The 144,179-nt window shown below is 43.0% G+C and overlaps 2 protein-coding genes and 1 long non-coding RNA gene across 5 annotated transcripts; 1 reads left to right on the top strand and 2 right to left on the bottom strand.

Moving 5' to 3' along the window:
* Positions 1-18,320: 18,320 nt before the first annotated feature.
* On the bottom strand, positions 18,321-21,869 carry LOC119487165 (sialic acid-binding Ig-like lectin 7). The gene is made up of 6 exons (XM_037767830.1): positions 21,679-21,869; positions 21,264-21,578; positions 19,461-19,766; positions 19,097-19,375; positions 18,908-19,019; positions 18,321-18,718 (listed from the first exon to the last, which is right to left on the bottom strand). The coding sequence occupies exons 1-6, from the start codon at positions 21,749-21,751 to the stop codon at positions 18,610-18,612; spliced, it is 1,194 nt and encodes a 397-aa protein (XP_037623758.1). The 5' UTR covers positions 21,752-21,869; the 3' UTR covers positions 18,321-18,609.
* Positions 21,870-40,113: 18,244 nt separating this feature from the next.
* On the top strand, positions 40,114-135,355 carry LOC119486926 (A disintegrin and metalloproteinase with thrombospondin motifs 20). The gene is made up of 39 exons (XM_037767474.1): positions 40,114-40,753; positions 40,887-41,272; positions 47,960-48,128; positions 59,803-60,056; positions 62,935-63,018; positions 64,194-64,318; positions 64,409-64,449; positions 64,816-64,921; positions 68,747-68,893; positions 72,529-72,670; positions 73,206-73,310; positions 83,565-83,710; positions 84,027-84,208; positions 84,986-85,122; positions 85,971-86,088; positions 90,942-91,037; positions 93,497-93,663; positions 94,872-95,001; positions 95,767-95,893; positions 95,995-96,205; positions 97,063-97,227; positions 97,783-97,953; positions 98,970-99,089; positions 101,114-101,221; positions 104,080-104,244; positions 104,859-105,128; positions 107,703-107,864; positions 109,462-109,638; positions 122,305-122,472; positions 127,158-127,331; positions 128,134-128,304; positions 129,311-129,532; positions 129,742-129,871; positions 130,719-130,813; positions 130,905-130,999; positions 131,146-131,279; positions 133,296-133,387; positions 133,676-133,780; positions 134,057-135,355. Exons 1-39 carry the CDS (start codon positions 40,663-40,665, stop codon positions 134,144-134,146), a joined length of 5,778 nt encoding a protein of 1,925 aa, XP_037623402.1. The 5' UTR covers positions 40,114-40,662; the 3' UTR covers positions 134,147-135,355.
* Positions 112,898-121,151, bottom strand: LOC119486927. Of its 3 annotated transcripts, XR_005206612.1 has the most exons (4): positions 120,606-121,151; positions 119,795-119,848; positions 115,352-115,458; positions 112,898-115,140 (listed from the first exon to the last, which is right to left on the bottom strand). It is a non-coding gene; the product is annotated as an uncharacterized LOC119486927 (long non-coding RNA). The 3 variants fall into 3 exon arrangements; XR_005206611.1 differs by having other exon boundaries at positions 112,898-115,458; positions 120,606-121,145; XR_005206613.1 differs by lacking the exon at positions 115,352-115,458 and having other exon boundaries at positions 120,606-121,126.
* Positions 135,356-144,179: the final 8,824 nt, after the last annotated feature.

Raw genomic sequence — 144,179 nt, 5'->3', positions numbered from 1 at the left:
TGTCCAGCTGCCGTCTATGAGAGCCAGCTGTCAATCACTCACGAACTCCAACCAAACGGTCAAACTAGGCAGCGCTGATCAAATATGAATCAATATTCTGTTACGTTAATGCCTATTTCTCTCCTCAGATGTTCTCAGAATCATCTTGTAGTGCACGGTTTAGCTGTAACATGAGAAAGTTTGGTCACATGACCGGAGCACAGCCAATAGGAATGCTCTCTCTCTCTGAAATGACCTGTGATTGGTCAAAGTCTCCCGTCACGGGCTAGATTTTCTAAAACCTGAAAACAGAGCCATGAGGAGGAGCAGAAGTCTAGTTTTCTCTCAGAACACTTGAATTACAATATGATGAAAGGTTATTATGGAATGTGTCGTGTCGGGGTCTCTTTCACAACAATGACCGGCTCGCTGTACATTTTCCCTACATACTTACAGTATGCACAGTATATGTTGTATTATGTGTTAACACAACAAGAAGTAAAGGCTATAAATGTGTCTACAAATGCTTTTAATACACTGAAAATTTCTTTAAAGCAGTGTTATTGTATGAGGTTGCAGTTACTTGCAGACATCAGACATCGACACTAGTCCCATTCAGAAAAAAATCCTAAGTATAGGTGAACGAAGGTTGTGGCCGGTCCATTCCTGACGGATCACGTTGAGTGTTTGTCCAGCAGGCCCCCCCCTACATCCACACCACCAACTGCCCCACATCCATCAAGATACACACACACCTAAACCCTTGAATCTGCCATGCCACACCCTGTCTGTCATTGATAGAGTACAGATGGTATCAGGGACGCACGCCGCCAGGTCTGGAGGAGGCTGGATAACGCTATTTGCTCTCTGTAGTGCGCTGGTCACCTACTTTCCTTTCCCTGCGTCTATTACAGCTGGAAGAGGAGCGAGAGAGGGAGGGAGGGAGAGTCCGATCGGGCTCCAGATAACTCAAGTAGACCTGCTGGACCACCTGGACAAACGGTTTGGTAAGCCCTACCCCCCCCCCTCAGTTACTGTCACTATTCCTGTCAATCTTTCCAATTCTGTTTTAAGACAAGAACAATGGAAAAAAATGGTTTTAAATATTATTTAATAATATAAATGCACTTGATAGCGACATATCCTGGGGAAAAAAAGTCACCAGTTGATGATCCATTTAGAAGGCATCTAACTATAAAGCAAGAATCTCTGTCTGTCTGTCTGTCTGTCTTTCTGTGTGTTATTCGCATCTACTTCACACTCGGCTGGTGTATTGCTCAGGACCCACGGGAGTGAGGTGTCGAATGTGGTGTAATTTGGCCAGATGGTGGCGCTACAACAATGAACTTTACATTTTAGACTCTATCTTTTGAAACACAAGTCTCAGAAACAAAATTCCCTGGATTCTGTGGGTCCAGACAAATCTATCTATAGAAGCCATGAACATTTGCATCTAGATTGCTTTTTCACTATTTTGAATTTTGTCCAAATCAGATTTTTTTGCTACAAATTTTCAGCACCCGTACAGAACATCTCTGGACCAAGCGGGAAAAAGTATTTTATTTTTTATTGTTGATGTTCCATACAGTTTTGCTCAGTAGCTGGTCCTCAAAATGTCACTTCTCCTGAATGCTTTGTGCTTTTGCGACCGCTGCAAATTTGGTGCCATTTGGCCCATAGGTGGTGCTGTAGCAGCATCATCTTACTATAAAGGAAGTATTTCCTGTCTGTCTGTGTATGTTTGTCTGACTGCCCTTCGCATATCTCGACAAACGTTCATCCAATGAACTTCACACTTTTTGGGTACAAGCAGCCATACCGCGGTTCTTGACAACGCTGCAAGCAGAACTTCCGAGGGCCGAGCGATCGGCCCGTTCCGGACAGGAATGTGCTCCGAACAGACGCTGCACTAGTGTAAATAAAAGATGGTTCTTGTATTGCCGTGTGGAGCTAGTTAGCTTGTCGTCTGTAGTGTGTCAACATTAGATTTATGCTCAAGGCTTTTAAGGCTTTTTTAACGTATAGTAGCACTATCCAGGACCTGCTCCCACACAGTGAGGGATACTACACAGTGAAAGTGTCGTGTCAGGCTATAAAAGAGAAACCACCCGCCTCCAGACTCTTTAGATGCAGAGTACTATTGCTCTTACTGCAGCCCCACGCGCTTCACTTCGACATGTGTTGAAATCCGAAGCACGACAGAGCCGCCGTGCCTTGCTACGGTTGCAAAGCTACGATTGGACAATTGCTTTTCAACGGAGGGGGTTAGCAAACGGTCAGTTAAGACAAAGCATGTAAAGCTGTTGTTGAGAGTATTATCTCATCAGAATCTCCAGCAACAGGCTCACACCACAACTTTCGCAAAGTGATTGATGTGCATCACTAAACCCGGGAATGCTCACTGGCAGTTGTAAAGCTATATTCTCTCCATAAACACACACAAGCACCACACAGGTCCTCGGGGATAAGGAAGACAAATTGAGGTGTTTGAGACAGATGCCCTAAGAGAGAGAGAGAGAGAGAGAGAGAGAGAGAGAGAGAGAGAGATACTCACCGAGGGGTTTTATGGTTCATATATTTTAAGTGTGATGGAAGGTGGGCATTAGCATGTTTGCGTACACCGTGTTTCTGTAGGTAGTATAAAAGTGGGATGAGTTTAAGGGCTGCTTGGTATGTGAGGAATAATGTCTGTGGGTAACAGAGCAGTGATTTCTTGTGATGTCTGAAGAGGTGTCATTACCTCTAATGTCCTTTCAGACGGTAAGCACCAGGTCAAAGGGCAGGGAGTGCACTTCGTCTCTCTCTGCGTCGGACTGGAGGAACACGCTAATGTATTACTGGAGGAGAAGAAAGATAGAATAGAGAGTGGGAAAAGACAGAATCAGTTTGGACATTAGAAGCAGAAAAGGACAGAAAGCAATGTTAGAAAGAAAAAGATCAATTGGAAGGAGTGACTTTTTGCTTTAAGTTGTTTTGGTCTTCAGCATGAACACTCTTATTTCTGTCTGAAGGAGTTCTTCCAGTGGTGTTGCATATAAATCATGTGCGGCAAAACCATCTAAAATAGTGGTAATTCCTAAAGAAGGCTGGTCTGAGAGGAAAGCTCTACCTAGTGGCAAAATGATCAGTAGATTAAATGCAAAGCCAAACACAACCTTATATCAACAGCTAGGAATTCACACAATTTGTAGTATTTGTTTCTGCTATTGTGTGTAATGCAGTTTGTGTGCATCTGCTTGTTCAAACACAGAGTTTACTTTAATAGAATCTGTATTTGTCCCCACCTGCATCTGGAAAAAGAAACAGTGCCTCCCAGGCCATGATTACATGTTCCATTTTGTTGTAACATTTCTAATTAGAGAACACACAGACGCAGAGGATGTGGAACAAGTTGAGTCACAGTTGGTTCGGTGTCAGGAACGGAGCATTTCATGGCTGCATATTCACTTGCCATACATTGGTTTACTCACTTTTTTTAAACTCTTTACTTTAGAATAGGGCTGTCAGTCGATTAAAATATTTAATCACGATTTATCACACATTTTGTATCTGTTCAAAATGTACCTTCAAGGGAGATTTGTCCAGTATTTAATACTCTTATCAACACGGGAGTAGGCAAATATGCTGCTTTATATAAACGTATGTATATATTTATTATTGTAAATCATTTAACAACACAAAACAATGACAGATATTGATCCAGAAACCCTCACAGGTACTGCATTTAGCATAAAACAATATGCTCACATCATAACATGGCAAACTGCAGCCCAACAGGCAACAACAGCTGTCAGTGTGCTGACTTGACTATGACTTGCCCCAAACTGCATTTGATTATCATAAAGTGGGCATGTCTGTAAAGGGGAGACTCGTGGGTACCCATAGAACCCATTTACATTCACATATCTGGAGGTCAGAGGTCAAGAGACCCCTTTGGAAATGGACATGACAGTTTTCCTCGCCAAAATTTAGCGTAAGTTTGGAGCGTTATTTAGCCTCCTCATGACAAGCCAGTATGACACGGTTGGTACCAATGGATTCTTTAGGTTTTTGAGTTTTATATGATGCCAGCATCTTCACCTGCTGAGCCCGCTAAACCTCCGAAAGATCGATTGTGTTAATGCGTTAAAGAAATTAGTGGTGTTAGAATGAATTAACGTTAACGCGTTATCACTTTAGACTCAAACTTAATTAATTTAATAAAAGAAATGCAGCAAACTACAGAAATATTCTTTTCTCCTGTGCAGTAAATTCCTTCTGCCCTGATGCTGACCCTGCAGGGAAGCTACACAGCTCTACAGCACTGTACCAACATGCATTTTTCCATTGTTCCATGTGTGATTCCATCCATGATGTAATGCAAGTGAGTGTGCTCCGCCCGCCTTGAGGCTACGGTGGGACTTCTGCTGTTTGGTGGAATAATTTGCAATCTCCTGTTTTGTTTGTTTTACCTCACATCGGATGGAATTCCCCTCTTATCTAAATCCAATAATTACTTAAACCTTGGATGTCAAAACACTTTCCATTATTATCAGAGCCCCTTTTCCCCCCTTTTCCTTTGATGCCAGTTGTTACCGTGCAGGAACACAGTTGCTGGGTCTTTTTTAGCTCAACTTAGTTGTCAGGATCCATAACCACAGGAGTTTTAGTCCGTCTCAGGGGACAGACCGACTCAGGATGTTGTGCCGACTTGTCAGGATTAAGACCGCACAATACTGTATCTAACTTTCATTCATGACCAGTCTCAAGATGTGGTGGCTGTTTACAGAAACAAGGACGAGACGCTGAGGAGGTTTCCTTAAGACTAAGAGTAAATATGAAAATGGAGAACAATACAGCATAACAAAAATAAACAATAGATTGTTTGAACATATTCTTTGTAGAACAAATTTATATTGTTGGGTATTTATGTCACGGTATAACTGTCATTGTAAATGCTGGAAAATGGGAATGGAAAATAATGCAATCTGTGATTGACAGAGCTGAAGTCAAAACATTTACGAATGGGACTCACTCTAAAGGGAAGGTACCTTTTTTTTGTACAAGACTTCAATGACCCCAGCGGGTTAATGGATTTCCACCTAATTTGATGGCCTGTTTAGCACTCTGAGCGTAATCCTTCTCTTGCTGAGATGCTTTGTTGTAGTTGTGGGTGTGTGGTTTGAGCTGCTGTTAATTAGGTTGTTCTTTCACTGGACAGATCACGGTGCATTTGCTGTGTTTTACCTGCACATTCTTCTGTCCCCTCGGTGACCTTGTTGATGGAGGCAGGGGAGGGGGGGAATGGATGAGTGTTTTGGGGTAATTAAAAGTTGGTTTAGGCGTGGCTAAAAGCACCAATGAAAACACAAAGCAAAGGGTTAAACGGCATCGGTGGCTCCGCTCCAAGAGGCTTTGCAGAGATTCCTCAAGTTGTGCTGACAGGAATCTTTCAGTGGTAAAGATGATTTGTAGGAGGGTGAGTGTTTTGGGGATAATGATGAATTCTTAACTGCAGCTCGGCTCTGATTTACATGGTTTGGGACATCATTTCCGCAGGTTACTGCTCTCACTAACTGCTGGGAACAAGGTGACATTGCTGCATTGAAGTCAGAGCGAGAAACACGAGCAGTCAGATGGTCAGACAGCTTGTAAACAAACTAACATTACAAAGATTATGTAAACCGCTTTTTGGAGGGAAGACTGAGAGTTATTGTGTTACAGACTAACTTGGAGGTTGGACTTTTCCCAGTTGAAATTTCCGACTTCCGACCTCCAAGCGTTCCAGATGCACGATGTCAAACGCAAACAAAATATAGTTTTATTATATGATATTATTTTAATCAAATACAGGCAAATACTACTACTTAACGTTGCCTTTTTAGTTGATGGTTTGCCATTTACAAAGTGCGCTTCCATTGTTGTGTGACGTCAGACAACTGCTTCTTCGTGAAATCGGGGTAGTTCACAAGTAGGAACTCTGACTTTGAGTGGCATTCCATTATACTTTTTCTAGTATGATATTGGCAATTTTTGAGCTCCAAGTTGTCTGTAACGCAGCACCAGTGTCCACAAAATGTCAGTAAAAATACCTTATCGCACAAGAAAAAAAGTGTACACATGTGGGCAAGTATGGTAGGTCAAAGTTGAACCAGGAAGTCAGACTGTAAACTGTCATGGATGTTTACAACGGACAGTTTGGGTCATGAATTTTTGGCTTTCCAAATAAACTTAGGCATATGTTTTCCTTGTTGGCCAAAACAAAAACAGGACCCAAGTTTATGAAACAAGTATTTCCCTTTATCCGAAGGTCTAACACTACACTCACAGGGCTTTTCACAGCTGTAAAGATGGACCAGATGGGGATGTAGGAAGGAAGAGAAAGGTAGGTGAGTGCAGGCAGAGCAGAAGACTACATCACCTCCTCCAGGGCTTGCCCTGCATGTCTCCAGCTTTTGTGCTGTAAACAACCTCTCTAAAGTCATTCCTTTCTTAATTGGACCAACTCAACATGTTTTCCCAAAGTTTTAAGTAGTTTATGATTCAGAGACACAATCACTGAGGAGTGTCGTTTCCCCGCCTGGCCTCAGGGCGACAGGCCTGCATGCCATGTGAGGAAGCAGGAAGACACCTGTGTCACATTTCCCGTGATCTCTGTATACAGCAGACGGCAGCGCGCCTGCTCTCTGATGACCGAATTGTAGTCAGCTTATTGTATCCTGGGGGTTCCAATCTGAGATGGAAGCATAATGGACAGCCATGTCCTTTTCCAACCTCTCCAAAGACACCACAGGGTTAAGCAGGGAGATGGGGATGATAATTAGAAGGTGCACCAGTAGGACGCCGTGTTCACTGACAATCACCCAAAAGAGAGTTCATTCCTCCTCACTGATTCCTATAGCATTCATGTGATTTAACATCGCATGTGAATGAGCAAGCTGGGCTGCAAACAGCTGGAGCTTTCTGTGCTTCAATAAAATGCAATGTTTGGGACACATTGAAGGGAGTCGGAGGCAATCTGGTGGGATTGAATAGAAACGGAGGTGCCAGTCTAGGGATCCATTCTTTTGATTAACTGGGACAACAAATTCCATGTAAGTGAAATGAAAAACATTCACTCATATAAATGCAATTCAGTCTCTCTCTTGTCTTGACAAAGATGAATGGTTTGCTATAGCAGACTTTAAATCAAGGCTTAAGAATACAGAACGTATCACAGCGTGTGCCAGCAGACCACTTTGGGATATCAACATGAGGTTTGGATCTTAATGAAATTGCATCACTTGAATATTTCACTTGACTTTGCTGCTTTACACCTCAAAAGCTTTTGTGACATCACCACGATGCAGCACAACAAGCTGAGATTTCATTCTATGATCACGGCAAACTAAATCACAATCTACTCGGTCCAAATAGACTCCAACACCACCTTTTGAGAAGCTGAGCTTATTTTAAAAAGAATGGGCCGAGGGTCATCTCAGCGCCGGCCCCTTGGAGGAGTCCTCCTGCACGCTGGGCTTGGCTTCGTCACCTGCACGAGGAGAAGGACGCAGCAGAAGCACGGAAGCTGTGGATGTGTGACGCGTTGGCGGCTGTGGCAGGACCTTTCCGTGCCTCTCTCTTTTTCTTTGGCATGGCCCAGGAGCCCCTGCGTGGGGGCCACCCCCTCTGACATCAGCGGGGCCCCGCAGCCCTGGGAAGTTGAGCATGTGAGCTTCCCCAGGTCATTAGGGAGAGGCTTGAAAAGACTGTCACCAGGAAGGAGATAAGCCGCGAGGGGCGCAGTAATAAGGCCCTGAATAATAGCCCCTCTGTAGAGAGCCACTGAGGACACAGACCCAGGGATTAAAGGGAGACTGAAAAGGAGAAAGTCAATGGACCTCCACAAAAATATGAACCAGAGTGTCGGTGAATGGTGGGGGGGAGTTATCAGCATTCTGGCGGCTCCTTCCCTGGGCCCCATCAAGCTCAAGGAGAAGGGAGGTGTTCTGTGTTGGAAGTCTCTTCTGGGATGAGATTGGCTATTTTAAAACAAGGTATTTCTGCTGTGTTGGCATGTAGCGCTAAAGGCGCCACACAGAACCTTAATCCACACGTACTAGCTGGCCTTGCAGTTCATTGAAGTCACGCTCAAATCTCTGATTTGCTGTGAAGCATCTTTTCTCCCGCGACTTGCATGCATTGTATTCCTACTGTAGAAGAATGTTAAAGAGGACCTATCATGATTTTGTGGCTTTTCCCCCCTTTCCTTTAGTGTGTTATATAGTTTTTTGTGCATATCAAAGGTCTGCAAAGTCCACACCAAAGGGAGTTACTCTCCCCGACAGAAACACTGCTCCTGAACTGCCTGAAACACCTTGCTTGAAGTCCTGCCTTTTCTTCCGTATCGTGGTGATGTCACCATGTAGCACATTTGCATAATGCTGGTTTGGCACGCCCTCAAACAAAGCTAGTTAGAGGGGAGCTGGAGCGGAGTGTGAAGAGTTTGGTTCGGTTGACCAATCACAACAGAGTGGGCCAGCTGACCAATCAGAGCAGACTGGGCTCAAACGGAGAGTTTCAGGGTGAAAAGAGGTGAAGCAGCACAGCTGGTATGAGAAAGTAAAGCATTTTTTTTTAACTTAAAAGCATTAGACATGTTCTAGAAGAAACCCAAAATACAAGTACGCACCTGAAAATGAGCATAATAGGTCCTCTTTAATATGCCTGTATTCTGTGTGAGCACTGTACAGACTATGGGTCTCTTCTTTCTACCATAGGACATTTAAACAGCTGATCATTATTAGCTACAATAACAGTACTGGAAACATTAACTGTACTTGCATGTTTATAGTGCAATATGCAAAGCTCTGATACAATGAAGTATCTCTACCTGCAGAGTGAAATCTATAGAAATGATATTGAATTCTCTCTGTCAGACACAGTTATGAGCCACGTTGAAGTGGTTCAAAGCCATGTGTACTGCCTACCAAATCCAAGACTTCCTTTAACAGGACAGTAGTTGTTGCAGGTGGAAGTCAGTATAAATCCATTCTACTACATGACTTTATATGCCTCAAATTGCTTTCCTACCTTGGGACCCGTTCCTGGTTGTAACACAAACCTACAGGCTAATTCAGCTCCGTACCAGCTATTGGAGGGAAGGAAACCTCACAAAGCTCTCTAATCTGTCAAAGGAAATTCAATTTTTTTAAGGACACCCAATAAAACGTACAGTCGGGGGGGTCTATTTGTGAGTCACTCTCGGGAAGGTTGCTGCAACTGATGAATTGCCGAGTAATTAGGTCATTCCCTTCAATGCACACTATCTGAATCAATTTCCGATCTCACCGCAGTGCTGTGCAGCTTCCCATAATGTGAGCCACATTGTCAGATGCTGGGAGCAGTAATATGAAACAGACACGTGAGGCTGAACTCAGGTGGGCCCGATCCCATCTGCTGGAGCCGTGAGGGCTCTGTCAAGGCTGCCCTTCAACCCGCACAGCACTTATATGAGAGACAGTGACAACGAGCGAGACACAAACGTCCTCTTCTAATAATATCCAAGGAGTGGCCATATACAACGACACGTTTTGCATCAAAAACACAGCCTGGCTTTGTGATTCCTGCACTCACATTATACCAAAGCTTATACAAACACAAACAGAGCCTCCGAATGCCCCAGAATTTCAACACACACTTTCTATGCGTACCCAGCTCTGAACTAAAGTGAAGGCCTTCCCCCTTTCACTCCAACACTTCAGTCCAAGAAGTCTGTTAGCAGAGCCCCTCGAGACTCAACCTCTCTCCTCACCCCACTGTCACCTCCCACACAGCTGCTTGCCGCCACATTGTCCCCCCATCATTGTCAATGTCACTGTCACCACCATGCACAACATGCGCCCACCCTACCGCTAACCTTTTCCTCTCACCAAGCCTGGCCCCCGGGGCTTTAGCTGTCGATTGTTTCGGGGACACGACCGCGGAGCCGAGTGGCGAATCAAAGCCCTGCTCTCCCGCAGCAGGAGACCCCCTCGACTCCGGCTTGGTCTAGCCCGTTCTGCAGCCCACGGCAACCAGACTTCATTCCCCAGATCTCCGCTTTTAGGAACCCTGCCACTCCCCCCCGCTCCCCAGCCACAATCCCCGGCCAGGAGCGAGCCCAGAGAGACAGGCAGGTCTGTGAATAGACTGAATGGGCATTTCTTCAGGCAAAGCTAATGGGTGGTCCCTTTACCTCGGGATTGGACTGCATGGAAGCAGCCCAGCCAAAAGAGCTCTCATGCAATGTCACCTCGAACAATAATCGGCAAAAACGCTCCAGAGTTTGGACTTCCTGGAAAGACATTTACTTTGCCCCGTTTCTTTTTGTCAAAGGGATTTTCAAAGGGCAGCTCTTGCTGAGCAGGGAAGCTGTCTTGAACTCAACCCCCTCAGCTTTTCTCTCTTTCACCCTTCCTCTTTCTTTTCTCTCCCGTTTCTTTGTTTGCTCAAGAGGTGTCAAGGATAAAGGTGTCTTTAACTCGCTAAGCTTTTACCTGGGAATTTGTCCATCACTCACATGCCACTTGTCCAGTTCGCTGAAGCAGAGTAATTTGTCCATTCACCGTCCCTATTGATGTGTTTCTTTAAAACGTCAGCATTAGATCTGCTTTATAGCACATATGGTGGCCTCGGTCCAGCGGGAGGAGTCCACGTGAGGCCTTGTGTGCGCTTCGGTGCAGGTGAGCGCGCTTTCCATGGCTTGTGTTGTGCAAACAGAGGCTGTCGAAATGCAACAGGGCCTCTGAAGGAACCACACCAGACAGATCTGTGTCTGTCATCTCACTGTGGGAAACACACTCACGCACACACACACACACACACACACACACACACACACACAAATGCACAGCACTGACACCGGCTGCATGTAAAGGTGCCTTTGATCAGAGTTTCTCTCAGATCTTCAGCAGCTTCCCTGCCATTTAGTCCTGTTTACACAACTTCAAACCTTAACTAGCAGAGGGACAATACCTGGAACGCCCCTTTAAGGAGCTGGGGAAGATGTATAGCGGAGGACATATTTGGATAAGTTTCCCCTGACTTTGTCCTGTTGTTCAGTTTCAGTTCATCATTATCATCGCTGTCATCGTGATTGTTGTCTTCTTTTCCATCTGACATTTTCTTTACCTTTATTTCTTATCACTCTTATAGTTCTTTATTTCTACATAACACTCGTTTGTCGCAGAACACCTGGTTCAACGTGTCCTCATACAACGGTTTGTGTGATATTTTACGTAAAGTTATTCCTCTTTTTTGTGCGTTTTCCTATGAATGTCCAGCAACATGCGACTCACGTGTCAATATCCACTCCAGTCTTTTCAAAATAAACTTCCGTCTTCACAGGAAGCCACTTGGTTAGGTTTAGGCAACAAAACTATTGTTGGTTTAGGAAGAGATGGTAGTTTGGGTTCAAATAACTACAGAATTGGTGTAATTTAAGTACGGAAGTTACGTGACAAATAAATCAACATTGACTTCTGGTTTCACAGGGGACACTAACAGTGGTCTCCTGGGCGAAAGCCGGGTGTTTTTTGTCCCACCCGTCCACACCGACCTCCTCCCTACATGGCGTTTGTCGCTGTTTATACTTCCTGGTTCACCATCATGTGGATTACATACAAATTTATTTTGTGGGATATATATGAATTACAGTGCATTACTTTTTGTAGGTATAGCTACGAACTATGGATTCCACTGATCCAACTTTTTCTTTCACGATACCGATATTGATACCTGGGCTTTGGGTATCAGCCGATACCGAGTACCAATCCGATACCAGTGTTTAATTAATAAACTGTATGCCTCACTGTGTGGGCGTGACTGAGATCATTCTATTATGTGTAAGGCAACATCAGGCTTAACTTAAACATCACTTTCCTAATTTTGTAAAACAAAATGTAACAAATAAATACATACATAACATAACATACATTTAGTGAATTGTTATTTATTATTAAAATAATAAATCGTACACCAAACAACTTGCAATGTAGGTGTAAACCGTTTTAATGCAGCAACAAATCGGAAACAGGAATTAACTTAACTTAACAGGAATTACAGTATATAATATATATAGCATATAGACATAGAATTCAATTTAATAGATCGGCCCCATTGTCACCTATATCCGATCCAGCAATTTGAGTCTGTATCGGCTCGATATCCATTCCGGTATTGGTATCGGTGTATCCCTACAACGGACGGTGTATGAGAACAACCTGCCTGGTTGCAGTAGCCTCCAACAAAAGATACAAGCATGTCAGTTTACTTGCCAAGCCACTGTAGTATCTATGCCTCCGTGTCTGCTTTGCTTTTCTACATCAATCATTCTAATTTTGCAGTAATAGTCTGATACCACAGCTGCAAAACAGAGGTGACATGACGAGACATGCAGTCCATCATGGACCCTATCACGCTTAATAAAGATTCAACAGTGTTTCACAAGCTGCGGCGCTCAGGTGGATCGCGCTGAAATGTATATAAAAAACAGAGCCGAGGTGGATGGATGGGCGATCGAAAGCGTGTGGAAGCTGTGACGGCCATGTGCTGAGCTCTTACAGCAGCTCCCAGCCCCCCTCATGGGGGTAGGGGGCTAAATGAAGACCACCTGGACTGGGGCTAATCCCCCAAACACTGTCCTCCTTCCCCAGGACTGCTTCATGGACTCATGCCACAGGATTTACACAGTTTGGGATTTGAAACAGGCCTCTGAGTTTTTCTTTTGGTTGGAGAGTGGATGGAGGTGGCTGAACCTTTTCTCGTGAGTCTCTGATGCCCTGAACCTGCTGAAGGTCATAGCTCATGCATATTGCTGAACACTGCGTCCTATCGGAGGTTGTTATGAGTGATGGATTTCTCACCATAAAATGTATTCCTTTTCAAACTTTCAATTCCCAGTGCCTGTTTTGGATTTCTGATCTGGAAAGGGACAAGTGGTTCTTATTATCAAACTGTGCATCTATACTCTCTCTTGCACAGTTGCACGACTTTTATATTCTGTTTGGCTTTTGCCAAATCATATCTGTTATCAAATCACGGGACTACTTGATACACTTGTAGCTCCAAATGAATGCGTAGAGAATTGAGATCTTGTGGTTCTGTTTAATCAAGATTAGATGTGTGGATACAGGATCTTTTGAAGTTGTGTATGAGATAGTAGCCTCAAACAACAACCTGGCGTCAGATTTGACTTTGTTTGCACCAAACATAAATCACATACATCTGTACTGCACAGAGACAACACGCATGCACGCACATACACAGACAAACACACGCAGATAACATGATTAAATAAGCTACGGAGACTGGTTGTCTACATAATATCTCAAGATAAGGTAAAAGTGGACAGCCGATTGCCAGGTGTTGCACCTATTTCCTGTTGGCTGCAGGTAGACTCAGTATTGAAGAGAGGAAACAAAAAGCAGAAAAGAGCTCAGCAGCCTTTGAGCCTCTGATTCAAAGGTTGTAGAGAACTGATTACAAAGAAACCTTGGAAGAAAAGCCTTGAGGTTGTCTGACCTTTTTACACCATAATTAGCGTGTAAAACATGCGACAAATAGGCGATAGGCTCCTTTCCAATTGGCATTAGAGAGTTTTTCTGGTGTGTCACGTTGAACGTCATGAACGCGACGGAAAATAAAGTTTGTAAACAGTGAAAATGTTGCAGTGGTTACTTGTTTTATATCTATATATCTGTTACTTATATTCAGTCTCTCTTTCACTCTCAAATCAGAGTTGGTGATTGTTGGAACAGTGGAAAGACTAACAAGACGGATTTGATGAGATTCATTTTGTCGAGCTTGAATGAAGTAGGTTTGGCAAATAGGCATTAACGTAACAGAATATTGATTCATATTTGATCAGCGCTGCCTAGTTTCATTGTTTGGTCGGAGTTCGAGAGTGATTGACAGACGGCTCTCATAGACGGCAGCTGGACAGCAGACTCCAGCTCGGCTCTGACTGCTTGTTTTCCCCCGGTCTGTGAAATCTTGCAGATGCCGTTAGGAGCACCGGAGGACACCGGAGGACACAGAGGAGCATGTTTTTTTTTTTTTTTTTACAGGTTACCTGTTTCATGCACTACTATTTGCACCGATCTAGCCTATTTCAGCTTTAAGCTAAATTTTAGTTAAAAGTTACACGCTGCTTGAAATACCTAGTTTAAAAAAAGATTCATCAAAAATTTGGTTATAATGCACATTTTCCCAAAACAGATGGAAACATGGAGTTGTGTATTTTTTATATTTCCATTCTTGTGAGGTCTTTAATCGTGTGTCTGACGTGTTTACTGTCTGTACAATGTTTCATTGGTGTGTGAGTGATTTTTTTTGTGTGTTCTGTGCGTGGTTTCACTCATGAGGTAAAGTTTGAATTATATACTGCACTCTAAGAACAGTCCGTAAAAATACGGGACAATGTACCGTGTTAATATGAAGGAATTGTCTGTATCGATTTTTACCCGTATTTTTAAATATGTATTGCATTGTGGGAACAAGAACCTCCGCTAGCACGGAAAGTTGGAAGAGGCAGAGACCATCACACATGGCAAAGTTTAGTTCAAATTTCCGATTTGGAGATTTGGAGAAATGTTTCTCTCACTTCTGTGGTAAAAAATCAACAATTAATGTCCAACCAAAATGATTTATGTTCAGGACTTAACGTTAGCTCGGTATCGTTCTAGTTGGAAACCTGCTTTGTGGTTTAGTTCAGCTGTTGTCGACCGTTGACGTTACCAGATACACAGGAATATTTTGCTGACTTATTTTGAGACTAACGCAAGTTTGGTATCGTAATTTAAGTTTTTTTAATGTTTATATTTTAGACTTCAGAGGACGTCAGGTAGAGTTAGGCCCAGTTTTAGCCTCAGGCGGTCCACAGAGACCGATAGGTAACATATAAATGCTAGCGTCAGCGTCTGTTTTCCCTCCAGAATGTAAAGGTTGGCCTGCTATTTGGCTCGGTACGGAGGACATCCTGTAAATCAAAAGAAATTTAAGTTTTAAGGTTGAAGAAAGTGTCTGTAAACTTAACGGAAAATTACTATATGGTCCCTCATAGAGCACTCTGCTTGTCTACACACTGATGTGCACAGTTATGATTTTTTACATGCCATTAAACACTATAAACAGACACATAGAGACACAATATTGCTCTCTTTCGGATGCTGTATTCTGTTGTGTCTCTCTCTTTCATTGCTCACTCACACACTGTACTCATACAGCCGTGGTGGGAATTGAACAAAGTGACTACCAGTGTGCAGTGTGAAATCTCAAACTTGCTTATCGTGGAACGTTCTGACAACACTAATTTTAGATGTCCTAGTATCTCTGAGGCCAGGTTATCTGTGGCTGAAAGTTCCCTGGGCCCTCTGAGAGCTGCCATCTTTCAGTCTGGGAGAAGCAGGTCTTCATCAAGGGACACCTTGGCACGCTGAAACCCTCCTTTGACAGTCCGCTCAAGCAGAGGTTGAACACAGTGTGGTTTTCTGTGTTTGTGTGTGTAAATGGGGGGATTTTTGTTGCTCTTAACTTTGATAAATCAATACTGGATTATTTAAAGACCAGAGATTATCTTTAGGGCTAGAATTTAAACTGGGATATTAATGGTCTAATTGGGATTAGGCATAAAGTTAGGGAGTGGAGGTAACATTAGTTTTATTAATAAAGGAATAGTTTGGTGTTTGTTTTTCACAGAAGATATATAACATGTTAAAGGACCAGTGTGTAGGATTTCGTAGCATCTAGTGGTGAGGTTGCAGATTGCAACCAACTGAATACACCCCCTTTCCCTTTCCAAACATGTAGAAGAACCTACGGTGGCCTTCAGGTGCATTCACCACCACCACCAAATTCAAGCTGCCAGTGTTTAGTTTATCCGTTCTGGGCTACTTTAGAAACATGGCGGCGTACATGTAACCAGTGGGCTACTCTGGGGTCTGAAAAGTGAAGCCAGTGCTGAAGTGCCTTAAACTTGCATTCTTTCTAATAGCCAGCAGCGGGCGACTCCTCTGGTTGTATAGAAGTCTATGAGAAAATGAGCCTACTTCTCTCTTGATTTATTACCTCAGTAAACATTGTAAATATGAGTTTATGGTCTCAATCTCTAGTTTCAAGTCTTTTTCAATACAGCATGATGTTCATTTAGTAAATTATGGTCCCATTTAGAGTCAAACAGACCATTTAAGGCGGGGCTACCCTGTGATTGACAGGTTGCTATCAAGGCGTTGTCCGTTCTGAGAGTTGTCCGTGTTTTCATCTTTGAACTTTTTAGTTTTCAGTTCATGAAAGTTAGTTGTGACATTTTGGTGATCGCCTAAAAACATCTTATTCAGCGTTCACTTGTACTTAGCTTCACCCTCTCATGTCACTTCTGGTTGCAAAAGACCAAGATGGTGACAGACAAAATGCCAAACTCGAGGCTTCAAAACGTCAGTCCACAAACCAACGGGTGGCATCACGGTGACTACGTCCACTTCTTATATACAGTCTATGAGGTGCAACATGGTAGACTCTGTGGAAGAGGACCCGCTCCCTATATGTAGATATGAAGGGCTCTACGAAACACAACAATTCATAGTTTCAGGTGATTATACACTAATGAGGACATAATAATTAATATTTTATTCCATTCCTCCTACTAAATCCTTCACACTGGTCCATTAATTTGTGAGCTTTGTTAGTGCTGGTGGGCAGATTGTGTTATCTTTGGACGGAGCCAGGCTACAAGTTCCCCCATTTCCAGTCTTTATGCTATAAGATAAGATAATCTGCTGCTGGCCGTAGCTTCATATTTATCGTACAGACATGATTGTGTTATCCATCTTGTCATCTAACACTTGGCAAGAAAGTGAATAACGTATTTCCCAAAATGTTGAACTATTGCTTTAAGGCTTCAGGTTAAAGACGTATAGGATCTGATTTTAAATAATTGTTTGGTCTTCACCAAGAGACAAAAAAAACAGTGTGTGTGTGTGTGCACAGCACCTTTGTGCTACAAGGCCCTAATCCTGCTCTAAGGGAATGAAATGAGGCGAAAAGATTAGAATAGAATAGCAGTGAGCTCAGTGGGTGTGTAAAAGGATGAGCCGTGCTTTAGACAGACTGACACTGTTAAAGCCTGCAGATGATCTGCCGTGTTCAACCGGTGGCCTCAAACAATCACGATCAAGACAAATACATCTTTCCATTTCTCATGCTGGTAATCTTTTGTCACTGGAGGAAGTGTTACTTCTTGTAATTCATATTATTTAGTTTTAGAAAATAAAAGCTGGTGTTTAATATACAAATGAACGACGAAACCACTCGATTCAGTTCAGTTCAGTTTAGGGGGATTTGAGTTTGGCTGTAGTGACTGTTCAGCTGGTTTTTATTTTTGTTTTAACCACCATTACATCCCTCAAACCTTATTTTGTGCCCATTGTTTGAACCATGAGATCTGTCAGGAAGTTATTCACTGTTAAACAATCTAACACTTCTAAAAATAAGTTTCACACCTTAACTTACACACTTCCTAGCACTGTCTTTTTTAATACAACATGGTATCTCTGAAGTGGAAGGTGAAGTCCACCCTGGAGACTTGCCTGCTCAGTATCTGGTCAATGTCTTATGTATGGCTATTGTGTAGATGTATACTAGATATGTGACTTTCACCAACAAGATGAGGCAGACAGGATAAAATGCTTTTTATTAAAATGGCAGACAGTTTTAGTCACTAGTTTTCTTATTACGGTATTCATAACTTAATACATCGTACTTGAAAAGCCAGTGCAATATTAAAACGGTTCAGAATTTGAATAACATAGTATACACAGACAGAATTTGCAGGAAAGAACAATATATGTAAATATTGTAGGGCTTTTGATCGATTAAAATATTTACAATTGTCAAGTATTTAATATTCTTATCAACGTGGTAGTTGGCAAATATGCTTGTTTTGTGCAAATGTGTGTATATATTTATTATTGGAAATCATTTAACAACACAAAACAATGACAGATATTGATCCAGAAACCCTCACAGGTACTGCATTTAGCATAAAACAATATGCTCACATCATAACATGGCAAACTGCAGCCCAATAGGCAACAACAGCTGTCAGTGTGTCAGTGTGCTGACTTGACTATGACTTGCCCCAAACTGCATGTGATTATCATAAAGTGGGCATGTCTGTAAAGGGGAGACTCGTGGGTACCCATAGAACCCATTTACATTCACACATCTGGAGGTCAGAAGTCAAGGGACACCTTTAAAAATGGTCATGAGAGTTTTCCTCGCCAAAATTTAGCGCAAGTTTGGAGCGTTATTTAACCTCCTCCTCAACAAGCTAGTATGGCATGGTTGGTATCAATGGATTCATCAGGTTTTATAGTTTCATATGATACAACCTAAACATCACAAATTGCGTTAATGCGTTAATGCAAATTAATTTGAATGCCACTAACACGTTATTGTCGCATCAACTTTGACAGCCCTTATATATTGTTCTCAGAGTAATGGCTGGCTCTTTCCAAAAATGAAAGTATAACACAGAATTATACATTTATGATACATATATATACCAATAACTCTATATAAGCTATATCTATAAAAACAACATCTAATAAGTAGCCAAAGTACGACATGCATTATTCATCTGGGTTGTGGAGAAATAACACTATACTGTTGCTCAACATCTGCCATGCTCAGGGAAGCGTAGGTGTTCGTCTCTTCACAAACGGTCTCCTGCGTACGTTTGCCCCTACAGATTCAGAGAAAAAAACTTTAATTGAAAGAGCTCTGATGGGTTTTGAGATGTTACATAATTCAAATATATATTGTTGCCGTCTTCAGGTTACCAACTTGTTCTGACGATTAGCGTTTGATGTATTTATTTGTTTGGTTGGTTGTTGATTATGGTTTAGCATTCAGGGTACTTTTTCGTTCTTACTGTTTGTAAGTGCAGATCAGGCTGGTGAAGAGGACCAGGTTCAGACTGAAAGACACCCCAGAGAGTATCCAGGGAAGAACTGCATCCGACGTCTGCCTCCCATCCGACGAATCTATGGGAAGATTGAGAGATTTATTAGGAGATTAGCTTGCACCGTGCACTGACATGCAGATGTGATAGACAACCCACAGTTCTGCCTTGAGTTCTTTGTGTAGTTCTGGTGTTGAATTTCAATCTCAGCCCGGCCCAGTTCATTGCTGCTGATGCATTTGGTGCTGTTGTAGTCAGCAGCAGGCATGGTGATGGTGCTGTTCACTGTGTGGCTGCTGTCAAAGCTGCTGACCGAGAAGTCTGTGAGAGAGGCCAAAGGCCAGGTGATCTGTGGCAGAGGATTCCCCCGACTGATGCACACACAGACCACGAGCTTTCCTTCAACCGTGCACTGACCATTCAGGATTCTAGGAGGAACTGAAAGAAAGAAACATAATTGAGAAAATACTTGAGCAATTGTATTGTATCGTATCTCGCCAAACAAATGCTGCAGCCTACTCACATTTCACTGTCAAGGTGACAGTTGTCTTGACAACGTCGTAATCATATTCTGCCATACATGTGATGGTGGTGTTGTGATGATCTGCTGTAGGATTGAGGTAGAGATGTGATATCTCTTTCGTACGCCCGCCAAAGTAATGCATACTGGGAGGATTACCACAAAGCACCGTAGACTGTCCATCAGCCTTTGTCCATTCCCAGTAGAGCTTCGGTGTTTTAATGCATAATGGATCGGCAGTGCATGTCAGTGTGGCATATTGTCCCTCCGTCAGGGTAGAAGCCAAAACAACTGGCCTTTCGGTTAATGCTGAAAATACATAAAATCAACATTATCACCTGTAACTGCGTATTTACTAAAATGTTGAACTATTCCTTTAAAGCTGCAGTTGGTAACTTTGATTTTTTTTGATAAGTTCTTTTTTATAAAATGGTCACTATACTCTGATAGTAGTTCATGAGACAGATAATCATGTTTCTCTGTGTCCTCCTTAGGGATGTCAATAATTAACCGTTTAACCGTTAACCGACATCAAGCATTTTAACCGATTAACGCTATCGGTTAAAACAGTTAAAAGAAATGTTAATAATTAATTAATTAAGCTGAGCGTCTCAGAGGAGCGGCTGGTCTCTTTAAGGAGAAAAGCTGGTCCACCTTAACAGCCCACCTTAAGAGGCGGAGCCGGAGTTACAGGATACAGGAAGTTGGCATCGGTCTCTCCAGCTCGCTTAAGCGGAGCGGAGGAGTTGTAGTTTCGTAGCATTTATTCACCGACAAATAAACTGAACACACACTGCTACACCTACGTTCACAACTAGAACGCCACGAGCACGAAGCCTCCAGCAATGCTAGAGCTGCTAACGTAGCACAAACACACACACTGTTTGTTGGAAACTCGCTAACATTCCGCCGGGCAGACACACAGCTGACAACCTGCTAAACTAAACTAAATGTGCGGTGGAGACTTTTTAGGAAAGTGGCTGCATGTCCACGACACTACACGCAGCATCGTAGCTGCTAAGTTAACGCTCCTGGACGCTGAACTGGAGACTCCCGTCAACCAATATCTGTTGTGCTCCTGCAGCTGGTACACCGCTGCATGAGAGGCACAAATCTTGTCGGTTGACGGTTAATAATCGGTTAATGAGGGTCGGTTATCGGTTAAGACATTTTTTCAAAATGAGCATCCCTAGTCCTCCTATAGTGCTCCTTATGGCATTTGCAAGATTTCACAGTGCCAAAGGAAAACAATCAATCAGAGCCGAGGAGTCTCTAAAGCAGCTGTCAATCACTGCTTGAGAAACTCCGATCAAACTGTCAAACTAGTCATCAGCATTGATCAAATATGAATCAAGGTTCTGTTACTGTAATGCCTATTTCTCTCCTCAGATGTTTTCAGAATCATATTTTACGGTTTAGCTGTAAAATGAGAGAGTTTGTGACCGGGCCTCCATGTTGAAAACAGTTGAGCTAAAACCAAGCAATGCCCACCAGCCGGAGCAAACTTTCTCATTTTACAGCTAAACTGTACACTACAAGATGTTTCTGTTTTTGTTCGGGAGCAGTGAAATCTTGCAAATACCATCAAGAGCACCAGGAGGACACAGAGCAACATGCATTTTTCACTGATTATCTGTCTCATGGACTACTGTCAGGATACAGTGACCGTTTTATTAAAACAACTTTTTATCATATTTGCTCAAAGTTACCAACTTCAGCTTTAAGGCACGTACACCAAGTCTAAAATGTTGTGAATATGTATTTAAAATCAATCAACATTTAATAACCAGAAGATTTATTACTCACCAGAAACTGAGATCCAAACCCTCTTTGGAAAAATATACGTCTGATTATCTCCCCACTCCAGTTTGAAGCCGTACTCGTACTCTCCTCGTGGTAGGCCATCTATCGATAAAGTGCCTTTCAGCTCAAATCCTATATAGTAATACTGTTTAATAGATGCTGTATTCTGTGGATCTCCTTTGAACGAAGTCATTGTTAATGGGAATGTAACTTTGTTTGTTGGAAAGGTAAATTGAAATGGGATCCAAATGCATTTGACAGATTCTGCTTTAACGTGTGTGGTCACATTGATTGAAAACTCTGTGTTGTTAGGAATTTCTGCCAAAGAAAGAAAAATGACAACAATTTAGTACAAATTCTATTAAGGTTGGCATTTATTTATTTATTTATATTTACTATAAATTACACTAGATCTTACCTTGGACACGCTGAAGCTGGCAGCTCCTGGCCTTAAAGAAGAGGCAGAGGATCATCGAGTAGATCCAAGTCATCCTTGTGTTCTGGAGGAAATTAAATATCAATTAATCACTTTTATATTTTCCAGTATATTCTATTTAACTCATCATCTTTTGTAATTTCTAAACATACACAATAACTATTATAAAAAGTCTTAGTATTAAAGTAAAATGAAATGAATCTCACCCCGTGTCGTGTACTAGATCTACGATGAGTTGGATGATGATTTTCTTTGTCTTCTGAAGTCAAATTCAGTAATATACAAAACAAACTGAACAAGCTGAAGCTTTTGCAGATCTGTGCGGTTCAACGTATAGTTCTAGTTATTTTTGAGTGGTGTACTAGGAAGTGGTCATTTGCAGGAAACACTGCATCCTACCATCTGTGCTTTCACACATACACAAAGAAACGGGATGATAAAGAAATGACCATCAGACTGCTGGAGAAGCTGTGGTTAAAAGAATGTAAACTTCCATACAGTATGCTATTATCTCTGTTTCTGCCCAACATTAAACTCTTTCTGTTATAAGCTCTGTTATGAAGTCATTTGAAATTAAACAAGAAGTGGGACCCAGACATGTATTATTTCAGATACAACCACCTGAGTTTACTATAGACGCAGACTGATACCGACATGCAGCTGTGAAACAGAGGAACCGAGTAAAACCACTTCATATCACTGTTTTATGTTTCTGTTTTAATTACTGCTTTTTAAAAAGGCCAATGTATTGGGGTCTTATGGGACCCCGGTCAAAAGAAAGCCAATTGCAGCCTATGCAATTAAAATAGATATAATAGAGTGTAAGGGATGATGTACAGGGAGCCGGCCATTGTTGTGAAATAAACCCAGACAGGGCGATGCGGCACCCCGATGCAAAGCTGAAGGGTCTCTCATCGCCCTGAAGGGGTTTATTTCACAACAATGACCCGCTAGCTGCACATTATCCCGCTTATTACACGGCTACTTACTGAAGAAACCAATAATTTGACACAAATACGGTCCTACAGAGACCGACATCAGAGCTGTGCCCATAGCAACGGTCTGTTATACATAGCAACGGTTTGTTATACATAGCAACGGTCTGTTATACATAGCAACGGTCTGTTATACATAGCAACGGTCTGTTATACATAGCAACGGTCTGTTTTACGTAGCAACGGTCTGTTATACGTAGCAACGGTCTGTTATACGTAGCAACGGTCTGCTATACTTGGCAACGGTCTGCTATACGTAGCAACGGTCTGCTATACATAGCAACGGTCTGTTATACATAGCAACTGTCTGCTACACATAGCAACGGTCTGCTATACGTAACAGCGGTCTGCTATATGTAGCAACGGTCTGCTATACGTAGCAAGGGTCTGTTATACATAGCAACTGTCTGCTACACATAGCAACGGTCTGTTATACATAGCAACTGTCTGCTACACATAGCAACGGTCTGCTATACATAGCAACGGTCTGTTATACGTAACAGCGGTCTGCTATACGTAGCAACGGTCTGCTATACGTAGCAAGGGTCTGTTATACATAACAACGGTCTGCTATATGTAACAAAGGTCTGCTATACCTAGCAACGGTCTGCTATACATAGCAACGGTCTGCTATACGTAGCAACGGTCGGTTATACGTAGCAACGGTCTGCTATATGTAGCAATGGTCTGCTATACATAGCAACGATCTGCTATACATAGCAAGGTCTGCTATACGTAGCAACGGTCTGCTATACGTAGCAACGGTCTGCTATACGTAGCAACGGTCTGCTATACATAGCAACGGTCTGCTATACGTAGCAACGGTCTGCTATACATAGCAACGGTCTGCTATACATAGCAACCGTCTGCTATACATAGCAACGGTCTGCTATAAGAAAGAAATAACAGACCGTAGAACGCCGTCAGAATCGAGTATTGAACAAAGCCGTGTAATGAAGATAGATAATATATTTACCATTGGTCCTAATTTAAAGTATTGTAAAGCAATTTGTAACCTTGTTTTGAAAGGTGCTATATAAATAAAGTTATTGTTATTATTATAATTATTATTATTACTATTGGGGGGGGTACGGTACTCTTGTCAGTCATTTTCAGGGAGAGAGACACACAGATGCAGCAGACACTGATTTCATCATCTGCTCTGCCTATACTTTCATTTTACACAATATGCAAATTAACCGTAACTTTCCTAAAATAATAATATAATCTTATTTTTTTCTTCAGGTGACATTAATTACTTAACTCAATGTTTTGAGAAGAAAACATTTTGCTGTGATGGTTGTTTCTTACAGTAGTTTATTCTAGTCGGTAGTCCTTGTACAGTAGATAAATAGGTTGATGGGATGAGGGTTAATGACTAATTAATATGGGGGATCAACCACATCAACAGGTTGTTCATTTCATTAACTTAAGTAATTTAATCATCATGATTTTCTTTTTCCTTTTGGTCGTATTTTAACATATAACTTTGCAGTGTAAGCAGTTGTAAATTTATGTGTGCACTTTGGCAATATTAGAAAAATCCACCCTTGAGAGAAAAGCTATAAAAAAAAGACCTAATATAATGTATATGATATTGGTGTCTAACATGGGAAGTGGGAGAGATACATTTTTAAATGTCTACAATCAAATTGTGTCGTCTGTAGATTCTGTTTATTTCCCACATGTTAAAATGTACCACAGCAGTATTTGCTTCCCTTTTCACTCCGGTTAAGTTCATCTGTATACAGATATATATAGATATTGGCCCACAAGAGGAAATTGTGGGACTTGATCTGTCTGTGAGCAACATCCCTTTATGTGCTCTTACAGAATGTAAAAAAAATGAAGTAATAGGTTTTGTAATGTAACAATCAGAGAGAGTGAAGTGACTTAAATAGAGAATCACCATTTTAAAATTCTGTATAATGAAGGACTAAAACCCCAAATCTTCCAAGTTGGAGCGTTGAGATCAAGTAACCCAGAAAGCAATCACAGATTTTCTCCAGCCAAGCTCGTCTTCTGCATAATAAGAAAAAAATCTGTAAAAAACTAGATAATGTCCTGGCAGAAAATTACCAAGTCCACGGACATTTTCTTCAACCCTAAACTTAAATTTCTCTTGATTTACAGTATATCCTTCGTACCGAGCCAAATAGCAGGCCAACCTTTACATTCTGGAGGGAAAACAGACGCTAACGCTAGCATTTATACGTTACCTATCGGTATCTGTGGACCGCCTGAGGCTAAAACTGGGACTAACTCTACCTGACGTCCACTGAAGTCTAAAATATAAACATTGGTAAAACGTAAATTACAATACCAAACTTGCGTTAGTCTCAAAAGGCGTCAGCAAAATATTCCTGGTGTATCTGGTAACGTTAACGGTCAACAACAGCTGAACTAAACAACAAAACAGCTTTCCAACTAAAAAGATACTGAGCTAACGGTAAGTCCTGAACATAAATCATTTTGGTTAGACATTAATTGTTGATTTTTTTAACACAGAAGTGTGAGAAAGGTTTCTCCAAATCTAAACTTTGAACTAAACTTCGCCATGTGTGATGGTCTCTGCCTCTTCCAACTTTGGGGCTAGCGGAGGTTCTTGTTCCCACAATGCAATGCGTATTTAAAAATTGGGATAAAACTCTTGTGAAAAATCGATACAGAGAATTCCTTCATATTAACACGTTACGCTGGCCCGTATTTTTACGGATTTTGCTTAGAGTGTGGGCATCCATGATGGAAGTAGAGAACCCCTCACGCCAAACTCTCATTGGGTGGTGTTATCTATTTCCACCCCCATCATGTGACCTCACTGTTATATTTGGTCGCTGGTCACAAATAGTGCAGCAGTTGTCCTGCCTGGGGCCTTTGGGGATTTATTATAACTTTATCCTCCAATTTCTTTATCTTCTTTTCAAACACATGGGAAATCACAGTTCAATTATTAAATGATAAACTTTTAGATAAATGCAAAGCTCGGTTATATGCAAAAAAAAAAGTGTGTGCATAAAATCGGCATTTGGTTGTCAGGTGCTGGTTTGAAAACTGACTCCTCGCCATAGTTGATGCCAAACGATGTGGCAAGGGGACAGGAAATGTAAGCGTGCGTGTGTGTGTGTGTGTGTGTGTGTTTTGTATATATAAACAGAATGGATGTCATCTCGAGGCATGAAGCCATCAAGTTAGAAGCTAGTGGAGTAAAGTAATTCCCCCCTGAGCTCTAGGATATCTAAACATCACCTGTTAACCTTGACCCATGCACACTGATTGAAATGAGAGGTTGGTGGGGTGAGAGAAGGAACTAGCATGTTTATATATGTCAGTATGTATGCAAAAGTCCGGGAGACAAAAAGCGTAGAGTTTAAGAGAATGATAAGGAAAGGGAGAGCTACATTTTGGGAAGCACAGTTGCTGTATTTGCTGACTTTCTAAGAGTTAGCAGATCAATACCAATGTCAGTGTGCTAAGTACAGGGAGAAACGGCTGGCCTTAAAATCCACTTACCTTCGCTAAGCTCACTAATTAACACGTTCTATCTCATTTGTTTAATCCGTACACAAACAGTAATGTACAAACATCAATTTGTGGTTGAAGGCAGAGCTACAGTATGTGCTGTAACTATTTCTTTGCCAACAATTGTGACTATAAGTGACTGCACAGAAGTGCTGGGTGGATATCCTGTTTTGTATCAAGAAGTTGTTAGACTGAGTCACTTCCCATTAAAACTACAAATTGTCATTTTCACATCTGTTTTACAGTTCAAATTAAACAAGTTACGACATGTTAATTAGTGACAGAGCAGGGTCTAGCTGTTTCCACTTTTTAGTAATACTTTATCGAGTTTATACAAAACATACATACACAATAAAATAGAAAGAGGAGAAAACATGACCTCATAACAATGACAAAAACCACAATATACAGAAAACTACAATTTTATCATGTGCCATCTCTTCTGTGTGACGTTTAGCGTTCTTTGTCTTTTCAGTTCAGTTATAATTTGTTTGAACACCGCATATCTCGAGATGGTGACTTGGTGAAGGACCACTGCACACCCTGTCTTTCCTATTTTTATTTCAATCGTACATATTATCATCCAATAAAATTCTTGCTGCAATTTGAAAGAACCCATACATCGCTGCATTATAGTTCACATTAATGTTAAAACCAACGCCTGTCATATTGGACAAACCAAACTCTGGCTCTAGCGAGAGACTTTCACGATTTTACGTTACCTGAAGGCCACCGTAGTTCTCCGACACGCTTGGAAATGGAGCAGTGAGCGAAGGGGTATTCAGTTGGTTGCAATCTGCAACCTCACCACTAGATGCCACTAAATCCTACACACTGCTCCTTTAACGTACAGACACACACATATCAGTTTTCTCAACTAACTCTAATTTGCTGTTTTTTTTTACCCCAACTATTCCAGGCAGCTCTTGGGTTTCTATTAATTTCCATAATTCATGATAACCAACAAGCAGACTTTTAATTTTCTTGAGTTGTGTAGCATATAAAATCTGCATTCATCAATGTATACGTTATGTTAGCCTGGAATGTTAAAACAAGTTTCTAGAACTGTAGAAATGGTAGCTTAAAATAAGTAATTACATTACTTTACTAATTACTAAACTGCAAAAGTACTTATTTAATTACTCATTTCATTACTCAACACCGCTCTGTCAAAGACGTCTCTAAACAACTCCACATCCTCAACACAAACATGACACATCTTCTGAATTCAGCATAGATAGAAATGAAAAGTAATCACATGTGACGGGTTATCAAGTAAAGCGTTAATACCCAACTCTGGTCAGTAATAACATTTATAAAGCAAACTTTGAAAGAGCTCAGACCATCTTTACCCATGACCTCACATACATGGCTCCATCTCCAGGATGTTATGTGTATACTATACTATAAGTGGAACCCGCAGAAAGATCCAAGGACCCCCTACTGGACTGTCATCAAATCTCATGAGTCACTGCCCGCTTAAAGCTCACAGCTGTTAATATCCCAAATACTAGGCAGCTGTCTCTGGCACGGCCTCTGTGCCACTTATCACTACCAGATTAGTCCACTATGTGACACGAGAAAATGCAAAGCCCTGCAAAGTGAAATGGTCAGCATTTTGCCTCCTGGTCATACTTTAAGTATGAACATGATGAATGCTGGTGATTGTGTTGTAGTTCACTTACGATATGGAAACATATCAGGTGGAAGATTAATGTCTGTCACACAGGAAGTTGTGGCATTTGATATCAAAGCGTTTCCTCTTGTCAACGGGGCAAAGTAAACTGAAAACCTGATATATCTGACATATATGTCTGCCTCCATCAACTGTTTTAAAGGGGACATATGCTCATTTCCAGGTCCATACTTGTATTTAGGGTTTCTACTAGAACATGTTTACATGCTTTAATGTTCAAAAAACACATAATTTTTCTCATACTGTCTGTCTGAATATACCTGAATTCACCCTCTGTCTGAAATGCTCCGTTGTAGTGTCTGTCTCTTTAAGACCCCCTCCTGAAAAAGCCCAGTCTGCTCTGCTTGCAAGAAAAATATGGTGCACATTTACAAAGGTAGTTCTCAAGCTGTGGGTGGAGATACTCAGATGTGGGGAGGTGTAGTCTAATGAACCTACATGTGCATCCCAGTCTCACAGCAGTTCGTGAAATAGTCACAAAATTGAATGTAGTGATTCGTGTACATAGAGACAAATTTTCCAATTTTTTTGTGATGCTCAGTGCGACTTTCAACAACATATCCTCATACGAAAAAAGGTAATGTAAGTACTGTAATTCATAAATATCCCACAAAATTAATTTGTATTCACATAATTGTGAACCTGGAAGTATAAAGAGCGACAAACAGCGCATAGGGAGGACGTTGGGGTGGATGGGTGGGTCAATAAAACACTAGACTTTAGCCCAGCTGGACCGGTGTTCGTACCCCGTGTAAACCAGAACTCAACGTTGATTTATCTGTCATGTAACTTCCGTACTTAAGTTACGCCACTTCTGGAGTTTTTTTTTAAGCCAAACCACAATCTTTTCCATAAGCTAACTAAGTAGTTTTATTTTGAAAAGACTGGAGCGAGCATGCATCACATGTTGCTGGACATTCGTAGGAAGACGCACAAAAAATGAAGGATAACTTTTTGTAAGAAGTCAGACGAACCGTTGTATAAGAATACGTTTGTTGAAAGTCGTGCGGAGCGTCATGAAAAAACAAATGGAAAGTTTGTGTCTTTGTACACGAGTCAATAGATTAAATGTGACTATTTCACAAACTGCCGTGAGACTGTGTTGGCATGTGACATAGGAAGAGGAGCCAAATCTGAATGGCTTGTTGAATCACATCTCATCTAGGCAGCCCACAAAAAAAGAGTGCTGGGTTGTCTTATTTCACAGTTTGTGGGTTTGTAGGCCCTCCTGATACCCAAATGTATGTGCATAAGCACTGAAAAAAAGTGATGTTTTTCATCATATGTCCCCTTTAAGTGAGGAATTATATGCTGAAAACATTTTTTTAACCTATTTCCACCTGCTGGAGAAGACAGTCATTTTTTCCGCCGGTGTAGAATGTGAGAAAAACATCAGAAGAAATCAGCACCCACTATTTCTATCGTGGGGTTGGATGCATGATTGCCTGCAGACAACTGCAGAAAAGGAATACGTGTCTCAGTGAAACCTAATCACTTGGTGAGAAGTCACGTGACCTGTGTAGCAGGCGTCCCGTTGTGAGTGGAGTCACATCTTGGGCGTGAAACGCTCGCATAGCTTCTGTTTAGATCATCATCCACTCTGCATTTATGAGTGTGATGTCTTATTACAGTTTATGACCCCCCCTCCCGTTCCTGGTGATCTTTTTAAAGTCAATTTATAACATGATCTCACTTCGCTTGAATGTTATTTGTCTCCCCATTTTAGAGTAATTGATACAATCATGTGATGCATTAAATTTGGTCTTTATGACACCAGACCTTTCCCCTAACTCAAACACGCAACACACATGCAGAACCTCGCCCCACTTTTCCCTCTCACCTCTGCATCCCTACGGTCCTTATTAGCAGTGGAAATGTATAATGTAAAGTTCCTGGTATGGAAAACAGAGCCATGTTAAGTGTTTGGCCCTGGATGAGATCAGCTGAGAAGTCACAAAGTACAGATGAGGGAGTTTGTAACGCAGCATATTTGGAATCAGGCCGTTGTTTCCAAGGTTAAACATATTGATATAGATAGAGTTCACATGTGGTGCAAACCTGGGCTGGAAAAGGACAGAACAGAGAGAAGACTAAAGTAGCTTGAGTAGCTACCAACAAGAACAAACTGATAATCAATGAATCACTAGCAAGTAACTCGTAGTCAGGAAAAACATACAGTATATATGATGAAGAACAAACATCTTCAAGACACTATGTTAATAAAACACTCTAGATATTTGAAACTACGTACTGTGCACTTTTTAAATGACTCGTTGCTGATTAACTCTGAAACTGAGTGATACAAGTGTTTCACATTAAGCAAATGAATCCTTATTTTTCTTCTTGATTGCCTTATCATTACTTACCATTTTTTTGTGGCCACAGTATGTGCAGAAAATCATCACCTGACTCTGCAGTTTGCGTCAGCTCTCCGGAGCTTTACAGCATCTTCCAGCTCTTTTTCTTTGGCACAAATTAACAGTTAGTAACATTTCGGGGGATCTATTAGCAGAATGGAATATACAATTCATAACTATGTTTTCATTAGTGTATTATCACCTGAAAATAAGAATTTTTGTGTTTTCGTAGCTACCGCTAGCCGCCGTCTGACTTATTATGGTAAAGATGGCCTTTGAGCGAGGCGAACGGCTTTACCACAGTTTTGCGCTAGGAGGCTCATGGTACGTGTCCACAGCCTCCGTGCTTTCCACGCTCCCCATTCATTGTCTATATAAGCAGCCGCGCAATGCATTCTGGTAGCATAACGTCACGATTCGAGAGACTAGGCGTCACGACGTCCGCTCCTTATTTGCATAAAGTTGAGGGCTCGTCTACTTTATGCAAATCACAGGCGTCCGACGCGACTCGCCGCCTCTCAAAACTCCAGAAGATCTTTTAAAATAAACGTTGTTGATCCAAAATAAAGACAGATTCATCAACTGCATGGATTATTTCTCGCCTCAAATGTTTTCAGAAACACATTTCAGTGAACTATTTACGTGAAATAAGAGAAGAAAGTTTCCAAACGAGCCTCCATACTGGTTCTGGTTTGAAAGCTGGGAGCAGCAGCCAACGGCAGGAAAGCGTTCGTCCAATCAAGAGCCGAGTGCCTTGTTTCTAGGGACAGCACATCAAGCGTCCAATGCTGGGAAGCGTCGCGTCCCCTCGCGATAAAAAACGCCCCTGTGGACACGTACCATTACGTTACTGCAGTCTTGGAAAGGGAGGAATGAGCGGAGGGGTACTCAGCTGGTTGCAATCTGCAACCACACCACTAGATGCTGCCAAATCCTACACACTGTACCTTTAACTGTTTCGGTGTACGTTCCCTGCTTTCACGGTGTTGTTTTGGCCTGCGGCAGGCAGCTGTTATCAGCGTATAAGCTGCAATAAATCCACCGTACACTACCTGCTCATCACCAAACAGCAGAAAGACAAAGTTAGCAACTAGCTGCTGATGAACACATAGTGGAGCATTTAGCAGCTAAAGAGCCAGATATTACCCTCAGGAGTTGGTGGAGACCAAAACAGAGGTAAAAGTGAATATATGACTTACACAGACAATGAGTCTGGTGAACATAACAGAGCATCTGGCAAGTGAAAGACCCAGATGTATATCCCATAAGTTGGTGACTAAAAAGGCTAAAGGAGCGTAAATATTGGACTTTTGTTGTCAGGTGGACCCCAAATTAATGCTAATGTTGCTACGTGGCTGCTAGATGTGTAATTTGCTAGCACGTTAACCATAACAATTAAAAGGCCTTAAAAAGTCAAACCTGCGTATGATGTCCAGCTCATGGACTTCTGCCCTACAAGTCATTAAGATTCACAGATATCTAGGATCTAACTATTACAAACAGTTTCATTACCATAGTGTTTTAAAGTCTCTCATGTGTATTATGTACTACAGTCTTCAGGTTCAGAGTTATGTAGGAACTTAGCGATGCTTTCATTATCATTTAGCTCCCAGTTTGTTCCTCACTTGTTCCCTGGCAAGTACTCAAACTTCTGTGTCCTTTATTGTAACGTGTGAGCCTTCCTACTCAGCTCACTCAGCAGGCTTTTTGCTTGTGATGAAATGACCTCAGCAGTACGACAATAAACACTGACCCTGCCATGAAAAGTGGATGTCAAAATACAAGATCTGTATTTGCGGCGGCGGCGAGACCTCATCATTTATTTACACAACTGTCTTTACCACAGTCGTCACAATGTCAAATTAAAAGCCTCATTGTTCCGTTTTTTTCCGGCAAACAGGAATCTTTGTGTTTTTTTTGTTATTTTGATCATAATATGATGATTCATCAACGAGACGGTACTCAGGAGAGTGGTGAGAGAGGGCTGCTTTGACATTGTTTTACAGCTGTCTGCAGGGCTACAACAGACAATGCCTCACTCAATGGGAGCAGGAAAGAGGTTGACAGACCACTGTGTTTAAAGGGCACTAGGAATTCAGCGGCTTATGAAGCTTCGTTGCGGCAATGGGGGGGAGGGGGGGGGGGACGGAAGCTCCTTTAGGGGGGGGGGACCTTAATCTGCGGTGCAAGCCAACACAAGTCTCAGGTGGCCGAGCTCCTTGATCACTGCACCATGAGAACCACCTGAACGGTCAGAGACGGGGGAGGGTGGGAGCAGAGATGGGAGAGAAAGGGGGAGGTGTGGCCAGTATGTTATGGTAACTCCTTCACTGACACAGTAACCTGCTATATACACCCCACGGACTTTTTCATTTATCCTCGGATGATTCGTTGCACCTTGCCGACTGAAGAGTTCAATACAGGCATTTCTCTTGTTGCAACACAATACCAGCTGTGTAATGCTGAAGAGTATTTCCATAAGCTCTGCAGAGTGTCATGACGAACTTGTTGTCAAACACGTCTACAACAATACGCTGTGATGTATTGCAGTTTTTGGTTACTCTCCTGTGAGGAATCGTTCTCTGATGTGGTCATGTTACAATCTCAGCTGAGGAGACCTCTTACACGTGCAGATACGCGGCAAAGCAAGCCAAAGAGGTGCACGGAGGAGAGGCTGGTGAAGGAAAGGCCCTGGTGTGTATCAGGAGGTACAGATTGCTGTTATGACTGGGGAGTTCAAACCCACTGAACCATGGAGAGGCAGAGTGGAGCTGTTTGAGCTCTCGAGCCGGTGCTTTACTCAAGTTTGGGGTAAAGTAGAAGGGGGGTGGGGGAGTCAAACCCTAGATGAGTAATCACCTGACATGTCGGTGGAAGAGCTTCCAGTGTTGCCTTTAGTTGGAGTGTACAGTAGGAATAACTGAGCGGCGCTTTGTACTGTGATTCTTGGAGAGATCCAAACATGTCTGGCAGGAATCTCTGGTATTGGTTTTCCTAATGTTGATTCAGTGCAATATGATATTAGTTAGTGTGATGACGTTATGTTTTGTTTCAGCTGTGTTCATATGGGTCAGCCACATTTAAAAAAAAAGTTATGGTCCAATGCATTTTCACTGAATTAAAACTGCAAAGTAAGAAAAATGGGGTAACAGCACTGTGTTGCTATTATGGCATAAATCAGTGTCAATAGTAAATGACTGACCAAATACTGAAAGATCTAACAACAGCTGCTTTATTGTACAAAAAAAACAAGAAAACTGCCAAAGAAATGAGCCACATGGTGCATAATAAAACACGTATTAATGGAGGATAAAGCCATTTTGTGGTCAGCATCACAAACCATCAAAAGCCATAAAATCAAACGCGCCGTACTCGATACACGATATCTATCGATGCGTGGTGGTTCACCACAGTTGATTGCTCCCATAAGGAGACAAACCCCCACATCTTTCACATGCACACTCTTTCCTTGAGAGAGTTGTCAGTCTTAAAACAACATGTGCATGCAGGTATATTCTAATTGCTTTCACTGCTTTCCTGGGAAAGTTCATCCTCAGTAATTAGTCCTCCTTTCACCAAACCTCAACCCCCCCTTTCTTCTGACCCCACAGGGTCAACTGTGGCCACGGGCCAAGCTAGGAAGAGGGACCAGTCCAGGATCTATCACTGCAGATCTGAGGCATCTGAGGGATGCTTAACATGTGAGAACCAACCAGCCCCCGATCGGCACTTAGTTATTAAGACATTGTCATTTGATCTGTGAAGCAATGACCTCACAATTAGGGGCCACTAAGGGCACAGAAATGGCATCAATGACTTAATGGTGATGAATATTAGTGCTCTTTACAACCATTAATCCATATGATTGGACTCAATGCAGTGGGAGCACACTCCACATTCGAGGATTCCACGATATATATATATAAAGGCCTGAAGCAGAAACTGACTCATACGCAGAGACCTGACTGCACATCTGGCAGAAATTGGGGATGTTTTATCCATTAACTTTGGCATCTGTGGATAATTAATGAGTATGTGGGTAGCTACACCAACCCCTAAATAAGCTATCCAGTGCAGTCACATGGCTAACTTTAAGATGCGCCGTAGGGTGATGAAAGCTAGTTAGTGGCTGGCTGGGTGAAATGAAGTTAAAGTGATGGCTAGAGGCGTTGGCACCTGTGTGCCACGCAGTACGGGATCCAGTAGGTCACCTCCCTGCAGTGGTTGTTACAGTCTGAGAAAGCTGCACATCTGGGGCTTATCATTATTTTCACCACAAAAAAAGCTTACTAGCCCCAACACCCAAAAATATATATTTGAAATCATAATTTTTTTTAAAGAGATGTGACATTTTTCTGGCCCTAGACTGAATTATTACAAGCAGCCGTGCACACTTTGATTAACGTAACAGATGGCGGACTTGTTGGACCGTACGAACACAGCCTCCCTCTTTCATTCCTTCAACCACCTTCTTGAAAAAGTTGGCCTTGCGATATTTACACCCATATCCCAAAAACCTGTTGATATCCAAGTCTTTCATAATGTTTAAAAGTAAGTGTGTTTCTCCTTCCGACGAGAAATGTAGGCTTTTCTTTCGGGCATGCATCTCTGCAAACTGTCGGCTAGTTGGTTTGTGTCCAACGCACAGAGCTGCCCGTCAACAGGCAAGAGGCCGCGTGTCGCAATCTGACGTAAAAACCCAGATTGAGACGCAGATTCTGAATGTGCTGTATAGATACGTCCAAAGAATGCTCCTCAAACCTGAATAATATCGGCATATCCCCGTTCAGAATAAGGCCTAATTCAGAATATCCAAACGGAATATGCTGTTTGCAATGACCCATATCAAATTCAGAATATTGTCATATTCGGAATAATAGTGTAATATGAATGTGCATAATGTCCATAATTAACCGTTAAACCGTTAACCGACATTAAGCATTTTAACAGATTAACGCTATCGGTTAAAACGGTTAAAAGAAATCTTAATAATTAACTCAAAAGCTGAGCGGCTCAGAGGAAAACCTGGTCCACCTTAACAGCCCATCTTAAGAGGCAGAGCCGGAGTTGCAGGAAACAGGAAGTTGGCTCTCCAGCTCGCTTGAGCGGAGCGGAGGAGTTGTAGTTTCGTAGCATTTCTTCACCGACAAATAAACTGTCCACACACTGCTACACCTACGATCACAGCTAGAACGCCACCAACAACCTCACACTCACCACCAACACACACACACGGTCTGTTGGAAACTCACTAAAGTTACGCAGACTACGCGTGCGGCGGCGAGCACGAAGCCTCCGGCAACGCTAGAGCTGCTAACGTAGCACAAACACACACACTGTTTGTTGGACACTCGCTAAAGTTCCGCCGGGCAGACACACAGCTGACAACCTGCTAAACTAAACTAAATGTGTGGTGAAGACTTTTACTGGGAAAGTGGCTGCATGTCCGCGACACTACATGCAGCGCTCCTGGACGGTGAACTGGGGACTCCCGTCAACCAATATCTGTTGTGCTCCTGCAGCTGGTACACCGCTGCATGAGAGGCACAAATCTTGTCGGTTACCGGTTAATAATTGGTTAACGAGGGTCGGTTATCGGTTAAGAAAATCTTTCAAAATTAGCATTCCTAGCAAGGAAGCTTAATCAGCTTAGTCAGTCATCTCGAACATCTTTCCCATTTCATTGTCTATGGAGCAGTTCCAGACTTTATGCTTAATTCAAGTTTTAGCACTCTAGTTTTAGATTTGGGAGAGAGTTGTTCATATTTATAATGTGAATAACATGTATGAATTTTGAAAACGGGGCGTAGTTCCCCTTTAACTGTATGACTCGCTTTAGGACTGTATATAATAATGCTGCCTTTTTGTCACAACTGGTTTATGTTTGTCAAATTTCAATTCATTTTTGCAAATTCTCACTCGGTTCTTCATGATGAAAGAACAGTTTAGTGGAATGAATAGCCTCACAGGAGGCTCGGAGACTCAATGAATAACACATCAGGGAGGCATCAGAGGAGTTACAGTGGAGAGATTTTGCTCAAAAATAACAATAACTTCATCTCGGGAGCTCTGAAATCCAGATGCAGCTTGAACACTGAGCATTTGAATCGACTCTACCCATTCTTTTGTGAAAGTTTCCATAAAGGAATGTGTGAATCTTGTTTTTTATTAGCAGGTTTGAACTGTTTCCAGATGTCTGTCAGTGTGAGTTCACTTCATAAGTGTTTATTAAAGCAGTTGTTGACACATTTATATAGAAACCTGGTTTGATTGTGATTCTGAGGTGCGTTGATCTCTCAACATAAGAATTAATGATAAAACGGTGCAGAAGATATTAAAAGAAACCACTGACCACTCTGTGATTTCAGCTGAAATGTGTCCATGAAACCACAAAGTCCAGAGAGAAAGAAAGAAAGAGACGAGTGAGAGAGAGAGAGACTTTTTAAAAAAGTAATAGCCATGACTTGGAGACTAGATGTTTTGTGTCAAAGAAAGAGCTTACGGGATCCAAAAGTGTTTCCGGTGAGCCCACCGAGTCTAATTACTCACAATGCTGTGACATTAGTCTTCAAAGGACATGAAAAACAAGACTCTCTTTCACACGTCCATCAACTTTGTGTAAGACTTTACGTGCCCAAATGATTAACAAGAAGCTGACCACATCATGGCCAAGGAAGTCCAACTTCCTCCAATAGATGACAGTGAAGAATGGCTCATAATGCCCTGTGCTAATTATTTTGTGCTTTGATTGCCGGATATTTTCCCACGAGTTATAATTACGTACAACTGTGGATACATCCACTGCAGACAAAACAATAAATTAAATGTACAGCACAGTCAATATGGGCCTAAACATTACGATTTACAACTCTAATGTTCTCTTTAAGGGTTCATTTGTGTACAATTACACTCATAACATAATAGTATTGTTGTATTGTACCACTGGGGTTCAGGATGTAAGAGGCAGTTTATTAGATTTATCTGTAGCTGCATGCTGTGCAGTTCAATACATCAACCCTCAAGTAAATCTTTCCTTTATGAGGCTCTTTAAATTAAGTGTTGATTCAACCCCTCTGGATTTCTTTTACTATGAACAGGGCCAACAAGAACACGGTGACTCTAATCTGAAGGTGTTTGTGTATTTATATTCATCCGTCCATTGAGTGGATACATTTAGATCTGTTACTCATGAGTTGTTCTTGTCCATGGACAAAATGATCATCCCCTTGAATAAATACTTCTCTGGCAGTTCCAACAAAAGCTGATTATGATAAAAAAAAAAAAAAAATGTCAGTCTCAACAATAAAGAAAGAAGAAGTTGTTATGTTCAGTCTATAATACCCCGATACCATGTCGGACTTTTGTTTCAGACATTTTTCAGATCTTTTTTTCAGAATTTTTTTTCGGACATTTTTTCAGATTTTTTTTTTCAGACTTTTTTGTCCGACATTTCTCAGATATTTTTTTCAGACTTTTTTTGTCCGACATTTTTCAGATCTTTTTGTTCAGACTTTTTTTTCAGACATTTTTCAGATCTTTTGTTTCAGACGTTTTTCAGATCTTTTTTTTCAGAAACTTTTTTGGGACATATTTCAAATCTTTAGTTTCGGACATTTTTCAGATTTTTTTTTCGGACATTTTTTCAGATTTTTTTTTCAGACTTTTTTGTCGGACATATTTCAAATCTTTAGTTTCGGACATTTTTCAGATTTTTTTTTTCGGACATTTTTTCAGATTTTTTTTTCAGACTTTTTTGTCCGACATTTTTCAGATCTTTTGTTTCGGACCTTTTTTCAGATTTTTTTTTTCGGACATTTTTTCAGATTTTTTTTCAGACTTTTTTGTCCGACATTTTTCAGATCTTTTGTTTCCGACATTTTTCAGATCTTTTTTTTCAGAATTTTTTTTCGGACACATTTCAAATCTTTTGTTTCGGACATTTTTCAGATTTTTTTTTTCGGACATTTTTTCAGATTTGTTTTTCAGACTTTTTTGTCCGCCATTTTTCAGACCTTTTTGTTCAGACTTTTTTTTCGGACATTTTTCAGATCTTTTTTTTCAGATTTTTTTTTAGATCTTTTTCTTCGGACATTTTTCAGATCTTTTGTTTCAGACATTGTATGTGGGAGTTAAAAAATCAGCTGATATTTCATTTTTTTTTCATATACATTTAACATGAACATTTCTGATAAGGATTCCTAAAATGTGTTTATTGAAGACCAACTATGTACTGAGTGGATCATTTTACTGTTGAAAAATAAAGCTGTCAGCAACCATGTCGGACAATAAATTACTATTTGAAAAAAGTAATTCACGTTACTTTACAAATTACCCATCAGAATAAGAAATTTGTTCCATTACTCATTCCTTTTCTTACTCAGACCAGCTCAGTCAAAGGTTTCTTTAAAAATCCTCCACTCACACATATCACATCTTTATTTAACACTAGTAGAAATACAAAAGAAGACATGTGTGGTTTAAGCAGTTCAAGCAGCCGGTCTACGTCCTTTATATCCACTGACTATCAACAGCTGGCTTAATGTGAGCCGCAGTGAGGTGGAGTCTCGTCCTCACAGTCGAGCTGTAGCGTTCAGACAACCTCCAACTCTGGACAAAACCAGCTGATTCCTGAATGTATCAGACGTTTGCAAGCTAGCTAAGAAAACACAGCCGCGTTATTGGGATTAGTTAATGTAGTGCAATTACTGAATTGCAAATAGTAATCCCTTCTAACAGCCAGCAGGGGGCGACTCCTCTGATCGCTAAAAGAAGTCTGATTGTATGGAAGTCTATGAGAAAATGAGCCTACTTCTCACTTGATTTATTACCTCAGTAAACATTGTAAACATGAGTTTATGGTCTCAATCTCTAGTTTCAAGTCTTCTTCAATACAGCATGATGTTCATTTAGTAAATGATGGTCCCATTTAGAGTCAGATAGACCATAAAGCAGAGGATGCTTTAGGGCGGGGCTACCTTGTGATTGACAGGTCGCTACCACGGCGTTGTCCGTGTTTTTTTTTATACCTTAAACACATCGTTGACGTCTGTGCTGCAGTTTCTTACTTACTGTCTGCCATTTAGCCCAGACAGATATTATCGATGACAAGCGGCTAATATAAATCGGCTCTGCTGATATTTCGGTCTAGCTACACCAGGGGTCAGCAACCTGCGGCTCCGGAGCCACATGCTGCTCTGTAGCTCCTCTCCAGTGGCTCCCTGTGGATTATTAATAAAATTAGTGGAAATGAATAACTGTTTTTTTGTTTACATTTTCAATTGTATTTGTCATTGTTGTAGGTCTGTGATACGAGTATTAGGGCCACATTGAGGAAAAATAAATAAATTTTAGATTACGAGAATAAAGTCAGAAGTTTACGAGAATAAAAGTGGTAATGTTATGAGAATAAAGTCATAATATTATAACGTAGTAATTGTACGTGTTATTTTATTTTTTTCTCGTAAAATTCTGACTTTTTTCTCCTAATATTACAACTTTTTTTTCTCGTAAAGTTATGACGTTATTCTCGTAATATTCCGACTTTTTTCTCGTAAAGTTCTGACTTTATTCTGTAAATCTCAGATGTTTTTTCCCTCAATGTGGCCCTAATACTCCGTAGTCCATTGTCTCTTTGGCCCTCACTGCATTAGACTTATATACTATATACTTAGACTATAAACTGTTTTACCTTCATCACCATGCTCAAATGTTAATGTTAACGAAATAAAATAACATTTTGTATCAGCAATAATCTCTGTTGAGGAGCAACCTAAAAGCCAGAATTGCAGCTGGTTTTCTTGTTTTGGTTGGTTTCCACATGATGACTGGTAGATTTTATTTCCAGGCTTTTTCTTTTTTCTTTTTTCTCCTACCCCTGCAGCTCTCCAGCCTGCCCCATGCGTGGTGGTGGAGGCTCCTCTCCATTGGCTCTGCAGCCTGGAGGGGCGTTGCTCTGTGAGTGTGTGAGCTGCTCAGTGTGCACGGTGCTGTTCTAGGGATGGCTGAGGCTCAGGGGAAAGCGGACTTGGCACTGATCCCTCCTTTCCTTTCAGGATAGACTGCACTTTACATTAGGCAGCATTTTGATGTGTGTGTGTGTGCGTGTGTGTGTGTGTCAGGGGTGTGATGAATGTGTCATAAATAGTTGGTGTTTTATAGACAGTGGATGCATGTTGTAGCAATGCGATGAGGCCAGTGCACTTTGCAAGACTTGCGCTGCAGCAGAGAGCCTCCGCAGCGGATCCAGAGACCTGTTGCTGACAAGCCGGAGAGGAGAGGAGAGATAGAGGATAGAGGAGAGGAGAGGAGAGGGGTTATAACTGCCTTGGAGAGGAGAGGGGTTATAAAGCCTTGGAGAGACGACAGACAGCCCTGCTGCAGCTTCTGCACGGAGGAAATCATGCAGTTTGCAATCTGGCTGGTTGGACTAATGTGTCACCTGTCAGCGCTGGTCCGGGACACTTTGCAGCACCGGTTGCATCCGAAACAAGGTTTGCAGTGATTTAGTTGGAGCCAGTTGAAGGTGTTTAATGTGCATGATGCGCGGTGCGTCTGCAGGCTGCAGATGCGTCTCAGTGCATTAACTGTTTAATGCATCTACTTTCTCTCGTTCTCTCGTTGCAGAAAGCTTCATGAAGCAGCTGTCATCCTATGAAATCATCACCCCGATCCGCGTCAACGACTTCGGAGAGTCTTTCCCTCACAAGCTGCACTACCGGCGGAGACGGAGGAGTTTACATGACGACCTGTCCGGTTTACGGGTTCACTACCGGATCGACGCGTTCGGGGATCGGTTCCATCTCAACCTGACAGCAGACTCCGGCTTCATCGCTCCTTCGTACACGGTGACACACCTGGGATACCTGGGAGGAGCGGAGGAGCAGAGCGGCAACGCCACACAGGACGACGCGCACTTCGGCGAGCCGAGCGACATGCGGCACTGCTTCTTCCGCGGACGCGTCAACGCACAGAGCGCGTACCCGGCAGTCTTCAGCCTGTGCACCGGGCTAGTGAGTATTCACTTTTACACATGCTTTAATCAAGCCATGCTGACAGACCTCCATCCATGTATGTACCCCATAACCCGCAGCTTAAAGCGAAGTGTGTAGGAGTGGAACAAGAGCAAGTGTTACTGGACTAATGTCAGAGAGGAAGAGGAGGAGAGCAGCTCTGCATCTTCTAGTGTCTGCAGGGGTCTCCAACCTGTTCTCATCTGAGAACTACTTTGACAAAATGAAAGTGGCCAAGAGCTCCTCATATTTTATATTATTGCTCAGCTCCACCCAAACCAGCTGAATACGCTTCTTTTGTGTGAACATTTAGAAAATGTTGATATCAAACACTCACATTTTGCAGCATCAACATCTTAAATTCAGCAGCATGTGCATGTTTGAATTTCTTTACATTTTCAGCGTGTCAAGCTCACACTAATAAATCCACATCAGAATAATGTCATAGAAAACAAAACTATGTTGTTTCTGTCTGTCCACATATCACTGCATCACATCACTTCCCTTCACATTCCCTTCATCATCTGTAGTTCAGATGCATGTATTACCTGCATTCAGTCTTTTTAACAGTTAGTGAGATGACTGGCACTGCACGGAGTCAACAAGAGAGGTGTATGCTGGAGTGGATCCACTTAGGTTCACTCTTATGGACTCATTTAAATGATCATCTGTCAGTCTGGTTCTGAACTTAGATTTCATGACATTCAAGACAGCCAGCTGGGCCGTATCGCTTTCTTTGAATCTTTAGCGAGCGACTCAGAAACGGGTTGCGAGCTACTGGTCGCTCGTGAGCGACATGTTGGAGACCCCCGTAGGGAGATGCTGCTGGTGCACACTGTGCAGTCTGGACATCAGGGTGATGTACAGTAGTAGTTATAGAGACTGATGTGACAACAAGCTTCCACTCTGCTGAAGTGCTCTGGATCATGACACTCTAAAAAATCCCTGATCAGCTCCAGCTGAGGTTGACTGACCCTGCTGTGTGACCTCTGAGGATTTAGGGTTCAGGTGACTTTATTTGTACCCGTAGGTAGAGTTGTTTTGCAGCAAAAATAGAGGATGACATCCGTATTGACAATACGGTAGAGCACAGACAAGAGACAGACACCAAAAACATGACAAAGAATACTCAAAGGCTTACTGGGATCAGGACCCAGCAAAAAGAAGAGAAGGCAACAAGAACAATATAAAAACCCACTGAAATATCAGGACAAAAAAGACACAATAAATGAGAAAAGGGATAAACTTTCCATAAATATGTGCAAAAGCTGCTAGGACTTATTTAAATGAACAATTGAAGCTGGAACAAAGCTGTTCCTGTAGCGCTTTGTTCTACACCTTGGGACCCTAAACCTCCGACCAGACTCCGGGCAAACAAAAAGGCTCATTTCTTCCTCCAAAGATCTGTAAATATCAGTAGAGTTTATTCAGGGTTTGAATCTACAGTATGTGCAGCTATCTAGTGTCATGCCAGTCCTTTTACTTTATCAACAATTTCTTTGCTGCTCCAAGAAAGCTCTAAATCTTTACAAAAATACCAGTAATACCTGCAGACATGCTAAAACGAGCAGCCGGTTAATCGATTAGTTGATCAACAGACATTTTGAAGTAATTTATGAGTCACAAATGCCAAACGTTTGCTGGTTCCAGCTTCTCAATTACTGCATTTCTCCGTTTTTAAATCATTAGTCTATCGATTAATCGATTAGTTGTGAAAGATTAAATCGCTATTAATCGCCAACTGTTTTGGTAATCGATTAATAGTTTAGAAAAAGTCTAACTTCTCTGATTCCAGCTTCTTAAATGTGAATATTTTCTGGTTTCTTTCCTCCTCTGTGACAGTAAACTAGACATTTGAGGATGTCACTGATCGACATTTTTCACCATTTTATGACATTATATAGACCAAACAACTAATCGATTAATCGAGAGATCAATCGACAATCAACATAATCGTTAGTTGCAGCCTTATACCTTTGTGTTAGCGACAAAACAAGCTATTTGAAGATATCACCTGAGGTTTCGGGGAACTTGTGAAGGGACTTTTCTCATAGTTTTTTTCTAGTGCCGTCCTCGACCAAAGAAATTCGTAGTCGACTAACGCGATTTTGACGACTAATCGATTAGTGGATTTAATCGACGGATCTGTAAAACTGAGTTTCTCCACAAAGAATTACACAAAAGCACCACTTTAAATCTGGTGTTTTCCAGAGATGTGCTCATAAGTCTCTTGGAAATAAGTCATTCAGCATGAAAAAGCATAAAAAATGACTAATGGACTAAAGAAATCTCAGCTGACTGAGACCAAAACGACCGACTAGTCGACTAATCGACTAAGAGGGGGGCAGCCCAAACATTTACTGGTTCCAGCTTCTCAAATGTGCCGACTTGCTGATTTTCTCTGTTTTAGGTCATTATAAGTTCGTATTAGCGACAAATCCGGCTATTTGAAGATGTCACCTGAGGTTTCTAGGAGTTTTATTCATAGTTTTTTTCACTTTTCATGGACTAAAGAAGTAATTGATTCATGGGGAAAAAATTGTTAATGAAAGTAATAATCAGTCGCAGCCCCAAACAACAGATCATTCTAAAGCAGCTGTTTGCAGCTGTTTGCTTGTTGCCCTCTACCTTTATCCTTTCGCTCTTATGGGGCTTTAATGACGGAGTTATTGGGTAATAATGAGTTTACAGCCCCATTATACCACTTGAGGATCCGGATGCCCATTTAGTCATTTAGTTTGCCGACTCCTGTGTGAGAGAATCTGATAAGTGTTGAAGGGGATGACTTCATGGGTCACGTAAGGTTACTGGTCCAGGGGCAGGGGGTTGACCTCAGTCGCGCCAGTCGGATTCCGGCGTGGACTCGGCGTGGTGGCGGTGGTGGTGGTGGTTGGTGTTTGGCTGTACAGACGGGAGGACCACAGCCTTGGAGTCTCCCTCCCCGTCACAACCCCTATCAGTGACATAATCCTTATTTTAGATAGGTGCACTGTGTACAGTACCAGGATAGCATGTTGATCTAGTACATTCACAATGCATACAGTGATTGTGCTCCTCTTAAAACCATTGTGTATTTCACCTTGTTAACTCCCATTCAGTGTGGGGCTTTGGAGAAAAGAGACCACCGCACCACATAAAGTGTTTTTCATGTGTGTGCAGCGATTTAAGACGTATGAGGTATGCTGGAATTATCAGGGTAATAAGCCTTTAATTGCCCCTCTGCCCAACTTTGATGTATGACTCGCTTATCCAAACATGTTTGCATCCTTTTTCAAGCAATCTTTGTTGCTTATCCGCATCATCACTCATTGAGAATGACAGGACAATGGAGACAGCACCAGAGGCTATTGGGTCATAAATGTGTCCGTATCTGATCACGGAGGCTTAATGGCCAGGCACATTTTGTTGGGATGAGGTCATTAAGGAATAATTAAGCTCCTAAAACAAAGGGGGTCATTCTAGAAAAAGCAGGTTCCCCTTTCGTCCAGAGTTGCTCAAAGCCGTCCCCAGGGGGGAATCGGGTGGGGGGGCTGGGGGTTGAGGAGCTTTTGGCCTTTTCAAAGTGAGCTGTGACGGGCAGAAACGCTGTGAAGAGGAGACAACTGCCAATGAAGGTTGAGAGGAACTTAAGGATAGCTCACACAGCGTGGGAAATGTCCCTGAAGGAGCTCGCTCTCTCTCGGCTCACTCACACAATAGAAGTGTGTGGTGAGTCAGCCTGTCCTGAGAAATGAGGCTGTCTTCATTCCAGCACCAAGCGATGCACCTCTGTGTAAAGATCAGGCTCATGACACCCTTTTATGTCCTATTTAACTTTTAGAGATTGACTGCAACTGGACGTCACTTTCGGATGACTCGGCTTATGGGGGGCGGGGGGGTTTGAAAGTGTCTTTGAGGGATTTGATATGTGCCAACGGCCATTCCATCCATGTCATGACGGTGACCTCGCTTCAAATAGGAGTCCCTCAGTTCGTTGTAAGGTCCAGTTCAGCACCCGCTACTGAACAGCAACCATTGTGTCTGTCGGAACTTTTTGCCAGATCTGCTGCTGAGCTAATGCTGGGAAACCCTGAAACTCTGCCCCCCCGGCCATTGACTAAACAGAGCATTTGTCTGTTCAGCCTTCCGTTAACACCACATGAGAACTTTAGAGAGGCTCGAACATTATCATCTAATTAAAGTTAGCTCACGATAGACCAGTATTTACAAGATACAGGTAGACATCTACCAGCTGTTTAAATCATTCATTACTGGGGCTGTCCTCCACCAAAGACATCCTTAGTCAACTAACACTCGTACGATTGTGTAGACTAATTCGTTGATTAAAAAGAACAGTGTGTAACATTTCGGGGGATATATTAGCAATAACTATGTTTTCATTAGCGTATAATCACCTGAAACTAAGAATCGTTGTGTTTTTATTTGCTTAGAATGAGCCGTTTATATCTACATAGGGAGCTTCACGGAGTCTCTCGATAGAGCCTTTTTCTGTTTTTACATTACCTGAAGGCCACCGTAGTGCTTGTGAAACTGCGGTAACGTGAGCCGCAGAGTGCTAAACCGTGGCACTGCCAGCCACCGTCTGACTTCAGCTGCTCCTAAAGTAGTGTTATTATGGTAAGGATGGCCTCTGAGCGAGGTGAACGGCGGCGGTTTAGCACTTGGCGGCTCACGTTACCGCGGTCTTGGAAAGGGAGGAGTGAGCGGAGGGGTACTCAGTTGATTGCAATCTGCAACCTTACTACTAAATGCCGCCAAATCCTTCACACTGTACCTTTAAAAGTACTGTTTGTAACTTCTTACACGTATAAATCGGGTCAGAGTCCCATGTGCGCTCGCGTGTGGCTACGCTGTTCCAACACAAACTACACGGAAGCACCAAAACCACAAAGTTCTATCTAGTGAAGCCCGTCTGTTAAACAGTGACAACTCTTCCTGCTTCAGCCCCCCCGACCGCGGCCAGAAGACACAGGGGAGACCATAGCTTTGGTCTCCAGGGCCGGAGTCCATGCTGCTCTGCTCCTCCGCCTGCCTTCACTCACACACTGCGCTCGTTCTCACTCGCTTCACGTCTCACGTGCATGCACGCACACTACACACTGCAGAACACGGGAGTCTGAAGCAGGAAAACACTAGGATCAGCATTGATTCATGGAGAGACCTTGGTCTGGTCAGCTAACATTACTGCCAAGCAGCTGAAATATAGAGTGATATTGTGCTTTTAGCTGACGTGTGTCTCCTCACTGTGTTGAGCGATGCTCCTTCATGTCTATGTAGAGCGAGCACAAGCGCCAGCAACAGGACGCTGACTTTAGTTGACTTAACGGCCACAGGTGTCGCTGTTAACAAGACATTTCTGATTCTTACATAGAGTCCCTTTAGTCGACATCTGTAAAACTGAGTTTCTCCACAAAGAATCACACCCAAGCACCACTTTAAATCTGGAGTTTACCAGAGATGTGCTCATAGGTTTCTTGGAAATAAATCATTCAGCATGTAAAAAGCATAAAAAAAGGACTAATGGACTAAATAAATTGGTCGACTAAGAACAAAACGACCGAATGATTGACTAAGAGGGGGCAGCCCTATTCATTACATGTAGATCACTACAACGGGTAGTTGTAGTTAGGCTGCAACATTCTCATATTTAATTAAAAAGTACCTAAATCTATGTTCACATGCTGCTTTGCCTCACAAATTGCACACTGTAGCTGGATTCTGTCAATACTCTGATTCATTCCTGCATTGCAGAGGCGGTTTAATTCATCCACACTGGCCTGTCAGAACTGAAGAAATGGTAATATTGCAGGAAAGCCTTGGAGGTAGAGCACAATGAGAAACATTGAGGTGTTTGTTTCTATCCGGTGTCTTGTTTTCACAAGCTCATTACGCTGCAGCGCTGAACACATGTAGCACTCGAAGGCCTGTAGCACTTTCGAGGAAGTACGTGCGAGCTAATCCTTCACTCTTTGAAAGGCGGAGAGGAAAAAGGTACACATACAGTTTGTACACATTTTCCATATCCCATTTGTGTGTGTTTTCCATCGTTAAACATCCATCACTCATGGCGGTGGACGGTTACGGAATGATGCTGCCTTAAAGATAACATTCCAGCGTCCAATATCCTGTTTAAGTGTGCGCATGAAATTACCATACAAACACCATTGTGCCTCATGGCTGAGTGAGCTAAGAAGCTTTGTGAGGGACTTGAGCTGCCAAATCAATATTAGCATTCCTCTGTCAGCAGCTCTGTCCGCGTATGATGATGTCACTCGTCCCGGTGTCAGGTTGGGAGGGGAAATGCGTTTTGTCAGTCAGAACGAGTGAACAGCCTGTCAAATGATTTACTGAATCAGGACGACTCACTTGTGCATCGATAAATGTATAAAAAATGTCTCACGATTGGTTGTTCTCATGGTTACAGTTTGTGACTGATAGTGAGCTGTGATAGATATCCTCTGACCTCTGTGAGTCAGCACGTTCTTTCCATGTGCACCTGTCAAAAGAAACAGCTCAAAAGCATGGAAATAATGTTCACAGTGGCGCCCGAGGGCAACGCAATTAAACCGCAACCTCTTTAAAATGAAAGTAAATGAAACCTGCACACACGTACAGTACAGTATGCACACATGCAAGCGCACGCTTCATACCATCAGTGACATCTCTTTTTCTTTTCCTCTGCTCTAGATCGGAACGTTTACGACACAACACGGTGAATACTTCTTGGAGCCTCTTTTGAACGCTGCGGGGGAAGAATATGACGAAGAGCACAACAAACCTCATCTTGTCTATCGGCATGAGAGGAAGAAGAATACCTCGCTTACTGACAACAACACGGAGCCCTGCGCTGCCTCAGGTAACAGACTCACAGACTGCCTAACTATACTGCCTGTAACCGCCGTCTGTCTGACTTTCACCCACAAACACTGATGACCTGCATTCACTTTCTGAGCCGTAGCAATAAACGCTGTCCTGAAATGGAAATTACACCCAGTCACGGTCTTTGGCTCGCGGGATACCCAAAAGATTTGATCAAGAGGGTGTTATTGAAAACTTCTCAACTTAATTAAGCAAAACGCGCTCCAACACCGCCTGGTGTTTCCACTCAACTGGAGCATTCAATCCCAGGTCTGTGGCAGCAGCTCAGAGGGAAGGAATAATTGCTTTTCAGGTTGCTAGTTGTGATGAAAAGAACTGGAGAGTTTTTTTCCGCATGGGAGGCTGCTTGAAAGTTCCCCCCCAGTTTCATTTGAATTTTTATGGTTGAGGCCTTCGGGTGTCGGAGAGAGGGCCTCAAGAGAAAGCGGGGTGACCGAGTGGAGTTCACCGCGATGGAGAGCCGTCCTCGCTGGGAGCTCCGCGGGCGGCCTTTTGTTGTGCGATGCAATAAATCTTTTATGTGCAGGCCGTTTGATTTGCTTGTTGTCTGAACCCGGCCATTGTCGCCTGGTGGCGGCCATTGTGTGTGTCGGCGGTTTAAAGAACTTGGACTGACCTGATGGGCCAGGTCAATACCTCCTTAATATGCTTTGCCCTTTCACTCTCTCAGTCTGTGTGTGGCAAACAGAGACGGAGGAATCTGGAGGGTCTCTCAGCCCCCCACTCGGAGGCTCTTTTAAATGTACTCTCCCTTAAGAACCGTGAGCGCTGAATGACCCCGACTGAACATCATCATTTAGTTATTTTATATCCTTTCATATCTACCTAATCCTAAATGAGGTACATCCTGACTTTTCATGGCATAACAACCGGTTAACTCCTCGTAGACATTAGATTCAGTGTACAGCAGGCGATAGTAGGGAGGAAGATGCGTACATAATGAGACACCTGTAGGTCTTCATCAAAGGGCTGCAGGTAAACAATGAGCAGCAGGATTAAAAGAAGCAGTAGGGCCGGGGTAGTAGGACTGCGAGGTGTCCCGGGCTGTGGCTCCTCAGCTTCATCAGATAGGCCCCTCTCCAGATGCGGTGATAAATGTGCTCTTTGAAGGCCACGCTAAGCCAAGACTAACAGGCCTGTCCTGTCTTTTTATGGGAAGGAGTGCAGCACACGCTGCTACTAGCCGGTTAGATATAAACACCGGCTTGGCACGTGTTGTTCTGCTTGCAAAACACTCGTAGTGGCTGCTCCTGGTCTTGGATTTGGACGTTTGCCCTCTTTGGACTTTTAAATGTGTTCAAATCTTTGCTCTAACATGTAGCACACATCCAGCTCTGTGGTCTTTGGTCTCTGTAGCTCTTCCCTTCTGTTGTCTCCACTCTACACCATGTCTGTCTGTCTTTCTGTTCCTTATGTTCCTCATCAGACTAAATCAGTGTCTAAGTATGGGGCTCCTAACCACAGCCTAACTGCTGAGAGAGTGGAGAGAAACACAGGACCGACATGTAGAATCCTTGTTAGCTGGAGAATGGATCTCTAAGCAGACAAACGTTTTGGGACTGTGCTCTTAAAACGCTGATTTGTACCTTTCTGTATGTTACAACAAAGATGACAGAGCATCTCTTTTATTACGTACAGTATATGCAGATTATGTAGATACGATAGTACATTATGGAGAGTATAACCCAGCAAATGTACTGTTTTCATTCAGGTGGATACATGCTGTATAATATACAGAGTTAAAACCAAATATTACTGTAGCTACATCAACGTGTTTCTAACTTATATTTTGTCCTCCACCACAAAAAGTAGCCTACCTTTTATTATAATGAATTACATTTAAACAGCATCACACAAAATGACCGCAGAGTTGAATCACTGCCTCTCAGACATTCAAACAAACATTACATCCTTCCTAATAGATAGATTGACTTTGTTGTCCACCTCAGTGGAAATCGGTCTTTAGCAGTACCTGTGAGGGTTTCTGGACAATATCTGTTATTGTTTTGTGTTGTTAATTGATTTACAATAATAAATAAATACACATGTTATGCGTAGAGCAGCATATTTGCCCACTACCATGTTGATAAGAGTATTAAATACTTTGCGATTGACAGCCCTAACACAAATACATTATACAATAGTGCTGATGGGCAGGTAGCAGCAAATAAGTTTTATAAATGATAAAAGAAAGCTCATCTTATAAACTAACTAAGTGTTCCCTGATGCAGTCATTCTGTGTTTAATGTCTGTATGCCATACTGTAGGTAATAAAAGACTTGTTATATCTGTTGCGGCTGGCCTTCGGGACCTTGAATCGCCGGCCAGACGGGAGCAGCTCAATCTCTGAGTGTAGTAGATGTGAGGTATCTGCAGTTATACGATTAGCCTTTCTGTGTTTCTGTGACCTGCCAATCACATTCCCTGCATTACTAACAATCTTGGAGAGCTGGTCTTTGCTCCTTCCTCTCTCAAGTCGCCGTACCATGCTGTTATGTTAAATGATAAAATGCTTTCAACCAGGTTCAAGTATGTGTTGGCTAACGGCCAAGCTACCTCAGCTTCCTGATTTCAGAGTTCTCATTAAGATTAAGAGTTCTCATTAAGAGTTTGGGTCTAACGGTAGGCGTCATTGTGGGGCTGTTTTATTGGACTAGAAGCTTTACCTTGTAAGCTGGTAACTCAGGGGTTAACAGAGAAGATGCTTTTGTCTACAACAGGTTTTTATTTCAGTTTAGTGCATTTCTGTCTTCAGCAGCAACGGATTTATAGCGAGTTAAGAAACAAAAGTTTCTGATTTATCTCATCATGTCGATGATAGACTGCGGGACTTGTGGTGGTAGCGGGGGGGCAGATTCCTTTCCCAGTATCTCCTCTTTTTGAGGAGCTATAAAAGCACTCTTTGTCAGGGTCAGTCATCTTACGGCCCTCTCTCTTTCTCTCTTTCTTTCTCCACTTTATGTTCCCGTGAAGAGGACTCTTGCCTTAAATCAAAATAGAGGAGCTTGGAGTTTGAGTGCTGAGGGGTTTGGCAGGTTTGGGACTTTGAAGAGGTTTGAAGCTTTATGGGCCTTGTAGGTCTGAAACATGCCAACTATCACACTTGATCCAAACACGTGGAAATGCAGACAATGCCTCCAATGTGCTGGCCAGGCAGCGCTTATATCCCCTCTGTAAAGACATTTACACCTATTTACTCACCGTGGTGATTATTGTTCTTCATCAGCCGTTCTCTTTGCAAAAGAAAACAGCTTTTTGAACCCGACAAAGATGAAACAAGCTGCGTTTTTATCAAGCAGCTCTCCAGGAAACAGAATGTATATCACCAGCAAGATACCTCTGGTGAGATAAGCTTTTCCCTCAGATATGATGTGTCACAGTTCTGCCTTTAAGTGCGCTACAGACAGTGCCAGAACAACAACTGGGACTTCTGTATCTATTGAGGCGGTAAGAGTTTCCAGAGTTTGTACAGTCCCTGCACACTCTGCAAAAACACGTTGAAAAGAGAGGAAGTTTCCGCATGGATTTAACCAAGATGGCACGTACGAATACTTGACTTTTTTTGTTACTTGTGCCTCTATACCTGTGAAGTGTCAGGAATAGAAGTGCTTTTAAAGTGGTACCTTAATGGAAAATGATGTTTTGTTATTTCAACAGTCATGACACGACTGTAGACCTGTCTTCGGCTGCTTCCCTCTCCGCTGCGTGTGTTCATTCATTCTAGGTGCTGTTGAGTGGATGGGATTTTAAAATCTGTTTCCAATGAGTGACTGCATTAGAAACCACATCAGACATTGCAAATCGGAAATGTAGGAGTATGTCTCAGTGTGTTTGGTCTCACTCACTGACATCTCTAGCGACTGTATCGGTGTTCTGTCTGTATCAGCCAACCTGGGTGGCTTCCCCTCTGTTTAGAATACCTCTAGTGTAGATAGCTGTTGAGTGGGTGATTAATGTTTTAAAGTCACAGAGGGCCTTGTTGTGCCTGGTTCTGGCTTTTAAAAGCCTCTGGGGGAAAGAAGCTTACTGGGCTCAAAAATCACAACACGGCTCCGACCTTTTAATGACACATTCTACGGGGCATCTGTCTCCGAGCTCGCATGTGAATCCCTGCGTTCGATATAGATAACCGTGGCGGGGATGAGGGTGGCCACAGATAGGGGCAGATTCTTCTCTTCCCTTTGCTCTCTAAAATCCATGTGAAGACAAGCAGGAGAAGAGAGGAGAGAGAAGGGGAGCTGTGCAGTGTCTCTTTCTCACAGTGGTTGGCTGCGTGTCTAAAGCTGCGGGGTGTCATATTTTGTCTGAATTAGAAACAGTGAATTGCAGACAGCTTGACAGCAAACATTACCAGCCGTAAAAACCCAAACACCAGTGTTCCCAGTGTTGGCTTGGACCCGGTTTCTTGATGGCTCGCTGAGGGCAGCTGGGACAGCGAAGTGGCTTTGATGCGGCATAACTTGGCACACATGGCATCAGTGCCCCCTGACCCTCAACACAATCATTGTATAGGATTCCCCCCTCGGTGCCCACTGTGTATACATGGTAGTTCAAATGCTAGCATCAGGTTTTTTGGTCAATGGGTTCATTTACATGGAAAATGCCCTCCCCCCCCCCGCCTGGGGTTTGAACTAGCCGACTTGAATCGCTGCCCCGCTCTCCCTTTGCGCTTTCATGTATGTGAATGGAAGCACTTGTTGATTGTGACCTCACTTCCCTCTTTGTTTGGAGTCACTCACTGGACGGGTAGATGTGACCTTGAGGTTTTTTTCCCTCTCCTAGAGGTGCGTGGATACTGCTGGCTTGTTTGCTGGGCCTCTGTTGCAACTATGTATGCATTAAGCTCTTTGTTTTCCTCGTAACTGCGGCTCTTGACAGGGGTCAGGAAAGGTGGCCGGGCCAGGGTGTGATGGACGGGCGCTGATCACTCAGACAACCTCTCTCACCTTTAGGGTCTGGCTTTAGATGGTGCAGAGCTTCTGGATGTCAGATGGCTCCGAAGGGCTTAAGCCTCGCTCTATGCCCTCATGCCCTCTGGACAGACTGAACCTCACCCGTTCCAGGAAGTACCTATCAGGAAAAAAAGTGTGTTTTTGGCCTTTTGTGTGCATGCATAGATGTGGTTTGCTTGTGAGCGTGTGTCAGGAGGAGTGCACGGCCTGTCAGTGGACGAAGAGTCCCGCTGAGTATTGGGAATTGCTGAGCAAAGCAGTGCAGAGAAACGGAGAAAGGAGCTTCTTTCTTCATGTGTTTGAGCGGTCCTGGCCTGCGCTGCGTGTGCCTGTCGGTTTGGCTGCCGAGCTTGGCAGAGGCCCCAGCCTTTTCCCCGACTCCCACTGCCCGCTTTTCTTCTTTTACACCTGCTTCTCTAAAGTAGCTTTCTCACCCACTGCTTTACTATTAAAGCCTACTGTACATTGAACATGAATCAGAATGTCTTTTGATTGTCCTTTTGAATGGACATAGTGTTTTTCTTTGGAGCACCAAGATGATAAAGTTGTTTTGCGTAATGTGCAAGTTTCCCCCATCAGGCATGATGCTGTGTCCCATCATTGCCTCACATTTCATGACACTGCATCATGACGGATGATGCCAGCAGTTAATAATATGGCCCGTTGCACTCATTGGCATCTGATTTAAAGATAACAGATAGTCTGCACAGGGCTGGGCAACTACAGACAGTCTATAACTTTAATAGCTGCCATGTGTCTGGCCGCCCCGAGGCCGCGGCCCTATTGAACCCAACGCGTTGTGTTGTCTCCGGAGTTCCCGTGACAGATTCCAGCTGGGGCTATTTTCTGCCACTGTCTACTGTCTGGGCATTCTTTAACAGACGGGGGGGTGGGGGGTGATTGGAACGGTTGGAGCAACTTGAGTGACAGTGACTGACTGCACGGTGGCGTGGGTGACAGTCAGAGGTGAGAGGGGGGGTGACAGGTGAGCGACAGTTTCCCACGAGATGGACTACTGGACAGGCGGCGCTGAGAGCTGGCCAGTCAAACATCCATGTCATCGCCTGCAGCTCCGGCTGTTTATCATCCCAGAGGCCAGAAATCAGGCAGAACTGCAGACCTGCTTTGTATATGTCAAAGGCAGAACTATTTGTTTCAGGGTCTTAAATGGGTTTCTGGGACGTTTGAAAATATGTAATGACTTCATCCACACTGACTGTGTAGGACGAGCATTACTCCTATTAACCATCAACCTCCACAGTTGGTCTTTACAAACTGTAGTCACTATTGTGACATGTGTAAGTTCTTCCTGTATGGATTCTGGTTTACTGGTTTACTTATTTTCATAGTTGTGTTCATCCTTTCTATGATAGCATACTCACCGACGTAACTTCTGATATCTGGTAGCATGACAACATTGCTACAACAAAGTCCATTTGTTCACTTGCCCTGGAGTTAGTGAGTACAATGTTGTTATTACCGACAGGAATGATAAAAACTAAGAAACTAAGTTGTAATAAACCAGAATTATCCTTAAAGTGCCCCTCTTCGTGTTCCCCTTTAGACGCCAAAGTCAGGCTCTATGTTAATTGTTGGTTTTATGATGTCGTGGTTTTTAAAGGAAAGGCCTTTACACACTGGGTGTGTTTTGTTTTGTTTGATTAATTTGCATGTCAGTATATTTTTTCAAACTGTTATGAATATTTTCAAAACAAAACGCAAATATTATTTGGTGAAAAAGCGATGTCATTTTATTTAACGGAAAAAGGTTGATTTTTCTGAGCTTTCGCACCCGAATGAAGCGATCAGCCAATCACGTTGTGCAGAACAGGTTGAGTTGCGTCTATTTTTACAAGGATTATAAAAGTCCAAACCAAGAAGGCAAACTTTATTTACTCCTTTCAACCTTGACAAAGTTAGCGTATAACAGATCCACTGCTTCCGTTACCTTTCACAATAAAAGCCCTAGATATATATACGCAGGCAAGTATTTCGTATTGCGATGTTGTTTAATCGTCACGCCCCCGCTGTGTCAAGTGCTTGAACCATAACCTCCTTTCTTAACGTTGGCTCCTTATGCAACAAGGAAAGACTAGAAATGAGGAGCTCTGTTTTCAAAATAGTCTGAAATGACGTTGGTAGTCAAGTACTCATATTAAGTGTCCTGGTTACCTCCATCAAGGAGGGTACTCTTCGGGCCCTTTTTGTATGTTTGAAACAGACCCCTCTTTAAACTTTTACTATTATTAAAACAACAAATTAAAAGAATGTTGCAGTCTTGGAGGAGGTTTGCCTCTTTGTCATCCATCCATCATGTAATCTACAGTCTGTTAGGATGCATTTCTTTAAATCTGATGGTCAGAAACTCTCAGTTTGAGTCTGACGAAAAGAAAACTGTCCAGGCCCCTGCCCATCATTAGGAGTCCCGATCCATAAGTAGTGTTTTGTCTCCTCAGAGGAGGTCTGCTACTCCAAACACATTCTTCAGCTCACCACCATGCTGTCTTTAGCATGTCTCCCAAACTGAAAATAACAACTGAACTCTGAGAGCACTGTTAGTGTACAAAGCCCGCCGCCGTCTTCCAATGAGGTCAAAAGCCACGCCACTTCACTTCTAAAAGCCTTCTTCAGCAGCAACAATTAGCTGTCTTTGCTTCTCTCTGTCTAGCCACAGAATTGCACTTAATTGTGCCTCTGTCTGCAAGAGTTTCAACATTTTTTTCCCCCCTCAAGTTGTACCGTCAGTAACCAGAGTGTCTGACCTCGTATAGAACCCAGGCGGTACCTATACTCAATGTAAGGTATACTGTCTGTTTAATTGGCACCCGGGGAACAGGGCGCTTTAACTCTCAGCGGGGCCATTGTAAAAGAATGTTAATTAGTTCAACAATGAAATGTGTGTTCCCCATTGTTGGGCTCTTGGCATTGATACTTTTGACAGAGAGCTGTAGGAGAGTCAAAGAGCAGCTCTTTGATCTCCACTGAGATCTCAAAGAGGTCCTTTAGGACGGGCTGGATGGACGTGAATGGACTCAAACAGAACATGCATATAAAACGCTTCCATAATGTTTATGAATGAATGTAAATAAGTCAGTAAGTGTAAACATGTGTGTAGCATTCAAACCCAAATGGAATATGCATGAAGCTGCTCGGTCATTTTGCGTGCAATTCATATTTATAATATTCATTGTGTTGATTATCTTTTTGGCACAGATAAAAAGATTTTTACAAGTCAAGTAGGCGTCGGAGCAGAAAAGTGAGTGTGGTGTGTTTCAGCTATGTGCACACTGGAGCCAAACAAATTACAACATTTATAAATGCTTACACACTCACGCCGTGCGGGGCTCCTTTTATTGTTCTCTTGTTATGAAGAACCGCTGGAGCTCGGTTTTATAGGCTCAAGGTTGTGAAACTTGTGAAAATAAATGAAATGTATCACAGTTTGATGTTTGGTTTATTCCAACGTGTAAAAATCCCGAGAGGAGGATGTGTAGGTGATGCTGATTTGATGCCCGGAGGGAGATGTCATGTCTGTGTAGGTCAGAGCAGTCACCCCTGTCTTCTCATGGTGTAAGTAGCAGCTCACTACCTAGTGAGAGGGGGATTTCAACCTAAGGCGATTTGGGAAAGGTTGTGTGTGGCTAATCTGCACCGATTCAAAGGCTATTATAACAGGGACTATATTTCCTCCTCCTCCTCCTCCTCTTCTTCATCGTCTCTTTTTGTTCATCTCACCCTCACTTGCTCTGAGACTTAACACCAATTTGTGTTGATGCAGAGATGCTCTTCTGTGCTTTGATAATCCCTTTGATGTCAGACTGTCTGCGGTGATGAGTCTGTTTAAGGGGTTTAGTGTAGTGGGTTTGGCCTCGGAGAGATTTTTCCTGGAAAATACAAAGCTCTGTTCTGGCCCAGCTGCCCGGGCTGTGTGCACACACACACTCACAGACAGGCTTGGCGCTGACTTGGATGCTGGCACCGGCGTGGGGCTGGGCCTCACGGCAGCAAGAGCTGTGCTGCCTTTTGTGCCAGGGAGTCACGCTCCGCCTCGCGTGCCCGCTGGGGGCATCACTTGAATAATCTCGAAGCGCTTTTCTTTTTTTGTTGCTTTTCTCTGACCTAACAGTTGCACACAATCTCTCCCTCTGTGTGTGACTGTCTGGAAAGATTGAGTTTTTAGAAGACAATGGAGCCGTTCACTATAATCGGGTTATCTGAAGTTGAGGAGGTTGTTTAGGATGACGGACGGACTCCAAACACTGACAGTCATTAAAATGACTGAAAGTCATTTATTTACTGAATGTCATTTTATGTTTAATTTATTTCTCTAAATTGTTCATTCCCACAAGTATGCATGTTTCCATAAAGGCAACACAAAACACAGTTGACATGAAAGTACTGAGTGCATTTGGGCCACATAAATAACAGTTTTAATATGAGTTATGGATGTGAAAAACGTGCCCCCATATTTGCACAAAATTGGAGCAATGCATTTTGGCTTTACAGCAGTAGTTCCTGCATGTTTGCATGATTTACTATTCTCTCCAGCTACATTTCTCTATCACTTTGTCGGGTATAGCTCCGTCTCCCCCCCTGGCTGAGAGATGGCAGCAACTACTGCAAGCAGCAGTCTTTCTAACACCACATCACATGTGGCAATGCATCGCCGCAAATCTGGACAGCACACTAGCCTTTGTGTGCAAATACTTAGTCCTCAGATGGCCTCTTACAACACAGAATGGCTATTGAAATCCATCCAATGCTAATAAACTATTGAAACATTTGCTGCTCAGAACATACAGATGATTTGTGATGTGTTCATCATTAACTTGATTGATGATGTTGAGAAGATCCATCACTCTGTTTTTAGTGTGGGGTGATTTGCTTGTCAGTAACATGAATAAACTGCAGCAATGTGTCCCAAACAAAATTACACTTTTTTTGAGCAGTTTGGAGCGTGCCTGATAGATACTGCCTGTGTAGATACTAGAAAGACTTTCCCCCCCTCTTGTTCCCCTGATGTACCTGTGGCTCCTCTAAACTCTTTCAAAAGGCTACAGTCTCAGGAAGCACCCCTGTGGACATGGACAGTCATATGCTTCGACCTTAACCGTTGCAGATTTTTTCTCTTCCTTTCCTCTAATGAAACAAGCTTTCCTGCTCTGTGTCTCTGCCTCTGTCTCTCTCTCGCTTTTAACTCCACTCTGTCATGGTGAAGGAATCTAACGCTCATGGCCAGCTCAACACGTGCAGTTCAGCTGAGTGAGTGCCAGTCGAGTATGTGCACAGTATACGGCCGACGTCCTGGTTCTTTTTTTTTCCTCAAATGAGGCCGGTGTTGAAAGTTGTTGTTCACCGCGAGCCTATAAATGGAAACGTGTCAATCTGGCATCATATATATTAGATGTTACCTTTCAGCATGGCTGTCCACATTTTACTTAAAGGGGTAGTTTGAGTGTTTTGAAGTGAGGTACTTCTCCATAGTCAGTGTATTACCTACAGTAGATGACGGTCAGAACACTCCCAGCTGGAAGAAGCAGACAGGAGTTACTGCAGGGAACCAAAGTAATGTACTGCTGTGGACTCGGACGGCACCTAAGAGAAAGGCCCACCTAAAAAAGTCAATATCAGTTTACGTGTACGCTATATTTAGAATATTTTCATCAGTTTACCTTGCCGTGAGATCGCTATACAGTCTATGTTTCTGACGAGGAACTGAAGCCTTCATCTATGCTCTCGCCAAAGCAACCAGAATCCACTTAAAAAAAAACAGTAAATGTACCTCTCAGAACACAATAGCACAAACCAACTAACTGATGGAGGCAGCGGTAGACCAGCATCTCCGGGTTCTGCGAGGTAAAACTACTGTTTTTTTCAATGGAGTCTGGTGGCTTTGGCGAGAGCATAGATGGACACAACTGCTTCAGTTCCCCATCGTAAAGGGCAGTCTGACAGCGAGGTATAGCGGTGTAAATATTCTAAATAAAGCATACACTTAAACTGGTATTGATTTTTTTTTAGGTGAGCCTTTCTCTTAGGTGGCTAAGATACATTTTGGTGCCGGCCGCGTCCTCAGCAGTACACTGCTTTGGTTCTGTGCGGTAACTCCCGTCTGCTTCTCCAAACTGGGGGCGTGCTGACAGCCATCTGCTGTAGGTAATACAATGACAATAGATATAAGTAACTCATACAACCCCACTTCAAAACACCTGAATTATCCCTTTAATTTAATTTTCAGCTGATAAACTCTGGCTCTGGGATAATGGCTAGTGCCAGTGTGAGTCGGTAAAATGTCGTCATGGGATTTCTTTCAGTTTGTGTGGCTTACACTCAGGCCTGACCTGAACACTCTTATTCTCAAAGCTCGCCACTGACCCCGTGTCTCTTGGTACAACTTTTCCCGAGCGCTGGAATGAATGACACAATAATTTATGGCGGGGTTTTGCCGTAGAAGTCCAGCGTGCTTCTGTTATGTCATTGGAATTCCGCTAAGCTAAAACCCCTTGGCTCTTAACTGTAGATGTACCAAGCTCGCTCTCATGGAATACCTTTAGAACATAAAGTGGTGGGTGTCCCGTGTGGAAGAATCTGAGTATTTGATAGTCCAATTCTCCCATCTGATCATGATTTTAAATCCATAAACACGTTCTTCTCCTCTCCACGTCCTCACTCATCATCATTTCTCTTTCTTTAAAACAGAGAAGTCCAAGAGGCCGGTTGCTTTTGAGAGCAGAGTGAGTCTGGGAGAGGAGCTGGACTCTGTCAGAGCCGCCATAGAGGATCAACACATTCATGACGACAACTCCACCAGCGCACACCCCAAATCCCCACGCAGACGCAAACGCTTCCTCTCCTACCCCCGCTACGTTGAGCTGATGGTGACCGCGGACGCCAAAATGGTGCGTCACCACGGACGCAACCTAGAGCACTACATCCTAACAATCATGTCAGTAGTAAGTAAAACAATGTTTCTAAAAATTATTATTTGGTTGAAGATTTGTTTGTGTGTCGTTCAGTATTATTATGGTTTGAGTTTGGGGATATGTTATCATTGTAAGTGAATATATATATATATATAATATACGTTATATATATATATGCACACTACCGGGTCATTCTGACACATATGGATATGGACATTTTCTGTGAAGACACAGGGGAGATCGTAATCCTGGTCTCCAGGGCCGTAGTCTCTGCTCCTCGGCCTGCCTTCACTCACACACCGTGCTCGTTCTCACTCGCTCCACTCTCACGTGCATGCTCGCACACTCCACACTGCAGAAGAGTTAGTTTAGCTCTGAGAATATCTAGTGAATGTTCAGTGGACGTTTGTGCAGAAATAACTGCTGCAGCTCCTCCAGACCAACAGAGGTTTCCCGTGTCTTGTGAAGTGACGGGGCTCCGCAGAGAGAAACGTTATCGTCTCCGACCAAAACTCCGGCGTCTCCCCCGTTCCCTCCGGCCGCGATCGGGAGGCTGAGGCAGGAAAAGCCAACACTAGGATCAGCATTGATTCATGGAGAGACCTTCGTCTGGTCAGCTAACATTACTGCCAAGCAGCTGAAATATAGAGTGATATTGTGCTTTTAGCTGACGTGTGTCTCCTCACTGTGTTGAGCGATGCTCGTTCATGTCTATGTAGAGCGAGCACAAGCGCCAGCAACAGGACGCTGACTTTCATTGACTTAACGGTCACAGGTGAAGCTGCTAACAAGCAATTTCTGAATCTTAACAAAAAGGCTTTAAAATGTGAAGCTAGATCCCAGCAGTGCAGCTCTGTTGTTATTCTACCCTCGGATGTTACTGTTTGACATTTTGGTTGTAAACCCTGATGTGACCCTCGCTGCATGCTGCATGCTGCTGCTGCTGCTTCAACGAAAGTGGCTCAGTTAATTGGTAAAATCCTGACTCAGCACCTCGACCTCTTTATGAGTCCCATATCTGACTGGGAGAGCAGGCTGGTAATCAAACCAGTAACGCTGTCATTGACTGTCTGACTGTATAAATTATAGTAAAAGTGTCTGTGTGTCAAAGCAGGATAGGTTATCAATTGCACTGAACTGTGTGTCCCTTCTGCTGTCCGTCTCTCACTAGTACGACAGACTGTTCAAAACACTCATTAACATACGACGGAGTAATGATTGTCAGTGGCGTGTTATCCTTAAGTAAGACTGTGAGGGTACAGTACCAGTTTTTATTGCCAGGTTTGAAGTGGAAACATTAGTTCTGCCTCGCTCATGTCTGCAGACCAGTGGTGCAGACACGCACACAAACACACTCTTCCTTCCTTTCTTCTTTCTCAGTCTCTCTGTCACTTTACTTTAGACACAGTTTAATCAAACTGGCTTATGCTGACTGATAAATGACATTATATACAGTATATTGACCACTGAATAGTGTTTGTGCTAGCATTTTAGAAATACTTGAGATTGCATTTACCTGCACAAGGACTGCAGATGGAGAACCTCTAGTAGCTAGTAGCCAAATCTCTTTTCTTTGCATGTTATAATGCATTTTTGTACATGGTCCCTGACAAATAGCTTTAATTAAATTTATATTTAAATGAGTCAAAATTCCCCCAATACCGATACCAGTATCGGGTATCGGGTCCGATACTGTGCTCACGTACTTGCAAAATGGCTCCGATACCACTTTACGGCAGCGTGACATTAACCTCTCGTCACCATCTTTCGGGCACGCGCACACACTCCACCTCCCCGATGGTTAGGGCGAGACGGGCTGGTGGTGCGCCCGACCCCGCTGGGCCGGGATCTCACCTTAGCCGGCGCGCACCGGCCCTCACTTTCATTGCGCCACGGGGTTTTGCTTGCACCCTCTGACTCGTACGTGCGTTAGACTCCTTGGTCCGTGTTTCAAGACGGGTCGGGTGGGTTGCAGACATCGCCGCAGACCCCTGGCGCCTTTTACGTGAGAGGGTGCAGCAAACACTGTGTCCACGGCCCGAATGCAGCCCAAATGTAAATCCTCTTTGTGTCATTTATCAGCAAAGATTCCCAGAACTATTACCCAGAATATGCCCCCCGGTGTGATGATGGTAGCTGCGGTCCTGCTGACATCGTCTTGTACCTTCAGAGCTTTTTAGTTTTAGCTATCTGACTGTGTGAGAGATACGGTACTGATGGTCCAGTGTAGACTGCAGTTCCCCTTCACTTCTGGTTCTTGCTCTGATCATACAATAACATGCATCGGGGCGAGAGCATACAGAACAACGTCCTGTGTCACAGTCGGACTCAGAGCATACAAAGGTCGGCTCCCTTTGCCCACTCTGGACTGGCCCGGGCCACGTCTGCCTCCCCCCCCTAGGCTAAGACAAGCTAAATGTTTATGGTGGACTAATGAGTTCCTGTCAGGAGGCCGCACACGGCCTCAGGAGACCGCTGGCCGACCGTGACAGGGGTGCACGGGAAAGAGCGAGAGAAGCGGAGGGGAAAGAACTACAGAGGGAATGTTTTGCTGTCCTCACAGAGGAGCTCTGAGATCCAGCTCGGCTGAAGTTTGAACATTTGTTGCTGGGTCCAGGTTTCAGTTTATTTTTCTCGATGCCAAAGGTCTGTGGGGGGATTGTAATTGGTTTTAATACCCTGTTGATTAAACTTACCCTCAAGACATTCTCTGTTTTTTTTGTACTTGCATGAACTGTTGCTGTTTTGATTAAACCCCGTGGAGCTTAACCAGAAAAAAACGTACTGTATTCTCTCATTTCTCCAGTATTGAGTGAAGAGAAGTAGAGTAGCTGTTATACTGTCTGTGCTCTGGTTCAGGTTAGTGGAGGTTTGCATTTCTTGTCTGTGTGTTTTGTCTTTGTTACAGGTAGCAGCGGTGTACAGGGACCCCAGCGTAGGAAACCTCATCAACGTCATGATTGTCAAGCTGGTCGTCGTCCACAATGAACAGGTGAGCGGTGCAGGGTCTCCTGAATGCTGCCTGTATCCAGGTCTCCTATATGGCTGACGTCAGCGCAGGTGTCCCTGGCCTGGCCTTTTCTCTGTGGGGCCTGTTTGAAAGGACACTGCCTGCCTTGTCAGTCTCAAGTCTCAAGAGAGGTCTCCTTGGAAAACAAACGGTACTATAGTGAGGCAGCTCGCCACCTGCACATGAGAGGCTCACTGTGGTTTGTTTGGTCGCTGTGGCTGGTTCTTAAATAGTTAAATTAAAGGGAACTGAAGTTGTTTGGAAGCTCTAGGGTCTCCTGATCTTTGTCCTAAAATCTATTTTTGCCAAAAATAATGTTACTCAACGAAGTAAGTCAAACGTTATCATGACGAGTAGAGAGCAAAGACGGTATATAAAGATGGACGACATGACAGCTCCCCAAAAGTGAAGCCAAAACATCTCAATCGCCCCCTGGTGGCTGGCTACAGTATAGCTCATAAATCCCGCCCCCTCCATGTTAGTGGATGGGACTAAGTATGCATCAAATATATTTTTCCCAAAGATGTTTATCACTTAAGGTAGTTCTTATCATGCTGATGTTTGTTCATGTGTTCATTTTTCTGCTAAGTTTGGTTTTATTTAGTTATTCAATGCTATTCTGAGTGAAGTAGCTGTGGAGCCGGAAGCTCGGGGAATTGTATGAGACAGGAGACGTGACTTTAACTTTCCATAACCGTCACAAGTCTGACTTATAGAACGTGTGTCACTTTGGTCATACATGTAGTTGTAGAGATATTATGGTTAGTTGTTGTGTCTTTCTAGCCAAACAGCTACCGTGGTGCTAACGTAGCTGCTAGGTGGCTCATGCTAGCAAGCTACGGCCTCGTTAGGCTCGTGATTGGCTCAGGCTCCAGACCCCGATCACTACTGTGCAGACTCTGGCTCCAAATGACGTCAAAATCTCAACATGACAGCTCCGTAACCGGCATATTGTGGCTTAACTTTGTACAGTGGGAGGACGAGGAGACGCGTCGTCCATCTATACATACAGTCTATTGTAGAGAGAATAAGACATGTTGAAATATGTGGGATATCCTATTACATGAGACGTACTTACTTTGACTACTACTCACAGCATTACAATATGTTTATCCGGTTTCTTGGTCACATCCGCGATGGTGTTTCACTGTAAACAGGAAGGGCCCACAGTGAGCTTCAACGCCGCCACGACTCTCCACAACTTCTGCGTCTGGCAGCAGAGCCAAAACGTCCAGGACGACAGCCATCCCTCTCACCATGACACAGCACTCCTCATCACCAGGTACGCACTCATCTCTCATCCTCACTTGTGAAAAAAGAAAATTTAAAAAAGTAGCTAACAGCATTGTGTGTGTTTTTTTTTTCGTTTCAGGGAAGACATCTGCCGTGCCAAAGATAAATGCGACACGTTAGGTAAACTTCTGTCTTCTTTCTCTTTGCAAAAAGTCCTTTTCAATTAACTTTCCACTCCGGCAGCCATAAACTGTGCTGTAATGAGTTTATGTGCAAGCTGTCAGCTAATAATATTATAGTGACAGAACAGAGTGGTAGAAATGGGAGGAGGGAGGGAGGATGGAGGGAGTCGGTGGCGGTGCTAATCTCTCTTACGGAACTGAAGTTTTGATGGTTTAATCGCCTTTAACACTCAAGCAGCAGGTTTTTTTTTTTTCAAATAGCTGTGTGTCTGCGTGTGTTCATGTGCATCTCTGTGTTTTTTCTCTGTGTGTGTGTGTGTGTGTGTGTGTGTGTGTGTGTGTGTGTGTGTACGTGACCCTGCAGGGCTGGCGGAGCTGGGGACCATGTGCGACCCGTTCCGGAGCTGCTCCATCAGTGAGGAAAATGGAATTAGTGCGTCCTTCACCATCGCTCATGAGCTGGGCCATGTGTAAGTACACACACACACATACTGTACATACACACACACACACACACACACACACACACACTATCTCACCCCTCACAGTCAGCTTTGACTAACAAAAGCCCTCTTATCAAGAGGGCACAGCAGTCACAGGTGCAAAACATAATAAAGTGAAAACTTGACTTTTAATAACATGCCAGTCTATAATATAATACCTCGCTATACAGCTCAACAAGTTAACCCTATATGTGTCCGAGTAAGCTCAGATGAAATTCAGTGTGGATATGTGGATGAGATTAGATTCTCTAAAACCAGTAAATACATCCTAAGATGTCTTGAAAGTGGCACACAGAACTTTATCAGACGGTGCAAGGCTAAATATTCTGTTTAGTATTGAGGAGCTCGCTTATTTCCACGTATCAGCCTGGACGACTGATAAGACCAAGCTGACGATGTCACAGTGCCGTCATATTTAACGTGTGTGTTAGCGAGTAACGGCGCTGTTATCACAACACGCCTGTCTGCCAGAGGCTGTTTTCACAACAAGCTAATATTGCCACTTGTGTGAAGAGGAAAAAAAGACTTGTATAATGTATAATCTGTGGCTTTATCTCTCGTATGGGAGATGTTTATTCTAAACATCCATCAGACAAAATCACAGTAAATCACTCACTACCGCCTCCGTCTCGTAACCAGTTGAGTTAATTGAAATGTGGTGTGATTTGAGAAGCAGCTTTAGATGCTCCGGTTCTCCTTTCACACAAACATCTTCTCAGCGAGCGCATATTTTATGGAGAAAGATGAAGCATCCATCTTTTTTTTTTGTTTCCCTATTCTTTCTTCCTGCCCACTTCCCTGGCGGAGTATAAAAGTGAAATTGAGTGTGAGATTTTCTTTCCGGTCTGCCCGTCCGTTTGCGTAGGCCCGTGAAAAAAAGGCCCAGTGTCGTCGTGTGAGCCGCTGGTGAAGAATGAAAGATATTCTTCTGCCTCCTCTGTCCCCGCTCACACATTCTTCCAAGTGGAGAGATCGGACCAGAGCAGCCAGATGGACGAGTCTTCCGCCTCCCCCCTTCTTCTTCTTCTTCCCCTCGCATCTCGTGTGGATCTGTTTATGCTAAAGTTCAAGCAGCTGGAGGCCCAGTTGGCTCTGCCTCTCGGTGTGGTTAATCGCTGCGTTCACAGGAGTGTTTAGCGCTCTGGGAAAGCCAGTGTCAGGTAGTGGGAGCCACTCGAGAGCATTGCAGATTACAGAAAGATTTAGGCTAATGGATAGGAGGCCTTTCTCAGATGACCGCAAGGACGTGCGATTGCTAATAGCCATCGTGGGGATTTTCAGCGTCATTTGATCGCCGTTTAAAGGTGACACATGTAATCGAGTTTGTCATTAGACGATGCCAAGGCTCTAAATGACATTTTGATATCACAGTAGAGTCTACAGCTTTCTTCTTTAACATCTTAAGGAATATGTGAGGCCACGTGACGTCTTAAAATGATCACACATAACTTGGCGGATAATCCACTGACTCTGTCACTGAGCTCTGTCTCTGTTGAAATGCTTATAGAGTTCGTTCCTGCAGACTGCACTGTTTGCTCTGACTCTTTATTTATGCACACCCAAATCTGCAGGAATTCAGGTTGTCATCGCTGCAGCAGTATGTCTTACTCTCACTGTTATTTATGAGCATTTCAGCACAGGAATCTGTCTTTGTCTCGCTGAAAATCTGCTTGTATGACAGCACGGCATGAAGGATGTGATGTGCAGAGAACAAAGCAGCTTGTTTATGTTGAGAGCTCTCGGTATAAGTGAGTGGACTCTAACTAATCAGTCCGGATGGTATACCCTCCCGCTGGAATCGACTCCTCTATTGATTGATCCGTCCCTTGAGGTCGCCAAAGAGAGAGAGAGACACAAAACGTCCTGATTTACGGCCTAATTACACTAAAAGGCTCTCATCTCAGGATTTTAAGACTGTCCTCATTTGTGCCCTTCAGATCTGGGACCACTAAATCATCACAGCGTGTTGGGAGTGCAAATTGCTTGGAACTCGTCACAAACCCCTTTCACGATAATAAGAAAGTCAAACTATCGAGCTGTTCATTTTAAACTTGCCTGTCACCGTCTGCATCACCCTGATGCACCTGTGCACCGTCATACTGTATGTGACAAAGAATAGTTAATCGTGCAAATACCATTTGAGCCTGGTTTGATGTTGTCAGCATCATCCAACAGCTCGGTTTGTGTGTGCGGAGCTCATTACTGTGCCAGAGGCTTAATTATTCCCTGGGTGTTTGCCTTCAGGCCCTCGGCCCCTGCAGGGTGGGCCTCATGCCAGCCATGCTAGGTCTTGTTTGTGTGGTCGGTATGGATTGACCCTCGGCCACAGTCCCGAGCCGAGCACTGGCCCACATCCTGTTGTAAACATCTCAGAGACATCATACAGCTGCATGGGTTCTTCCTGTGTGTGTGTGTGTGTGTGTGTGTGTGTGTGTGTGTGTGGTTGTCTGTGTGTTTAGACGTGTGCGCGCTCGTGTGCATGCACTACATGTATTTATGGGTGTACTCCAAACCACAGCACAAAACAGGACATCTGTATCGGACTACGCTATTCTGGACATGATCAAGAAAACGTCCTTTATGAGACTGCCAAGTGTTGTCAGCCTGGATGCATTTATTAATGTGCAGATGCCACGCTGTGTACTTCACTTTATGCAGATGTTCTTCTGTGAAGACTCTTGTTTTATTGTTTGCGACGCTGAAACAATTAATTAATGATTAGTAGATCAACACAAAGTGCTGAATTCAAAATGCCTCTGCACGACGCTGAGCCAACGGCTAGCAGCTAACAACGCTAACAGTGCAAACAATGACAACATTGGTGTGCGCCACCCCTTCGCAACGCCGCCGTGAATTGGGACGGCGATATCAGCGATAACCGCAGTATGAGCGCAGTGCAGAGCGGCGGCCATGAGCTAGTCAGTGGGGCACTCCCACATGCACCGAAAGCACTAAAACACATACGAGGCCGGTCCGGCGATGTCAACAAAGCACAGAGAAGCTCAGATTACAACACACACAGAGGGAGAGTGACTTCATCCTCTGCTCAGGTAGACATTACTCCGCTATATCTTTACATAGACAATAGTTGTTTGCTGCTATATTAATGCTCTGAATATCTTATAGAGCACCTTTAAGCTTTTAAATAATTTATTAAGCAAAACTACTAAACATTTTCTGCTTCTAGCTTCTCAAATGTGAGGATTTGTCGCTGACAGTGCAAACTGAAAATCTTTTAGTTTTGTTATACAAGGAATTTGAAGATGACACCTCCTGCTGTGGGAACTTTTTCCACAATTTTCTGACATCAAAAACATAATAAGTAGATGAATAGATAATGAAAATAATCATTAGTTGCAGCCCTAATCATGACTCTGGTGAAAATACATCTTACATGTTGACACTAGAGCAACATGTACATGTGTATGTGTTGACGTGCACGGTGTTACAGCCCCTACCTTTCCCTCTGCATTAAGCCCTTTGAGAATGTGTGATGGTGACCTTTGACCTCTCAGGGGTTGAGCTGGAGGTGGTTCCCACTAGCATGTTGGCCTTGATGGTGGAGGGGAACAGATGCTGATAGATAAAGAATGACATAAAATGTCGCACCATCTACTGGCCAGTTTGAGTTTTATTGAATCCGTCCTAAGGGGTGATCCCCTGTTAAAAATGGCTGAATGTAAATCCTGTGACATTTATCCTCCTTGCTGCGACTGAGCCATTAAGCAGCTGATAATCACTATGTGTGTGTTCCTTTATATCCCTCTCTCCATCTTCTTCTTCCTCTCTCAGGTTCAACATGCCTCACGATGACAACCCAAAGTGTCGGGAGGCGGGCATGAAGCACCAGTATCACGTCATGGCTCCCACACTCAACTACGACACCAATCCCTGGTCGTGGTCCAAGTGCAGCCGCAAGTACATCACAGAGTTTCTAGAGTAGGTACCAGCTCTGCTCTCCTCAATTTGAACCTGATTTATCATCCAAACACATGACTGATTACGGGCTCTTCTCATGGATGCTCCTCTTCCAATCTCATATTACCACATCCACATTTTTAGTGTGCCGTCAACTTTTACTTGTTGTGACGTGGCCGGCTAAACAAAACCGCTTCCACGTCTCTCGCAGCGCTCCGCAGACAGGTCAGCCACAATGTAAACTGTGTGGACTTGTTATTGCCTGGTGTTGAAAGAGTATTTCCTGTTTGAATCCGGGGGTCTTCCTCGGCTGACCCGAGCGATGGATCTCTCGCGGCCCCTCAGCTGTCTCCCCCCCACTCAGACGGAGCCGTGCTCTCAAGATGCTGGGCAAACAGCAATCTGGTCAACCAGCCTGCTTTCCACGCCAAAAACCTGTAACACGGGGCAACGGCTCATTCAGCAACTCCTAACCCGCACCGTGGTCGCTGATGCCGGTGAAAGGCTTCCCTTTAAGATGGGGGAAATGTCAGTTATAATTATATCTTCCCTGGACGTGACCCTTTAGTCTTTGCCTCCTTTCCTCTGTTAATTGTGGAGGACTCCACAAAGGACGGCCTTGTTGACCAGATGCTTCTCGAGAGCTCAGTGTTTTAAGTTTTAAGGTTGTGCTTCACATAGTTTCCAGCCAGCGCTGACATCAACAACGAGTGGTCGGAACATTCAGCGGAAGATGAATCTCTTTATTATTTGGTCCGGTCCGTGTCGGCTGTGTTGTGGCTCATAGAGCGCTACAGGAGTGAGTCCTAAAACCCCAAAATGAGTTAGCACTTTTAGCACTGTGGTTAACTCAAGCTGAAGAGCTTTTAACGATTTGTTCTATGGCATAAAACAGGTCAGTAAATATCCTATTTGTGAAATTTGAGGCTTTTACGTGTCTTAAAAAAGTCAGTTACTAGCAAGTGGCTAAATGAGACTACTAAACGTCATCACACCGACTCATCCGCCTTTATAGCCTCGTTGTGTATACTCACGCTCATGTGACCGTGGTGTAGTTCGTTTATAGCCTAACGTTAGCTCTTTACTTCTGGTGATTGTATTCACCCTTCAGAAATCATAAAAGTGGTGTTCACTGGTGGAGATTATCTTGCTGAACAAAACGTGTAAGTATCATAAACGTTTGTTTGCCACAGAGCTGATTTTCTGCAATAATCCAAAATCCAATGGAACAATCCCCAGTGTGATGCTAACCTCCAGCTCATCCCTGCACCACTTTATTACTGCACGAAAACCAGGATGTAAATGCGAAATGCATTTGTTAACCATACGGGATATATAACAAACAATGTAGGTATGAAGAGAGTATCTCAGTGTGGGAGCCGCGGCGGTGGGAAAGACCCTCCAGAGTGTCGTCCAAGTGCTTTTTTTAAAAAATCCGTCTCCAGCCAACAATGAGGAGCATTGATTCAAACTACCACTTGTACAGCACCGCTCCTGCTCAGCGGGCTGACCTGGTCAAGTACGTCAGTGTTTTGACTGCCCATTCTCCCCGAAGAGCAAATTCAATCCGCACCGCTCTCCTACCCGTTTGAAAAAAACGAAAGGCTGCGCCACCTCTCAAACATCCCTTTTCAAAAATCAAAGGATTCCCCTCCTCCTCCTCCTCCTCCTCCTCCTCCTCCTCCTCCTCCTCACCCCCTTTATCTCACTGTTGCTGTAATAATGTGCACTGAACACCTGAAAAGCTGATGAAAAGCATCCCGGTGTTGTGCAGCGTTATTGTGTGTCAACGGCTACATAAAGCAACCATTCATTCCCTCTGTGGCACCGTGCCGTCTCATTTAAGCCTCAAAATCCACATATAAAAGTCAAATGCAAATCTTTCACTGTTGCCACCCACTAATTGTTGTGTTCGCTTGGTGTTGAAACCACGTAATCATTAGTAGAGGGCAAACCCTGTCATTTTCCATTACACACCTTCAAAATTAGCCTAACCTCTCTAGCAGCAGCCCCCCCCCCCCGCCCATGTGAAATCATTTCTATACTTTTTTCATTTTCTTAATAAAATCAAGATGGATCTTTATTTTCCGTCTGTTGCTCCAAATTCAACTAAACTTCTGTCATTATCTCGTTTTCTATCTCCCCCGTACAATAATCACTACATGCTGTCAGAGACAGAACTCCGACATGACGGCAGTTTACTCGGCGCTGTTTGATCAAACGCTGCACAGCGATGCTCCGTGTCATTTCCTCTGCGAGAAAACATCAATCTGACATATGAGTCGACTTCTTGCAGTGTCTGCAGAGGGAAACCCAGTATGGTGTACATGGAAACTATTATTGTTTAGTCTCTTTATGACGAGCGCACAAACAGCCAACTATAAGGCATCTTATAAATAAACTCGCTTTCAAGTTTCCCGATGGCTGCCAGGTGTGGAATCTCCGCTGGTGCCAGAGAGGAATCGCCTCGCCGTCTTGAATCCGCACAGCCGATATTCTTAAGGAAAAAAAAAAGCCGTTTCATTTAATAAATGACCACGCTGACCCCTTCTCCCTCTGTCTGTCTGTCTGTCTTAATAGTCATTAAGTTGGTCATCTGATTAGACAGATGACCAGCTGCTGACAGACGCTGTAATATGGGACTGTCTGTATGATTCTTTGACAGGCTGCTCCATAGTCTTTCATTCACAGTATCCTCCACTTCTGCTTTATTCTTCTCATGCAATCATCCCCTCCGCCACCCAGCGCTGCTCGCTGTGCACTTTCTGACATTATGGCTGGAAATGAAAGGGGGAAAGAAACAAAGTGACGGTAACTCTGTATAATCCTGTGTAATTATCGGCCTGTCACATCAGCCGGTGCTGTATGGAGCAGGTGTTTTACCGGCTCAATCCCGGATTAAATTTGTCAGAGCGGCGCAGACATGTTGTGTAATTACACATCTATACTGTACACGTCTCGTCCGCCAAGTTTCCTTTCTCAAAAGTAAACAACAAAAAAAAGCAGAGATCCTTTGAGGCTCGGCTCGCTCCGCTAACATGTTTGATTTGTGCTTTTTCACAACCGTACAGGCTGATGGTTTTATATGCTGGCTCTGCAGTCCAGCTGTGCTTTTGTTGTCTCTGTTACTGTGTCGTAGCTCAGGGTGTGGCACCGCACAATCTGTCATTATGCTGCAATGCTGCTGGCGCTGGTGCTGGCACCGATCTATGTAACTTAATCAGGCTGCTTTATGATGCCAAATTCTCTTTTCTTTCCCTCCTCCAGCACAGATAAATACACCTCGGTTAAAAAATGTGGTCAACGTGCAGATCCTCTGTATCAAAATGCTGTTTTATTCAGTGTGTGGCGCCTGACTCCAGTTTCATAGTGACAGCATTTACTAACAGGTTATTGAGGAGAAGCGGTATCAGTGTCTCTTTACAGACCACCCAGAGGGGAACACACATCTGAGGATGATCACAGACAGTGACAGAGAGATGTTTACGTTGCCTTTATGAAAAACGTGTTTCAGGCGTCATATAATACTGGATTATCCTGAAAAAGTTCATACCATGAATGTTTGCCTTGTGCATGTGTGTGTTTGTGCACACACTTGTATGGTTTTGTGCTTTCTTTTTCATCTGCTGTACACACTTTCTTACTGTTCTTTTTAGCACCGGCTATGGGGAGTGCCTCCTTGATGAGCCAGTAGGCAGGACGTACGAGCTGCCCACCCTCCTTCCCGGTCAAATCTACAACGCCAACAGACAGTGTGAACTGATGTTTGGACCCGGTTCCCAAATCTGCCCTTACATGGTGAGTTGGCTTACTATCAAAGCGTGTAAAAACCACACTAGAAAAGTGAAGAATTAACACTCCATGTGGAATTAGATCTGAGATGGTTGTCGTCGACTCAGGAGAACCTTGTGTTTATGAACCCTCAGGCTTCCATAAAGATATGAAACTCTAGTCAGTTAAATTGAATTTACTGTTAATGACTCTTCATTGTACTATACAGTGGAATACATTTAATCTGTAAATTGCTATGCGGAACGTATAGCATGCATTTTAACAGCATTCAAAGAGGCAGATGCCTATTGTTGAATGCCACTAATTAAAACCTGATGCTGGGCCATTTAAAATGCATCTTGCACATGTCTGTAAAGCAATAAAGCACAAAAGAAAGTGTCAGTTCCCACTTAGACTGAAATATTGTTTGAAGAAACCAACAACCATATTTCAATCCGCAATCACGCACTCTTCCTCCCAAAAGACAAGAAGACAATATGGCAGGAAATAGCAGTTAAAATCCGCAAAGTGATTAATGCAACCACTCCCCCGTCCACAACAGAAACAGTGCAAGAGGCTGTGGTGTACCAGTGCAGAGGGGGACCATAAAGGATGTCGCACACAACACATGCCACTGGCTGATGGGACTGACTGTGGACACGGAATGGTAAGTCGCTCCACATGTGTGGCTCTCTTGTGTTGCTTAATGAACAGATCATACAGTAGGAGGTTGATTTCCTGTACTATAACTTTTTGATTGACTCGCAGATGTTTTTGTGAGTAAAACGACACTTGTTGTTCTGCAGTTGATGTTCAGTTAGGGAGTGTAGGCGTCGGTCTCAATAGAGCGCTCCAGGAGTGAGTCTTAAAACCCGGAAGTGAGTTCGCATTTTAGCACTTCTGGTTCCCTCGTCTGGAAGTAAATACGTTTTTTTGAATGTTTTTAGTTAGATGCCTGAAATACCGTAAGGTCTGTGGTTAACACAAGCTGAAGAGATTTTAATGTTTTGTTCTACGATATAAAATACGCCAGTAAATATCCCACTCGTGAATTTAGAAGCCTTTATGTGTCTTAAAAAAGGCGGTTGCTAACAAGTGACTAAATGACACGTCATCACGCGGACTCGTCCTCCTTTACAGCCTCGTTGTGTACAGTATACTCACATTCATGTGACCGTGGTCTAGTTTGTTTATAGCCTAACGTTAGCTTTTTACTTCTGGCGATCGTATTTACATTCAAAAATCATAAAAGTGGTGTTCATTTGTGGAGATTATATTGCTTAAGTATCATAAACATTTGTTTGCCACAGAACTTATTTTCTGCAATAATCCAAAATCCAATGGAGAAATCCCGTTGGATTTTTGTCGACGGAACCAGCTAACCGGCCAAACTCCGGCTTGACCTTCAAAAATACGTCATCCCTGCACCACTCTATTACTGCACAAAAACCAGGATTTAAATGTGAAATGCATTTGTTAACCATAACTGTGTGTTTGCCTCAGAACTTGGTATCTGCAATAATCCAAAACCCAATGGAAAAAATCTCATTTTTTGTGGAGGGAACCAGGGAGATGCTAACTTCCTGGTTGGCCTAGAACAATCCGTCATCCCTGGAGCTCTGTATACAGCTGCAGTCAAGTTGTAGGGACATTTTGTACAACATAGAAAACCCCTTAACTCTAATGTCTCCTTAACTCATACCAAAACGTTTTGTGAAATGCATCTGCATCTCACTTACCCTCTTGTTGTGGGCTAGTCTGCCATTGGATTGACACACTAAACTATCCTGATATAGTAAAGCCCGTCCATCTGGTATTTGAAGCAGAGCAAAAGAATTGTTTGCAGCTACCATGAAACCAGATTTCTTTGGCTTTGAACCCAAATATGGATCAGATTTAAATATTTGTTTCTGATCACGATACTGAAACACTGAATGTGTTCCCTCTGTTCCTCCAATCAGCAGCGGTGTTAAAGCTGGCCTCATTGCATTTTACATTACTGACCCAAGCCAAACCTGCTTTGCATTCTGATATCTTTTCCCTTCTTCCCCCTACCAAGAAGAGGGAATAATTTATCATGCATTACTCTCCTGCCTGCGTTCTGGTTGCAGAAGCCCATGTAAATGTGGTCAGGTGATGGCCCTGGTTAGAAACTTGAAGCTTTACCCTCAGTGTTGTTACGGGGCCCCAACCCCCATTAGCCTTCATGTTCTCCTCGCTCTGGGATGCTATGCTAATTAGGGCTGAGACGGCGGGTCAGTCACTGAGGATACATGGAAAGAAGGGGGGTGAAAGAGAAAGAGAGAAAAAGGAAAGGAAAGAGAGACATCGGAGGGGGGGCGAAAAAGAGGGAGCGAGAGTCTTGAGAGGGAAAGGTGAAGACGCGGACCCTTTGAAAGAGAATGCCACCCGCCGTTCACAGTTGAGTCACCTTGTTGTGAACCCGTGACCCTAAAACCTCTTTAAAAGGCGGGTGAGTGGGTCAGTGGTCAGGCCGTAACAGAGCCCAGGCTGAGGCCAGCCGGCGCTCTCACAAAAGACCTCACATCAGTGATTCTGCAGCGCTGGAGGCGGGAGGAGAGGAGGGAGGAGGAGAGTCAGGAGGACGTATACAGAGGGATGAGGATTTGGTGGGCTGGTGTTTAGCATTCGGAACATGCATGAGGAAGAGAGAGAGAGAGAGAGAGAGAGAGAGAGAGAGAGAAGGAGGCTTCTCTTCTCTCCTTAACCTTCTGCCCTCCAGGAGTCTTTTGCAGTGTGGGCCCATGTAAGTCTTATATATCCTCTATATCCTTTCATCTGGCTCCATCTCCCTCCTCACCATGTTAGGTCCTGGATGAGCCCTGTCTAGTGAGGAGAGGTTAACAGGGGATAGCTAACATCTTAATCCAACCACAACAACCAGACTAAAGCGTAATAATGGCCCTGGGATCGCTGCTCCCATACTGCTCTCAGCCCGTCTGTGGGAGAGACGCTGGAGGAGACACGCTGTTGGTTTAATCACACCGAGTGCTTTGCTTTAATAAGCTACAAACCCTTAACCCAATTTGAGCTGACTTAGTGAGATTACAATAGATGTGTGGTGGTCTTTATTGGAACCCTGTAAACACTGATTGGGTCATTTTGTAGGTCCAAAGAGACTTTTAGCTAAAACCAGGTTGAATTTGTTTGATAAGTGTAAGTTACATATAACCAGAGGTGTGGACTCGAGTCACAGATTTGATGACTTTAGACTTGGACTTTAACACCAGTGATTTGTGACTTCACTTGGACTCGAGCCTTTTGACTTGAAGACACTTGATACCTTCGCCCCCAAGCCCAAAGATTAAAAAGTATGTTATTTAAAAAGTGTTTGCATGAAGACGACCAACTGCCCGGTACCGGTCCGAGGTAACGCCGACACCGTCAGAGATGTTGGGTTTATTCACTCTTTGAGATATCCTTTAGTGATTTGTTTAGGAAGAGGATTTACTCGTGGGGGAAAAAAAACTGAACTTCTGGACTCTTTATTTTTGGTTTAATATTATTGGGGCTTGTGTTTATTTGAACCAATCCCACAGCCTCCAATCAAGTTGCAGGAGAAAACCATGAGGAACTACCGTTACTGAGAGCCAGTTACTCTGTTGTTAAAATGGCATTACATTTGCTGAAGACCACATTATGACTTGTTTAGGACTCGAAACTCAAAGTTTAGGACTTGGGACTTGACTCTGGACATGAGTGCAAAGACTTGAGACCTACTTGTGACTTGCATAACAATGACTTGGTCCTACTACTTTACACTGAAATCATATAAAGGCTGTAACAACACTTACCTGTATACGTTCATCCTAGCCATCTAAACGTCTGTTGATCCCCAAATCACACTGTGAATATCTGTACACATGTTCCTGTCAGTCCATCCAACAGTTGTCGAGATTTTTCCGTTTGAACCTAAGTGGTGGACCAACCAACAAATGGACATGGACATCCCTAGAGCCCCTAAAAAGCCACAAAAATCATATGCGATCTTTTAATAGTAGTTATTTTCTATATGAACAAATGCACAAACTCATTTCTTAGTTTGTCTGAGTGGAGGCACCACCTTTGTTTGTAGGGCTGAGGGCCCGGCTTCATCTTCATACAGGGGGCTGTTTGAAGTTGAAAGAGATCGGGACCCTGCTCCGACGCTCACCTGCCCACACAAGACCTCTTTTATGTGGTGTTTTGGTTTTGGTGTGTTTGTGTGTGTGTGGTTCAGAAAGTCTGATAATCTGCAGATGATTCTTCCCGACTCTCTGACGTCAGTATTTCATTGTTCTTTCTTCGTATCTCTCTCGCGTTCGTCCACTATCTCTTTTCCTAGACGTCCTTAATGCGCTGCAGCCATCACACCTCTTCTGCTGACTCCTTTCTCATTCTTTCTTCAAAGAAGTCATGAGTTTCAGGTCTGGGGGTCTTGGGTCGAGCTCCTGGCTCTGAGGTGTCTGCAGAGCCCTGAGGGGGGAGTGTGTCAGATCTGGAGGATTACAGCTATGGCCTCTATGGGGGGAAACTCGCAGCAGGTATTGTGTTAGCAACCACAGCTCCCCTTTAAAGGTCTCTTATCCGAAGCCTGTCATTAGGCCACAGCCTGCCAGGTCATTCTGAGGGATTACACGGGAAAACGTCATCTCTTGTGGAAAAAGTAGATCTTCTGAGCGGTCACCTCTTGTGACTGCGTCGTCTGGGGAGAGTTTTTTGTTCCGTCGGGTTACGAAACAAAGTTGTGACCGCATCGGGTAATTCAGGTCAGTGCCCAAAAAGTGGAGAGAGCGAGAGAGAGAGAGAGAGAGAGAGAGGCACGTCCTCTAAATGAAGAGTGGAAAAAAAAAAGTTTGTTTGTATACAGCTGAGCTGAAATAGGGCAACGGGCACTGCAGGGTTCATGGGTAGTTTTCTCCCCCCTCTGTTCCCCTTCTCCTCTGCCTCCCTCTCTGTTGCTCAACGGGCCCTCTCACGGGGCGCCGGAGTGAGTAATGCGGTCACATGACCTTTGGCGGCGCGTCTGTCATCTGGCTCACTGGGCCGTGCACTAACGAGGGCATCCCATCACTTGTTGTCTATAAATACCGCCACCACCCTCCCTCCCTCCACTCCATCCTCTCTTCTCCTGCTCTCTCTCTCCATTCACTCCCCCCCTCTTTTCGGTCCCTCTCACTCTTCAAAAGGATCCTGCTTGTGCGTCTGTGTGTGTGTGTATGTGTGTGTGTTTTGATTGTGTGTGCATACATGCATGTAGTACGTATGTGTGTGTGTTGCATTTCTATTCTTGCAGAATTAATTACATTTAATGTAAGTGTGCACACATGCAGATGTGTGTGTGCGTGTAGATTAAGGGGCCTGCCAGCATGGTCAATAAGCGCCTGTCAAGCCAAAGTCGGGGGCCGTTTAGCCCTGCATCCACATTTGAAGATCCCTGCACTGCCTCTCACCACGTCGTTGCTCAGTGGGTGGCGGAGGGGAAAAAGGCGGCGGCGGAGCTTGAATAAACTGCTGTTTTGTTCTCACTTTTGTTCATTTTATTGTCAACTTGTACTAATGTAACTGAAAGCTCCGTTGCCATTTCTTTTTTTTGGAGAATTTTGTTGCAAAATGACAAACAAAATATTCTTTATGATTTCCTTCAGTTCGACGTCTGCTTGCTGAGCTTTTCTTTACGTGTGAAACCCCCAAAAAGCTCTCTTAATAGCGGTCTTAATTGAGTGGTTAGTGTAAGTGAATAAACGGGAAGTTGTTTTTGATTTCCAGAGCATTCCTTTTGGAAAAGAATGACGACCTGCTCTGGTTTCAGCCAATTAGAGTGAGATAGTGAGGTCTTGAAAAGTGAAGCCAGGGCAGAACACGGAGTCTGTTGGCGGAGGCGGCGAGTGTTGGCTGGAGCTCCCTGGCAGCCTGACAGACTTGTCGTATGATGCTGGGGCTGTGTGTGTGTGTGTGTGTGTGAGTGTGTGTGTGCTTGTACTGGAGCTTGGGATTGTGTGAGTCTGGTGTCGGTGTCGCTCTCTGCTAATCTCTGGATATTTGCAGGATGTTGCCACTTTGATTTGCCATCATCACGGACATATCTGTGGATTTGGGCGAACAAGAGGATTGTTGTTTTAGCGTTCATGTAGTTTGCTGATGGAGTTACTGTGTCAGGTGGCCAGTGAGTGGAGCTTTCATTGCTGGCTGTGTCGAAGCAGGAAGATGTGTTTGGATGATTATAGCGTGGTGTCTAAATGTGGCAACAATGAATACACAGTTATTAAAATCAAAATACCGTATCAAAGTGATATATTCATTGGATTTTGGGAGACGGTGTCGATTGAAAACACACACACAAAACATATGACATATGAAGAACCTTATAAAGTTGTTATGGCTGCATGTGTTACCTGTTTACACATCTAGCAGTCCAACACATTCACCATATCAACTTTATATGATGACCATATGTCAATGTTGTGTTTACACCATAGACTGTATATAAGAAGTGGACGTAGTCACCGTGACGTCATCCATTGGTTTGTGGACTACGCTTTTGAAGCCTCGAGTTCAGCATTTTGGCCGTCGCCATCTTGCGTTTTTTGCAGCCAGAAGTGACACAAGAGTACAACTGAATGATGAATAAGATATTTTTCAGTGACCAAAATGTTAGAATGACCTTTCATGAAGTGAAAACAAACTGTAAGGGTTAAAGTTGTAAGACGAAAACACAGACAACTCCCAGACCGGACAACGCCGTGGTAGCAACCTGTCAATCACAAGGTAGCCCCGCCCTAAAGCATCCCCTGCTTTATGGTCTATTTGACTATAAATGGGACCATAATTTACTAAATGAACATCATGCTGTATTGAAGAAGACTTGAAACTAGAGATTGAGGCCATAAACTCATGTTTACTATGTTTACTGAGGTAATAAATCAAGAGAGAAGTAGGCTCATTTTCTCAAAGACTTCTATACAACCAGAGGAGTCGCCCCCTGCTGGATATTAGAAAGAATACAGGTTTAAGGCACTTCAGCATTGGCTTCACTTCTCAGAACCGGAGTTTGCAGCCTGGTTTACCACTAATGTTGCTGCCTCCATGGCCAAACAATGAATACAGGTTTAAAGCATAACAATGAGCTAAGTAAGGCTTAGAATCCCTGTAGACAAACAGCTCCGGATGATAGTTCTCTCTGGATTTATCACCAGAAAGGACACCTTTCACATTCTACGTAATTTTGTCCATTGTTATTATAAAAAATATTGATTGAGTCAAGTTTTAGAAGATTACAAGAGGTATGTGTGTCTCAGCAGTTGTGCAGAGATGATGATATGTGAGAAACAACAACAGTAAAAGTGCCTCTGAAGTGCACGTGAATGGAACAGCTGATGGGGCCAAACTCCTCATTTCCTCTAATGACAACCTTTCCACTTCTTGGAAAGACGTGGGGGAGGGAGGGAGGGAGGGATCACAGAGAGTGGAAACAAAGTATAGTGAGAGCAGAGAGGTTGGTTGGGGTCACGGTTGCATCATGTTGCTCACCTTCCCCTCCCTCTTGTCATCTCTCTTCCTCCTGTCTTCACAACCTTTCAACACAAAAGGGAAGAGGAAATATGGAACTATCAGGGAAAACATGCATGTTTGAGTCTGTGTAAATCCAGTCTGTAATAGCAGCTGTCATTTCACTTATTTCCAGTCACCTGCCAACCCAGAGAGAGAGAGAGAGAGAGAGAGAGAGAGAGGGAGAGAGAGAGAGAGAGAATCCCCACCACCGTGTCTAGCTTCATGGCTCTCTATTGCCTCTCACCTCCAGGTCAACTTATCATGTAATAGTGAGTGATGACTTATTGAAAATCAATGGCGGTGGTCCATGTAGTGCCACAGGTGACCTCAGATGTTAATGTTGTTTTAATTGGAGAGGACTCGTCAGAGACAAAGACACAACCCCCCCCCCAACAGGCCAAAGTGAACTCCGAATCCAGAGTCATGAAAAAGACACCGCCGCAACATGAAAGGTGAAGCCTTTTGGAAATGACCGTGTTAAAATGAAAGAGCGGAGGGCTTTTTAAAAATCAGTCCTCTGCCTTCTCATTCCCTGCAGTGATGTATGGCTTGGGTTCAGAAATGAGGTGCTCTCTGCAACAGTTTCCTGGCAATTACAGGGCACAAACTTTCCAAAGCAGCCAGCGGAGGAGCTCAGAGCAGATGCTGCTCTCCGGAGACACTGTTCCCTCTGTTGTTGGGCTTAGCATGCTGGTGGATACTCTCTGTGGCTCGGTTAAACTGTGCTTTCGATGTGTTGATTTGAGAGCAAAGTTGCAAAGGTATTGTGTGTGTTTCCCCCCGTGTGCATTATATGTGCATTATATGTGCTACATGCGTATGCACATGTCTGGGTATGAGTTGGTGAGTCAGCGTGTGTCTTTGTGAGATTCCTAATTTGAAACACGTGCTGGTCACAGCTGGACAGGTTTTCTCTCACAAGGCCTTCGAATGTCTCACCACATTCCCAACTGAGGGCAAATTTTGACAATCTTTCTAGGAGCGGGTCTGCCGGTGTCCTGTTTGAGCTTTTTTGTGTGTGTTTGTGCACTTCGGAAAGAGGGGCTAATTGGAATTGAGCGTGGCCCCCAGATGCCTCCAGACTCTGAGCAATCACTCTCACACTTAACACACATTCACACGTGCACACACACACATACATCATCTCACACAGATGTTTTTTTCCTTCCACTCCCCCCCCCCCCCTTTCCTTCTTTCTTCTTTTCACCCACATCACCTTTTCAAGCCAAACAAAACGGTTGTAAACACAGGGTGCCAGCGGGGGGAGTGGAATGCCTCAGAGGCTTACACAGGCTTTGGTCCTCTCTGACAGACAGTCCGCCTTGTGTTTGACAGTTCCTCGGGTCCTGCCGCCTGGCTGCACTGTGGTGGTCCCTGCGTGGCCCTTTGCAATTTCCCATAAGGGGATAAGGGGGATGGGTGGCTGTGGAGAGGAGGTATATAAGGGATGCCCAGGTCCCTAAGCTGAGGTGGGGGGAGGGGGGATGTGAGAGCTATAAGGGCAGGAAAACTCTTTAAAAACAACATCTACCATGATTGTTTAGCTCTCGCATTTGTTTGCCTTTTCGTGGTGTGGAAGCCATCTCCACTCATGTTTACGTTCTATCACATTCCTTTTAGTGACTTTTATTTGAATCGCTCTCTAAATCCATTGTTTGTGCTCCAACAAAATGATCAGCGCCTTCTCCAGTTTGCATTTACAGTGAAACTCAAACCAGGTCTGCACTATGGAAATGTTTGTGGCTTGTTTAGTCCACATACCCTGCAGCTGTTAACAACTGTCTGTCATTGTGCGCAGACTTTACACTCCATCATTAGCCTCGCAAGTGTGTCAAACACACATGCAGACTAGGCCAAGGTAGTGGAGGAGGCAGCGGGGCCAAATGCTCCCTATGTTTACATGTGTTTGTGTGCATGACTTTGCACTTTTGCAGGTGTTCACGTGAAGGTAATGGCTGCAAGTTGTGAAATTTACGTTAAAGCGGAAACTAGTTAGATTAGCCGTTGTCCAGGAGATGACTTTGATTGATATCCTCCCTGGCTTATTAGAGTGATTATGACGATTCACTGAAGCAGACCTCATGCGGTTCTGTTCTCAGGTCTCAAGAGTCTTTTTTTATCTGGAGGACGAGATTGAATGTCTTGTAGTTGATTGGGCATGTGGCCAGTTGAAATGATAGTAGTTGCATTTCTCATCTGGATAGAGCTGGCAATGGGAGCAACAACTTGTGCGTCAACCTCACAGACCAAAGCTCTGCGAGGAAACAGAGAAAATGAGGTGCACACAAAGAGCATCCTCCTCTCCAGGTTGTAGCTTTAAAGCTCTGAGGAGGCAGACAGCTGAACGGCAGACGGGAGCTCCTGATGTCAAGCCAGTAATGAACTTTGCTCCTCTTGTTATCACGACTCTAGAGTTTCCTTATCACGGTGCCACTGCTCCCCGTGCCTGTGTGCCCTGACGGCGGGCTACGTACCAGACAGACGCCGTCTTGTCCTGCATTCTTTCAGCGAACAGGACCCTCCGATATCTCAAGTCACTGAGAAGGGGATTCGGTTACACACAAAGGGAAATGGGCCTGCCGTGCTTTGCTTATGAAAGCAGTGTTAGCACTTCTTGGCAAAGGCAGGTTAGCGGGTACACACTGTGTGATACCAGGCGCCTTATTTCCTGCGTCGAAGTGGGTCTGCTGTATGAAAGATATTATGTCATTTTGTATTTACAGCCCAAGCCCAAGATGATTTAGAAAAGAAGTCTGGATTCCCTCCATCGTCCGTGGCAAAGCTTTTTATATGTTTCTCATGAACCAATTTTGTATTGAATGTCTAACACAATTTCTATCAAAGGCTTGCATCAGGCTCGTACTGTATACTTTATAGAAAACAGAGAGGTCATGTGGAAAACAGTGTGACTTCATGCAAATAGCTATAGTCCGAGACTGAAGCTATAGGGACATGTGATACGAAGAGAGCAGGAATCCAACTGTTGACTTAGCTCCCCTCAAAAAGAAATCAATTCTAGATTTGGTGGACATGAAGGAAGTATTGTGCCACATACTGCACATTTCAGTCTCTGGTTTCTCTCATTGACACTTCCTGTCTTTTACTGTCTTCCACTATCTCTATTTTTGTCTGTATCCATGCCTCTCCCATTTCTCTTTGGACAGCTGGAGGAGTTGGACGCCTTCCTCGAGGGTAAACAATAGCTGAATTAGGATTCCTTTTAAAATATAGCTTGAGATCTAAACGAAGGATTAAGGAGGCAAAGAGGAACGCCACTCCCAGCTGTGCCTGCGCTAATTCTGCCGTCTATGTTTGTCTTCAGGTCTGCAGGAGTTGCACTCATGATTTTGTTTTGTCTATTCACATGCAGTACTGCAAACACGGGATGTGTGTAAACAAGGAGTTGGACCTGCAGCCGGTCCACGGGGAGTGGGGTCCCTGGGGGCCCTACAGTGCTTGCTCCAGGTCCTGTGGTGGAGGAACCCGGAGCAACGCCAGAGACTGCAACAAGCCTGAGTAAGAAACAATCAGACAGTTGTGACAATCAAAGCCGTTACAGGCTGTAAATATGTGTAAGTAAAAAGGCAGAACAAGGAGTCAGTCAAGCCTGAATAGGATGTAAACAAGCTGAAGTGAGTAACAAGCCTGCGTGTCACATTCAGTTAGCTTCAACTTGATTTGAAGCAACAGTCAGAGAGAGCTTGTTTCTTTGGTGTGAATTAAAATGTAAACACTGTGGGTTTGAAATCATAAATCAGCAGTCAAACCAGAGCAAACATTATCTTTTAAACTGAAATGAAATGCTGTGATCCGTCTGGTCTTCTCACTCTAGGCCCAGAAATGGCGGGAAGTTCTGCGTGGGTCGCAGGATGAAGTTCCGCTCTTGCAACACTGAGCCATGTCCGCGAGGACGAAAAGATTTCCGCGAAGAGCAGTGCTCTCAGTTCGACGGCAAGCACTTCAACATCAACGGTCTACCTCCCACCGTCCGCTGGGTGCCCAAGTACAGCGGCAGTGAGTACAGCGCACCGGTGGAATCCTAAAGCATGTCATTTCAATGTCTTGTAGTTAACTTGAGCTGCGACATCAAAGACGGATACTATTTACATCCAACCGTACGATGCAGTTTGAAGCCAGTGATTCAGTATGTGTGGTGCGTTTAATTAAAATGCTGCACACCACATTGTGTGTAGGAGGGATGTGGCCGTGCAAAATCCTGATGTTTATGTATCTACTGCATTTAAATACATGAGGGGAGAAGATGGAATTGGGAGTATATCTGTCCTTCCTTTGTCATACTTTGCATACCTCCACCATGATAGAAGCCGCCCGGGGTAAACCGCTAGTTGACACTAAACAACAGCAAAATTAAAGCAGCCCTTCCATATGAACCTTCTGGCAGCGTTCCATCCTGCAGCCAGATCTTATTCCTCCCCATGATGGCCTGCCCAGCTACATGAGATTAGCATCTGGCAATAGACCACCATGTCTAAGTCACTGCAAGTGATTCATTCATTTAATTAATGCTATACAAGCAAACAGGCCGAGCCCCGGAGCCAGAGCGCTGTCAGATACAGAGCGATTCTTCCAAACAACGGATACAAATTTGGCGAGAGTCCTCCGCTAAAAAATGTAAATAGGTATAAGATCAAAAAATGTGTTTTATTCCATCAGCACGTGCAAATCATCTCCAGGCTTTTCATCTTGTTATTGTTCAGAGTTTTTATTTTTATTAATCTCATTAGCTACAGTCCAACTTGTTTCCATAGTTTGTTTTCTCTCTCCGTGCAGTACTAATGAAGGATCGCTGCAAGCTCTTCTGCCGAGTTGCCGGGACTATGGCGTACTATCAGCTGAAGGACCGCGTCACCGACGGCACGCCATGTGGGCCAGATACTTACGACATCTGTGTTCAAGGCCTCTGCAGGGTATATAATCAACTTCTGCACACACACACAGACGAGCTGCAACATCGACGTCATCTTAGCCTTAACTTATGTAGTGTATCTCTGTCTAAGTTATACTGTGGTTGTTGTAGCAGGAAAACAAACTTAAAGGAACAGTGTGTAACATTTTGGGGAGATCTATCATCAGAAATGGAATATAATATTAATAAGTATGTTTTCTGTAGTGTATAATCACCTGATAATAAGAATTGTTGTTTCTTCCTCGCCATGTTGCTCCGTCATGTTTCTACAGTAGCCCAAAACGGACAAACCAAACACCGGCTCCAGAGAGACTTTCACATTTTTATGTTACCTGAAGGCCACCGTAGTTCTCCGGCACGGTAACGTGAGCCGTAGAGTGCAAAACCGTGGTACCGCCAGCCGCCGTCTGATTTCCGTTGCTCCTAAAGTAGTGTTATTACGGTGAGGATGTCCTCTGAGCGAGGCGAACGGCGTTACCAGGGTTTTGCACTCTTCGCTCGTGTTACGCAATCTTGGAAAGGGAGGAGTGAGCGGAGGGTTACTCAGTTAGTTGCAACCACACCACTGGATGTCGCCAAATCCTGCACTCTCAGCCTACTCCTACTTGTACATGATTCATGTTTTGTAATAGTTAATGGAAAGGATGAAGCTCGAGATTCCAGTGAAGTGTTTGTTTGTAAGTCACAATCAGAAACAGCCGCCTTTGCCAAGTTCATGGTGTCCACGTGAAACAGGGCTTATAAATGTGTAGTTCAAGACATTCAATCTTATCATCATAAGCACATAATGTTATATTACTGCCCTCGAAATCACAAATGTCCGTCTTCTCTTCATCTGTGCCTCTCCAGCAAGCAGGCTGCGACCACGTTCTTAACTCGAAGGCCAGGAATGACAAGTGCGGAGTGTGTGGTGGCGACAACTCGTCGTGTAAAACCCTGGCAGGGACCTTCAACGATGCTCAGTATGGTGAGTCGCGCTGCTCGGATTACATGTACGGTACACTTATAGCTGACTGTAACCACACAGAAAAAGGTGTTGCTATTAAACATACTGTATGTCAGCAGCTTCTGCAGAGGAACTATGATATATCTGATGTGTATGTAAACCTAGAAGAGCTGAGAAAGATCCATGTGGCTGACATGCTGCATGCGTGTATTAGGTGCTGATGTCATGTCTGGTTATGTTTAAACATATTAAGTCTGATTTTCAGCAAACAATACGTGCTTCAGCCAGACTTGGAAAAATGCAGAGCACCAATCTTCTCCAAAGCTTCAGAGTCTGATTAACACAGGCCATCTCTCTCCGTCAGGTCTTTCGATAGCAAACACAAACCTGACATCACCCCTTTGAACTGTCCTGCTTAATGCGCTGCCTCAGTGTGAGCCAACTGCTGATTGCATCCAATCCTTTTTGGGTCTGGGCAGCAACAGCAGAAACATTAGCATAAAAGCCCTGGGTGTGGCCTCCGTCATGTTTACTCCGCATTAGTTTGGCGCTGAGCTTTAGCGTCTCTATCCATCTGCTTTCTTTCTGCACTCTGTTGGCTGTTGGGGGGGTACGGGGTCTGAGGGTTGTATTGGACAAACCAGGCGCTGAGCTCAGCGCTGGAAATTTGGCTTGACCCTTAAGAAAGAGAGCACGAGTGGGAGTGCAGCCCAGGCAGGATATCCCTCTGCTCCCGGGTCTCAGCCTGTCTCTCTGTCTTTCACCCTTTTGTCCTTTTTCTGTTTGATGTCTCTCTATTTCTTGGTCTCTACTTTTGTCTCTTTCCTTCACTTTCTTTCTGTCAATCTTTGTCTTCATCTCGTCCAAGTTAAGTCATATCTCTTCATAAGCAAACTGCAAGTCAAGGTGCAAGTCTTCCAAGTTCCTGAATGCTGACCATTGAAATGACACAGCATTTTTAAAATAACTTTAAACATGTTTAGATTAAAGTTACTGCGGGGAACTTTTAACTGGTTATGAAACAGTCTCAATTTAATATTGTCGCCTCTACATGATCTACATCAGTAAACAAGACCATCGTAGTTATTCTTAATGCTTGTCATCGGTACCTCCGGGTCCGATTCCAGCAAAATCAGACAAGATCATCCAGGTTGTCACCCGCTGCAGTGAAATGAGAGGTTTTCTAAAGGGACTCTGGTGCTCGGAAACATTACCGCTTTTGTCCACAGGTACCGCCAAAATCAACACAAAATAAAAGTTCCTCGTAGTACAAGAAGCAACCTTTACTATCTAAAGAGCCACAAAACCTGTCTGGAGCCGCAAAACATGTGATCATTGTGATGAAGGTGACACAGTTTATAGTCTAAGTATATAGTATATAAGTCTAATGCAGTGAGGGCCAAAGAGACAATGTACTACGGAGTATTAGGGCCACATTGAGGGAAAAACATCTGAGATTTACAGAATAAAGTCAGAATATTATGAGAAAAAAGTCGTAATATTACGAGAATAAAATCATAACTTAACGAGAAAAAAAGTCGTAATATAACAAGAATAAAGTCATAACTTAACAAGAAAAAAAAGACATAATATTACGAGAATAAAGTCATAACTTAACAAGAAAAAAAAAGTCGTAATATTACGAGAATAAAGTCATAACCTTATGAGAAGAAAAGAAAATAACACGTAAAATTACTACTTCATAATATTATGACTTTATTCTCTAAATCTCAGATTTATTTTTTTTCCTCAATGTGGTCCTAATACTCCGTCGTACCGTCGTACCATAGACCTACAACAATGATAAATAAAAATGAAAATGTAAACAAAAAACAGTTATTCATTTCCATTTTTATAAATCCACAGGGAGCCGCTGGAGAGGACCGCAGGTCGCTGACCCCTGTTGTAGCAGCTTTAATGGTGTTTTTATAGACCTACGTCCTTTCAGTGCATATGCCTTATAATTACATTCTGCACCCACTATTTCTTTTTCATTTTTTCCCAGTATTATAAAACATAAAAACGTGACACTCTGAGGTCTCTTTCCATCTCTTTAAATTGTCAAGTTTCAGGTAAGTTCAGACTTAAAGCTGTGCCTGAGGTTTACAAGTGGACTCGCTTACATTTCCTATATGTTCTGGTGTCTTCACTTGAGAGCATCAAATGGTTAAATGTGTAACAAAACAAGCAGATGTTTGTCATCAGCTCAGTCGGTATCGTCTGACAACTTGCATCAGGGCGAGCTTGCGACGCCTTCTAATTTTCCTCTGCAGGCTATTAATACATCATCTTCTCTCTCTGTCTCGCTAGCGGTGGAGGGAAGCATGTTTGAGGTAAACCCTCAGCGTTCCCTACGTTCAGCACGGTAGTGTTTTTCTTTCCCCATGCAGGGTGGTGTGTTTACTGTTCATCCCTGGGTCACTCTGTGGTGGCGGAGGATTGTGTGTGTGGTCAGTTGCTAAGCTGGGGGATCTCGGAGGCCTCTGATGGCTTGTGGATAGCGTGTTTCCTCAGAGGGGGTGGGGGGGGAAGGGTTGGCGGTTTCTGAAGTTCATACGCCCCTGTTTGTTTTTTATGAGCCTCTCTTGTCCCCAGTGTTTAGGGAGGGAATTTGACATGACACACAAAACTGTAACAGTGAATTGTATTTAGGTTTTAGTGTTGTGGTGAAAAGAGTTTATCATGAAGGAATATGAATAGTAGTGGTAGGAGCTTCCTGTTCCTGCACCGTGTGGCCTCAACTGGAAACATCTTTCAGTCATGGTTGACATGGCTTGTGATGCCGTTACTGTGTCTGTGTGTGTGTGTGTGCGTGCGTGCGTGCGTGTGTGTGAGAGAGAGAGAAAAGATCTTCATGGCTGATGAGAGGAAGATATGTAAACCAAGTGCTGCCCCCGAGTGGCTCAAGGTGTCGGGCTAACCATTAGATCACACCAACCCACACCTTTCCTCTCAGGCCATTCAGAGTTTTGATTTTATTTTGAAGGCCAGATGGCTTCTGACCAAACAAATGTTCAAATTCTCCATCTGAACTCTTCTAATGAACGAACTGAGTGAATATTAACAGTCTCCAACTGTACGCAGCAGTACCATTATCACACCCGTGGTAATCTCTTTGAACCTCCAGTGATTTTACTGGACTTACTAAGTAGCCAGAAGTACAAAGTTGTGGTTGCACCACACAACTGCTCATCATGAGTACGTTATGGATGAAACTTTCTCACCCTGTAATCATCAAAATGTTGCCATAAAAGAACTAGTTCTTACTGAACTGATTAAAAAGCAGCTAAAAAAGCAACTGTGTGTTTGAGTTGTGTCTCATCGGCTCGCTCCTTTTTTTAACTGTAACATTTGTTATTTATCTTGAGTTTATTTTTTGTGCAGAATCTGCAACTGGTATTGTTAGAAATCGTACTTACTTATACTGATATGATAACTGTGTGTTAGTGCCCAACGCTATACCAAAATGTTGAAACTTTTTCAATACCGTACTTGTACTTACTTGGAACATACATATATATAGAATTTTTTGTAAAAACTTTATTTTATTTAATAAAAGAAGCTAAACTTATCAAATAATGAATGACGTCTAAACTTTGCTTAAACAAAGTGCAGTCTAGAATTGGCAAAATGATCCAATCCAATCCAGATTTATTAATAAAGCACATTTAAAAACAACAAAAGCTGACCAAAGTGCTGTATAATTATACATAAAAACATAAAAACAACACAATAAAACAACTAAGAGGACCAACAGGACATTAAAATAATAAAAGCGTTAAGACCAATAGGAAAGGAGAAAGGATTAAAATGGTCAACTCTCATGCCGAACCAAAAGCAAAGGAACAAACGTGCGTTTTGAGGTTTGATTTAAAAACAGGCAGTGTGGTGGACAGCCGAACAGGAGGCAGAGCGTTCCAGAGCTTTGGAGCTGCAACTGAAAAAGATGAGGTTTTAAAAGGTCTGAGAGATAGAGAGTTGGAGCTTGCCCATTTAACAATTTATATGTTAATAATAAAATATTGTAATCCTAAAAGGCAAAGAGAGCCGGAGAAGAGAAGCCAGAATCAGGGTGATGTGCTCACCAGTTAAAAGACGAGCTGGCGCGTTCTGAACAAGCTGCAGGCGAGACAAAGAGGCTCGGCTAACACCAACGTAAAGTGCATTACAATAATCGAGGCGTGTGGTGATAAAAGCATGCATTACCTTTTCAAAATCATTAAAAGATAAAAAAGACTTAGCCGCATTTGGAAAAAACTTGATTTCACAACTGAGTTTATTTGCTTGTCCAAAGTTATGATTTAAATCCAAAACTGGATCGTCAAATTTATTTGTAAAGGAGAGTACAAATCTTATTAAGTATTTAGCTTTCATACCCAGCACTTCTCCCAAGAAGATACAGATTCTGTTCTCCTCTAATTGGTCCCATTTTCTTTATATCTTGCTTATGTCGTACCCTGCCCGCTCTGTTCAGTCTCCATCCTCACATTTGTGTTGTCGCGTCTTGGCTTTCACATGCTCTCTCTCTCCCTCGCGCTCCCTCGTCTTGTATGTTAGTTTATCATGGGACAACAGGCCCCGGTGTAGTAATTACAGGCCAAAGGTAGGTCCAGGGAATAATTACATATCATTTCACGGTCGGGCCTCTGAGACTAAAACAAGGCCTCCTGCAGGTTATTTGAGAGGACTAGACCTTTTTTTTTGTATTTTTCCAAGTGTGACATTTAAATCCCCGGTGGTTGGAACCGGACTTCCCTGACGGGGGTTTGGAGCAGCATAGTGAAGCTATTATGAAAATCAAGGTGGGACCACTCACTGCTGTTACTGTGTGAGACTTCTTTAAAAATGTGTCTGTCTCTCCTTCTTGTCTTCAGGTTACAACACAGTGGTGCGGATCCCGGCTGGAGCCACCAACATCGACATCAAACAGGTCAGCTACTCTGGGAAGCCGGAGGACGACAACTACCTCGGTGAGTGTGCTGCGTGTTTGTCAGCGCAACGATGTGGTTTTAAGAAACACTATATCAAATTGCAGGTTTTCTTGGGAGAGTCAATCCAAAATGGAAGCAGTCCAACCTAATAAGATGTATACGTTACAACCCTTCAGTTCTCAACTCATAGGTCAATGCCATTATCCCCTAACATGACCATAAAACCACCCAGACTTGGTGACCCGGAGCTGTAGAGGCAGGCTTTTAGTGAAGGCGGGTGAGGAGACATAGGCCAAACTGTTGTCAAACTGTTTTCATAAAGGAAAGGAAACTGTCATTTGCACTGAGTGTATATGGAGGAAGCGTGGAGGGGCGTTGGTCCATCTGGTCATGGCAAAGAGGGGTTTGGTTGGGAAAGCAAATGGAGTGTCAGCCCCGGAGAAAGATAAATGAGGCAGCAATAGGTGCTAATTAGAGGCATGTGGAGCCCAGGCCGCATGAAAGTGGATATAGGGGTATAGGGTTAGATGGACCCACCGGGCTCACAGTGTGTGTGTGTTTCTATCTGTGTGTGTGTGTGCTTGCACGTGAGAGAGACAGACAGAGAGAGAGAGAGAGAGAGAGAAAAAAAACAGAGAAAAGGAGCTTTGCGTATGTTGTAAGGGCGGGCGCCCGTTTTCAGATGGTTCAAGTCAGGTTCAAGATGTTTTAAGTCAAATTGTCAGAAAACACATCTGGCGGGGTCTCGCTGCCATGCTGCTGTGAAAGGCTCCACTCTCGCTGTTGCTGAGTGCCACAACCACACATTGAGCGAGCGCTGCCGGTATTAAACGTGGTCAGTATTTGCAACGCCCTGTCAGTTTTGTAACTCCGGCTGATAAAGTATGTAGACGTTTTTTTTTTTTTTTGAGAAGACCACCGGCTCATGACGAACTGGGCCTTTGAAGTCGTGGCTCCTTAAAGTTACTGTGAGGAACTTTTCAGTGGTTATGAAACAGTCTCATTTAATACTGATGCCTCTCTATGACTCTAAAACCATCAGAGAGAAGATTGGCTATTACTGTATAGTTATTGTTAATGCTTGTCATCGGGTCTGATTCCCCACAAAATCAGACAAAACGACGCAGGTCCACCAGAAACTCATTCAGCTTAGACTCCAGCAGGGCCTTCGGCAGCGACCAGCCATTTGCGGACCCAGATCCGGCTTTGCTGCCGCCTTAGACCTGCAGTCCGAGCTCTGGCGGGAGATGGAGAGCTCTGCGCCCGGCAGCAGTGGCTCTTCCTCCAGCCAGGAGCAGAGCTTTGCCTCGTTGCTCCGCTGCTTCCTGCTGGGAGCCAACACTGACGCATTGCTGCTGGAGGCCCAGGCTGTATTGCTGGGCCCGCTGGAGGGAACGGAGGTACGAGAGAACCAGAACCAGAACCAGGACTGAGCGGGGAAGACTGTCAGACTCTGCTGTCGGACTTTGCATCGGTGATATTGGATTGTTGATCATTGAGTGTCAAAGCGTCTGTCACCAGTAGCCGACTGCTTCTTTTTAAGACACTTCATGTTGGTTTCTCCTTTTATCTTTCACCCATCTTTTCAAATCATACAAGTTCTTAAGGCAGCTTGTGTACCGGAGAACAGAGCTCATCTTGTAATGTGCCACCATGTCACGCTAACTCATTTATTCCCACTGTTCAAGTTGTAAATTTTTCTTGAAAATAGGCTTCAGAAGAAGCAACCCCTTGGTCAGCACCAAGCATAAGGAAACTTTAAAATGTTCACATGTTTATCTTCTCTCTGTGTGGCTGCACATTTTTTAAGGCATTGTTGTTGATTTGTTCCATTTCTGCAAAACGTCAATGATGACAACCAGAGTCTGTAGATGATTGTCAGAACTCCACAGACCCCACAGTCGTCTTCGGGCTAAAGATAACTAGCTGGCATTCAACAATGTGTAGACTCAGATGTAAACAAGAGACTTAATCACGTGCATTGTTTCGGCATGCACTCTCAGATCCTAATTAACTGCATGTTTTCTGGAACCTGGAGAGAGAGGAGGTTTGTGTTCATTTGGGGTTTATGTGCTAGTTTGCCAAGTGTGAGTGTTTATCCATGTGTTCCTGTGTGTTCTTTGTGTGTGCACATTTATGTACTTGTTTGTATTTGCAGTCAGTGGAGATTCTTTGTTTGCGTTACAATGTCAGTCATTAGGAAGAGTCACGCAGTCGAACTCCAAATAACTGCAATTTAGTGCCACCAGTGTGTTTCAACATACCTCCCCGGCGACAGTGGTTCTGCAGAACAATAGTTTGGCAACTCAAACGCTGTTTACTTAACATATAGCCTGAAATAATAAACACCACATCTCATAAACATTCCCAAAAAAACCTCAATTCTGCAAGAAGAGCCAAACTCATTTGAGGAAATCAAACATTCCTTCACTTACGCTGAATTCTTTCACATGTGAAGTTCTGTGCCGTTTATGGTTTGTGTCCGTTTCTTCTTTCAGCATTATCCGACAGCCAGTCCAACTCCCTCCTGAATGGGAACTTCGTGGTGGCCATGTTCAAAAGGGAAATCACCTTCAAGGGAACCGTCATCGACTACAGCGGCTCGGACACTAAAGTGGAGCGCATCAACTGCACCGACCGCATCGAGGAGGAGCTCGTTCTGCAGGTATGAGATTAGGAAGCTTTCTCCTCTTTGCTTTTAATTACTAGGGATGAAGGAAAAAAATCAATTTACCTATTTATCACAACTTATGTTTACGATTTTGAAATAGATGTTTTAAGTGCCAGAATTGATATATTTTCTTCATCTGAGTCTATGCGGAGGTAAAAGGAAGTTACCACTTTTATTGTTGTAGTCTGAGTAACGTAACGTCATATCCGTTCCGTATCCGTCAACCAAAACAAACCTCAGAAAGCAGAAAACGTTGGAGGTCAGCGTGGATACGACCTGCACCCTCACATGTTAAATCCAGTATTGTAAACACGACACATCCAGTAAAGGATGGAAACACTTTGGGTTTCACACATTGACAGGAAAAGCAGAATTAGACATCATGGCTAAAGCTGCATGCTAACTCTGTCACGGACAGGAAACGTTATCGTATCACGGTAACATTGGAGTGGAGCCGGCCGTCACTCTCGTCTCCGTGGTCAAATGGGCCGACGCTACGACTGTAGAGCACCCAGATACTGACATTATGTTAAATGCATTCAAACGATGGAGCTGACCATGGATGGATAAAGAGAACGGAGCTGACGGGAGAGCTAGAGACCACCTGGGGAAGTTAGCGGAAGTAGACACGTTAGTCAAAATACATCTATGGAAATCAGATTGATTGGATTAAATTCACCAGAAGTATAAAACATTATAAATGAAAAAGAAAATACCACTCATCTGTGAGGGAAATGTCTTTATTCTTTGATTTTTGGGTTGCTGGATAATAAATAATTCCTGACAATGATCCTGATATGTTTGACTTCAGGACATCTCTGACTACATACATGCTGAAAATCAAACATTTTATTGTATAATTTAGATATTTTTCAAAGTAAAAGTCCCTAAAAGTGTATGATTACATTTTTTCCCTTCATGGTCTAGTGTTCAAAAAGTTATCAAAAAGCGCAATAAATCCAAATATCGAATCGCAATACTTAATTCCAATACATATTGAATCGTCCCAGCCCTGTTATACTCTGTTTTGCCTCCTTTAGTCTTGATTTCTATGTCTCTCCCTATAAGAGTTTCTCACCTACCGACACACGGAGCTACATCTCTGTCTGACAGGGTGACGTCTCTGTGTGGACTTAGACAAAATAAGAAAAGCACTATGAAGTTTGACCTTGCCATTCCCCTCCCCACCATTGTTTCCGCAGGTCTTGTGTGTGGGAAACCTCTACAACCCAGACGTCCGTTACTCCTTCAACATACCCATCGAGGAACACAGGGAGCAGTTTGTGTGGGATCCCTCGGGCTCCTGGCTCGAGTGCAACCGCATCTGTCGGGGTAAGACCTCAGCTCGGCTTCCAAACTCTCCGCACATGAAGAATTATGATCATTTCTCTTTTGGCTTCAGTGAAGCTTTACAGTTGCACACAATATCTGGGAGCAGTTATGATACACATTTATGAACTTTTAGGCCCGTAGTTATTTCACAAGTTGGAATATCTGTTCCTGTGAGTAAAGGTTTATTGCTGTAGAGCCGTGTGGTTTAACTGACATGCAATTCTTACAGCTACTCTTGATACAAACTATAAAAATGAACCACCAAAAAGTGTGAAATTTATATGGACCATAATGCAGCAAGCTCTTATTACATGAAATCATATTACATGGACATGGAGCTAAGTGTCAGGGCACATTAGGATTAGCATTTCTCTTGCATCACTTTAAAAACATACTCATTCATCCCTTCCTTCCATAAATCCCCCTCCTGGCAACCCCAATGTGACCCCGGCCAATCACATCGTCCGACACCTTCCCCTTCGCCCCTCGCCCCCTTAACCCGGCTAAGCCCCTCAGATTTCCCTCTTAGAAGCGAGCTAGTGAGGCTCCCAGTGGGTCAGAGGGCACAGTGTGATCCAGTGAAGAGATGTATTTGTGGAGTCTAAGACCGACATGGACCCCTAAGGCTGTATGATGAAGGACTGGATGTCAGAAAGCTGGTCAGACTTGTTAAAGGTGAAGAAATGTGATATTTTGGCAAGCTAACTGTGAGCCAGATGTTATCTGATTTGAACCCCCCATGTGTGTGTGTGTGTGTGTGTGCAGGTGAGCGAAGGCGAAAGGCGGTATGTGTGCGTAAGAGCGATCACCTTGAGGTATCGGACCAACGCTGTGAACATTTACCTCGTCCTGCTGCTGTTGCTGAGCCCTGCAACGCTGACTGTGAAGTCAGGTACACATTAATGCACAAACACACCCAGCAAACAAGTTCCCTACAGAGAGCACGGACGCAGACAAACATTGATTTCTACGCCTCCTCCTCCTCTCACACAGGTGGCATGTCGCCGGAAAGAGCGAATGTTCTGCTAAATGTGGCCCGGGCTACCGCAGCCTGGACGTTCAGTGTATGAAGTACAGCATGATGAAGAGACAGAGCGACAGGATGGAGGCCAGCTCCTGCGGAGACGCCGTCAAACCTCAGACCAGAGAGCCCTGCCACGGGGACTGTCTGCTGAAGAGCTGGCAGTACAGCGCCTGGTCACAGGTACAGTCACGGGAAGAACTGTAGTACTAATGCTGGCCAAACAGACAGCAGAGGGGTGATTGAAAGGAAACAAAAGTCAGACTCTGTTCCAATTAAGGGGCATATTTACTAATTATTTATATGTTATTTCTAATTATTATTATTTCTAATTAATTTATTATTATTATTATTTTTATTTTTATTATTTTTATTATTATTATTATTACTTCATAATCATTATTATTATTATTATTATTATTATTATATTATTATTTAATTGTTATTATATTATTATTTAATTGTTATTATACAATATTACTTTATTATTTATATTTATATGTTTTTTATTTTTATATTATTTTATTATTTCTAATGTCTAATAATATATATGTTGTATATTATCTGCATTTATTTTTCTTTCAGTACATAATTGATGTATTTTTGCACCTTCAAAACATCATTTTTGGACAGAGACATCAAAATTATTTTGAAGAATATTTCTGATTTGCACTCTAATTTCTAGGGCTGCACCCTCTTAGTCCATTAGTCGACTAATCGGTTGTTTTTTGAGTCAACTAAGATTTCTTTCGATCGATTATTCGTTTTTTTAAGCTTTGTTCATGCTGAATGATTTATTTACGAGACACTTGTGAGCACATCTCTCCGGTAAACACCAGATTTAAAATGGTGCTTTTGTGTGATTCTTTGTGGAGAAACTCAGTTTTACAGATCCGTTGATTAAATCAATTAATCGATTAGTCATATTAGTGTTTGACATTTCAGGTATTTCTTTAGTCGAGGAAGAAATCATCGGAGAAAGTGCAACACAGATGAACACATGATGATAAAGTGGGCTTCAATGCATTCTTTGTCCTCAGTGCTCTAAGACGTGTGGACGCGGGAGCCGCAGCAGAGAGTCGTACTGTATGAACAACCTGGGCAGACGGCTGGTGGACCGGGAGTGCAACGAACACCAGAGGTTGGTCACCGAAACCTGCAGCGACCAGCCGTGTCCAAAGTGGACCGTCAGCGAGTGGAGTGAGGTGGGAACCTCTCAGCACGCGCATGAATACAGTACACACAAACACACACTTATAAAAGCAGTAAGAAGGTTTGAATACATCTTTATTCATCCTCAGAAGGGGACTGAATAGCAAACAAACTTTCCTTCAGCAGAGCTCAGCACTAATCGAGTTCACCAGTAAGGTCAAGGGTGTATAACATGATACAGGGGCTGGACCAGATCACCATCAAATATCAGTTATTACAGCTGGTTACCAACCACATTCAGTGCAGCCCCACATAACAGCCCTTCAATAAATCCTACCTTGATGAAGCTTATATACCGGTTTAATTGACACTGTCTCGGAGGATGTAGCCCTATGATCATATTAGAGGTCAAGTCCATATATCGTACAATAAGTCGATATGGTAATTATTGTGACAGGCCTAGTTGTCCTCCCCCAATGGCATAAACAGCTAGAATAGAAACTATTTTATAACGGGGGAAAGTCTGATTTTGATTGTCCACATGCACACATTCATTACTTTTCCTCTCCCTCTTCCACCATCATCCCTCACCCGTCTTCCCCACCCAGTGCCTGGTGACTTGTGGGAAGGGGATGAGACACCGACAAGTGTCCTGCAGCGTGGCGGCCGGGGAGGAAAAGCTGAGCGAGCACCTCTGCGACCCGTCCGGCAAACCTGCTGCCGTGGGGAGCTGCGAGCTGCCCGAGTGTGCGTCCTGGCAGGTCGGCGTCTGGGGAGCGGTGAGTTCTCCTGCAGACACACACACATAGATCACACCGGGGCGAGGCGACTCAACGCAGTGTTTGACTGAGGAAATGGGTTTCATGTGTGGCTCGCTGTCTAGGAGTTTGACTCGTATCTGTTACTCTGTGTGTTTGTGTGTGTGTGTGTGTGTGTGTGTGTGTGTGTGTGTGTGTGTCGTCACAGAGAGAGAATGTGGTGTTTAGCGGTGACGGTGTATATTTCAAGTTAGTGTGTGTGCGTGTAACCTGATATACCGGCACGTTACGGAGGAGTGTGCTCTGACTCCAGCTGCCATTTCCTTCGTGGTGCTTTCACTTTGCCCTCATATCCTGTCAAACTAAACCTGACCCACAGTGCACACACACACACACACACACACACACACACACACACGCACACCTTCCTATGCATTTAATTTTCTAACTTCCCAGCTGTTTCTGTCTACATTCAGCCCTGTTAGGGTAAAGCACAAATTGAATGAAACATGTATGAATGGGCTTCTTTGGCCATTCATAGTTTAGTTTATACATTTAGATCTAATGCCTCCACACACACACACAAACACACACACACACACACACACACACACACACACGCACGCACACGTGTTTATATGAAGTCAGATAGAGGTATTTACAGAGCTGGAATATATGGGCTCGTTAATGCCTGTGTAATTATAATTTGCTGCTCAAATAAACCGATCCTGTGGCACTTCCTCTGCTCTCCCGTAGTACCTGGATGTAGTCGTACGTGAGTTAAGAATTAGGTAAAGGGTCGAGTTTTAAAACTGTGGGTGTGTATGTGAGCGCATGTGTCCATATATGTGTGTGTATGCATGCATGCATGTCAAGAGTCTGACCCCGGCTCTGCTGAGCTGAATCTTGAATGAGGCCCCGTCTAAGATATCAACCTTGACATACTTAGATGGAGTTTGAGATAGCTCGCGGTTGACTGGGCTTCCCTCTTCTTGTGTTTATATATATGTATGTGTGTGTGTGATTTTGTCTTGCAGTGTGCGGTGACCTGTGGCCACGGCTACCAGATGAGAGCTGTTAGGTGTGTGTCGGGGTCCTACGGTGTCACGGTAGACGACAGAGAGTGCAACGCCGCGGCGAGGCCTCGAGACAGTCAGGTAAAAAACATAAACTGCTAGTAACTCATACTGTCTCTCTGAACTCTCAAACATTTAACTTTCACCCTTATTTGTCCCAGAATTTTACTCTTGGGGGTAAATAAATGAAATGCAAGTCATAAAAAGACCAACAGCATTAACTGCTGCGTACAGGATGGAATGCAGATGTCATATACATCATCTGAGGTCAGGATGCAAACAAGACGTAACACTCAACATTATTGTTGGATTTTAGGGAGATTTCACTGCCCAGATTTTTTACCAGGAGTATATTGGTTAAAGGCTATTTTCATCCGGATTTAATGTGTCCAATACGATTGAAAGTTGCAGTTTACTGCAAGCAGGGTCCTCCTGGACAGTTCACAATATGCTCCGCTAACATAAAAGAACTGTCAGACCAGACCTTACCATAAGTGAAGGAGCTCAAGTACCTCGAGGTCTTGTTCGCGAGTGAGGGGACAATGGAATGTGAGATTGGCCGGAGAATCGGAGCAGCGGGGGGGGCGGTATTGCATTCGCTTTACTGCACCGTTGTGACGGAAAGAGAGCTGAGTCGGAAGGGGAAGACCCAGGAGAAACATTTAGATTATACAACAGATTATATCTCCACACTGGCCTGGGAACGCCTCGGGATCCCCCAGTCAGAGCTGCTTAATGTGGCCCGGGAAAGGGACGTTTGGGGTCCCCCTGCTGGAGCTGTTGGCCCCGCGACCCGACCCGGATAAGAGGTTGAAGATGAGAGAGATGAGTGACCAGACATGCCAGATGTAGTTCAGCATTGACCGAGGGGGTTCAGGTTACATCGGCTATTTTAACTTTAAATCAATCCTACTAGATAGCGCCCAAGCAGCAATAAGTGATGATGTTTTTGGCCACTTTGGGAGCAGCGATACGAGCTGTAAACACAACATTAGTCAACAGGCTAGTTCCTCAGTCATTCCTTTTATATTTCCTTCCAACATTTCCTTTTACTCCTGTTTGTGGTTTCCAGTAACTCCTGGGGGAAATATCTGGCTGCAACAAGTACTCCACTTTCACCAGCTAGTTGCTAACTGAGCAGGTAGCGTACCGCAGTAGGTTTATCAGTGAAAACAGCTGCCTGCTGCGGCTGGAAAAGATGATGATGAGAACCGTCGATCTGAACCAGACAGTGAAGTTGGCCGGAAAACCAAAACAATGAGACGCTAAAATGCTCCGAGCTGAGCAGAACTGTTGGTTCTCAGTGAGTTCATCACTACGAGCAACCCCTTTCACATTGCACACAGTCATTTTAGTCATTTGATCAGTACATACAAACCCCTACATACATGCACACATATGTACAGACAAGATAGAACAACAATAATCACGCAATCAACACCATGCCACAGAGCATTTGAGCCGCGGTTAATATAAATCTTTTTGCTTAGAGGACGAGGAAGACGGGTAGAGCCAACTCGTTGCCTCTTGTTTCATGTTTAATGTCAAGCTCTGGTCAATCATCTGTTGATTGATTAGAAGCAGATCCACTCACCTGCAAAGTACCTTCACTCTTCGGCGATGCTCCTAAAAGCATACTGTATGACCTTCACCACAAACCTCCAAAGCTGTGACCTGGTCAACGTCAGCAACTTCTTTAACTGTTTTGCCTGTTCTGCTCTGCTTTGACCCAAATCAGTGTCAAGGTGGACACAGACCATGAGGCTGCAGCACACTTCACCTGAGTGGTTTAAGGGTGTTACATAAGGGCTCTTAGACACTGATGGACACAACGATGGAGGTCAAGAGTGTTGAACTGATGACCTTTCAGGCTCCAGATAGGAGATGTCCGTCTCAGCTGTTGGAATTTAGGTCACCGCACATTGACGGACATTGTGTAAGCAATGAAAGGAAAGGTTTTTTTTACTGCTGGAGGCATCTTCAACCTGGATCTTTGCATCCAAGCGAGTCTCTGAAATGTGTTTTTACTCCCGTCTCTTCAACGTAGTGAAGCATGTTTCACAATAATGACTCCTTCTACTGTACTTGCATGTTTGTTTTTGTAGGACTGTGAGACGCCGGCGTGTCCCTGGGCTTCTCCGGTACAAAGCACACCTCGTCCCGACAACTCCGCTCAGCTCCTGACTCAGTGGAGATACGGATCCTGGACTGCGGTAAGGAAGCAAATTGGGTTTATTGGGTCTATCGGAGCATGTCACAGTCTGTGGGTTTTACCTTGCACAGTCCAAAGTGATATTCAAAAGCCATGCGGTTTTTGTTGAATGTAAACAAACTCTAGCACCGTTTCCTTCGTCTTTCTGAGTGTGTAGTTTGAGGGAAATGATCAGATTTGCCTCGGTCTTTGACAAAGAATGCAAAATGAGAATACTGATGAAAAAGTTTGTATATATATGTGTGTGTGTGTGTGTGTGTGTGTTTCTGTGTGTTTAATTGAAGAAAACCACACTCCAGTAATGATGGCTCTCCTGCATGTGTGCTTACAGACGTGAGGCTGACATATTAAACTTTACTGTATATCCCAACATTCTTTCAGATACTGTACAGGACCATAATCCTCTTTGGCATTGTCTCTTTTACCCCCCGCTGCATCTACACACACATATACGGACACACACACACACACACACACACAGGCTCCACTGTCTGGGCTGAGAGGCCCCTCTGTCTCTCTGATAGTTTGCATTGTTACTCGTCGCAAATGAAAACCAGATTTCATCTAAACACGAGTCTACGGTTTCTAAGATTGAACCCCGTCTGTCAATCTGAGAGTCGGTGTGAGCTCACATGTCAAAGAGGCCAGCGCCGGTGTGGTCTCACAGACACACACACACACATCATACACGCACATACACATGCATACATCCCCCCCTCCCCCCCGGAGCAGCGGAACTGCCATCCTCTTTAGAGCGTCATTGATATGAGAGGGATATTAACGTGCCTGTTTGAGCTGGAGCCATTTGATTGCATTAGGAATCCATCCTAGAAGTGTTTACTATGATGTCCCGTTGAGACAGCGGGGGGGGGGCAGCTATAGAGTGCAAGCAGGTGAAAGTTGATCAGGGAGTCATTTCAGGACACCAGCAACGCTAGAGAGGAAAATCATGAACGTCTTTATTTGTGACACCAGGTGAAGAAAAACATGTTGCCTTACGGTATCTATTACGGTCTAAGAAAGGTCTGTTATCTCTTACAACATGAACACATGATGACAGGAAGTATTACTGAGCTGCAAAAAATCCTCCTCTACAAACAAGCAAAACATTGCATAACCTGGAGGGATCCGCTAGCATCCAACAAACAACCCTAAACCCAGCTGTGTCTTATCAGATCAACACCATTTACCTTGAAACAGGTTTAATAACCTAATGCAAATTGTGCTTGACAAGATTGTTTCTCTTAGATAAGAGAAAATAAGATGAATCATCATCATCCGAGTTAACCGGAAGTTCATTCATTCCTATGGGAACTTCCGTGATCACCGATGTGTTTGCTTCCTCCTTCTGTTGTTTTTTCGGTCCGTAATTTGCCTCGAGTACGTTGAAAGAATATATAACTTTTGCAGCAGATGACGGACAGACGGTATTCACTGTGTGCCACAGGAAGTTAGCATATTAACTGTGGAATTAGCAGATTATTAAACTGATGAATGTAATGCAGCTCTAGTTATACATTTTTTTCTAAAGTGAAAAGTTCAACGGCATATTTTGTGAACTATTTTGTTAAAAGACATATGAACCACTAGCTAGCATGCCACCAATTTAGATAAATATGCCGTCGAACTTTTCACTTAGAAAAAAGGTAACGTTATAAATGTGACAGCGAAATACAGACTGTAACTCATAGATGTAAAAACTACGATGGAGTATTAGGGCCACATTGAGGAAAAAAAAAAAAATGTGAGATTTCAAGAATAAAGTCGTAACATTATGAGAATAAGGTCAGACGTTTAAGATGAAAAAAGTCGTAATATTATAAAGTAGTAATTGTACGTGTTATTTTAAAGGGGAAATAGTGTGAAAATGAGGAATGTGGAGCATCTTGTGAAGTTCTAGTTTAGTTTAGGTTTCACAAATAAGGAAATACTTCATCTTTTGGCACATCAGCAGCACGTTATCATCAGTATCAGGACCTGGAAAAGATGGTGCAAGAAACTGCTTTAATTCTGAAGAAAGAACCACGCGGATCTGATGGGAATTGCCTCTTTTGTGGAGGAGGAAATTACTTATTTTCTCGTAAAGTTATGACTTTATTCTCGAAATCTCAGATTTATTTTCCCCTTAATGTGGCCCTAATACTCTGTCGTAAAAAACACTGTTTCATACCTATATAGTAACTTCTCTTCGATATCTGCGGTTGTGTTTCTACCCATCCGTAAAGAGATGCATTTCCTTGCGTTGAACACTAGGGGGGTGTAGTACGTATAGTGTACGGATTGAACTGTGAGGAAACGAGGCGTATAACAAGATAATTACAACTTTCTTGAATGTGGCTTTTTGCATTGTGTTGAGAAATCTTTTCAACTCAGAGGAAGAGATCAGAAATCTTCCCACTTCTCAGAAACGTATAAATCAAAACATTAGAAAAGCAGATTTATTTATTTATCTTTTTGCACCCATTTTGTATCCCTTTATAAGAAACAAGGGGCCATTTGGTAACTTCAAATTGAACACAATTGCAGCTTACCAATGTCACTTTATACTATATAATATCTGTGTGATTCTATGTCTACTGCAGGTACTATAGACCCTTAGATACATGATATATATTGTATACAGTATATAGTATGCCCTCATTACCATTGTGGGCTGCCAGTTTGTAGAAATTGTATGGCTCAGCTTATGGCGTTTACAACCGGTCAATTTTGTGGTGCATTTTCTAAACAGTTGCGCTCTACCTCATGATCATTTAGAGTCAACGGCATCACTTTGAAAACCACACGATTCAAACTTTTTTTTAAAAATTCCACATAAGACAAATATTTATTTCTGCTCGTATCTGCGTGTCCTCCTAGTGCTCGGTGTCCTGCGGCAAGGGGAAGCGGGCGCGCTACGTCAGCTGCAGAGACGCCCAGGGAGGAGTTGCCGACGAGTCCCTCTGCGCCCACCTGCCCCGGCCCCCGGAGACCTCCGCCTGCTTCAGCCCCTGCGGCCAATGGCGTGCTGGGGATTGGTCTCCTGTGAGTCAAACATCCAACACTGTGTGTCCAATCAGTACAGATGTTTTCCACTCCCGGAGACTCTCAGTAATCACTCAGCTTTATTTTCCCCGACAATGTTAAAATCACCCCCGAAACAAAATGGGCATTTGGTACCGCTGTGATCTTGGACAGTTAAGTATTGATTTGTGAATGTCAGCATGGCAAGAGACTAAAAGACTGGCGGAGGGATTGTTTAACTGGCAGTTAAGGAGTCAGGGATTTATTTACAGACACTGTCACGATGTTTTAATCATATGCTCATGTGAAATTAAGTCCCTTTAAGCCCAAATTCAAGTTCTCAGAGGACAAAGTCTGAAGTTCATTAAATTCATGTCTTATTTAGTGGATCTCTACTCCCATCGTATCCACAGTTACAGACTCATGGGGCTTCACATCACACGGTTTGACATCATGAAGCAATATATGGCAGGCAATCTGCTATCACATCAGTTCAGTACATAGTTCTCATAGTAATGCAGACCATAAAGTTGCATCTAGACCTTCAACAAGGCTTCTACCTTTGGGAGATATCAGCTCTAAGAGTGTCAGAATTAGAGGAAAATATGAATTGGTTGTATCTCCCCCGTCTCCAGTGTTCAGTGACTTGTGGCGCTGGGAGAAGCACCAGGCAGGTGGTCTGCTCTAACTACCACCAGCCAGTGGACCAGTCTCTCTGCGACCCGGACGAGAAGCCGGCGCCAGAACAGGAGTGTACCGGTGCGCCCTGCCCCTCCGTCTACCACCGTCAGCGGATCAACGATCAGCCCTACGGATATCCCCAGGACCCGGGACGCCATCCCGGGCACAGCAGCTGGAACGTGCCCTCAGCAGACAACCAGTGGAGGACCGGACCCTGGGGCGCAGTATGTTCAGCATGTCATCTTTAAGGGTTGGAGGGGCTGTGCAGAAGGAGTTTATCTTCTGCTGGAATAATCTTAGAAATTCCAAGTCAGAATTTGCATCATTTTACTCGTCAAGTTCAGGAAACTAATTAAGATCTAAGAAAATGTAAGTTTCATAAGAAGTCCAATGAAGAATTTAATGTATTTCATGTATGGTCAGTATGGTACGCAGTATGTATCCGTAAGTGTGTGTCCGTCTGTAAACACATTCTTGTGAACTCGGAGGTAGAAGATGTTTCCATTTCCCAGGGCAGAGGGCCATACATGGTAAAGGACTTTACTAACAGCACCAAGGGACAGATTGCAATGCATACTAGGGACTGAAGAGTGTGTATATATATATATATATATATATATATGGTATGTATAGATGTTCAGGACTCTATGGCTGTGTAACCAAGAACAATTCTAGACTAGCTCACGGTAGAGCCTTGATTCTTAGACTGAAACTGATTGGGCACGAACAAACCCAAATGGTCCTAATTCTTGTAATGTCCTCGGCCTTGAATCAAATTGTCAAAAAAAAAACAGTCACAATGTTTTTTTTTTGTCAGACTCAAGTTAATTTTTTTGCATTTAACCACATCTGGTGTTTTCACGTCTGCAAGAAAGGATTTGAATGCTTGTGCCAAAATAAGTGCAGTTTGTGTTGGGCCTCCTGTGTGTAGTTTTGTAGTAGTTTCGTTTTGCCATGAAATTGTCCTTTTGTACCCAGAACAGATCTTACCGCAAACACTTGAGCAAAGAGCTATATTTGGCTTTATATGGTAGCAGTGCAAAATAAACCTTAATAGCAATTAATAGGCAGCACATGAGTTAAAGTAATTGGTGATTCTTACTAGCAATGTCATCCATAAACCACTTGTAGGATGCACGAAGGCATGACTAAACATTTATAGCCGTTATATATGTGCTCTTTCACCCTGAGTTTGTGCCCATATTTGCATGTGTTTGTGCTTTCACTTGAGGGTATGCCCGGTTTCATGCAAACAGAGCGAAGTGTGTTGTTTTAAAGAGAAAATGTGCTCCTTGCTAGAGAATAATTGACAACATTTTGCACCTAATGTTGCCGTTTTTCTTTTTTTTCACCTAATAAGCACAAGTCAGTTATTAGATGGCTATTACTCCTTCAAAAGAGCTGGTTATTTTCACTGTGAAACTCTATTTTAGATATCAGATTTAGGTTTGTTAGAAGGACATGTTGGGGTTTTATGTTGTTTTTCTGAAAGCCATGAGAGAAAAACATTGTTCCCAGCAGAGGCATTCATCCCAGCACACTGTTCAGTCTCACATAATGAAGTTGACTGGGAGCACTGCTGTTCAGGCTCACTCTGTGCTGCCCTCCCTCACATACTATAGAGAGAGCTTTCAATGTGCTCACTCCCATTGACAGTGGGGATGTGTCATTTTAATTGGATGCAGAGTGTACCTACTGCTCTGCTCAAGGCTGTGTTGTTCAGCGTTTTTGAGATTGGCCTTCATCGAATGATGTTTTCCATCTCTGGAAGGAAGTTTGGTCTCGGTTAGACGCGGTTAGCATAACAGGTCGTCATGTGTATTGTGTGTGTTTGCATTTTTTTGGTTTGTAAACACTGAAACCACCAGATATCAATCAGTGGAATCTGTAAAATCCTTATAATATGTTAGATGATATATATATAAACTTATCTGCTAGCGCTTTCTAGAGCTTTCAACCGTATCCCATGGCCTGTTTGTCAACGATACTTTAAAAGCTTTGTCTGAAAACTTTGAGGATCTCACATCCATGTTGGCTGAAAACTGGGATACAGTCAAAAGCTTCAGAAAGAAAATGAGTAAGTGAAGGTTGCGTTTAGAATATTTAAAGGCAGGGTTGACGATGTTCTCCAGTCTACAGTATCTGTTCTATTGGTTGAAATGGTCTTTACACCCCGACAGCGATCCATTACTGATGAGCTCTGATAAAGGATCAGAAAAGAGCCATCATCTGTAGCTGCTGTAATCCTGTAAAAACGTCTACCAATTATTGCCTCGCGGTCCGCTTGGAAAGAACCAATCAGAGGCCTCCCTGCCTCCCTGCTCGTACTCTACCCTTGGCGTGCATCAGCCTGAACTCAAAGCGCATCGCCGCCGCATGTTTCCTGGAGAATGGAAGAGAAAACTCAGCCCTGCAGTAGCACTGCCGCGGTTACTTGCCATGAGGTAGCGTTGTTGAGTTGAGGTCCTCTCTCCGCTCTGTGTCTGTGAAGTAGTTACGATGCGGCGGTGCTCGTGCATGTGTATGTGTGTCGGGGGGGCGTTGCCTTGGAAGGAGCCCCGAGGGGAGGGCTGGGGGGGGTTTAGACGGAGCTCCTGAGGCGATGCTACTTTCAAATTATGCTTTCCAACATCGTCGACCCTATCTTTAACACAGTGAAGAAATAATAACACTGTATATACATGGCAAAACAAAAAGTATGTCCATCCGCCCTATCCCGATCATCTAACTAAGAAATTGTGTTTAATTACTCATAATTAAACTGTTGTACTCATAAAGTATGTGTTGTACCTCTGCAGTGTTCCAGTACCTGTGCAGGAGGCTTCCAGAGGCGAGTGGTGGTCTGTCAGGACGCTGACGGACGCAGCAACAGCTACTGCGACGAGAGGGTCAAACCTGCCGAGTCCAAGAGCTGCGACTCTGGGCCCTGTCCTCTGTGGAACTACGGCGTCTGGGGAGAGGTGAGCTTCTATTCAGAGAACCAAACACAGTTTTTGTCATACACTTCCATTCACTCATTGTGAACCCTATTACAGTATTTCTCACACATGTTTTGTGTTTCATCCTTATCGTCTGTTATGTCTCCTCTGCCTGTATGTCTGTCTGTATGTCTGTCTCTCTCTCTCTTATCTCTTATTATACAAAAAACAGGCATTTGTTCAATCTCAGTCTGAGCTGTTATAAAGTCCGTGCTGAAACAGTTCTTCTCGGCTCAACGAGCGAGGAGAGAGGAGCAGCGAAGGTGGAGCGGGTTATAGGGTGAATGAAGAGAGGGAGCGGCGTTAGTGAGAACAAATCAGAGATATAAAACATTATTTTCGGATTGTTTCACAGCTGTTTTTTTTTTTTTCTTTAAACACAAACAAACACGAACACAACTCCGCACAACCCTGCAGGAAGGTGAAGAGTTGTCAGATGATTTTGAATGAATGCGGTCACGGGCTTTATCCCGTCCGCTGTGGCTGCAGTGCTCCTCTCGGTCAAACTCATACTGACACACAGCAGAGGAGAGACAGAGGAGCAGGTAGATATCTGGTGGTCATTAAAATAAAACATTAAAACACACAACCCGTTCTCATCCGTCAAACACGACCGCATTGTATCTGACAGAGCTTAAGGGGGAGTTGTGCCTCAGTATCAGACACTGAGGGACGTGACAAAGCGACGACCTGAACGGGTTGCACACCATGTGCGCTGTTATTGGCTGGGGGGGTTACCAGAGACAGTTCAGAAGGGGGACGGTGCACTGAGAGTCAGTTTCCTGTATCTGTATCACGTTGGTTCCGCCCCTTTAGGAGACTAGCGGCATGTCCTGAGTCTATTAACTCCACTCGGAGAAGTGAGACTAATTCTTTCGCCTCTAAGTAAATATTAGACCCATTTTTCAAAAGCCACATATCTTCCAAACATTCTGACACTGCAGGATGACAACCACTCCACCTGTCTTAATCTTTGCTAAGGCGCTGGAAGAATCAATGAGTCCAAAAGATGACAGAAAAGATATCCGCACACTTATCTCTATGCAGTATTTCACTTTATTCTAAACATTCTGACACTGAAATGTAATTTTCAGACAGACGAATCAGGAGAAAATGAACTTCGTTCGAGACCTTTTTCTGTCTCGACATCACATTCTCCTGAGATCTGGCAGCTAAGGTCGCGAACGCCCTACAGTAGCTGACTAACAGAAAAAATAAAAAATAAACACGCAAATATAATCCGATCTACTGAGGAGTCAGGAAGTGTATCCCATTTCAAACCATTGGCAGAGCTTGTAATGCGTCATCTTTGTTATATAGTATGTCTGGGGTTACCCCCTCACTGCGGTCAAACCAAACGCTCTTTACACGCGACAAGAAGAATAATAAGAAAAGAGAAAATCCAGGCAGAGGGCTGCAGGGTCTCTGTAGATACAGACACCGCAACACACTTGTAGTGGGTCAATGAGTGATGATTGAGAAGGATTTTGTTTTTAATATTCCTGCATGCTATACCGTTAATTATTATATTATATAATATACACTTTATTAAACATCTTCTTTTGTTTGCTAACCTCAGTGCACCCAGACCTGCGGTGGTGGAAGGAGGACTCGCCTGGTGGTCTGTCAAAGGCCCAGCGGCCAGCGGCTGAACGACTACAACTGCGACATCCTGGACAAGCCGCCGGACATGGAGCAATGCAACCTGCAGCCCTGCCCAGGCTCCGCCTCCTGGCACCGCCGACCATGGAAGCCGGTACGATAGTACTAACTCGCTTTTTTCCCTCCAACACTTTACCTTCCTCACTGAGGGGCGCGTCACTTTCAGTAGACATGGTGTGTGCTGAAGTGGCTTCAGACGTGTGTACTGAGAGTGTGTGTTTTAGCCTAAGACTGTAGGAGATCCTGAGGTGAGCGCCGGGTATCTAGCGCCACTAGTTGGCTCGCCGGCTCCAGCCCACCCAGATGGGCCCTGCAGTGGCATGGTGCTGATTAGAATCAAGAAAAAAAAATACACAAAAAACACAATGCTGCTCCACTTAGGGGATCATTAAAACCACATGGATCCCATTTTGAGCCAAGGCTTCAAATTAAGACCTATAAATCAGGACAGTGTTGTCCAACAAGGCCATATATTTGTAGAGGCATAACTAGAGATACAATATTTATTTCATATTTGAGGCATGAAGTAAATGTTCTTTGTTGTTATTGCTCTCTTCACCCTGTATCCCAAGTACACAAGTGTATATTTGTGTATAAGAGTTAATATTATGACCTTTTATTGAACAGCAACAAATGACTGTCGGTGTATTTTCTATGTGTATCTTTGTACAGTATGATTTCTATTTTTCAAGTAGCTAGTTTTCGTTACTGAATATTCTATTTAATATTGTTTTTGCTGGTGCTCTTGGTCAGACCTCTTGTATCTCTCTATGAGGAAATACAGTTTGTACAGAGGAAAATATTTTCAAAACATGTTTCATTTGTATTTTTGATAATGTGTTTTTTTTTTACGTAAATTGAAATGCAATTCAGAATCGCTTCATCTCTGGCAGGTTAAACTATATTAAATCATCGACATTGTCACAAAAGCCAATAAAACTATTAAACTAATATGTCTCAAAAACAATATCCCCCAAAAAAGTAAATTAAAAGGAAATGCCTTAAAATGCAGAATGATTGAAAAATAAAGATTAAAGGAAAGCATTTTTCGGAAAATATTAATTGTTATTTTAAGTTTCAATAAAGTATTTTGTACAATATATGATGTAGTATTTAACGCATAGGAAAACAGGCTTATAAACTACACTGTAACTACCATTCATACATCTTTCTACACCTAGTTCTTCGTCGTTTTTGTGACATATGACAAAAACGTTTTTGTCAAAATAAATCATTTTATGTGTCGATTGAAACGGTGGATTTAATCCCAACGTCGTATCTATGACAGGAAGTCAGTCTGAGGTTTAATCCGCTCGTTCTGCAAACAGCCACAAGAACAAAAAAAAAAACGGCAACTTTCAAATGCAAATTCATATTGATATTCATTATGATGAGGTGCTATTAAATTTAACATTATATAATGGTGCATCGTCGGTATCATGAAGAGTTTTATCATATGGATTTATTCTGTTAACGTTGTGCAGCATCAGTTTAGTTTGAGCCGTTCTTTTCCAGCTTCCATCGTCATCCATGAAACAAACTAAAGCACACAGATACCTCCTCCTCCTCATAGAGTCATTTGTTGCTGTGTCTCTTTTATTCCTTTGGCCAGTTTTTGTATTTCTGAAGGATTTTTTTTTTTTTTTTTTCAATTGAAACTTATTTATTTGTTTACAATAGATTATTAATTGTTGCAGCTTTAATGTTTTGTTCCAGTTTAGATTGATTTGTAACACTTTACTTGAATTATTTGTCATCATACACACACACACACACACACACACACACACACACACGCACACACACACACACACACACACACACACACACACACACACACACACACACACACATGTCACCTGAACTACGCTACTGGTCTTTTATAGTATGCAAAGAGGATACCTGCAGTCATGTGACCTGATCAGTGATATCAACATGCTACTCAAGGGGGAACTATATACCTGTAGGGTTCTGGGTAACAATCCCATGTGAGTGGCTTTGGCTCTGTTGTATTGATTCACATACATCTTCAGGATATACGGTCAGCTTTGTTTCCAGTGCCGGGTCATCCCCTACTTTATACCCTATGAAATCACAAGTTTGAGTTTTAGCGCTCTAGTTTATGGATTTTGGAGAGAGTTGTGCATGTTTACTGATATTTTTTGGACTGTCTTAGACCATCTGAATAACATAGATGAATTTAGAAAATAGGCGTAGTTCCCCTTTAAGTTACACTTTAAGGTCAGAGTTTAAAAGCTCTGTGTGAACTTCCAGTAACCGTACAGCTCTCACTCAATGCAGGAGCACAGGACTGTTGCCATATACAGTCTAGTATGTGATGAACTCTCTCCTCTCTGACACTTTGCAGTGGTTTGAGCAGCTCTGCAGATTCAAGCTCCCTGCTAACAGTTTGTGACCAGTTTTAAAATACACCATGTAAGCACCCTGAGTTATAAGGCAACATGGAATTATCATGACACATATTTCAGGTGAAGTGTTGCAGTTGGGTCTGTATTTATGTCGGCGTCCTCTCAGCGAGGATGTGTGCGGTCTCTTTCTCGTGTTCCTTTTGCTTCTTCCGCTGTTTGTGTGTCATTCTCAACCAAGACTTCCACTACAACCAAGACTCCTCAGCCGTGGCAGTTTCACTCCCACTCCTTCATTATTTTCATTTTATTTTTTATTTTTTTTAACCCTGTGGTGCAAAGTTGCCAAAATTCAAGGCAACTCTATTTTATTTTTCATATTTTGGTTGTTTGTTGTTTTGTTTTTTTGCTATTTATTTCATTCACATGCAAAAAAAATACATAAACATGTTGAATTAGCTTTTTCCCCCCCATTGTAAAGATTATTAAAGAAACGTAACTGTGAAATTTGTGTTGTTTCTAAATGCAATATTTAGCTGGCAAACAAAATACAGGACGGTGCCTTTAATAACTTTAGTAATTGTTTTTTACTCTAAAGGAAGAGCTCAGTTTATGCTAGGTTATTAATAGGGCTGCACAATTAATCGAAATTTGATCGAAATCGCAATATGGCCTCGTGCAATTTTCAAATTGTAGGATGTGTCAACATACCCTTTTAAATGAAATCTTGTGGACATCATATTCTACAGGCTTAAGAAAACATCTTTGTTTAGGACAGATCTCCGCAAAACTCACACCATAATCATTTTAATATGTTTAAAAGTGAAAATGATACCCACGAATATCATAAATCAATTGCAATATCAGTCAAAATAATCACAATTAGATATTTTTTAAAAAGTGCAGCTCTAGTTATGAACACATATAAATCCTACAGACGTCTCTCTAGAGAACAAGACGGGAAAACAAAAGAAGACTGCAGAATAGTGACACTTGAAATATAGTTTATTGCTTTAACAGTGGAACAGTTGACACGGCAGGTATTCGTTCATATACAGTAGTTTCAACGTGCACTAATATGCTCTGGTAAACCGTGGGCATGCAACACATACAGCATGTTTTTGCAGTAAACAGTGTGCAGGTGAGTTGCTCTAAACAGCTCATAGAAAAGACTTGACTTGGAGGTCATTATGTGGTATTTTGGTATTTGACCCTCACTTGACTTCATTCTGTTCAGCAGTGATCCTTCTATAATAATTCAGTCTTTGTTGGCACACTTAGAATGTGTTTCTATAGTATCTGTAATACTTCACATACCTCTGCATAATGTGGTGTAAAAACACTTCAGGCGTTTTCCTTTTATGTGTTTTCAACATTTTATTTTGTAACGTCCCCGGAGGAAAACATACGCGGTCCAAATCAAACTTTGGCGCTGGGTGGCACATCTGTTTACCATTGCATTAATGGAGCTCTCTGTAATGCGTTTGGCAGGACACCGACGGAGTATTACTTTTACTACAACAATAATTGGTATTAATGCATGCTGGCAAGGGTTAGTTTAGTCGAGGGGATCCAAAAAGCAAGCCCCGGAGAGCCGGTATTTACAGAAAAGTGCTGATTGAATTATGTATTTGATATTGTCCTGAGGTCATTCTTTGAAGTAGAACGCACATTAAAGCGGCTTTTTAAAGCATGTGTGTGTGAGAAGTAATATCAGGCAGTGTATTTAATTATCACTACACTTTAGGATAGTAAAATCTCTGATTAACCAACTGCAGTGAAGCATCCATTTAATATAACTGTATATAAAGAAACAATGAAGCCTGATTAAACTCAAATAATTAGACTTAAATCAAAGACTAATGTTGGTTATCAGATTACCTTTACACACGTGCCTTCCATCATATATTACAGGAAGCCTTCACACCATTTCTTTTAATGTATTTTAATCATTTCAGAACCAAAAATTAAACATCGTCTCAGTGAAATGGCAAAAAAAAAAGGCCAGAGGGTGATAAAATGGTCCGGGGGGTTCTTGGATTACATAACATTGTTAAAATATTCCTCATGGTTTAAGAGTGAATCTTACCTTATGTACAGTAACGGCCTCCTCTGTTGGTAGTATCCCCAAAAGATGTTTCTATGCTAAAATACACTTTAATTACACCAACGATATCGATCAAATCAGTTTGCAGCAGCAGCTCATCAATGAAATCCTTTTCAATATATCAAAAAATATTCTTAAATATGCTCTATATTCTCCCAAAATATCTCATATTATTGTTTACTGTTTAATTGGGAAAGTAGTTCCACAGATACCGTTACATGTAAGGCGTTTCAATATTATATGGAAATAAAGCTAAAGAGTTATTAACAAGGAAATGGCTTTTAAATTAAGATATACAACCATCAATATTCATAAATGTGCATTGCGTCCTAATAAATATTTAATCGACAAGAGTATGTTGGCATTCAATAACAATAAAGTCCAATTTTTCAAATGTAATCAAATCATTGCTTTAGTTTGTCTCTCCAAGAATAATCTAATCTTGCAGCGACAGCTTAAAAAACGAATGAATGATTGCCGAAGCCATATTAATTTTTCAAACACAGGTCATCAAAACACATTAGTCATATATATATATATATAAAGAAGAAACGACACAAAACAATTATCACATTTATTGCACAAACGTATGATTGCAGACACAGTTCAGCATCAGGAATGTAAATATCATTAACTAATGGTGATTACTTTAAAAGCAACGTCGATGTCAGACGTGTGCGAGCAGCAACTCTGACTCTGTCTGTCTGCGAGTGATGAATCGGCAACCGAGGCACCATTTTTGGTAATTTATGCCTGTTTGTTGCTAACAAAAACATACCGTTTCCTGCCCAGAGTGGCTTTCCCATGGAGGGGGGGGATCGCAGTCCAGCGTCTGCGAACTAATCGTGCTGCTTTCAAATGAAATCCACATGCACGACGTTGACATACTTGACTTTGGCCTGAGGGCAGCGGGCAGCGGGCGAGATACCCTCCAAACCTGTCACCCTGGGGTCAGTCGGTCGTGACATCACTGGGCTTGTTTCCTGATGCTGCCCCGTGTGCCAGTCGAGTGTGAGCGATTGAAGCGGTGGCTGGAAGGTCCCCCACCCCCCTATTCTGCGTGGCTCTTGTCATGGCTTTAATTTAAATCTGAGTCGGGGGGGAGATAATGTTTCAATTCGGCCTTTGAGAGAAAACAAAATAGTTCAGTTGATGATTTGCTGGTTAAAAGTCGAGCAGATTTTATGCAAACCATTAAGACTTGGGAGGCAGAAAAACCAGATGCTGAGATGTTATCTGAAGATTCTAAATATTTGGATCACAGCATGGCTTTCACATTAGGAACGGAAGTCTCCTTTGAGACGAATAACACAAAGATAAGTTTAACATATTACCCGCTGTAATGTAGATTTTGTTTGCCAGCACTTGAGCATAAACATCCTCACCACTGAGTCTAGAGAGCAGTTAAAAGATGATAATGCTTTCCCTCTAGGAGCCCCATCTGGAAAGGAAGGAGTGGAGTTTGAGCAGGGCATTGGAAGAAATTAAGAGAAGAGCCCATCTAGTAAAGGGGGGATGTTATTGTGTGGGGGTGATCCAAGAAAATGAGAGGAGACAGGGCGTGAAAGTCTGGAAGCATTTAGGTTGGTCTACCGTCGAATGATAGGGAACATGGCTTCACTTTGACACAGGTAGAGCGCGCCTGCTTTCCCTCAACTCCTTGGTGGAGTATTATAAAGTGGTTTTAGGCCTCTAGGAGTCGCTTCTTAGACGCCACTTAAATGCGTATTCTTCTCACACGAGGCGACCGCGTCAGACTCGATGGGGCCGGGTCCTGTTCGGGCCTGTCGATGCTATCGAGTTGATGGAGTGAAATGGGAGTCCGTGGGACTCGACATGTCTGTCAAAGAGCTCTTATGGGAGAGACGGTGATGGATTGAGTGTTCAAGGGAGATAAAAGTCCAACTTCAACATACAAGACTGTGTGATGGTTCAGCTACACTGTAGAGGGTTAGAGATTTAGCTTTACTCGTATGTTTGAGTGCGTGTGCTGTACTTTCCATGCGAGTCAGCTATGTAATGGTTCTATGTTAGCAGGGCCACTGAACTATTCTTCCAAGTTCTTTCCACTTGCTTCTAAAGAACACCAACATTCAAAGGAAAAATCCAGCCTTGAGTATTCGTGTGTATTCGTTGATTGTGGTCCATATATAGAGAATATATAATATAATATAATATAATATAATATAATATAATATAATATATATAATATATAAAGAGAATTTCCACAAATATAACAAAAAAATGTTTTGAAGAGGATTACCAACCCTAGCTTTAATTAATTGTCAAAATAGTTGCTGTAATCCATTTTCTCTTGATCAACTAATGGATTAATTGACTTATTGTTGCAGCTCTATGTTGTTTTAGATTTTTAAAAATTACGTTTTTAAGAGATTTACCAAAAATGTTGTTTTTTTATTTAATTATTATTTAGTCTAGCTTCATATCGAGGTTTCAGCCCTCTATCATGGGATCGATTAGAGTGGGCAACTACTTTTTCTTCCTTCATTTGTTAACAAGCTGTCAAAGAGAGGCTGTATTTTACATTACTAACTACTGCATTATGAATTTGGTTATACTGAGACAAACTCCCAGTGGGGAGGAACGTTACCGATGCCTCTATCTCTGTTTATCTACCGTTGGTGGAAACTGGTTGACTCGTTGAGTCTGAGGGGCTGAAACCAAAACCTGATGTTTAATGTTGTGGACGATGTACTGGGAATGTATCACCCAGAGAATAATTCATTTATTTATTTATTCTTCTCACTGATGCAGTGTTTCGGGTGTGTTTGTCCTACAGTATGTCAAAGCCCGTCGTGGACTTGGCTTGAGACCAGGCACAGGTTTAGTAGAGCTTGTGGTAAAGTATAAAAAGCAGTAGCAATTTTGCTAAACGCTGCAATTTGCACTTAAATACCAACAAAGCTCCACTATAATGCTGCCGTGCTGCCATTGTGCATGTGGATATGTAGTAATAAGACACATACCAGGTGTGGATTTTCCTCCATTTCCTATATTTTTTTCTGTTACAAAGACAATTTAAACTGTTATTCTCCTTCTGTTGCATCTTTTGCTTTGTTTTTTGTGTTTTTTTTCTTGTAAATGCAAGGTCAGGAGTGTTTCCATACGTCTCTGTATACAAGCTGTGGCAGGCTGGTTGCTATGACAGATTAGAAAAGCAGCTGTTTGACGTTTAGCAGGAAGCGGGACTTAGACTTGAATGTTGTGTGTCAAAGGTCACCGCTTTATAACTTTATGGCCGGTCCGCTGTATTTTTCAAGTTCCATCATCAAGAATTTCTTTCTTTTCTATATCTATTCCTCATCCAGAGTGCTGATGTGAGCGGCGCTGGATGTTTCAGGGTAACATAGTAATGGAAAAAGCTCTCGGCGGAATGTTTAGACAGACGGAAATACTCGACTGTTTTGTCATTTGGTTTTGACTGATGGTTTTCTTGGTGTGTCTTCTCTGAGTGGTGTTGACTTAAAAAGGAAAACTGCGTTGAAGAAACTGTATCTGCCGACTCTACCGGCTGTTTATTTAACTCTTTAAAGTTGCCAAAGTCGTACTTTGTGCACGGAGCTCAGAATATGCTGTTTTGGTTTGAGCCGATCAGAAGCGCTCTGCAGCTCCAGGAGCTGCATCGACAGAGACGGGAAATGATTTCCACATCATACAATCAGTCCCATCCTGGGATGAATAATACGGCCGACTTGTCACATCTGCACTTCACCGCACTCTGCTGTCAGCAAAAAGACATCTCTATTTTGCACGCGGATATATTTGCTTTTGTTAAATTCATTATATGGTTTGTAGTTTTAAAGCCTGCTGTGAGATCGGTCATGGGTAAAGTTAGTAAAGGTTAGCGTGAGCTGAGTTGGATGTATGAATTTCACACTGCTCCTGTTGCGTGGTTTCAAACGAGTCTGGGTAGCTGTTCTGGCCTGATGGATAAGAAAAGATCTATGACTCTTGACATTCCTCTGCCCCATGACGCCGCTCTTACCAGCTGTTCCCATGTTGACAACATGTGTTGTTTTGACTTCTGTCTTTGAAAGTCTCCCTGCAAAACAACACCATGCACAGGAACGCAGCCTGGATGTTATGGGACCCGTTTTTATCTCCTTCTTTCTCTGATGTGCAGTTTAATCTATGCACCAGAGGACACGCTGATACTGATTAAGCTATAACTGAAGACATGACGCTCGGTCCCCGACTGTTACTACTTGCTCCTTGCGTGGGTTTGCGGTACAGATTAAATGAAGATTGAATGGTTGACCATATAGAGCACTTCCCTTTGTTTGTATCTCACCACCTTGACAACACAAGCCCGGGGGGGTATAATTCTACACTCCCTTCACAGTCGACACTTGCAAGTTTGTTCTTGCTCCGGGTCAACACTGAGCTCCTTTGAAGAGTCTATGGAACTACAGTTACCATATGCTTGGTATTACCATCGTCTTGCATTGCGAGTGTGCTGCAATGTGATTGGAATTCGACCTTGGCTCTCGCATTTTAAGATATGGTCTCACTTAAAAGAAACACTCAATATAGGAAACGTATACGCTCATTTGTGGTCTAAATAGCCTTTTTAGCAGCCTTTACTTTATACTAGGGCTGTCAATCCATTAGAATATTTAATCGCACATTTTTTATCCGTTCAAAATTAACCTTAAAGGGAGATCTGTCAAATATTTAATACTCTTATCAACATGGGCAGATATGCTGCTTTATGCAAATGTATGTATATATTTATTATTGTAAATCAATTAACAACACAAAACAATGACAGATATTGATCCAGAAACCCTCACAGGTACTGCAGGCAACAACAGCTGTCAGTGTGTCAGTGTGCTGACTTGACTATGACTTGCCCCAAACTGCATGTGATTATCATAAAGTGGGCATGTCTGTAAAGGGGAGACTCGTGGGTACCCATAGAACCCATTTACATTCACATATCTGGAGGTCAGAGGTCAAGGGACCCCTTGGAATATGACCATGCCAGTTTTTCCTCACCAAAATGTAGCCTAAGTTTGGAGCGTTATTTAACCTCTTTCGCGACAAGCTAGTATGACATGGTTGTAGCGATGGATTCATTAGGTTTTGTAGTTTCATATGATGCCAGTATCTTCACTCTAGCTTTAAAACTGAGCCCGCTACGACCTAAAAAAGGTTGCGTTAATGCGTTATTATTGCATTAACTTTGACTGCCCTAGTTTATACTTAATAATGCATAATTTCTTCTAAACTGTCGTGGTATATTACTAACTTTTCTTTCATATAATACAATTTGTTTCATTACTTTTGCAGGACGTCATCATAGTAGTTAAGAAACAAGCTGAAAATTTAGCAGCATGTCAAACAATAACGTTAAATACAGTATATATATATATATATCTTTATCACTTTATCACTGATCTGGTAAAATCTGACATTTGGCAAAACTCACATTATGATGTTTATGTTTCTGATTCTGTTTTCAGAGCACTTAATTCTGCTTTTATCACCAAACAAAAAGACTTTTGTGGCGTAATTATAGTTCTCATAGTAATGAGTGTTTTCATGCGCTGCTTGAGGCCACCGTTGATCAAATAAATGAACATATATACACACAAAGCAGTTTTGATCTTTGTTGGCTTCTCTCTGTGTGAGGTATGCTCTGCAGTATTAGCTGCTTTGATAGCTGCCACATTGGCTGAGTGACAGCTATTCAAACTCTAGTCGAGTTTCTCCCTCAGATTCCTTAACAGTTTCCATGTGTCCTATTGGCTTACCTGTTCACAGCGATGCAGTGGGTGGGGTCATGTCGAGGTTGACGCCTGCCGGTCCTAGACAAAGACATTAATGCTCAAAAACAAGTATCCCATATCAGTCTGATTCTCCTGCTAGAGGTTATACTAAAGAAATGTGTCTGTATGAAATCACATTTTGGTAATTTAATCAAACTCCTCGGGCTGTTTTATGGTTTAGCACTCAATTATGTGATTATGTGATTTGTTCCAGAATTGTGAAACTCGATCAAATCAAGAAAGCTGCTTCAGAGCGGCTAAGTAGAATCATTTAGAGACGCCTTTGTTCATTACATATACGGCTTTAAATATCAATTATGTCTCTCTCTCTCTCACTCTGCTCTGCTTGGAAGAAACCCATCTCATTTTATAGTAAATCCACATTATGCCTAGATGAACCTCTCTGGATTATAGTAGATTTAACGCGCCTGATCATGTGAAATTAATCGCTGGGACAACGTGGGCGGGCAAATCCGTCTCAAGGGTGTCTCGTTTCCCGTGTGACCCGTTGATTTATGTGTTTTTTTCTCGAGGAGTTGTACCTCTCCTTCGTGTTAAAGTGAGTCCATATATTAAAAACAACTCTGGTAACACATTCACCTGTTTAACCTGGCTACGACAGTTCAGATACTATCACAGTAATAATCAGGCATCAACCTTTAAAGGACATGCAATCATCCCTTTTACATTTCTCCAAACACAAGCACTACTATTTCTTTTTAAAGCAAAGAGCATAAAGCAGCTCGACGGTAACTTGTCACACTGGTAACGTGAGCGATAAGCGGAGCGGTCTTACCTGAGTGGGTGCTGCTGAGTGAAGCAGCCCAGCTGTCGGTCGGTTGAAGCAGAGGTCCCCGAGTCCTTGCCCTCTTCTTGCTCTCAGAGGTGAAGCTGTCCTCTCTGGTCCCACGCGCTGTGCCAGCTCTCTGTGCTCTGTGTTACCAGCCCTGATTAACTAATGGCTGACAGATGAGGTTGGCAGGGTGGAGGGAGGAGCACGGTCGACCATATAGCGTCTCCGCTCTCCCACCGTTCAAATGCAGATCCAGTTCAGCTGGGGGAGCACAGCCCGTATGGCTGCGATTTCCTTTCTTCCTTTTTTTTCTTTCTCTCTTTTTTTTTTTCTCCTCCTGCTTTTACAGCAGTAAGGAGGGGCTCTACCCCTCCGCCTCATCCTCTCCTCCCCCCCACCCTCCTCCGACATGTTTCCCTGCTCTTGTCTGAGGTAGAGGCAGTTCTGTTATCATTTTTGAGTGAGTGTGCACGAGTATGTGAATCTGCCTCGCTCACGACTAGTCACTCAGCTCCGGCCTCGGCTTTGATGTTCTCCGTCAGCTGAGCCAGCCCTGTGTTTAAAATGCCTCCGTAATTACAATGTGCATGATGCGTGTGTGTGTGCCTGTGTGTGTGCAGCGTCGACCACGGCCCGCACCACACTTAAAGAAGAAAAAGGCAGGAGGTGGCTTTGTTTGAAGGGGTTCAAATAGATGCCCAAACCTTCATCAGTACATTTTCTTTTAGGCCTTTTAGCTCCTAGAAACTGAAGAAAGACTAAATCCTCAAGACATTTAGGTTTCCGTCATCCGTCATATGATCGGTACTATGAGCACACAGTGTGTGTTTGGTGTTATGCAACATTCTGAGATCATAATTAGAGGACAATGCAATATTATGTTTATTATCTGGACTGGAAAATATGCTAAGACAAAATGCAACTCTCCTCGTCTTGTGTGTATTCGATTCCAGCACCCCATTTTTGGAGTGGCTTTGTATGGGGGCGCTCACTCGTCAAGCAGAAATAGCGGGCACCCTAATTGCTGTCTGGCCTCATGGGGACCGAAGACCCTCCAATATTTCCATCTATAATCTCTGCCTTTTTTTTTTTTTTTCCGAGTTGTCAGAGTGTCTGGTTTTTATTCATTGTGTCTTCTTCGTCGTCTCTCTAGCTTTCCTTATTCGTACCAGATGATGATTGTCTCGCCGTGCGCATGCATCCATCCATGTTTTCGCTCTGCATCTTTCCTCCCTCTTGCCTCGGCCTCTGCCGTTCAGGGCGGCTCTAGAAGTAATTCCTCTGTTTACAGGTTAAATAGTTGGCTGCGTCCCATCAGCGTCTTGAGTGTTTGACAAAAGCTTTTGGGGAAATCCATTTAAGTTGTTTAGTTAGATTTGTTTGCAGTGTGTTCACTTGGCCATGAAATGGGACAAGGGAGCTGTTGGGTGCTCTTGTGTCGACGTCTAAATGGTCTATATGTCCTGGGAGAAACATTTTGTTATACAACAGTGTTTACTATGTCCTCTGGAGGCAAACAGCATTTCATTTGTGGTTCTCACAGCATTTGAAAATTACATTTTGTAATATCTTTTTGTACCCACGATCATGACAATAATCAGTAGAGATTCAGAGCTGTGATCTTCACCAGGACGTTGCTAATATGCCCTTCTTTTCTCTCATTCTCCACCCATCCCCCCTTCTCTCCCCTTCCCATCTGCAGTGCTCAGTGAGTTGCGGTCGGGGGACGAAGCAGCGGGAGATTGCCTGTGTTTATCAGAACCAAACCAAAATAGAGGAGGAACACTGCGGTCATCTTCCTCGGCCGCGGACGCAGAAGGCCTGTCGGGCGCGGGGATGCCCCGGTTGGAAGTCCAACAGGTGGAGCGAGGTATGTTTGCTCTTCTCGTCGTCTCCTCTGGTTTCGCAAAATAGCCCGGGTTCCCTCTCGGGGAGCGTACTAACATGGACTGCTGCTAGCAGCTGAAACACAAACAGAAGGTTTCCCAGAGGTTGCAGATGTAGGACATGTACACACACCATCACCACTCAGTTTATTCTTAGTCGAGAGTAATGTGTCATTTCCACAAGTGTGAACTAAACACCACAGGCTGGATCTGTAAAACTGTTTATGCGGCACACTTGACATTACGTTTATTCAGGTTTGAATGATTCAGACAAAGTGTTGAAATGGTTGTGTAATCTACAGCACAGCTTTATGCTGTGAGAGTTCTTCTTTTGAAGGTTTTCATCAGACCGCACACAGACAGCATGTTTCAAGAGCATTTTACTGTACGCAGATGACACACACACACAAAAGCTCGTTCATGGGAATCTCATTCCAGACTCTAGATCTTATGAAGAATGTGTTTGTTGCTCAAAATACGCTTTCTTAATGAAATACAGTAAACATGGAGATCTAGAGTTGCAGCTGATGCAGCCGAGCTCCGCCTCCCATACAGATGAGAGTAGGACTGTCCTCAGCCAAAGAAATTCTTAGTCGACTAATCTATTAGTTGATTTAATCGACAGATCGGTTCCTCCTCAACGAATCGCACAAAATCACCACTTTAAATCTGGTGTTTAGCAGAGATGGCCTCATACGTTTCTTGCTAATAAGTCATTCAGCATGAAGAAAGCATAAAAAACAACTAATTGAGTAAAGAAATCTTAGTCCACTTAGACCAGAACCACTAATCGCCTAACGACTAGTTCACACTACACGACTTTAGCCCTGATTTCCGTTCCCCGACAGTTTTTGGAGCTCCCCGACAAAAGCTCCAGATCAGCGGCTCACCGCTCGCACATCGGCATTTGAGCGTCACGTGTGAGCTGCTCAAAGACACAACCCGAGAGGTTCTCCGATGCTCGGCGATGCCTCACAGACACATTCCAGATATCTAGCATGCTAAACATCTGGACTTGTCGGGGACTCCGGCCACGAGCTACAGCCAATGAGAGCGCGAGACACGGGTTGAGGGGAAACCTGGCGGAGGGGTCACCTTTAGGAACTTACTGTATGTGTTACATTTGCAACACGGAGCAAAATTGTAGTTGTACCTAGAGGAATAAAGAGTAAAAAAGAGTGTGGAAACAGACTATTTTGTGAACACATGTCAACAACAACATCAGCAATGTGTCTCGTGTATTGATCACGTCATTTACCATGTGCTTCTCGTGTGTTTTCGTGGCAAAACGTAGTTTAGAGAAAGAGCTTGTAGTGTGTGACTCCCTGACGCTGGTCCGTCATGTAGTGTGAAAACCACAACGACTTAAAGAGCGATTACGAGACAGCACGTTGTGTAATGCGAACAGTACTGCGATCTGACGACTTTGAACGTTGTGTAGCGTGAACTTAGCTTAACAGAGGGCACGTCCTGAAGCACAGCAGGTTCCTGTACCTCTGTACACTAGTGCAACCAGACACTGGCAGGGCAAAGGCCACGCATAGAGGAGTCGCTACGGGGGAGGGGGAGTGTGAGGTCACATTAATCACACAGCCGACCACACAGGCGCGATATCTGCTACCAAGAGGAGATGCACGCAGCCGCAGCACGGCTTCAGCTCAAAGTCACGTTGAGATCCCACAGGGAGGGAAATATTCAAAACCACCATCATAGAGCAGAAAGAAAGGAGGGATGATCTGTCAGATCACCCGGAGGAAACACACAATAAATACAAAGAGCTTGCACTGGTTGCCTTAAACCTGCAATATCAGGGTTCGTTAAAGCCACTTTGGGGTTTAGGAAACATCCGTCAACACAGCACGGACATATTATCGACTTTTAAGTTCATATTGATAAGTGAGAGTGAGAGGAAATCCACCTCATCCCTCCTTCTTTCCAAGTAACTGTTGAATCCCAAAAGGTCCATGAAGACCCATGTCCTCCTCCTCCTCCTCCTCCTCCCCTCTCACTCTCTCTCTCGATGGTGTCTGGAAGCAATCATCTTCCTCCGCATACCACCAGCAACCATGAAATCATCAACGAGAACATAAAGATATGGTTTATATCTTAATATCCATGCATGTGACAACTTTGAAACCTCAGCAGCACCCACTGTTTTAGTTATTCCACAGCTCCCCGGCCCTCTCAGTCACCTCTAACTGGGGGTGTAATGGACAACATGTTAGTGGGGGGGGACTGCCTGTTGAGCCAAGGACACAAGAATATTTCCCCTCTTTCTACTGGTTGTTTGTAGTTGTTCACTGTGCACACATAGTTTCAGTGAAATTAGTTAAGATACAAATACGAAAATGTTCTTGCATGAGGCCTAAGTTGTTGGATTTTTCAAATGTCATTTTTCTGTGCTGTGAGTAGCACAGAAACAATTCAATTAGCATCCATTGTGTCAAAGGTGGATATCTTACTTAAATGATATGCACGGCTTGATATCAATAGATAGAAGTGGGAAAATTTGTTTTAGTAATCGGGGTGAACTGACCGTTTAAAGTCTGGTGAAACTCACTCAACTCCACTATGAAACATCTCCTAATGTTTCATCTATAGTTTCATGATGTCCCCACCACCTCTGATCAAAACAGTGACTTTAATCACTTCAGGTTTTATTTTCATGTTTTTATTTGAAGGTCAGACTTCCTATGGTGCTTTTTGAAGTCCTTGACCCTTCCTCCATATTCAACCACACACACTCCGTAATGAAAACACACGATTGCAGCGAGAAACGGACAACACAAACACATCTGGAGAGTTTTTGGGAAATTGGATACTCGCCTGTATAATGCGCAGATGATTTTGTGACTGTGTGAGATGGCCGAGGCCCGGCTGGCACCGTTCTTTGAGGTCTGTTGGAGACTTGGAGAGAAATCAGGCTGATCAGCTCGAGCCTTTACAGAGTGCTTCCTCAGTATGCAGGTATGCTCCTCAAAGCACATCAAAGAGATGTTTCAGATAGACCTCTGAGTGACCCCAGATATACGTCTCTAAACGGGCTTCGGCTTTATTAAGTACATTGTTCAGGAGCATCAAAGCAGGAAATCTGCAGACCAAACAAACATTTTGAAGTGTATTGTCGCATAAAAGTGAGACTTTTGGAAGAGGAAATAACTCAATTCTTCTCTTGCAAATGATAACTTAAATTCATCAGCAATAAAACGCAGCCTTACTGAATTAAATACACTCAGTGGGTTTGCTGCTGCAGCCCTATTTAGCCTATTATGACCAGGAGCGTATGGGGGCTCATGTCATCTGACTTTATGACCCTTCCTCTTGTGTTACCTTGTTTTAGCACATCACAGATAAACATATCAAAGATTCATTGCAAGACATGTTAATTGTCCCATTCCACAATGGATGTGTTAAGATGTCACCCGTTCATTTCAGTAAAAGTTGCAAAACACAGCACATATGCTAGAAGGTTTCTCTCTTGGTTTGCTTCCACGTTGTAGAGCTCAGTGTAGATGCAGATTCATGTCTTTACCTGAGCCCTCCAGACCTCCAGACCGTGCCATAGACTTTACATTGAGATGACATCTCGCACCTAGAAATCGCTTCGCTAGCCTTTGGGAAAGTTTAAACCTTCTTGGGATGAAAATTCAAAATACAGTCTTTTATAATGGTGGTATATGAGATCAATGGTTTCGGGCCACAGAGGATTGTTCTTGTTGCAGTAAATACATTTTTTTTTACACTTTTTGTCCATTGTGTTGGTCGAACTCAGTGGGGGCAACCTCCGGTTCTGAGTGAAGTCAATGTGGAAGTGTCTTAAACTTGCATTCTTTCTAACAGCCAGCAGGGGGTGACTCCTCTGGTTACATAAAGAAGTCTGATTGTATAGAAGTCTATGAGAAAATGAGCCTACTTCTCTCTTGATTTATTACCTCAGTAAACATTGTAAACATGAGTTTATGGTCTCAATCGCTAGTTTCAAGTCTTCTTCAATACAGCATGATGTTCATTTAGTAAATGATGGTCCCATTTAGAGTCAGATAGACCATAAAGCAGGGGATGCTTTAGGGCGGGGCTACCTGGTGATTGACAGGTCGCTACCATGGCGTTGTCTGTGTTTTTCATCCTACAACTTTAACCCTTTCACAGTGTGTTTTCAGTTCATGAGGTTAATTAAAACCTTTTTGTTCGTCTAAAAATGTGCTATTGAGCTCCATCCTCTCGTGTCACTGAACTCAAGGCTTCAAAATGGCAGTCCACAAACCATTGGGTGACGTCACGGTGACTACGTCCACTTCTTATATAGTCTATGGTCAAACTCTACATTAATTCTACATTTCCCATAATGCAACTCAGTCTTCTAAATGCCCGATTATTATAAACTCCAGCCTTCAGTTTGTAACACAGACTTTCTGTAACCCCTGATGACATCATCAGTAGTACGTCCTCATGACGAGGAAACTGAACTTCCTGTGTGACATCAGTGGAGAGCTCCTTTAAGGTCAACTCCATGAGAGAAATGAATGCCGTGAAAATAAGTGTTATTCTCCTAATATATACTTATCTTCTGTGTACTGCACAGTGTGAGAAACACAGTATGTATGCCATGAATGTTGTTTCCATTCGCTGCCTCATTCTCACTCAGTTCTGTGTCTGTTTCTCTGCCCAGTGTTCTGTCAGCTGTGGAGTTGGAGTTCAGAACCGAGACGTCTACTGCAGACTAAAAGGCAGTGGACGGGTCAGAGAGGATCTCTGTGATGCTCACCAGCGTCCCGCCATCGTCCGGCCGTGCCAAACATCAGAGTGCACTCATTTCACCTGGGTCGCTGCTGAATGGGAGGAAGTAAGACTCATTCTTTCTCTCTCTTCCTGTTTTACAAGTCCCCCATGAGCAGATGTTTAACCATCTCATTAAGGTTTTTATTGGCTGAGATCTCCGCTCTCTTTCTCTCTCTCTCTCTCTGCACCGTTAAATGGACGACCTGCAGGTACCGTCGCTCTCTCTCATCAGTCGCGAGGGCTTTGGTGATAAGCATCAGCAGGCAAATCATATCAAACCTCAAAGTACCGACAGCCATCATCCCTTTTGTCCCGCTGAATATCACTGCTCTGTGTCCCGTCACGCTAGCAGACTGCTTTTTTTCTCCGCTCGTCTTTCTTTAATGTCCCGTGCTTTGTCCTGGAAAGCGAGGCATAAAAGAGGGGCACCATGTAGGGACTTAGCGCTGCGTCCTCCTGCTGCAGAGTGTTTGCAGTGTTCAGATTCCTGTCTGTGTTGCCTCGAGAACTTACAGCCTTTCACAGTTTGGCCTTGAAAATCCAGACACAGCTGACTTTTTACATAAATTAATTTTAAGAATCTGGTCTATATCATTACTTTTAAATGCTCCTATAAACCAGTACCGGGCCTGAGGGAGACCGGCTGAACTTTTATCTTTTATGGAAACATCGGCACATGTTTGGGCTTCTTGAGAGCTAATGTCGGTCTCTACTTGTGTAAACCTTTACATAATGAGGAGTGTCCATTTGAGAGAGCTGAAGAGGCGAGCAGGAGTCGGAGGAGTCGATGATGTTGTTGCTGTAAAGTACAACACTGCCCCCCCTCTGCCAACTCTTCTTCACTCCCACTCATCTCTTCCTTGTAGTGTAATGCAACCTGTGGAGAAGGCATGAGAAGCAGGAAGGTGGGCTGCATGGGCCCGGGGATGACACCGGTCCAGGATGATTACTGTGAGCCGTCGGCCCAGCCGCCAACACACCAGCCCTGCAAAGGAGCTCCCTGCCACTACATGTGGATGACAGGGGAATGGTCACAGGTAGGAATAACAAAAGAAATATACACTGAGCTTTGTTCTACTACAAGTACAACGAAGGAAAAACAATAGTGAAAAATGCTCAAAATGCTCACCTTAAAGAGGACCTATTTCCCTTTCCTTTAGTGTGTTATATAGTTTTTATGTTCATGTTAAAGTTCTGCAAAGTTACAAAGTCCAGGCCAAAGGGAGTTATCTCCCCGACAGAAACACTGCTCCTGAACGGCCTGAAACGCCTTGCTTCAAGTCCTGCCTTTTCTTCCGTAACGTGGTGATGTCACCAAGTAACACATTTACATAATACCTGCCTAGCGGCTAGTTTGGCACGCCCTCAAACAAAGCTAGTTAGAGTGGAGCTGGAGCAGAGTCCGAAGAATTTGGTTCGGTTGACCAATTACAACAGAGTGGGCCAGCTGACCAATCGGAGCAGCAGAGCCGTGTTTGAGAAAAGACAAGCGTTTTTTGAACATTAAAGCTCGTAAACATGTTCTAGTAGAAACACAAGATACGTATGCACCTGAGAATGAGCATAACAGGTCCTCTTTAAATTCTTCAGGTTGCTCGTCTTATTCAATCAACAGTTCAAAACTATTCAATTTAAATTTATTTAAAAGAAATAACAATTGCAAATCCTCACATTTGAGAAGCTGGACCCCCTCTAGTCGCTGTCTAGATGGATCTCCAAGTTTTTGTGGTAACTACTTTGAGGAAATTCTCCAATCTTTATGCTAAAATAAACCATTTATAAGCTCACCGGATTAGCTGAGAAATACGTCACAAAGCTGAAAGCACGGCTGTTTTTCTTAGCTCATGAAAAGTTGACATTTTGGAGATAAAAGACACAAGAAATGGGCTTAATAAAGGGAAGAAAGCACGGACAATGATTCAGACAATTAATAGCACTGAGGCCCAGAAGAAGAAATCCACCTCGGTATTTGATATCACTGCTGTGTGCAAACATTTACTCGTGCCAGTCTGCAGTAACTGTGTGTATGTGTGTGTGGCTCAGTGCTCTGCCAGCTGCGGTGTGGGCTACCAGCAGCGTATCGTCTCCTGCTCCGTGACGCCGTCCTCTCAGGCTCGCCGGCCGTACGCTTCTGCTGCTGCTGCCCAGTCGTCCTCCTCTGCCAGCAGCACCCACTGCCCCGAGCCCCACCCTCCTGGCTCCCAGCCCTGCCTCCTCAGGGACTGCCCGCACACAACCTACTGGAAAGTTGGCCCGTGGAGCAAGGTGAAACAGAAAGCGCTTGTTAGGCACGGCAGTGAAAAAATCCTCCCTTAGCTTAATCGCCACTCTCACAAAACATTTTGATGACTTGTGCATTATGATGATAAATCTCATTTGTGGATTTGGATCTGGCTGCAGCTTATTTGCTAATTGTGTTTTGTAGCTGTGGGATTGAATGCTCTTGTATGTGTGTGTGTGTGTGTGTGAACCAGTGCTCGCAGACGTGCGGCGCTGGAGTGATGGAGCGCAGAGTGGAGTGTGTGACCTCCAAAGGCCAACCGTCCAAACACTGCCGTCCGTCAGAGAGACCCGAGTCTCAAGCTGCGTGTCAAGACAGAGAATGTGAGTTTTCTTTTTCTTTTCCCTTAAAAGCCAAGAGGTCTTTTTGGCTGTTAAGTTCATAACTCAAAAACTCTGCCATCTGAGCCACGCAGTGTTTACTGCCAACCAGGAATTTAGTAGAGCGATGGTATTAAATTGACTGTGTGCTGTATATGGCAACCAACACCGTGTCTGATTGTGTTTACAGAAACTCCACTTTTTGCTTTGTTTTAACACATTAGGCAGAGCGGCGACCTCCGCTCGAAGCCTCTCGGAGTGATTACTCAGTGGAACAATAAATAGACAGTCAGCAGTTTTCTGCAAATTGTGAAACGGACAGTCTGTCAAAACGCCTCGGGGGTGTGAGCCGGGGCCGAGGCAGCCCTTCATTGTGAAACTCGCGAGCGCTGTAAAAGCCGGCAGCGGGCCAAAGCTTGTAGGTTCGCTCCCCCACATTTCAGATTTTTCAGTACTTGCGCATTGGGCTGTTCATTCCCCGACTTGGCTTCTGCCAAGTCAGGCACCGCCGAAATTAAAATGATATGCTCGGGTGACAGCCAGCTCCGCGGTCAAGTATTAATACTAATCAGCTAATCAGCTTGATATGAGCTCTACGGCACTCTGGGAAAACAGAGGAGGCGATTCAAATAATGAGACGTTTACAACGGCTCTCATTTAAGAGGACGAGAGCCAGGTTGCTAATCCTCTCTCACAGCGGTGTTTCATTTATTAGCTTGTGCAACATTTCTGGCATTTGTTGACAACAGATTTATTGATTTTGATTCACGAGTAGAGGGGCAGACTTCGGTGTCAAAGTGTTGTTGCTGTTGCACTGAAACCTCTCCTCCCTTCGTATCTCTTCTCCCAGGCCAGTTGTTCGCTTCCTGCCGAGAGGTCCAGATGAGACTGGGCATGAAGATAGACGGGGAGTACTATCTCAAAGTCAAGTCCCGGATCCTACAGGTGTGCTCCTACACACACACACACACGTCATGACTCAACCTGCAGCTTCCACGCAGGCCCTCATGTGTTGTCTCGGTGTGTTTGGCTTCAGATTTACTGCGCTGAGATGCAGACTGATTTCCCCAAGGAGTACGTGACCCTGCGCAGCGGTCAGACAGACAACTACTCCGAGGTGTACGGGCACAGGTGTGTATAAAGCAGCGATGACTGATCGCCACGCAGTAATGTGTAAATCAGAATTACTGGGCTGCATGTGTATGAAATGTAGTGTTTGTTCAGATTCCTGTGTTTGTCCTGAATAAATCCTGATGCTCACTGTCGTTAACACAAAGGTTGCTGAACCCCTTTGAGTGTCCGTATAACGGCAGCCGGAGACAGGACTGCGACTGCAGGAACGACTACTCAGCGGCGGGATACACACTCTTCCACAAAGTCCGTCTGGACCTGAGCTCCCTGAGGATAATGAGTGCGTAATTACTGTGTGATTGCCTTACACTGTCTACTGTAATGAGACCACACATCAGTGTTGTTTTAACCCTCCCGTAGTGCTTAATACCGCCTCGTCCAAATGCAATATGTGCTGCTGCTCTCCGCTGAAGTCTTAATGATGACCTCTCAGCGCTCCGTGTTCACATCGCTGGGCGAGGGCTTGAACCCGGGCCTCTCAGCGCAAACACGTGAGCGCGAGAATAAAAGGAATGCATGCGTGAGATGCTGCCTCGCGCATCTTTTCTTTGGCGAGACAAGAAGACACACACACCCGTGCACGCAGTCGCATCAACGTCAAACACTTAACTCATACTAGCATGCAAGCAATCACACATTCACGGACACACACACACACATCTTCAGGCCATATTCCTCTGCTCGTTATTACAGTCAGCTCCACCTTCCCTGTTGTGTGCAAGTATGCCTTTGATTAGAGTATGTGGATTAGTGGACTGTGTGTGTGTGTGTGTGTGTGTGTGTGTGTGTGTGTGTGTGTGTGTGTGTGTGTGCGTGCTGAGGGGAAGTTGGATTAGAACCTACACAGTCATCCTCCTCCCATCCTCTTCGTCTGGTCCGGGTCCTGACAGCACATGTTCCCACCCCCACCCAACCCCCCCACCACCCTCTGCATGGTACTCATTTGGCTTGACGAGAGCTGGGGGGGGGATAATGAGTTCAAGATGAAGGGAAGCATCTCGTGAACTTTATCGTCATTTTATACAGGCCAACGTGAAGGGAGGGCAGGAAAAGGTACCGGTCACGGTTCTCATGTGTGACAACAGGAGAGTCGAGGAGACGAGGTTCAGATTGAGTCACTGATTTAAAATGTAAAACCAGTTTCCTCACAAATCTACTGTAACGGGGGGGATAGACTGTTTCCAACAGTCGGTTTCATTATGGATCCGGTTCCACACGTTGGTAAAATACCTGGATTCATAAGCTCCAAGTGAAATACACCTCTTTTATCTCTTTTCTCTCTTTTGCATAAAACATGTAGGTAGTCATTATATAACAGCTTTACATCCTAGCACGTGTGAGTTCTGTGTTCTGAGTTACTTCTGTGATTTTTACCTTCAATTTTAAGATATTCATAACTACTTTAATGTAAAACTGTTAACAATGTAAAGGTACAGTGTGTAGGATTTGGCAGCATCTTGTAGTGTGGTTGCAGATAGGGGGGTGGGCGATACATCGATGTATAGTCGATGTATCGCGGCTTGTTCCACGCGCGGTGTATAAAATGACTATATCGCGAACATTGACTACAAATTGTCATGTAATGTTTTTAAGCCACCCCGCCGACATGAGACTCGCTTTGGCATTTCCTTCTCTCCCTCCGGCAGTCCGGCTCCCTCTCACACACACACACATACGTCACAGACTCCGCCTCCGTCCAGACCGCTCTCCTGGGCGAGTGTGTGTGACGTATTTGGCCGACGTGTTTTTGTATTTGAAGGGAAGCAGCGGAGAGAGAAGGAGCCCGGAGAAAGCGAAAGAACTGAAGCGGCAAAGCGAGTACGGTAGCGAGAACACGACCAAAGCAACCAGAACCAGCCCAGAAGCACATGACTCTGGCTTCCTCGCTTTCCAAAGCAATCCATGTAGATATGAAGGGCTCATTCTAAGCTAAATAACACAACATTTCATTTCATTATATTCCATTTCTGCTAATAGATCTCCTGAAATGTTACACACTGTTCCTTTAAAGAGATTTGATTGTGGATTTTAATGGTTTAGAGTTGATAAGCAGATTAATTACTGTATTAACTCAAACCCCAAATCTCATTGCAGGAACGTTATTTTGCATAAAGAGAAAAACATCTGGCGACGTGACAGCGAAGTGACATCAACCCTGCAGTGAAACTGTATCGCATAAACTGTAGCTGCTGACGCTCTGTGTGGTTATTTCCCTCCGAGCAGCTGTTCTTCAGTCTGTGTTTACTTCTGCTGTTGCACATTGTGACTCTAGATTTGTATCTTTGCTGTTTACCAGTCACAGACCTCCAGTTTTCCCAGACTCTTCTCGGTCGACCTGTGCCCTTCGCTACGGCGGGAGATTGTTACAGTGCAGCCAAGTGTCCGCAGGTCGGTGAAACTCTGAACATCGTGGCCTCGTGGAAATGTTTCATGTGTCTTTTTTTGTGTTAATGGAGATAAGATATTTTTACTAAACTTTTGCTGCTATAATTCTCTGCCCTTTTCCTCTTCAATAACTTCCAACTACTCTATTATTCCATTTGAGGTGCTCACCACATAGTAGGATGTATTCAAGCCTCTCCTTCTGCAGTTATTGCCACAGATCTTTTTCTGCAGATATGAATGAGCTCGACCTTCCCGGTTCAATAATTGAATCTGATGTGTGTGTGTGTTCAGGGCCAGTTCAGCATTAATCTGATCGGCACTGGTCTCAAAGTGGCTGAGGCCACCAAGTGGACGTCACAGGGCAACTACGTCTCCGTCAAAGTCCACAGATCTGAGGTAAGAAGCTAACTTCTATAATGGTTGTCTTTTGTATGACTGACGCTATTTGGAATGGATTTTGTTATGAATCTGGTTGACTGGGATGTGATTGTGCTTCGTGTTGGGTCATTGGAATGAGATTGTTGCTCTGAAATGTCATCTGAATTTCCACGTTGTATTTCTGTCTGATTCACTGAAGAGGAATCCCCACTGACATTTATGAAGCGTCCCATTTTCCGCGTAAAAGGGTGCCCTTTGCCCACTCTTTCCTTTCTCATTTGTCTCTGTCCGTAGGACGGAACAAGAATCTACGGACGCTGTGGTGGTTTCTGTGGGAAGTGCATTCCCCAGGCTCACAACGGCCTACTCCTTCAAGTCCACTGAGGGGCCGTGCACAGACCAAACCCCTAAATCCCCCCTGAGGACAGAAGCCCAGAAACATGCAATAACAGTGATTTGTTGGAGCCCGTCGTCATCTGTGAGTGGGGGGGCGAAGGAGCATTTAACACAGTAACATCCCCAGTTCCCAAATGGCAGCTAAAGCATATGAGACACTATGTACTGTGCAGCACTACAAGGCCACTGTCACGTCCTTCATCCAAACTGTTAACTCTGAAGAAGAGCCAGCTATATTTGCATGCCAACAGTGTTGCAATGGCTATCGAACACGTCTGCGCTTTGGAACCTAAAATGCTTTTTTTTCTGACACTGTTATGCATTTTTTTTAGCATCATACAAAGGGATACAAAACTCCAAAACACTGGGAAAGCAACTACACAAACTTAATACTTCAAGGAAGAAATTCTCATCTTTAAAAAATACTTTTTCTCGTGGTTATCTGTGAAGTGAAGCATATCCGATAAAAAGAAAATGTCTGGTAAAAAGCGTTTCCAGAAGTTCGTCATGAAGTACCTGGAACTAATCTTCTTCTATATGTGACCTAGATATTTATTTTTACAGCTACACTGTTAGTATTTAGTTACCACTTATCTAATTGACTTGCAATCGACAGACAGTATACAAATCAATATACTGTATGTACGTAACAATCATTGCAGTTCTCTGGTGACTAAGAAGTGCTACAGACAGACGATGAAACCGAATGTGAGGGATGGTTGTGTTATTGTTTTACAGTGTGACAGCCAATAGGCTGATATATAAAAAAGAAATTATACAAAAACACTGTATTTTTTAGACTACTAAATGAGCTACACTGCAGATCATCTTGGCCTTACACAAGTTTAAAGGAATAGTTGGACATTTTGGCATTTACTCTTTTGTCTCGAGTTAGATGAGAAGATCGATACCACTCACCTGTTTAATGGTTAATGAGTGAGCAAAGAGTGAACAGCTAGCCTAGCTCTGGCTGAAGGTAATAAAACCTGCAGCTCTAAAGCTCATTAATTAACAATAATTAACATGTTGTGAGTGCCGATATATTATTCAACCTCGTATCACAGCAAAGCACGTAATAGCCCCGCCTGTCCACCAGAGAATGGCGTGTCAGTGTCACGTTTTGCCTCCCCGAGGTGTGAATATTACACACGTGTGTTAAGCTGCAGCACCAGCAGGGGGCAACAAAACCACTTAGTTAGGTTTAAGAAAAACATCATGTTTGGCCTTAAAATCAGAATGTAAACTAAGTACAATACATACGGAAACAATGTCACATAAATACGGAAAACACGTCACTAACGTAACCTAACAAAGCACCGGTCTCGAACAGCGCTCTCCTGGTTGAAAGTCCTATTTTTGTAGCTTCACATTTACCGTACAGAGCGGTATCGATCTTCTCATCTTATTCTCGACAAGAAAAGGAATACAAATATATATTGTATTTCCTAAAATGTCAAACTATTCCTGTGGGGCTCAAGACTTAAAGAAAAGAGTAAGCTAGCAACTAACTACTGATGTGACCTGCCTTTATGTCAGAGGTTAAACTTTAGGAGAGAGCGTGAGGAGCCTTTAGAACAACTACAGATCACTTTTGTTTTATTGTTGTGTATTTCTAAAGTCTGTCTGCTGTCATCTGTCGTAGGTATTTCACAGAACTCCTCAAACCTGCAAGTACAGTCACACAGAGACAGAATAAACACTAGTGCTGTGAGGACATATCTGAAATCCTTCAGTATTTCCTGGTGTTCAAGTACAGTTTAAAGGTTTTCTATTATTTCTAGATGTTTTTCTTTAATTACGCCACACAGACAAGTTCTCATCTGTTACACCGTGACACAGTATCAGGTGTGATGTCTCACCTCACACCCTCCATCGGACCTACCGTAGGTACCTGCAACCCCTACCTCTCACAGGCACCCATACTCGACTGAGATATGTGTTGTAATATATTTATGTTTGACCATATTTATTCTGTAATGACTGTAGATATGTTCTATGTTTTAAGGTACAATGACTACTACCAACGGAGAAGCCATTGTCTGATGTTTTTTTGTCTGCTTTGCTAAACAAAAGGTATTAGCCTACTACTATTTGTAATGTATAACCACTAACCTTAAATGTGGATCTTTTGAATGGTGCTTTTGAACTACTGGAATTACCTCTGATCTTGAGAAGGAAAAACACTGGCGTTTGGCTCTTTTGGCAGATGTAGGATCTGCCTTTAATGCATGTAATGGTCCTCTCATTAATGTAGCTAAAGAATAAATATCAGATATATCAGATAAAGTGCATGAGGAAATCTGCCCTTAACTCATCATAAATGACATTCACCGTGACCGCTACCACACCGCTATCAAGCAACCTAACATGCTGGTACTCTGAAGTTAAGCTTTAACCAAAGTTAGAAGATAGATGCAGATGTTTTTTTCTTCTTCTTCTCAGACAACGCAGCTTCTTTTGATTTAAAGACTGGCTGAAAAATGAATTTTAAAAAAAAAAACAAGTCAATGAGCAGCTAGAAAACCTTTGGCCATCATTCGTTTTTTATGATGGGCAATTGTTCTATGAGGTCTGTATCAGAAATTTAAAGAATACTTGATGCACTATGTGCCATAAAATTTTGTAGAAATGTAATCCTGTTTTTTTTTTTTTTTGTAATAACCGTTAAGATTTGTAACTTATGATATATGTGTATTTTTAATATTCATACTTGAATTGTAAACAGTGTGCTAAATATTGAATGGGCATTGGTACTGAATAGAGAAACAGTGTGCTTGTTTGCCATGCTTTATCCAAAGATGTTTTAAAGAATCATATGTACCTACAGTATGTATGTAGCCTGTATAAAAGAAACGAATGATTGATTCTGGTGCTATGCTGACTAATCATACATATACTGTATGTCTTGCTACTATACTAACGCTGTTCAAAAATAAGTAATAATAAAAAAAGGCTTTTCAGCTGACTCACAGGTTGATTTATGTTTATTTTTAGCCGTGCTAAAGTCATAAGTTGACGAGAAAAAAAGTCATAGTATTATGAGAATAAAGTCATTATATTATAAAGTAGTAATTTAACGTGTTATTTTCTTTTTTTTCTCGTAAAGTTGTGCCTTTATTCTCGTTATATTACGACTTTTTTTTTCGTAAAGTTATGACTTTATTCTAGTAATATTCCGACTTTTTTTTCTCGTAAAGTTATGACTTGATTCTCGTTATATTACGACGTTTTTTCTCGTAATATTATGACTTTATTCTCGTAACATTCTGATTTTATTCTGTAAATCTCAGATGTTTTTTCCCTCAATGTGGCCCTAATACTCCGGAGTACATTGTCTCTTTGGCCCTCACTGCATTAGACTTATATACTATATACTTAGACTATAAACTGTGTTACCTTCATCACAATGATCACATGTTTTGCGGCTCCAGACAGATTTTTTTTATCTTTGCCTAACATGTCTCTTTTGACAGTAAAGGTTGCTGACCCCTGCTCTGAGGTAACCACAGAGAAATTAGAGGAAAAAATCAGCCTTCTGGTGTCAAACTCTGCCATGCATCATTCTGCACAGTGAAGGTCAATCATCCAAGTGACGTGACAATAAGAACAAAAACACATTTATAGCAGAGAAATATTGTGAGTAAACCCTCATGTCGTTGTTATCACCATAGCAGAGTCTCTCTGCACCACCGAGAGGCCAATTGGTTAATGAAGGAGGGCAGCAGGTCGGCGCTGGCTCGGTGCTCGTGCTCGCCAGATTGTGACTCCATGTGGATTCACTTAGTGGTGCAGGTTGCATTTCCACAACATGACTTTTCTAGAGTTCAGTTCCACTTAAGAGACACATAAACAGAGCAGATGCCTTTAAATCCATTTCTCACTGAAGTACACATTCTTGAGTTCTGGAAACAGCCGAAGCTGTCAACCAACCCGGTGACTCATCAAGTTGTTATGTCAAATCAAGGAGTGAGGTAAGTTCTCAGTAAGCTTTGAAAGCTTCAGAAAAGAGGTGGAAAGTACCTTTTTCGAGGAATTTGTGTCACCAAAATGACTCAGAAATCAAGGTGCAGGTACTTCAGCAAACTGTTTATATACAAGCCACTTTTCCAGGGCTCATTGCACCGAGATAGCTTTGGACATTAAATGAAAACAGATACTTTGGTCCCTCAAGAGCTGCTTTGATTTCTTGCCAGAAGAACTGCCTTGGTTCCTAAAATCTAATCGGAGGATTTGGAAGAGTCCTGAAGCACGACAACAACTCCCCTCAACAGCAGTTTTCTAGTGGAACCAAGCTGTGCCGAGGTCCTCCCAGACTCTCCGGGCTACGGACACGTCAGGAAAAAAGCCGGTCTGTTTGCTGTGAGTGTAAACCAGACATCTTTAATGACTGAGCCCAAAAACACAAACCTGCACAGAGAATCCTCATAAAAAACACTAATGATTGATGTTTACCGTGGAGCACATGCTTTGAGGTAACAGCACAGACATTCCTGTGCAATCTGCAGCTGCAACCTGCACTAAAGAGCATGTACTCACAGACCACCGTTCACCTGGTTTGCACTAAGACACTGAAGCAACACGCTCAATCTGTCAGGCAAATTATGTCTGAAGTTACAATTTGTGAAATGCTTTAGTTTAATGTGGTTTTTCATAATTTAACTGAAATGCATCCCAGAATTTATTCTGCGTTGTTGACAGATTACAATCCAATATCATATCTGGCATTGGAAGAAGTACTACAGAAGTATTTGTTAATTAACTCCTGCAACAACCATATCTGACACTTAATATACAGGTGTACATTAATACCTCATGTTTAACATCTCATAACACACCGTCACATTATAGTGATATTTCTATGTTCTGAACTGTATCCAACTAATGAAACATGTTTCAGTTAAGTGATCAAACAGTGACCCCTGTTGTGTCAAACGAGATCTTACATCCCGTCCACGTCGGACCAGCTGGTTGGACACATCTGTATTATGTTATGTTCAGGTTATATGAATAACACACGCTTATTTAATTCGTTTGTTTTATTGTTGTTTCATAGAATTCTGCTTTGTTTAGAGTATTTCTTGTTGTTGTTCTGCCTGAGATGTTGGGGTAGATCAGCTGCTGAATCAGGATAGTGTAAACAGGTTTGCATCTTTAGCCTGGAGCAGCTGGGTGCTGTTCAGATGTAGGAGGATATCGTTTTACAGTAAATTACACGTCTTTTAAATGTGATGCACTGTTTGTATGTGTGCCCATAGGTACACACTGTGATGTCAGCAATAACTGAGAAATCTTACGTCAATGTTTTGTTAATTATTCTGTTTCATTTTGATGCTCAATCTCTATTTAGCTCACCCTTATATACTTACCTGGGCAGGTGGTAGGATCCAGTTAGGTGAGGCAGAGAAGGTAAACTGCTATTCAGTGGAGTAGAGGAGAGTAGAGAGGAAGTGCAGTTTTCATTCTGTGTTTGTTTTTGTTTTTGTTTTTTTTGCTTCAGCTTAATTTAGTTTCCTTAAATTCCCCCGGGGTCCATTTTCACCTTTATTAAATTATAAAATAATAATATACCTTAACATTATTATAACTTTTTAGGTGGAGAAAAAAGTGACATGCAAATGTAAGAATTGAAATAGATAGGCTCTACTGAGGACTGTAAAGTGGTGCAGGTGCAGTAAATTCCTCCGTGCTGGCTGACTGGAGCCTTTGGACAAATTACAAACACAAGGTCATATAATGACCTTGTGTGTTGTGGATCTCTGTCTCGGCCTCTCTCTGGTGAACCTGCTGGCCCAGTGGGTAATGAGCTGCAGGTGAGCCTCTCTCAGCCAGTCAGCACGTGATCTACGTTTGTGAAAAGTATTATAAATAATATCTTAGCATAGCATCTATAGCAGCCTCGTGATCTGTAGCTGTGGGTAGCATTTCTGTCTGATCTTGTCTCTCCTGTTTTTCTAAGTTAAGAGTAAGGTATGTGTCCTTTTGTTTCATTTAGTGTTTGTTTGAGAATAGGGCTTTGTCATGGAAGGTATTTTAACATGTCACAGTAGGAAAAACACAGATCTAAATAATGAAATGGATGAGTGAATACAACAGAGCCATCGTTAGTGTTATTAGTAACACCTGGGCTTTTCCTACTATGTCAAGTCAAAATGTCTGCTGTGATAAAGGCCTGTTGTGAGAAATAAATAAATGAGTAGGCTACTGCAATCCTAGTTGCTGGTGGGGAGTCTCATCTTCAAGTTGCACCTATAGCAACAATTATCACCTATAGCCCACAATATTTGTATGATTTACATCTGTGCTTTTCTTACTGTGATGCCAGAAAGCCTTCTGTAAAAAGGGTGAATTTCCCTTGTTGATAATAACAGTGATTTACAAGAAGACTTGTAATTTCTGAGTAAAAATATTTAGTCCTGTTAAAATGCCTTTAAAAGTAAATATATTTAAAATTTAGCTTAAATTCTTACTATAGTTTACGATTCAACACAGTAGTACTGAATTTACTTTCAATGGAGCTGAACTAATGTCGTAGGATGGGGAAGTTTTCTGTAATGCGTCTTTGTTGCCGACCAGTAGATGGCGGTTCAAAGCATCACACAGCCTCTGACTGACCACTGGCTCACCTCCATGGCGTCCTATAGCAGCTCACGTAACATCAACTCTGACCAAAGACACTCACCATTTAATGATCATGGATTTTTTTTTTTTTTTAGTTATTCCTATAAATGTATTTTATACTGTTCACCATGTGTCATATCACTGCCTCTGTGGTGGCGCTCCCTGTCGCCTGTCGGTCGAGCAAATCAATCATGTGAGAGCCAATCGTCTTGTCTATTGCCACCAACAGTCTACCAAGATTTGACCAATCCGACGCCGCCCCACTACCAAGAATGGCGAAAGCCAATCACCTTTCGTTGCACCTACCAAGATTTGACCAATCATGATCGCTATCACTACCACGATTGGCGCCTGAAGCCACTCCCCTAGAAATGAACGTCAAGTCCTGTCTCAACAACCGGGAGTTTGTTCGAACCGACATCTTTCGCTATATTTTGGGTAAGTTCATCGCCATTTTCATATTAAAGCATCAGTAGGCGAGATTGGAGCAAATATGAATAAAACAAATTATTTCTATAAAACGGTCGCTATATGGTAACCTGAAAATAATCATGTTCCTCTGTTTCGTCTGGTGTCCTCCGATGTCCTCCGGTGCTCCTAACAGCATCTGCAAGATTTCACAGACCGGAGGAAAACAAGCAGTCAGAGCTGATCTGAGGTCTGCTGTCCAGCTGCCGTCTATGAGCGCCGGCTGTCAATCACTCTGAACTCTGACCAAACGGTCAAACTAGGCAGCGCAGATCAAATATGAATCAATATTATGTTACGTTAATGCCTATTTCTCTCCTCAGATGTTCTCAGAATCATCTTGTAGTGCACGGTTTAGCTGTAAAATGAGAACGTTTGTGACGCTGCCGCCATTGTGAAATCTGGTGAAGGAACGCCAAGTTCCAGTCACATGACCGGAGCTCAGCCAATAGGAACGCTCTCTCAATGAAATGACCTGTGATTGGTCAAAGTCTCCCGTCACAGGCTAGATGTTCTAAATCCTGTAAACGGAGCCATGAGGAGGAGCAGGAGTCTAGTTTTCTCTCAGAACACTTGAATTACAATATGCTGAAAGGTTATTATGGGATTTATGCCCAATGATGCCAAAAATATACTGCCTACTGCAGCTTTAAGTCCAATTATTGAAAATATGTGGTTTACAGTGGTTGCGAGCCAGCACGCGAGCAGGCTAAATATGAAAATGTCATATGCACGTAACCACGTTTAGCTTACGCTAGTTGAAATCACAATTTTCCATTCATAACCAGCTATGGTATACAAAAAAATAATACTTGGAAAATGTTTAGGTACTGCAAACGGCAAAGGAAACAGGAGAAGAGTGAAATGGAGCAGAGCATCTCTACTCCAAACATCACCTTCATGAGCCTCCTGCAGTGGAAAGGAAAGGCAGACCCTGTATGTCTAGTAGTTCGGCAAATCCCCACATCTTTGTTTTCCCCCCCTAATACTGCAGGGGTGGCCCAGCTGAAACATAGACTGAACATGCCAGTGGCTCCATCTGCTGGTCTTAGGCTGCCTTTCCTTGCAGCTCTCGAGCCACCTCTCCAGGCAGCTCCCCGACCTCCGTTTCCTTCGCCCAGACCTCTCCTGCCTGTGTCCAGACCTCTCCTGCCTGTTCCCAGACCTCTCCTACCTGTTCCCAGACCTCTCCTGCCTGTGTCCAGACCTCCCCTGCCTGTGTCCAGACCTCTCCTGCCTGTATCCAGACCTCTCCTGCCTGTTCCCAGACTTCTCCTGCCTGTGTCCAGACCTCTCCTGCCTGTGTCCAGACCTCTCCTGCCTGTTCCCAGACCTCTCCTACCTGTTCCCAGACCTCTCCTACCTGTTCCCAGACCTCCCCTGTGTGCAGCCCAACCTCACCTACCTGCCTCCAATCTGTGGTTCCTGCAGGTTCTTCCCTGACAGATGTTGCCTTACACCACCCAGCTTTACCACAAGAGGAAAAGACAGGAGGAGGAGCAGAGTGGCAGAAGGAAGAGTGACACCATCGCCTGCAAGCAGTGTGAGAGGGAGCGGGTCCCTGCTGCCACCCACCAGCAGTACTCTGGGGATTGGTACTGCCAGGCAACAGCCAGCGTGACTCTGGCTGAGTGGAAAGCTGCACTTGAAGCCCAGGGATATGGCACAAAAAAAGATGCTCGACCCTGATAACTCTGTTCACATTAGCTTATATTGTATTTTTATTATATACTATTTTATATATTCTATTATAGTAATAATAGTATTAATAATAATCTATTACATTCCATTATACGATACTATATTCTATTATATTCTATTACATGGTATAATATTATATTGCATTATATTATGTTACATTATACTATATTATATTATATTATTTTACGTTATATTATATTATATTATAATACATATACTATTCTGTTCCATATATTCCTGTTGGTTTATTGTTGACATGTATATATATTTATTTGATTACATGAACACCTACTAATTGCACTGATTTTATTACAGCACTGTTTTTGTTATTTGTTTATAATACATTTTCATTAAGATGACTCAATACTGAAAAATGTCTGAAAAAAAGATGTGAAAAATGTCCGAAAGAAAAGTCGGAAAAAAAAGATGTGAAAAACGTCGGACAAAAAAGTCTGAAAAAAATATCTGAAAAAATGTCTGAAAAACAATATCTGAAAAATGTCCAAAAGAAAAGTCTGAAAAATGTCTAAAAAAAAAATATCTGAAAAATGTCCAAAAGAAAAGTCTGAAAATAAATATCTGAAAAAGGTCGGACAAAAAAAGTCTGAAAAAAAATATCTGAAAAATGTCGGACCAAAAAAGTCCGAAAAAAAATATCTGAAAAATGTCGGACAAAAAAGTCTGAAAAAATAGATGTGAAAAAATGTCCGAAAAAAAAGATCTTAAAAACGTCGGACAAAATAGTCTGAAAAAAAATATCTGAAAAAAAGTCGGACAAAAAAGTCGGAAAAAAAATATCTGAAAAATGTCTGAAAAAAAAGTCTGAAAAAAAATATCTGAAAAAATGCCTGAAAAAAAAGTATGAAAAATCTGAAAAACGTCGGACAAAAAAATTCTGAAAAAAAATATCTGAAAAAAAAAATTCTGAAAAAAAAGATCTGAACAATTTCCGAAAAAAAAGTCTGAAAAGAAATATCTGAAAAATGTCGGACAAAAAAAATCTGAAAAACGTCAGACAAAAAAAGTCCGAAAAAAAAGATCTTAAAAACGTTGGACAAAATAGTCTGAAAAAAAATATCTGAAAAAAAGTCGGACAAAAAAGTCTGAAAAGAAATATCTGAAAAAAAGTCGGACAAAAAAGTCTGAAAAGAAATATCTGAAAAATATCGGACAAAAAAAGTTGGACAAAAAAAGTCTGAAAAAAAAATCTGAAAAATGTCCGAAAAAAAAGTCT

The sequence above is a fragment of the Sebastes umbrosus genome, chromosome 4 (assembly GCF_015220745.1).
Source record: "Sebastes umbrosus isolate fSebUmb1 chromosome 4, fSebUmb1.pri, whole genome shotgun sequence".
In the NCBI taxonomy this organism is placed as follows: Eukaryota; Metazoa; Chordata; class Actinopteri; order Perciformes; family Sebastidae; genus Sebastes; species Sebastes umbrosus.
This window is presented reverse-complemented; position numbering and strand designations above follow the sequence as displayed.

Excerpts from the sequence above, each read along its gene's own strand:
- LOC119487165 (XM_037767830.1), bottom strand. The coding sequence starts at position 21,751 with ATGACTTGGATCTACTCGATGATCCTCTGCCTCTTCTTTAAGGCCAGG. Across the intron at positions 19,767-21,263 it reads GGTTTGGATCTCAGTTTCTG|CATTAACCGAAAGGCCAGTT; the intron begins GTGAGTAATAAA and ends ATGTATTTTCAG. Across the intron at positions 18,719-18,907 it reads CTGATCTGCACTTACAAACA|GGGCAAACGTACGCAGGAGA; the intron begins GTAAGAACGAAA and ends CTGAATCTGTAG.
- LOC119486926 (XM_037767474.1), top strand. The coding sequence starts at position 40,663 with ATGCAGTTTGCAATCTGGCTGGTTGGACTAATGTGTCACCTGTCAGCG. Across the intron at positions 96,206-97,062 it reads AGTACAGCGCCTGGTCACAG|TGCTCTAAGACGTGTGGACG; the intron begins GTACAGTCACGG and ends CTTTGTCCTCAG. Across the intron at positions 129,872-130,718 it reads TGCGTGTCAAGACAGAGAAT|GCCAGTTGTTCGCTTCCTGC; the intron begins GTGAGTTTTCTT and ends CTCTTCTCCCAG.